This window comes from Copadichromis virginalis, linkage group LG5 (assembly GCF_057382275.1).
Source record: "Copadichromis virginalis isolate Kocher_CV1m ecotype Utaka linkage group LG5, C_Virginalis_male_GT1.1, whole genome shotgun sequence".
Taxonomy (NCBI): Eukaryota; Metazoa; Chordata; class Actinopteri; order Cichliformes; family Cichlidae; genus Copadichromis; species Copadichromis virginalis.
This window is the reverse complement of record NC_140622.1, coordinates 37,649,349-37,771,244: the sequence shown is the minus strand read 5'-3', so window position 1 is coordinate 37,771,244 and position 121,896 is coordinate 37,649,349. Positions and strand designations below refer to the sequence as shown.

At 40.0% G+C, this 121,896-nt stretch overlaps 2 protein-coding genes across 13 annotated transcripts; one reads left to right on the top strand and one right to left on the bottom strand.

The window, feature by feature from the left end:
* Positions 1 to 14,429: 14,429 nt before the first annotated feature.
* On the bottom strand, positions 14,430 to 19,014 carry LOC146710283 (inhibin beta B chain). Its single transcript, XM_085457670.1, has 2 exons — positions 18,529 to 19,014; positions 14,430 to 17,686 (listed from the first exon to the last, which is right to left on the bottom strand). Exons 1-2 carry the CDS (start codon positions 18,869 to 18,871, stop codon positions 16,905 to 16,907), a joined length of 1,125 nt encoding a protein of 374 aa, XP_085313796.1. The 5' UTR covers positions 18,872 to 19,014; the 3' UTR covers positions 14,430 to 16,904.
* A 1,624-nt stretch (positions 19,015 to 20,638) lies between these two features.
* r3hdm2 (R3H domain containing 2) lies at positions 20,639 to 81,060 on the top strand. Of its 12 annotated transcripts, none has more exons than XM_085457661.1 (28): positions 20,639 to 20,945; positions 21,297 to 21,348; positions 51,454 to 51,613; positions 52,043 to 52,198; positions 52,339 to 52,561; positions 53,165 to 53,206; positions 54,239 to 54,325; positions 54,473 to 54,593; positions 54,697 to 54,775; positions 55,341 to 55,400; positions 55,689 to 55,829; positions 57,149 to 57,257; positions 59,235 to 59,330; positions 60,388 to 60,419; positions 61,083 to 61,136; positions 66,005 to 66,237; positions 67,774 to 67,949; positions 69,090 to 69,188; positions 70,571 to 70,864; positions 72,332 to 72,467; positions 73,456 to 73,613; positions 74,418 to 74,557; positions 74,688 to 74,788; positions 75,837 to 76,006; positions 76,269 to 76,413; positions 78,189 to 78,283; positions 78,956 to 79,040; positions 79,464 to 81,060. In XM_085457661.1, the coding sequence occupies exons 5-28, from the start codon at positions 52,403 to 52,405 to the stop codon at positions 79,865 to 79,867; spliced, it is 3,216 nt and encodes a 1,071-aa protein (XP_085313787.1). In that variant the 5' UTR covers positions 20,639 to 20,945; positions 21,297 to 21,348; positions 51,454 to 51,613; positions 52,043 to 52,198; positions 52,339 to 52,402; the 3' UTR covers positions 79,868 to 81,060. The 12 variants fall into 12 exon arrangements, with proteins under 12 accessions (XP_085313787.1, XP_085313785.1, XP_085313790.1 ...); XM_085457659.1 differs by having other exon boundaries at positions 66,005 to 66,273; XM_085457664.1 differs by having other exon boundaries at positions 60,370 to 60,419; positions 67,816 to 67,949.
* The last annotated feature ends 40,836 nt before the right edge of the window (positions 81,061 to 121,896 follow it).

Genomic DNA, 121,896 nt, shown 5'->3' with positions numbered 1-121,896 from the left:
AGAAATATTGTTTATTCTTGTGCCAATGAGTTGTCAGCAACTGAATGTACCTGCCGAGAAAGAGATGTTCCATTTGGTGAGGAGCCAAAATAAATGTTTGTTCATTGATCCAATTTAAGCCAGAGGGCCACATTAGTTTCACTAGCTATTAACACTGTCACCTAACTTTGTAGAATGTGCAAAAAATGGTTGCTGACCGAATTTATTCTCTGAGAAGGATCTGCTTTTCCGTTACATTCATTTCCAGGAGGTCGAGCTTCTGTTCTAAACCAAAGTCTTATAGTTCCGGTGTTGAATGCCCAAAGGTAGACCAGCAGCACTTACACAAACCATGAGGAACAGCTGACAAGTTTCATATTTTGGCTTTGGTCAAAGACATTTGGTCTTCACCAGAGCACTGTTGTTGACCTGTATTTAGTTACTCCCAAAGGGGCTGCTGGGTGTTACCAACTGGCTTGCTCATTAGGGCTTATTCCAGGTACACTTACCTGAGATCTGCTGTGCCCACATTCAAATGACTCAGACACACGATAGAGAAAATATTGGCATGAGATTGGGAAGAACTGAGGGAAGCCATTTGGCTTGTAACTATTTGTGATGTAAATAAGTTCCCCTGGCAGTATTCAGACCACATTTGTGGCGGTCCATGGCAGAAATGGGCAAAGATGTTTGAGATGCATCAGGAATGTCATTCCTCAGCTGCAGTATCTCAAACTCTTCTTTCTGTCTGGGTTGAGGGGCAAGTCTGTAATGCATGTTTACGACTTTCTCATTTTGGTTGTTGCAGTGTCTCAAACTAGTCTGGGAAACTGTTGATGGCTGTCTCTGGAACCATTTTCCAAGGTTCTACCTGTACCCCCACATCCCATGTACATGTTGACAAGAAAGGTGCTTCCAAAAGTCTCAAGCAAGAAATGTTCAAGCAAGGTATGTGAAAGAATATATTTATGTTGAAGGTTGTGTGTCAGTCATGTAATTTGAAGTGTTAGTTACTATGTTACAAAGAGTTTGCATACACTGCAAACTGCGTAAGTGGTCAGCACGGCCAAGATTCATAGCTATTCAGCTGAAGAGACAACAAGGGCACCCAACATCCATGACCTTTTTTCTTGTTGACAATGACATTCTTGCTTACTAAACTGTAAACAGCCCATATGTCAGGACCACTTTCAGCACTTGTCATGTTTTTCACATTTGTGTTTGAGGTAGTATTTGAGCCTAGGTCTTGACACATTTTTATGCATCATCATTAAATTGTCTCTAAGTGGCTTTCATGTGTGGCTGAGGAAACACATGAGTACATCTGTTACTTTTTATCCACATATCTGTACAGTGTTTGTTTGTATCAATGCATCTCATGTTATTTCAACTTTAGATGATGCCAAAGATGGTCGACAACGTGGTGCTGTCTTGATGTTGGGTGGTCTTTGTGGTCAAAAATGTAAGCTGTCAGGTAAGTGTCTTTAGGAAGTATAGACATGTTTCTCGTTGATAGGTACAAAGAATAGCACTGATATCACTGATAGACATTTATAATGTGCCCATTTAAATATGTTTAGACAAGAAATTTTGGCACACACACTGATTTGCTTCAGGCTTAGCGCCTATTATCCTTCTATTGTAGCTGGAGAGAAGGCTTATAGAGACCTTTCTGGCAAGGGAAAAAAGCAGTGTTCTGGTGAACTCCTGCATCTTTTGTCTTAGGCCTAGGTTTTTAGTGCCCCCAAAATCACATCAGCCTCTATGTCACACTGACATCTTGCTGCATTCTGCTCTAAAAAACCATTTGCACCATGCAAACTGGACAGTAAACATCCCAAGTGTTTGCAAGGCATCAGCGCTTCTGATTTACCTCTTTGATTAAGGAAATGTTACTTCTCCGATAGTGCATTTGTTTTTTTTACCAACAAGCAAAGGCTTGTATTGCAGACACTGCTGCCTAATCGCTCATAAAACTAAAGTTAACTAGAAAAATCCTACTTTGCCCAGACACATTACAGTGATATGCTCATTACATTGTCAGAAGTCAGACATCTAGAAGTAACCTTGTGTGTGTTTTCCACCCTATAATTAACAAAAAATAAATGCTAACATTTGAAACGAGGACTGAAATAGCTGTGTCCTTTGGGTAGTTGTGCAATTCCGTGGAATATGGTTCAGGTGCTGGGTGTCTTTCCTTAATAGTGTACTGGATTCCTTTACAGCAGAGACTCGGCAACATTTTTCTAAAGAAGATGCATAAAATGTTTCCCATCCAGTGTTCTTCTGTGGTCCCAGCTGTGTTTGGCATCAGGGTAGAACTTAATCACAACATTACAAGGAGCGTTTTTAAGGAATGCCTTGAATAGCTGTAGATTTAGCTCCCATCTTCATTGCCAGTACTGCTTACTGACGCATACAAACAAACAACAAGTCTAGTGCCCTCTCCTGACCAAACTTTAAATAACACTTATAGCAGATAGTATTCCCTCCAGTCATATCTGTTCTTCTAATTGGGGCCAATTTTAGAACATTGCAAAGCGAGAGGTTGCACTTATTTCTGATTCCAGGTATAATATTTTTATTAATCTGCTCCCTCAAAGATTTGAAAGAGAATACCTCATAAATATTAATTCTTAATAATTAGTTAATTGAATTTGTGTAAAATGTAGCTCTAAATAAAGGCTTTGTTGTGTGTAATAAGTCAGACCTCTTCTCCTGTTATTGTTTTGTTTGTGCAGAGTTCAGTACGTTGGACTTTTTGACTCTTGGCGGAAACGTGACAGAGGGAAGAGCACGATCACAGCAAAGTAGGGGTTGACTTAATTGGATTTCTGTAGTATATCTGAATGAATGACCCTCAGACTCATCACTTAAACAACGCCACCAAGAGTGAAAGTTTGTGTCTGATGTTGACTTTTGCAAACAGTGGAACTATGCCAGCGAAAAAACTTCCAGTTAATTTGTTGGAACTTTTAAATGATCACACATTTTATATGAAATTTTAAAAATGTTTTGGAATAATTTGGTATTTAAGAAATCAATTTAAGATTTGTTAATCTTAAATTAGTAGTTTTCTTCTTTAGGTTACTAGTAGCAACAAAATTAAGATTGTGCCATTTCTGCAACCCATTTTAATACAAAAACAACACATTTTGCATTTTTTTATTTTGAAGTTCTGTGACCCTTTTTTGTGGTCTTTCGGGAGGCCTGTAGTCTATGACGTTATCACACTGTGTGCTCATTATGCCTCATTATCTGACAGATTTTCTACTTTTGTTAGGACATACTTGGACGAAATGCACTCCAAAAATGGTTCTTGGCCTTCCTAAGCATGAAGCAATAATCATGAGTAAAATATATCTGAAATATATCAAATGGAAGGTCTATTTATTTACATAACTAATCATTGAGGAAAATATGCCTGATGTAAACTGAATGTATATCAACCAAGTAAATTTCTTTTATACAGTTCTAATAAATAGGGATGGGTATCGTTTAGGTTTTATCCGATACCGGTGCCAAACCGGTACTTTTGAAACGGTGCCGGTGCTCAAACGGTGCTCAAACCGGTGCCTAAAGAATGGAGAACACAAAATTGGTCCAAAAACCTCTCATGTTCAGCTGTTTTTTTGTAAAAAGATAACAATGTTAGCCTTTTCTGCAGCTATGGGGCATATATGGTATCACTCTTGGCTGGAAGCAGTGCTTAAACAATGGAAAAAACACAAACTTTGTCCAAAAACCTCTCATGTTTAACTGTTTTCCACTTTTTCTTTGGTCATTTTAGCCTTTTTGGCCAGGGTGAAGGGAGTATCTGCCATCAAACAAGAAGACAGCCGCATGTAGCTATGATGATGTTTGCTAGTTCACCTTACATGCATTAATTTAATAACGTGGTTAGCCTACTCAACGTAAATTGCACCCGAACAACATTAAGCTACTCACGCAGAGTAGATGATGCTGCGGCCATCATCATCATTTCTGCTACACTAGCAGGGCTAGGGGCCAGGACTCTCCTCTTCGGGTTCTTGGGGGATGTTGCTAACTCCGGGTCTGATAACAGGCACCACACCCGCAGTAGATGTGCACGGTGTGAGGTCTCGCAGCAAGCTATCAAATACGGCGCATTTTTCGGCTTGTAAAAAAACCTCTATGCGTCGCCAGGTGTTTCATCACATTCGAGGTGTTACCTCCTTTGACAGTATCACAGTATCAGCTTAAAGCACTTGTTGCTGCTGAGTTTGCATATTTTGCTGTGAAGTACAGCCAGACTTTTGACCGCTTCGCCTTGGGCGTTTTTAATCTGTAGCTCTGCTCTAAAAGAACGTACGTACCTGGCCCCGCCTACTATCCTCGGAAACTTAAAATGATTGGCTACAATCTAAAGTGTATCACAGCTCAGGAAAAAAAAGCACCGAAATGTGCCCTGCTTTTCGGTCTGGTTACTACCGTTTATGTCAGAACCGATACCGGTACCCATCCCTACTAATAAATTTAACATTTTACGTTGTACTTATGAAACAAAATTATGTTTAAATTTACATGTAATTAAAATACTTAAGTTAGCATTTTCAGGTATAAATATTTTGAGTCTATCCCATAGTCCCTTCATCCCAGCTCTTGCCCTGTAACAGCTGGGGTAGGCTCCAGCTCACCAGTACCCGTCTGAAAGCAACCCTGATAGGCAGTTAAGATAATGAAATGTAGCGAGTCTGTATTGCTGCATTGTTATGTGTCAAATAAGACAGCTGATGCATGATGTAGGCTAACTTAAATGTTTATATAAAATTTCAGGTGGATCTCTTCTGCACTCTAACCTCTAATGACTTTTAGAAAAGATAATCCAGTGTGTGACCCATTACTTTCTCTAAGTTAGTATGACCCTGCTAAAAAGAAGAAGAAAAACAAAAAACAGTGACGTTCCAAACACACCGAAATACTAAATTGGTCCAAGACTTTTGAACAGCTACAGTCTTTTTATGTGACCTATTAATGTGACAGCATTTCTGCTTCTTTTTATCTATTATAAATGGGATGGCATGATCGATTAAATGATCTTTAATTTTTTAATTTAATTTATTCAGAGAAAACTTTTGTCGAATGACCTCTTTGACTGTGCCCAACAAGTCAAAGTAATGTAACACACTGATGTAACACATAGAGATAAAAGAGGTAACTAGGCCTGATGTAATGGGATCATCCTGTGGATTTAGGAGTTATTTGAGTGCTCTGTACATTGTACTTGTACATTGAAGTACACAGGCAACACAGAAGACACAGGCCCATCTAAAATGACTATCAAGATATAACTTCAGTTGAATGCAAAAAAACAGATTTACAAAACAGATTTGACAAGTAATAAGATGTTTTTGTACTCTGTCCTTTTACAGCTTGTATACCCATTGGACATGTTAATGCTCACTTTTATGTTTAAGTCAAGTTTTGATATTGCTGTTTAATAAGTATCAGCAATTACCAAGACATGTACGTACATGTACAAAAGAATGAAATACCTGAAATAATAAATTGCACTATTAGTCAGCCGGCCAGTGTCATATTGCAAAATTAAATCTGACCTCTTTAAAGATTTGATTTGACAAGTCAGGTCAAATAAATCAGACACTTTCCTTCAAGAATCTTAGAATGGACAGTAAAACAGTGTGTCAAAGCATAGTTAGTATATGGTGCGATCATTACTGTGAGTAGATGTCTGAGTGTTGTTTACTGTTTGCCTGAAAGTCTGCTGGGAGAAAGGACAGTGTGTGGGAGAGTTTCTTACCGTCTTGTCCTGTCATGACACTGCGGGGGGTGGGGGGAACAAGTCTGACGGACACCTTAACCCTCCCTAGAGGATTTTCGGGATTGTGAGTGGAGTAAAGGATTAGGGACTTAGTGGCAAACAGCAAACAGTGGGTCTGTGGGTCAGCGTGTCAGTGTATCAGTGAGTCAGTAGGCTTTTGCTTTTCCCAGAGTAGGTCAAATCTTTGTTTTCCATGAGCAGTGCTAATGCAGCCACTTCCTGGTGTTAGAGAGTACTCACCTGCTCACCTCACATGTTAACATCAAACTGTCCTCATGGTTATCCTCTAAAACCATCACACGTGCAGCCACAGACTAAGGCGTTATCTATGTTCTTCTTCAAACACAGGCAAGAGGCCTCTTTTCTTGTTACAGGAAAGAAGAGCTCTCTGCTTGCAAAGTGCATTTTTTTTACCATCTATCCATCCATTCTCTTCCACCTATCCTTTACAGGGTCGCGTGGGCGCTGGAGCTTATCCCAGCTACCATAGGGCGAGAGGTGGGTACACCCTGGACCGGTCGCCAGTCTGTCGCAGGGCCAACACTTAGAGACAGACAACCATCAGATTCACACCCACATTCACACGTATGGGCAATTTAGAATGACCAATTAACCTAACCCCACTAACTGCATATCTTTGCAAGTGTCATCCTTAGTCCTTTAATTTTAAACTTCAAGACTGTGAAAAAAACTAAACAAAAAGTTTTCTGCAATTCAAACCAGGCTCATAAAATTCAGACAACACCTGCAGAAACCAGTATCTAATTCTTAACATCTCATTAAAGTGTTATGCTAGGGTTGGTCTTCATGTTGATATTTTCTTTGAAATGTAGCATGCAACTAAACATTGTGCAGACCAAGCACACCCTCTCATTGCAACGCCTTGCTTTGATGCCTTTCCCACCAAGACAATACATCTCGCCTCTCTCTAAACACTGCTATTAAATGCTTAAAGAAGACATTACAGAGGTGAGGGCATTAATCCAACTTCTAAATACCTCAGATTCCTGACTAATCATGCATTGATGGGATGGGCCGAAACAAGTCCAATCTATGTAGGCCCCGCACTTAAGCCACGGGACTTCAGCTCTTTTGCAGTGCATCACATGACACCCCCTAGAGCAGGGGTGGGCAATCTCAGTCCACGAGGGCCGGTGTCCTGCAGGTTTTAGATCTCACCCTGGGTCAACACACCTGAATCACATGATTAGTTCGTTACCAGGCCTCTGGAGAACTTCAGGACATGTTGAGGAGCTAATTTAGCCATTTAAATCAGCTGTGTTGGTTTGAGGACACATCTAAAACCTGCAGGGACACCGGCCCTCGTGGACTGAGATTGCCCACCCCTGCCCTAGAGGTCCGGGGGGTGTTATATGGTGTTATATATCTGCATGAACGGGACTTCCAGTCTTAGCCAGATGGTTGTACTACTGTGGAAATCTATGGTGTCAATTTACTGCTGCCCATCCATATTACAGTTTTTCTTGATTGCTTTCACCTGCCTAAGGAAACTGGGATCCACTCAGTTTTTATCATCACTATCTCATCAGAGCAGAAGACACCTTTTGGAAAAGTGTTAACCTTTTCTCAATGGATTGACACAGATGTCATTCAAGCAGTCCAACCCCCACTGTTTTAGCTATGGTAACCAAACAGAAAGCACACATTTATTTATTTCAGTCCAACTCATTGCAAGAAGCCAAATTTGACACATGTGGAAAGATAACACATGTGGAAAGATAACACATGTGGAAAGATAACACATGTGGAAAGATAACACATGTGGAAAGATAACACGGAGGCTATGTAATGGGCTACATTGACAAGCAATGGTGCACTGATTTGCACTGAGTGCTGTGTTTTGTATTTTGCTGTCCATTGTGTAATGACTGACTGGAAGAGCTCATACACGTGTTTGCAAGCTATTTTATTTGGAGGCAACATTTCCTTTTGTTTCATATTTCAAATGTTTTGGCACGGTTAGAGCCTTATGCAAACAAAACATGCCACTTTGACAATGAAAGCCTCTGTTTAGGTCTGTGTGTTAACTGTTTGGAAAATGTGGAGTTTGCTGTCATGCAGCAGTCAAGTCAATCAAGAAAAACTGTACATCATACGTCTTACTTCTAAAAAATGTTTTAGTGGCTAATGCCGATTGGTTTTTATTGCAAAATTTAGCAGGTGACACAATAGTTGCTTACTTCATTGAGAGCTGTACGATTTTTCTTCTTCAGTTCATTAGCCATCAGATATTTAAATGTGCACCTCGAAGGTGGTGGCACCTGACTAGTGTGCATCGTATCAGGTAGTCTGCACTGCAGCTCACGTTGACTATAAGCAATTAGCTTCTGTTGCGCTACTTACTTTTGCTTTGTTGACGATCAGGATTTTAAGTACCATGTAGTACTAACATTAATTTCACACAATATTTATCAGTTTATTTTAGTTCACTGTCCATCGCTGACTCGAGGCAGTAATAGTTAATAGAATCTCATTTAAATTTGCATCTATTCACAAATTTAACTGTTTACTGTAATGTGATACAAAACCTGTTCGGGACAAATGCACCCCACACCCTACGCTATACTTCTTATCTGTGTTCCTTTATGTTCTCATTCACCTTCAAAAATCTTATCTCTCACACACATTGTAGTTCAAACTCCTGAACTGTCAAAATGTGCATACTTTATACACTAAGGATTGAAAGAAAACTATAACAGAGTCTGTGCAGAAAAATAAGCCGGTCTAATAAAGGTCTTACGCAGGAGATAGATGAGACTGCATCAAAAGCATTGCGACACCAACATGGTATACCTAGCATTAAATATAGATGGAACAGCATCACATGAAGGTAATATGGACTTGGGCTTTGTGATACAAAACACAATAATTAGTCTGTTTGGTTTTCCCCTCGTTTTTTGCTAATGTTTCTTTCACAGAGACCAACAACTCAGTTTAGCCAGGAATTCTTCGATCTTCTGTTAATACAGATGAAAGCGACCTTTTAGTCCAGTAACAGAAATTTAAATAAACAACCGCTATCATCTAACACGATTTTAGTGCCAGGTTACACGCAGACACTGATTATAGTCCATTTTGGATGGTGTAACATCAGCATCACTGTTGATTGTACAGGGGGAGTTGGCAGATTTTGGCAGGAAAGCATATCATGGTACAAGTCATGGAGTCTGATAATTGATCTTTTGGACATTTGCTCTGTGGTGGTTACAAAACATGAAAAATGTTTATTATTTATAATCTTTTAATGTTCTTGATATAAAAACTGTGCTTATAAATTGTTACAGCGCAGCTGTACTGGGCTGTGACTGTGATTTTATTCCACTGGATTGATAATGTAAAAATCAGGATGCAGATTCTTTCCATTATTGCTCTTTTTGAAATTTAAATATAGATCATTTAATATTTTTAAATATTATTTCTACTGAGATGTGTAAGATTTAGATTCAGATCTATCCCAGTTGCTAATGTATGATGTGAAAATGACAGCATGCCAGGAGAAAAAGACAACTGTTTACACAGCAAACACAGACAGTCCATAAAGCCACTTTTACTGTTTGAATGAGTAAACACACCCTTTGCCTCTTAGACAGTACAAATGTGGTTACACTGCAGGTGACTTGTTTCTCAACTGGGAATTTTATAACCTTGTTTTTACATACAAAACAACCCTGTTAATTAATAATGATGAATTTCTTGATCAAAACATATTTTTCTACTTGAATCTGAAAAGCAACGCTTACCAATGCGTTACATTTGTCCAATGAGAAAAAAAGAAGGTTACTATTTACAGTGATGTGCAAAAGTCTTGAGCCACACCTCTTTTCTTCATATTTTACTAGGAAAATGGGAAATATGTTCAGAGATTATTGAAACACATGCAAACATACATGGAAATACAGTATATAAGGAAAGAACAGAAAGAACAGAATGTGTAATCTTCTAACACGCCTGAAAGTCAATATTTGTGATGATCACCTTTGTTCTTCAATACAGCCTGAACTCTTTTAGGCAGCTTTCTTGTAATTTCTTTAAGTAGTCTTCGGGAAGGTTTCTCCAGGTTTCTTGAAGGAAGCTCTTCTTCACTTCTTCTGCCTTTTGTTCTGTTTCCACACTGCTTCAGTAATTTTGAGGTCCTGGCTCTGGAGAAGCCAATTCAGTTCAATTCAATTCAATTTTATTTATATAGTGCCAAATCATAACAACAGTCGCCTCAAGACGCTTTATATTGTACAGTAGAAAGATACACCGACTGATAGTGTCTCACTATGTGTTTTTGTATTTAGGTATGCTTTTACTATGTTAGCAGCATGTTTGTGGGCACTGTCATGCTGAACAACAAAGCCACTGCCAATCCGACACTTTCCAGATGGAATTGCATTGCAGATCAAAATCTGACTATAGTTGTCTGTGTTAAATAATTCTGTTCAATTTTATTTATATAGTGCCAAATCACGGCAACAGTTTCCTCAAGGTGCTTTGTAGTGTAAGGTAAAGGCCCTACAATAATACAGAGAAAAGAGAGAAAAGCCCAACAATCATATGCCCTCACCCAACCACCCACCCTCTATGAGCAGGCACTTTGGCGATAGTGAGAGGGACAAACTCCTTTTTAACAGGAGGAAAGCAATAGCAGAACCAGGCTCGGTGAGAACCACCAGGTGACTAGTTGGGGGTAAGGGGAGGAAGACAGGACTAAAGACATGTTGTGATAGAGAGAGATTAATAATAGTTAATGATTAAATGCAGAGTGCGGGAAAAAGGTGAGTGAAGATGAAACACTCAGTGCATCGTGGGGAGCCCCCAGCAGCCTAGGCCTATTGCAGCAGAACCAAGGGAGGAATGTTCACAAGATCCCCAACACCACTGACTGAAATGCAGCCCCAAACCACGGCAGCACCTCCACCACATCTTATAGATGGGTATAGACACTTGCTGTTGTACCTCTCTCCTGACCTGAACCAAAAAGTTAAAATTAATCATGGACTGAACCTTATAAAGCGCTTGTCTACTCTCCCGGAGCAGTCACAGGCTTTATACATCATGCCACATTCACCCATTCACACAAGTGCTTTCTTCTAAGCTTTTCAGTGCTTTCTAGCTAACATTCACACACATTCAGTCTCTGATGGCTGCATTGGAGATCTTGCCCAAGGATACTTGGCATGGAGACTGGGGGAGCCAGGAATCAAACGACTAACCTTCCAGTTAGTAGATGGACCTGCTCTACCTCATGAGCTACAACAACCCATAAGACCTTTTGCCACTGATTTTAAGCCGTTCTTGTGTAATCTGATATACCTCAGCATTTTCTCCAGACCATTTCTTTTTTCTTTTTTTTCTTTTTTTTTGTGTCCCGTTTGGATCTTTAGCCATCAGAATTGTTGTCTTAAGGCCAAGAAAGATGCCAAGCGGATTTATTTTACCAAGTGGATCATCATGGCCTTGCCATATTGGTCCATTTGATTGACCTTTAATATAATTATGAATTTATTTTATTTTCGGTTGCTACAAACGGGACAGACATGACTGGGGGATAGGACAGGGAGAAAGAATGAAAGAAAGAGAGGGAGAGAAAGAAAACCAAAGGGGAGAAGAGACGGTGAGAAGGGGGGGAAGAAAGAAAAAACAAACAAACAAAACACCTGGATCACCTGTATGGAGAAAAAAAACAGAAGAGAAAGCAAACAACACAGAGCAACATAATAAAAAAACAGCACCATCACAATAAACTAGCTAGCAGTAGATAACAGTAGATACTAAATAATAAACGATATTGTGCAGCACGCAAGATAGACAGCGCACAATGTGCTTTGAGGCAGCAGCCAAGAAAGGTGTAGTCCGCGTCTGTGAACACCTGTGTGGATCAGCATGCTTGTATTCCAAAGGCTTCTCCATGTAACGATCTGCTAGGGAGTGTGGGGAGCCATAGCCCTGTCCACCAGGGTATGAAGCAGGTATGGAGAAGATCCAGGCCCCAGATATCCAGAGGCCCCAGAGTACAAGGACCCGAGGAGGACCATCAAAGGGGGGGGGGGGTACCGTGCCACCCTCCTGGGAAGAGCTGAGTGGAGCCCCAAAGGAGAGGTCACCCCGCAGCTACGGAGCAGAGGCCAGAGGGGGTTGCAGTGGCGTGCCCGCGGGCTCTGCCGGCAGCCAGCTGTGGCAGAGAGGACCGAGCTTCAGGCCCAGAGGCCAGAGGCCTGGGGGCATCCCACCCCCCGGAAGGATCCCAGCCAGGCCACAGGCGCCAGGCCCCGCCAATCGGCCACCAGGAGTTAGCTGGTACATACATTAGCGCCCAGCTCCAGACGACAAGGAACACCAACACACCAACGTCTGAGGGCATCAGCCACCGGCAGGGAGTGTGGTGAGGGGAGATAGGCCTCCGTACTTTAGAGTGCCTGAGATGTACCCAGAGAGGTTGAGTCTAAGACCCAACCTGACTTAAAGACACAGACGAACAGGCGCACGCGGACACAGACGTGCATTCCTACCCCATATACACAACCAAATACTTGGCACTCACCCAACGTGTAGACAGACACAAATAGACACTGCACAGACAGTCGCACTCCCCAAACATACTCTATATCCCAGGTCCAGGTACCCCCGCCCTCAGAGGGGCAAGCTGCACCTAGACCCAGGAGATGTAATCCTTCTCTCTGGGGTGGAGGCAACCGGACCACCTCCTTATCTGCAGTAGCAGGGAGGCCCCGCATCCCAGACCCCAGTCTGACGGCCAGCACCTCCTCCCAGCCCCCCAGCCCTGACGGCTAACAGAACTGGGGTGAGTGAAGACCTCAAACCTCCCTACGCCCGCTCATATGTAGTGTTGCTGTGTGCTGTTCTAAAGTGCATTTAAAACTCAGGAGAGCATGGTACTAGCTTCCTCTCAGAGAGCAGCACGGCTCTTCCCGAAAACCCTTAGTGTCTAAATGCATTTAAAATTGAGGGTAGGGCACCAGCGCCAGAGGTGGGTTGGAGTACACCGACCATCCTCTGGATGCTGTAAAACGTGCCCGCCCCCAAGGCCCTATATGTATGTGTTATGTGAGAGTGTGAGTAATGTGGATGTCTAGGTTGCAGAATAAAATTGAGGCACAGGCGGCCAGAAGGGGACAGAGGGGGAGTGCCTCCCCTGCATCCTGGTGACATACCTGCACCCCAAGCCCTGCGTGTGTGGGTGGGTGGGTGTGGTAGAGCGGGAATAGGGAGGCAGCTGAGGATGGGGAGGGAAGAAAGGGAGGGGCAAGCGGCCCCTCCCTGGGGCCAGCTCCCCCGCTGACCCCAGTAGGCACCCCCACACTCTGGAACCCACCAGGGCAAGGGGGCCCAGGCCCATCCGGACCGGGGCCCGCAGCAGCAGCACCACCCAGCCCCACAGAGTCCGGGGCAGCCCACCCGACTCCACCCCAGAGAAAACTGCACCCACCCCATCATCCAATCATCTCCCAAACTACACAAGACAATAGACACCCAGGTTGAGACCATTTCTGATGAGTCTTTGGTGATTATTAGATTAAAGGGCCAGATGCATCTCTCAGGTTCTGTTTCAGGTTTTTGCTGGATTCTTTCCCGTCTTTGTTAACATGATATTCAGAAACTGATCATCTGCTGTGGATGCCTTTTTTTTTAAGTTTGCCACTTATTGTTTTGTCTTTGATTTGTTCAGTTTCATCAGATTTATTTTAAGAACACACTACATACCATGCTGAGATATGCCAAGGTTTGATCTAACAGGTCTTTGGGAATCAGCTTGTTGGTGCAAAAATACTCTTTTTAAGTCTGTTTTATCTTTGTTATTTTTATAGATTCAACTAAAGCAATGGGAGGAAAGATGGGCTCAAGGTGTCACGGCTGCCGAGGCGAGCCGTGTGGAGTTAGAAGAAGGACCCAAGATGCAGGCAGTGGATGAGATGCCGGTGAGTTTATTTACACAGTGGTGAGAAGGCAAAACAGGCAAGAGGGAAGACAAAACTAAAGACCTGAACTGGGAAAGCTAAATGACAAACCTGAGATGAAACAAAAAAGGGAAGAGAGGCAGAGAGACGAGCAGGACACCGAGGAACACAGACTGACACCGAGGAACACAGACGAACCAGCAACAGGCAGGAGAACACACAGGGCTTAAATACACACACCAGTAATCAGGGGATGAGAGACAGGAGGGCAACACAGCTGGGAGGAATCTGGGCTGACGGGACAGGGGAAACGTAAACTGATCACACTCACATACGACACGGACCTTCACAATAAAACAGGAAACTCAGATACATGGAACCAGACAAGACATTGAACTAAACAGACAGATTCACAAACAGATGGGGAGACACCATAGACAGACAGATACAGACGCAGACTCAGAGGCAGATCGAAAATAACACAGAACTTAAACAATCATCATCTAGAAAATGATAACAAACTAAAAGCGCTGGGTCACCGACCCAGGACCATGACACAAGGCTGTTGCACAGTACTGTACTTACATTTTGCTGCTACAGTTGGCTTAATTTACCTAATAACCAGTACTGCTTTTGCTGTACACTGCAGTGTGTTGTGGCTTATATTATTGACACATACAATAAAATGCCATTTATACAATAAAATACAATGAAGCAATTTAGTCTGTTTAAAATATAGATTTATTTATTAATTAAAAATAGAATCATGACATTTTATCACACACTGACTTTTCTGAATTGTATTTGCTCTTACAAATTTTTCATTTACATAAAACAAAATAATATGATACAAAAATAACAACGATTACAAATTTCAATTGAAACAGAATTCAAATTCTTGCATTCTGTGAATGCTCCAAAAGTACACACACACACACACACACACACACACACACACACACACACACACACACACACTTTTAAAAACAACTAGAACTTTGAAAATTGACATTTTCTTTCTGTAGGCCCGCTTTTAGGTATTTCAGGTAATGCCAACCTGATGCATTAAGTGCAGTAATAGAACTGTCAGCACACTCTAAAATACAGTAGGGTGATAAAGTGCTTAATAAGATATGTTGCAATGGCACTTCAATGTCACATTGAGTCTTGGACAAGAAGTGCCTACAATATCAATCATAATATTAAAATACAACAGTTTTATAATTATTTCACACAGGTGTAAAGTAAATTGCTTTAATACAAGAGCAGCACATAGAGGCAAGAGAGAGAGAGGTGAAAATAGTTTATCAAATATCAGCACAAAATTAAAATAAAAGGGTTTTTATGGTCTTTGGTAAAAAATTCCCCCATACACTGTTTCAGTTGTTTCCTTTGCATTATGGCTGTAAAATCCAAGTCCGTAAGACATATAGTATATCAATACAGCCAAGATGAACACAGTGTTAATACAGGTAGAAGTAAAGAAACCCTGGGTATCATCTCTAAAAATAAAAATGTGATGTATTGATAGACATTAATTTATTAACACTCTTCCAGGTTCAAAGTTGGGGAAACTAAAAAAAAAATCTATTGCTGAGCTCCTTTGCTTTCTCGTTGTTGTACTGCTGTTTTCATTTTTCCCTTCCTTGAGTAGATCTCAGTTTGCACCGTTTCCCACCAAATTTAAACTGTGAAGTGATTTTAGTATGGAAATCGGTAAACATTTGCTTTACTTGGTAATGTTCCGATAGACATTCTGCTATACAGTTAAAACTATACAGCTATGCAAAGATTGTGAAATTATGAAGCGTAAATTATGCTACTGGGACACGTGTACGATGTTTCCAGCATATGAAAGAAACAAGACTGGCTCCACCTGGAAAGCATGAAATTTTGCAATCTTTAGACTTTGAGAGCTAAAAATGCCAGCGTGCAGCAGCACATGCTCACTGACCTACCTACCCTCCAAACCTTCACCTGACACTGAAGCAATAGCTAAATGTTTGCTCACATTGCTGAGAATAACCTTGCATTCATGTGCTGTTTGAGCCACAGTTGCCCAAATGATAAGCCAGGTTGTGTAAATAATACAGTGGAGATGCTGATTAAACATATTCCAGCTACATGCAGCATGGGGTACCCTTTGACAGAAATCAGTCCAGATTTCTTGCATTGTAACAACAACTTGTTCCCCTCGCAGCCTCACAATGTGATCAAAGTATTTGTGGAATGTAAATGTATTTGCTTTAATGTCATCAGAAGTTAAAGAAAAAGGCACGCTTTAAAAGTTTTTCATTGCTTTGAAAGCATTTCTGTAAAACAGCAGCATTTAGGTGGATGAAGATTTACAATGAAAGAAATAGTTACGTAAAAATGAAAGTATAGAATATATATATAATTTTTTTACATTTGGACACTGATTATAACACAAAACAGACTATAAAACATACAATGAATTAGGAAAAAAATGTAGTGCATCTTTGAACTTCATCCCGGCAGCATGTGAAAAGTAAAAGTTGTAAGGTACAAACGACAAAAGTGAAAATTAATTAATGCAAGACTTTATGGGTTTATATACGTTTGAAAATGGAACCTGATATCATTACTGTACATTTGTATTCACTGTACTTTTTTGCATTGAAATCTAAACTTTATTATTGAGTCTTTCATATTTTAGTGCTGCTCTTTGATTTTTGTCTCTGACGTATAAAAGAATAAATGTATCTGCATCCAGACTTAGCGTATTTGCTCACCTCTAGGCACTGAAATGCATTTGAGATTCTTTAAATACTGACTACAAGAGTTTAGAAATAAATTAAAAGTTACTACAAGCAGTAAACTGTATCAATACCTATTTCTTTAGAACATAATACTTATATACTCATAATATTCTTTTTTGTGCCCATAATTTTCTTAATGTAAACCTAGAGTGTTAATTCATACGTTTATGCAAAAATACACACAACACACCTATTGAGTAACTGCTATAAAACAAACGTGTTTGTATTTGTAAAGATAGTCTAGTAACATCCTCTGTCGATAATTTAAAAGTCTTTTGGGTGGGCATTTCTCATTTTAAAGTACTCTGTGTAAAAGTTGTTTGTCCAAAGTTGGTCAAATTTGTGTTTCTTTAAGTCAACTTGTCTACAATACACTCAAGAAAATAATTAATTATACCACTAATAGTAATACTCAATTTTTTATGTGCATCCACAGGTCTCCACTATCATGTCAGGGACATCTGTTTTGACAATGCTGTGCTGAGAGTTGAAGTAAACCATTGAGAGTGGTCGACGCTCTGTGGGAACGCAACATGAGGCTGTAGCTGTGTTAATACCATTGACTTTGAGTTGGCTGAAGACAGTGGCATGGAATGAGGATGCTATACCTGGGGAACCGGACAGATGTTGGGGGCAATGTCCCATGCAGTAGTTCATATGGTAGCCTTCAGGCGCAATGATCCACTCATCCCACTGGATGTCTTTAAACTTGATGTAGAAGTCTCTCTTGCAGCAGACTGTTACATCGTCACCGCAACGCACTGAGCGCTTCCTGAGCAAATGCTTGGAGTGGTCATCACGGAGACGCACCTGAGCCACCAGGAAGGGCTGGTAGGGGGTTTCAGCAGAGCCATCTAGGGAGCAAAGGTTCTGTCCGTCTTCTTCGCAGGTGACCTCCAGCTGCAGCCGATGTTGGCCCCCGTCCAAGAAGGTTTGCAGGGTGTGGGTGACAGAGAAAGTGTGCCAGTTACTCTCCTTGACGTGCAACATCTTTTCCATCACCAAGGTCCGATTAGAGCCTGAGATGTCACCATCTACGGAGAGGAAAACCTGGGCAAGGAGACGAGAGTTCCGTTGTGGGTCCTCAGAGGCACGGGCATAGATCCACAAAGAGGACTGGAGGACCTGGATACTTTGGCCACGTTCCTGCAGAAACTGAAAGGTAAGGCTAACGCTTGCCTTGTCACTGCTCTTTGCATCATCTATGAAACAATGACAATTAAGAAAAACACACAATGTTAATATTTGGAAAAACTTCATAGCTCATCACCTTTCTTACCCTTATAAAATTAATGGAAGTAACAATCCTCTTTCACTGTTTTAAGCATTTTACCTTATGGTTAACTTTTCCTACAATACAGCACAAGGGATATTGTATTTAAATGTTTAGGCAGATTACATGTATATTTGATTTTAAATATAAAGACCCAAATGCAAGTCCTGGAGCAAGCAGCCATCTTCAGACTTCTTCAAATTTAAATGCACCGTTGCATTTTATGTTGTGAATATGTATAACAGATTTTGGAGACCCCAGCAACAGAAACCTGAGAGAGGGCTTTTAGTCATTTGCACTCCTCTTTGCAGAAGCTGTCTATGCACTTCATACAGATTTTGATTTACATATTCATTCTTGTCCTCTTTGTCTGCCACCCAACTCCAAATCAGAATCCTATCACCACAACCTGCACGAAATTACGTAAATTCACTTTTTATTACTTTCCCATGTAAATCTTGTTAAAAGTGCAACAATGTAACACTGAAAGATAGATTCCTTTTAAAGCTTGCTTACCACCAGTTCATGTATTTCCACTTTAAAAGGCAATAAAATATGTAGTTTGCCCAAGGGGAGCAAACCTTTTTGCACATAAGTAACGATAGATACTTGGATCCTTAATATTACAATATAATAGTTCAGGGAACCCTAGCCTTATGTTAATATCTTACGCAGGAAAAGAGACCTTATTAATCACAACGCGCTCTCCTGTAGCGTTATTATGCCATGCGAAAACAGCTTTATAGCATAGAAAGTGGATACAAGACTTACTTATATCTGCAAAGCTCACTATTTCATAGGCTTGATCTCTGGTTGGTATATTGTTTTCTAGTTCAAGGGTACCATCCTGTCTGACGCGCCCCGAGTGAAGTTTGCGCAGCGCCGTGAGGAGCGCGACCCGGGGCACGGTGTGAGTGATGTTTGGTTTCTCTTTCAGGTGCAGTTTGTCCAAAAGTTGCTGCTTGGCGAATTCTATCATCATCCTTTCCTCTGCGTCCTTATCCATCGCTGACAACCTGCAAGACGCGCAGCCCGGGGAGCCACTGACCCAGAGACCCTTAAACAGCAACGGTGCCAACAGGAGGAACGCTGAGAGTGACAAAGACATGGCCATCTTCGATCTTGAAGTAAATAACTGCGTATTTGTACTCGGACTGAGGTAACTAATAAACGTCCAGACTTCTAAACTGGAAAACCAATAAAAAAAAATCTTCAAATCCTTCCCCTTCTGAGTTGTTCTTTGCGAAAGAAAGTCTCCCGAACGTCAGAGGTCCTTGTTGGTAGCTCGTGAAGAGAGGAGCTGAGTGATGTTTCACCCTCCTGATGGTAAAGATATCTGGGGTAATCCACCAAAACTGGTGACACGTTGGAAGGATGCACCAATGAGCGCATCGGGAAGCTTGGAAATTACTGGCAAAACACCTCTGTCCTCTCTCACAACACACGCACGGGCACACGCAACACACACGCACGCAACACGCGTTCACATGTAGGTTACTGTCTCACAGTCGCTGCATACAGGTGCTACATGATATCACACGCTGCTTTAGATTAATTACTACGCAAGTCCATGGCTGGTTTGGACACATATCGGGAAAGCCCGATAAGGTCTTGAGTTTATCACAACAGGTATTTTCTGTGCCACGTTTCTCCACTTCAGTGCCACTGATACGTAACCTGCCAACGCTCTTGTCGATCAAAGTTGAAATTCTCTGCCCTTTAACCTACTTACAGAATATTCGTGTCCCACAGACACCAAGCAATTGAATCCGTGGGCTTTAGCTTAACCTGACCGAAAACACTCGAGGATATGAGGCGGAGAGTTTAACGCGGTATTTGAAACACGTTCCGTCATGTTTCCTGCAAGGTGTCATAATGTGGTGCAGTAAAACGATGCCTCGTGTGTGTATGTGTGTGCGTGTGTGTGTGTGTGTGTTTGAAGGAGAGAAAGAGAAAGCTGGGAAAAGGCGAATCCTGCCTTCATGTCGGTACATGATTTGTCTGTCTGGGTTCTCGCAAAAGTGCTGAGCCAGCTTGACATAGCCTACTAAAGATAACGCTGCCAATAAGCCGGACAGTGTATGCACTTAAATAGGCAAAAATACGTTAAAGTGACCCTCTTTTCATCATGTCGGGGTCCAGGTCCAGTGTGAGCAGGAAAAACAATGACTTCCACAATCATTTAACACATAAACTACATGCATATGCACATGGAAATAATAATTGTGAAACAGATTATCCTAAAGCGGTCACGTGTTGATTGTGCGCACATCTCCACAAACATAAACTGTATGGATCACAACACGGGTTGCACGCATTTTTATTTCTTTTATTTTCTTTGTGTTCACGTTTAGTGTTAAATGTGAGTCAAGGCCTTATCATGTTAAAGGAGTACTTGCCTGCCCACGTGTGGGGCATTTTGAGAATTACAACTGACCTCACCAAGTGGTGTCAAAGAATGTGCCCAATACATTTGAATAATTTAAACGTTAAATCAAATAAACACGTTACATTTATTACCTAGAATTGTCAGCATTTTTCCTAGGGAGGTTTGAAAAATAAGGTTAAAACCAGCGTATTTTTAACTACTGCCGTGAATACAAACAATAATAAATATATATATATATAATGTTTATTAGATAGACTAGATGTTATAGGCTATAAGAAGAAAAATATCATCTTAAGAAATGTGAAATCGTTACATTTTATAGTATTTAAACAACTTTGAATGACACATCTCCTACAGAAGTGGACAGCTGTCAAATTACATCCCAGTAATAGATTTTCAAACATCACTGAGATGTAACGAAACTGCATATTACATTTTAACGCTTGATGCACAAAACAAAGTTCTCATGCATCCTGTAGGCTACGTATCCGTACGACTAGGAGGTACGCCGCTGACGTCAACTGTCGGTGAGGGGAAAAAAGTGACGCTAACACACACAAGCCGGAGCCCTGACGGGGGAATAGCGTTTTGTTTCTTTTTTCTTTAGTTTTGTGTCATTTATTCTTTAGGGTTTTGTTGTTATTTAGCAGTATTCCTGCGTCGGACTCGACCGCCGTGTTCTTCAGCGCTTGCTATCTCGCATTAACGTCCATGCTGCTCTCCCCTCACGCGGCGCTATTTTGACAGTCGGGGTCGCGGTGAGCCAACTCAAGCTAGCAGCACCATTATATTAGCATCGGTAAGTCATTTGGAAAGCTTGCTAACCGTACTAGCTAGCACCTTCTATTTTGAGACCTGACAGTGCTTGTACATGTCCACAGCAAGTTTCGCCATTCTGTGATCCATGGCACACTCTTATTGAACAGCGAGTTGTAATATTAACGTTGTGTTTCATGGACGCTGAGTAGCTAGCGTCCACTAAAAAGAAAAGGCTAGCTAGCGGGCTAGTATTAGCTAGGTAGCTAATTATACACGCCGGACGAGGCAGGCTAATGCTGTGAACTAGCTATTGTTAGCATAGAGGCAAGCTAATATTTTCAGTCAGCTGCACAGCTACGACTCTGACCAAACTGCCATCTGTCTTCTACAGACCCAAGTTGAAGGATTCTCCACGCAACTCAAGACATACTGCCAACAACACGGTAAGCCGAACCCGCGAAGATGACTCAAGAGCCACTATCTTTAATATGTAACGCAACGTTAAGCACCATCTTTAAAGTCCGCCTTCTCTATGCCAGGCACGAGATGGCCATGTTAACATTTTATCCTTCCAATCGTGACCGAGAAGGTTCACTAAAACCCTGGGAATATTTGCTTTTTCCGAAGCGATTAACTATCTGGATGAATCAAAATTAAGTAATTGTTAATTGCGTATGGCTCTTCATTGAAGTCATACTCAAAACACACACTGGATACAACAAAGTTTTATTTATTGACGTGTGTGACTTTCATATAACAACTCAAGACTTGAAACGTCAGCTAACAAGGTTGAGATATTAATACAAACCAACGGAAAGTTACAGAGCTGTAGTGTTTTTATAGGACTGAGTGCCGGTGGGTTGCATGGCGGAATGCAGGTTGTACTACAGTACTAAGCCGTCTTCACTGCTCCAAGCAATTTAAGGTTGTATTGTGTTAAGTGTTTTCATTAGCTTGCTTTTTGACATTCAAGTAAATATCAGTGATTTTAAGCCTTGGCTCTTCCAGTCTTAATTCCTTAATAATTCATTATTAGTGACTCAGAGCTGGCTAGAGATTTGTGCCCCAGTAAATCGCACAATCGTAAGTGATCAAGAAAACAGTGGGGTTTTCTCAAGACATACTTCACACGTGGTCATCACTCTCGGAGTCTTGGCTTTAGCTTTACTTTTTTGAAACTCAATCCAAAAATAGGCAGCAACAGTGCTGTGAAAACAAGGTGGGATAACAGCATAGAATAAGTGGTTCAAACATCTGCTCTGGGAAAATGACATGTGTGCCTGGGAAAACAACAAAAAACTCCCCCCCCCCAACATATCAATTGGTGTTGGCCAGTCATGTGACAATGAGAACTGATAAGTGGCAAGCAGGGACTTCCATTTTAGTTCCATTTGATGTTGAGATTGTCATAAAAATGCTTCCCAGTTAGATTAATAGTAGTCCAAGGTGATAACCCCGATAAAGCAATGTTAGTTTTTCTGGTTTAAAGCACTGTTACTACTTTATAATCAATTTTTTCCCTAATACAGCTTTATTCTCTTAAATATTTTGTAAGCAACACAGAGTATGATTGTTGGTGTCAGGGCAGTATCATTGAAAAGTATGGTCCATTGTAAGATCTGTAGGAGGTGAGTCATTGAATCAACAGTCTACTGTTGCTAAGGCCACCAATGAGAAAGATGGAGTAACCTGCCTCTCTGTCAACATATTTCCCTCCCTTATACCCTGCAGCCTGTGGATCTTTGTGCATATACATAAATTCATGTAACTGTGAAGTATTGATTGCTTATGGAGTTTTATGAAAATCAGGAAATTTGTTGATTACTATCTGTTAAGTATATGTAATTTCATGTTTGTGTTTATTGTGGTTTGCAGGGTGCTTTCGCCTATTCTAGTAAATCATGTGGTTTTTATGCTAACTTGCTCACTTTAATGTATTTGCTTCCTGCATTCATGTATTCATACAAGCCAATGTGGCCATTGTAAGCATATTTTAAACCTAGAGTAATTAAAAAAAGAAACTTATCCAATAAGATTATATCTGTGTATTTATCACTCAGATATCTGCTTTTGCCTCTGAATCTCTGTTTGCAGCAGCATAAGCAGAAGAGTGGCTTTTTCTAGAGAGATTTGAAGAGCTATTTATAGATCTCTGCCAAAGCACCAAGCGTGGTGCTGTTGCTGCTGCTCCTATCTGTCTCTGCTCTTAACCGCTCCTGCTTCTGTTTCTCTCTCTCCATCTTCATTTGTTCCCTCTTCACCTGTTCTTAGTTTTCTGAACTCATTTTCTCATGATGTCTTCTACTCTATGTGTTTGTCAGTCTTCTTTTTCCTTTACTGTCCTCCATTGCTTGCTTTGATGTAAATTATCGATCAAAGCAGAAGGGAAGTGACATGGTTATAAGTCAGGCCTCAGATTGGTACATCAGCTTGACTAACTTTAGTATACTTTGTTGCAAAGCTGGATGTTTTTTGCATTTGTTAGTAGCCTTTATTTAGTAAAAGATATGGCTCACAGTCCTCAGACCATGCAGAATCACAGTAGATAAGGTGGGTTTGCCTAAATAAAGGTGTTTTTGTAAAAACCTGTTATGACTGCTTTGAATATTTGCAGTGTAAATAACAACAGCTTTCCAAGTGTTTCATAATAGCTTTAGCTTAGCTATGCTGCATGCAGAAATGGCAGCATCTTGTAAGGTGGTTGTGTTCCCACTCAGTCTATCTGTGGTATCTTTGGCTACTGATCCTCACTCAGCCCCTCCCCTTTCTTCCTTCTTTCTAAGCCCTTCTCTTACTGATCTGTGAAAGAAGCTACCTGGCTGAAGAAGTGACAGGACAGGTTATGAGGCATTAGTCCATGCAATGCATTTTATCCCAGTCATGTTGTTAGCCTGAGACTAACCTTTTTTCAAGGCCATGCTAGGATTGTAGAATCATTGGTTGGGTAAGTCTGGTGTCTTAAATTAAGCAATGCTAGAAAAGATGTTCGATGCTAAACAGCTGTTTATTAAATTTCTCTGGCTGCTTATGTTTTGCAGGGCCCTCTCAAATGTTAGGTGATGCTACTAACCACTGAGCCACAGTACTGATCTTCTGCTCAGTGTTTCGACTTTAAAGGGAAATTTATTGTACAGTTAAGTGCATAAGTGTATGGGCTATGGCACAATATTTGTAATTTTTCCTCTTTACACCACCACAGTGGATTTTAAATCAGATAGTCAAGATGTAAGTGAAGTGCAAACTTTTATTGTCACTACAAGGGGTTTAACAAACACATTGCATTAATTGTTTGGAATGTTTTGGCGTTTTGCATAATAACACAATTTCAAAGGCTCAAATGTGACTGGACTAACACAATTTGAAATATAAAAATGATCATTTTAAATACCTGGGCAAAGATGACGTGATTGTAGTGACTGCCTGAAGTCAAAAACCCCTGGACACCACTAAATCTCCCTTGAGATGCTCTGCCAGCCTGTTCTGCAGCCACCTTTAGTGGCTGCTTGTTTGTGGGTTTTTCTGCCTTCAGGTTTATCTTCAGTAGGTGAAAAGCATGCTTTGTTAAGTTGAGATCAGGTGGCTGGCTTGGCCACTGAAGAAACTCTTAGGTTGCATTTGTACCGTAGTCTGTTGTAATTCATTATCCATTCACTCCGTGGAGTGATGTTCAGTTTTGTAGGATTTGAATCTGAGCAGAGACTATAGCCTTGTACACTTAGTTCATCCTCCTACTACTACTTTTATCATCATCAATAAACACTAGTGGACCAGTTCCACTGGCAACCATACATGCTCATTACAAGATTTGACAGATAATATGGCATGCTAAGGTAGGGCTGTTCGATGTAACGATATATATCGGATGACGATATAAAAATGTCTATCGTTTCATTTTACGCTATCGTTTGTTTCATGGTGTCGCAAAATAAACTGTTTAGGCATTATTTTCTCATAGTTTTGATGGTCACTGTAGTGGCTATATTAATTTATTAAAGTTCTCTCTTTCTCTTATATTTAATATAACCACACAACAGACGGACAATCGCCTGTTTTTATGCGTTGTCGTTAGCAACAACGATGGTAAAACCATTGCATGTCCGCTTGTTTATTTTCCACATAAACCTTTCATAATAAAGCTCAAGATCCTGTTGAGACTTCTCAAAATAAACTGAATCATGTGAAAAAGTATGCAGAGTATTTACGGATGAGAAGCAAAAAGGAGCCGTCAGGTGCTAAAAAATAAACCTTAGACTCAAACGTTAGAACAGGCTTTCCCCCGCAGCACGCCGTGTAATAAATACAAATGTTGTATCGGCTGCTGTTTCCTATGTCTAAAAATGTGTAGTTTCATGCATCGGTTAAAACACTCGACTCCAGGTACACAACGCCCAGCTGGAAACACTTCAGCAACCCGAGATTCACAGAATTTACAGAAAATGTTAAATTTTTGTGATTTATATTGTTATCGGATGATAGATGTTTTATATCGGGATAAGAGATTTTAGTCATATCTCACAGCCCTACGCTAAGGATCATGAGTCATTCGTTACCTTTTCAGTTTGTCTTCCCTTCATTATAGTGCAAGCTGTGCTTGATTTAATTAATATATGTCCAAATATTTTTTCCCCCAGATCTGGGCAGGTTCTACGTTCAGGTTTTAGATGTTTTCTGGCAAACTGTATTCTAGCTTTCTTGTTGTTAAGTGTAATCCATGTATTGCACAACTGCTGTAAACCCTCTGTATTTAAATACCCTGTGCATCTCTTTTAAACTCTGACAGTGATACCTCTTTGAATATGCTTGAGTTAGGTAAATGTTGTGAAAGATATTTCTTAACCACGGAAATAATTCTGCGATTATTTACTTCAGTTGGTTTCCACCCTTTTAGGGCGTTTCTGGTGTTGCTGAGCTGGTCAGTGATTTCTGCTGATTTTGCCATTTCTCAGTTTTTCTGTCTCTCATGGACAGGTTTATTTATTTTTGTACCTTAATTGACAGTATGTGACCAAATACCTCTTATTAAGAGTGAACAGTGAATAGTTATTATATGCACTTGAAAATAATCTCAGATTTTTGATGTTGAATTTGTCATCGCAAAATGAGGAATGAGGAACAGACTTCACCTGGCCATGAATCTGCATGTCAGTCAGTTGTCTAATTACTTTTGTGTCTTTGCAGAGGTGGCACTATGTATATCGTCAGCCTTAAAGCTGAACTCTGCACTGAAATCACATTTTGATAGTTTGATTCAAATTATGAAATATAAATGAAATAAATATCGAGGATTGATGTGAGTCTAGATATATATTTGAACATAAACTGCCCTCTCCCAAAGCAGGAGAAAAGCATTACAGAATAACCTAATAATTACTACATGTACTATAAAAGTAACAAAGCTCAGAGTACCCAAGTTGCTGTTGGAGGGTTGTTTCTATGTTTCTGCGTGAACTTGTAGTACTGTAACTCTTTACCTGAAAGGCTACTAGAAGTAATCCTTGAAGCTATTTTCTGAACTGAGTGCTTTCTGTCATATTTCATGCCTGATCACAGAACAAAACAACTGGGTTTGTATCAGAAGTCAGTAAGGGTGGTCTCTGCCTACGCAGCTACGCCTGGAAAAAACATAGAAATTGTTCTAATGGTCATCAAACCACATCTTATGGATGTACGGTATATGCTGATGTGTCAGTGATATCAAGGGTCCAGAGGAGGTTGCATTTATAAGAGGAAAGGGTTAAAACAGTTTTGTTCTATTTGAATAAAGATTGGACACATAAAACAGTGTTTTGAGAAAACAAGATTTACTGAGACTTTTAGCTGACTAGAAATGTAACACTGATCTGTGAAACTGGTGAAAATGATATTCTGATATGCATTTAAACAGGCCTATATGTCAATTGCATGCAAGTATCCATGATGGACGGGGGTAGAACTCCCCACAAAACAATGTGCACCATTTTTCTTCTTCGACTTCTTCGTCTTCAACTTCTTGAAGTCCAATCCTATGGCGTGCATCTTTTAGTAAAGTCTGTTTTAAATAATCATTTTATTTGCCTTTATGAAATCTTCTCTTAATTGTAGACTTAATATTAATGATCGACTTATCCCCTGGATTGTGTTATAACTTGCATGAAGTGAAACTTGGTGAAGCTGTTGGTAGGTGAAATTGTGTGTGGACTTTGAGGCCTTTTTATGCTGCACTATGGGTTTTTTTTGGTTTTTTTTTTTAAGCGGTACCAAAGTTTTGACCAGTGGTACATTAAATTTTTAATTTTTTAGCGAACTAAGGATGTGCAGTCTAACTTGCATCGCGAGCTCCTTTGTCTGCAAGTTGTGAGTTGATATTCAAATGACTTTTGACTAATGATTGAACAATCAGTCTTTTTTTCACAGCTGCATGAATACAATTTCTAGAGGGACCACATTCTAACATTTTTCTTCAAATTTTGCTCTATAAAGCCTGGTCACATACTGTCAAGCCTGAAACCATGAGACAGATAATCCTCCTGATGTTTTCCTTGATGCTGAACTTTTGACTGCATAATTTCCCTCCACTGCATCTTTCAGCTGTCATTTGCAGTGGGGGCTACTGGGAAAACATGCAAATGTGTTGTCTTGTGGGATTAAGGCTTTTCCTTGCTAATGAGGTGGTTTCATTATTTCACTCCATCTTCCCTTCCTCCTCTTTATTTTTTTTTTAAATTGTTTATATATTGGAGCAGTTGTCTGGTTCACCAGCATCTGTCAGTACTCATTTAGTTTGTCCAGACAAACGCCAAAGACAACGACTTCAGACTTTCCATATAATGAGTGATGAATGGGGACTGTGGCTTCTGCCTGTCTCCAGGTGTTTGATTATTGCAAAAAAAGTTCCAAACCTTAACCTGTACCTGTAAAAGAGTCTATTTATTTATATTCATTCATTTACTATAAGCTTTCAGTGGTGCTACTGTTGTATCAAGTGACATTATAGCGGATCCAAGCAACTCTTTAAACAGCTTGGCTTCTTGCGCGCCATGGTTTGCCTGTCATTGCAATTATATTGTTTCACAAAGGCAGAGAGCAAACAAGACCTGTAAGAGAGAGAGAGAGAGAGACAGAATCCACACGAAAGGGAGGGTCGGAGGAGAAGGGAGGGGTGCATACTGTGCGCATGATGGCATAAGTGTGGTAGTGAGAGAGGGAGCCAGCTTACAAGCAAGATTTTCTTTCTCACTGCTGTGCTTGTGCTTCATTCAGAAAAAGAAAGGGGGCAGTCGAAATAGAGTTTTTTGACCGTTTTCATGAAAGCCATTAAGAAAACTGAGCTGGTAGTGTGTACAGACAAGAAGACAACACGGCAAGCTTGAAGACGACAAAAGTTGAATGAGCTGAAGAGACGGAAGAAAGACCTTAAACACCCTACAACTCCAGCAGGAAATGGGATACATTTATTTGTAGTAATAGGGGAGAGAAAACTAATGACAGCGTTGCCCAGATCTGCTTCTGCTGCTCATTCTCCTGCGATGATTTGGTTTTATCTGAGACACCTGATCTGATTTGGCTCGAGATCCATAGAGCTGAACTCTAAATACAGGAAGGATGTGCACTGTAAGTGAATGTGCTTGTGCGTCTTTGTCATTGGGTGTTAATAATTTGTAGGTGAGATGTAGCTTCTGTAGCTGTAGGTGTGATTTTTAGCATGAAGCCATTGCTGCTGCTATAATTAACTCTGATAATGCAATGTGTCATAACAACTTTTGTGAAGTTCCTAAAGCATTTTTAAGCAATGTCTCATCAACAGTGCAAATATGATGTATTAAGGTTGACTGAAAGGTAGTTTCCTATAGTGTGTATACAGTTTATTTTATCACATGTGATTGCATTTGCACAGAAAAAATGTATACATGAAAGCATCTAAGATACTATAATGTGTGGCGTATTTACCAGTGTCATGTGTACAGGGTCATGAAACATGTTTGAGGCAAATGCTGAGGTAATAAGGAATTCCCTTCCACTGTCCCTGTGTGGGAGGAGGGACAGAGGAGGGTGGAGGTGGGCTGGTGGTGTGGAGAGTCACTGAAGTAGGCGTTGCTCTGCAACACTGTCATACCGATTGTGAGGGAGGGAGGTGTGCAGAGGAAAAGGACAACGTATGGGCTTACATAAGGCATGTGGATTGCACTGTATTTTAAGCAATAGTGGTTGTGACTGTTTGTGAATGCACCTGGAATTTAAGACTTCTCCTCCTTTATTTGTGGAACACAGTGTACGGGAATGAACAGACTAGAGAGGAGGTGCGAGAGAGGCAGCACAGCCGTGAGAGATGCACAACAGCAGAACCCTCTTGAATAAAAAATCTGTCACTATAAATAGCAAGCCATCCTCATGGCTTGAGCACTGCTTCAGGTTTAGAAGACCTGGCTTTCCCTCTATCACTGTTCTGGTGGTTATAACCCTGAAAAATCAACCCACAATCCTCATCATTTCCTGCTTTTATTCTATTTTTTTGATTGCTTGCCCTAGATCTCCCTTGTTCTGAACATGGCCTGTTTATATAATTCATTTTTTATGTACACGCATCCATCTCTTTTAGTCTCCTAAGTAATGCATCTTATTGAATTAGCTTGATGTACATAATATGGCAACGAGCCCATCATTGTACCCTGTTCTCAGTTAGAAATTGAAAAGACAGACAACTGCCACAGCTCCAGATTAAATATAAAATGCTCCTTTGGTGTTATGTTGCTAGAGCTATTGCTGTTTTTCTTTTGCTGTTTATTAACATGTGAGTCTCTTCTCTTGTAACACAACACAGATAGCTGAAGTCAGGTGATTAGCGTTGACTGAGCTAATAAAGTCCATCCCCTCACTTGATAAAAATATGTGTGCATCCTTGCATGACCAGTACTTTTGCTGTTTGTTTGTGATATTGGAGTTCTTCTCCTTACGTAGTTGGTGCACCTATAGCCTCACTGCTGCATACTAATTGTTAATGCGTGGGAAAAAGCCTGTGTATCAAACAGAGGAAGCACGAGAGGGCGAGAAAGAGAGGGGAAAAAAAATCAATAGCAAACCCCTGAGAAACTGCTGCTGTAATTGCTTTATACGTCAGAAGGTTCACACCTACTCCTTTGAGACTTTAAGAAAAATCTAACTCCAAAACTTTTATTTTGAATTTTGTTACATGAAAAAAGAAAACCAAATCATCAAAAACAAACAATAAGGAAGCACTGATTGAATTCTATTTATCTGATTTCACACTTTCCCTACTCATCTGAACTTTTACAGCGGTTTTTTATTTTTATTTTTGATGTGTCCTCATTTGAGCTAATTATAGTATTAATACATGCTAATTTATGTGTGACCTTTTATAAATACATCAGTTCTTTTCTGATGAATTGACATCTGCATTACAAATGAATGTACCTGACACAAAGCATAACTTTAATGAAGGTAGATGGCTAACAGGAGCTAAAAGGAAGAAGGGCCAGTAAAATCCAACTGCAATTATTTGAGCTGTAAACTATAGAGACAACTTGTGCTTTACTGTGGGGCTTATATGTTCAAGTAAAATGACTATGTGGCTCAAGGTAGGTCAGCTCAACCTTGTATCTACTTTATCCTCAGATGAGACTGGGACAGACGTGTGCCCACTTGGTGAATTTTAATGAAGAGACAACTAAAAGAAAGCGAAATATAACAGCAGGAGTCCTCTAAAGACGAGAGGTGTTGGTGTAAACAAGACAAGTTCAGGAGTGCTTCTAAACTTGGTGTATTAAATAGCCTCAAAAATAACTTGCATAATTAGGCAATGATGAACACAGGAGCAGAGAGGCAAGCAAGCAAAACTGTAAGAAGAAGGGAACAGAAATTGGTATCCTTATGCTGGCAGACCTATTGGGAGCAGTTGGCTTTTACAGGTAAACAGATGGCATGGCACAGCACAGCACACTGATGACCTGCCACCGCTGTCAGGTCAGCTACGTGATCTAGTGAGCCGCTGCACTGTGCGGTTTCTCTAATTAACTGTACTTTCTGATCTGTGCTGGGGCTGGTGCGTTGCCAGTGTCATGCTAACATTCTCACAGCTGAGGAGAAATTGTCTTTAGAATTCACCACATCAACACATTTCATATCATGAAATGTCCAGAATTTATCAACTGGAATTTGGTGACTAATTGGTATCAGTGATTAACTTATGGCTTGTTAAATATTGAGGGACATTAAAAAAAACAATCAAACAAAAAAACAACATTCAGATGTGCTGCGTTCCCTCCTTAAAGCACAGTGTCATTTGAGACACTTAATTTATCAGTACTAAGAGAACTAATATTATATTTCCTTTTGTAAATAGGTTTATATTTTGTCCTTGTTAGCATGGTTGTGAAGTCGTTGTTTTTACCATGGTGGCTTTAGACAAGTCTGTTGACTAGTCAGATTCTGTGTTACTGACTTCTGACCATTAGAAGCTGCTTTAGCATGCAGTAATGGGTGTGTTTGCTGATTGCCCCTTGGTATTGCTTAAATTGTATTACATCAGATCCTCTTTTCCATCTAAGACATAGGTCATCAGTTAACTCGTACGTTGTCTCATAAAATGTTACCTGGTTAATACCGAACTCAGATTTTCAAACACTAACAGAGTCTGGGAGCTGAGCGTCAGACAGCAGAGAGCAGCTGTAGCTTTTAAAACCCCAAACGTTCAGGAGCAGCAGGACTCTTATTACACATGCTTTCAAAAACATTAAAAATAAAGTGATGAAGTGTATCGTGGCGCTCTCTGCTCGGTGTATAAATATGCTCGTGGTTAGTAAGCACTGACAGACAATGCTTTTGGACATCTATTCCACCTGACCAGCTGTTTCCAGTAGCAGCTGGACCAACTACAGTCAGAAAGTACATCTTTTACATAGATAGGTATTACCAATATATCAGTGCTGAACTGTTGTCCCTTCTAAAGATAATAGTAAATTAATGTGAAACACTGTAGCTTGTTTGCTCTGTTAAGTATTTTGGGTTTTGTTGGCGCAATCATAGAATAGCAGTTTTTAATGAAGTTTTTGGCTATTTGAGTTAAAGTAAACACGGCAGTGTTGAATTATATCTGAATGTCAGATTCTTAATGTACCCCGCTCTGAATTTTGCTGTAAATATCGCAGTAAACCTGTGGAAAAGTCGTCTGTTTGTCAATTTATTGATTTAATAATTACCATGTCTAATTGAGAAAATGGTGTAAATTAGCATCCTTAGGATACATTACTAAACTAAATTCACTGTAGTCTATACAATTTGTTTCATTTTGCATCTACAGCTCAAGTAGCCAACAGCAGGCCTGTCTTCCTCCCCTTATTTTTCTATTTTAACACAGTGTCGTCATTGTTGAGACATTGCAGTTGTAATGTTAGCTCATAATGGACAGAGGCCGTGACATTTGTGCTTTTAGTGAATTGTGTGATGATGGGTACTCGTCTAGAGGTGAGTGATTTGGCCAGTGGATAAGATGATTTGGGGAACAATTGACATTCAGAATAGAGCAGGGCGATATGGCCAAAAATATTTATCACGATATATATTTGAAAATTTGCGATAACGATATAACTGACGATATAATTGATGCCAGACAAAATACAACTCCACAACATTACTAGCGCAAAAAGACAACCTTCCTTTTATTTTCACTTAAACAAGAAGCTGGTTTTTATGTACATTAAAGCTTTATAAAAATGTAACAGTGCAAATGCAAATTCCTTGCTGAAAGTTTAACCAAAAGGCATTTCCAGTAGAAATGGGCTGACATATCCTGAGCATAACCATGTATAATATCCACTGAAGTTAAAAAAGAGGTGCTTTGCAACATTAAACTGCAGTGTGCAGTACGTATTTTTCGGACCATAAGGTGCACGGGATTATAAGGCACATTAAGCGAAACAAAGCAGTCAGATAAATCAAACTTTATTAAACTCATTCTTCTTGCTTCCTCCACTTCTGTACCATTGATTCATTAATGTTGAATTCTCTGGCAGCTGCTCTATTCCCATGTTGTTGCAGTATATTAATGACTAACCTTCTATTGTGGATGGATTATCTCAGTTGTTCTCCTGACTGAAGTTTGGTCCGTTTACAGCATCCTGCCATGCGATTGCATTTGTCTCTAACTATCAGGCACGTTAACTTTTATAAGTGGAAAAGTGTTAGTGTTCGTCCTCCAGCTTCACTGTTTATGTTATGCTAACATAGCTGTGTTGCTAGCGATCACGTAGCACATCATTATATACCAGCTAGCCCAACTTCAGTAACCCTACAAACGTCACTGCTGTTTAGTTTCCTGTCTTCATTTATGTTGGAAGTGATAGCAGAGCTGTACGTTTGAATTTTTCAGAAATCTCTCAGTCAGAACATGCTATATCATGCTTGGGTAACTAGCGAAACTAGCGAGCTAACTTCCGCTAGCTTCCTGCTAACTTCTAACTCCGTTAAATGTAATAAATTTTGTTTTCATGGATGCCTGGAAGTTAAACTTCATAGTTACACCTGGTAAAGCAGCAATGCTGATCGTTTTATTAAAGATGAAAGAATTTAGACAGTTTTTAACTCTCAGTGATGCTGCAGTGTTCGTTTGACCTGAAGTATTCGGAGTTTAGGACCCAGATTACTCCCAGATTTAAGAGCATCTTAGTCCGACAAATACGACAATAACGACGGCCGCTTGCATGTTCTGCAAAAAAATGTGCTTTGTCGTGTATCTGACGGACAAACACCAACCAGTTCCACATCACTGAAGTTGCACCATTTTTACAAACCAATTCTGGTTCATTTGTTTCACTCAACAATCGGCCATGTGCGTATGAACACAAAGGCACTGCGCATGCGCGTTTTACTCATATTCTATCGCGATATTTCATTTTCCTATCGTTGCCTAACATTATACCGGTATTACCGTGAACGGTATAATATGGCCCAGCCCTAATTCAGAATCTGAATTACAATTCTCCTCACAGACTTAGTTGAACTCATGATCACATAATTGTAATGTGATCATGTTGTCTTCATATATATCTATGTAAACTTTATGCCCTGATTTTGTTCTAAAAGTTTTGGAAGTTACTGTAATTTTGTTTTTCATGCATGGACATGGGTTATTGTTCTTTGGAAGTATTTTCTGTAAGGAAAGTTCTGTAGGCATGAATGTACCCCTGCACCATGTTGACAGGAAGGTCATGCTGTGGGCAGGAGCAAAAATTATAGCCACCTAAAAGACATCACTATCGGTTTGCATGTATGATGTATTAAGAAGCTTTTATCCTCTTAACCTGCTGGTTGATGGTTAAGTCAAAGCTGGTACATTTCAGAAGTTTGCGACTATAATATTTCAAATAGGCTACTTCAGACCTGAACTAAGTTGCCATCCAAACTAAATAAAAAAAAAAAATCAAAGAAAACAGGGCAGCATTAGGGCAGGGCAATATGGCCAAAAATATTTATCACGATATATATTTGAAAATTTGCGATAACGATATAATTGACGCGTGACAAAATACTTTACAACTCCACAACTTTATTAGTGCAAACCCCCCCCCAATCAATGTATTTTCACTTAAACAAGCAGCTGTTTTTTTATGGAACGCCAAGACTGCCATAATGAATTAATTAAATACACCATTAAATAATTAATTAAATGTGGCAATAATTAATTAAAATTGGAATTAATTAATTAAATAAATAGTTATGACACATGTAATTAATTAATTATTGACACATTTAATTAATTATTTATGTATTTCACATTTTAATTAATTATTGACACATTTAATTAATTATTGACACATTTAATTAATTATTTAATGATATATTTATTTATTTCATTTTGGCAGTCCTGACGCCTGGCTCTCGTCATGAAATAATTTTATCTGTCAGCCTCACCCATCAAACTCAGGGGGCGGGGTTAACGCTGCCCATGCAGCTTCTCTAACATTTGATTGGTTGCCGTGCAAAGTAAGTCAAAACAGGTCGATCCTAGAAAATCGATTGCTTGTGTAGACTTGGGGCAGCCAGTTATCCCAGAATGCAGATCAAATCACAAGCAGCAATGGTGGTGGTGTAGTTTTAAAATACCCCGTTTTTCTGTCACCAGCTACACTTTTAACAGTGTTTTAGCCGCGAATGTCGCGACGTATGTCTGGTCAGGTTGTCAACATAGAACATGTTTGCAAAAGTGCTCAGATGTTTTCAGAGATTTCACTAGCTCTGCTAACAGTTAGCATGCAGAGTGCACCGAGGGGGTTACGTTAACCGGTTTGTTTACATATTCCACTCTCCGTGTTCCACATGTTGCATTCGCAGATTCTCATTTTCACCGAACGATCGTCTCTTTCCGCCTGGTCTTGTGTCTCTGTGCTTCTGTAACATAAAGAACGAGCTGACATTTTTCTCACGAAACCAGCGATCAGCTCAACAGACCCTCAGTTTACCTGCATGCATCCTCCTCCTCATCTGTCAGCTGTTTAACACCTGCTGCTAATTCAAGAAACACGCCTACGTTACCTGGTGATAGTCACAGTTTAACTGGGCAGCCGGTGCTCGATATAACGCAATGTCAGCGCATTTTTCTGCACAAGATAAGTAAATATAGTGTTTTCCCCGAGCGCAGAGCTGCTGGAGCTCGTTTCCTTACAGAGCACTTTATAGGCGAACCAGCTTCATCAGCGGCTGATGTCCAATCACCGGCACACAGCTTTGAAACCTCAGCTGAGTTTTAGCTCTCAGTGGTTAAACGCTGGACTTCATTCACTCAGGTTCTGTCTGTCGGGTCACGTTTACTTCGCTGTTTTATTTACAACTGAGCAAATCGGTTTGGCTGAGGTTAAAGTTACGTTTCATAACTGCATAGTTTCACAGACGTTTAATGGTTCACTGGCACATGTGTTAGACTGAGCTATCATCTAAATATCATCTGTTTTTTAATAGTTATTCAACTGTATTCTAAGCACCAGCTGTCTGTTAGAATGTGATTTTTTTTTCTCTCTCTGTTGGCAGAGGTATAAAAATGCGCAGGAAAATCTGACATGCATGGCGAACTTCACCGACGATATTTAGGGAGGAATAAACACACATCAAACATAAATGAACCATTTGTCTGTCTCCATAATTGAGAGAATTTTCTCTTCTTATGTCAACACTCTCTCTCTTTTTTTTTTCTTTTTTTTTTCTTTTTCGGTCATGTTATGTTTACCTGTCAAAGGCTTGTTACAAACTATGAAACACATCGTGCAGACTTCTGGATGTTAGAAGAAAACTAATACTGCTCATGAATGAGACTAAAGGCAGGAAGGTGTCCTTTAAAACTAAACATGTTAATAGGACCTCCCTGTTTATATCATAGTTTATGATATAGCACGTGTATTTCAGTAATAGCCTGCTGAGGCCACTATACGTGCTGGCCTCATATCAAATGTGAAGGCAGACTGAGTCTATGTTTGACGTTTTTTATATCTAATCTTCCTTTTCAAACATTTAAACAGCAGCGAGTCTGCAGCTGAGGGAATACAAATTCAAATTGTCGGAACAGGTTTGCTCGTTTCTTGGATTCATTTGGTGATTTATTAAATGTATAACTGTTATTCTAATCTGCTGCTGAGTCTCTTACACTTTTCTTTATGCTGTATATTTTCACGTCTCTGGAATAGTTGGCAGTTAGATAGTCAGCTGGGAAACTTTGTGTTAACTCATGGAGCTGAGGATATCGTGGATATGCTGACCTCGCTGCGTGGTGTACAGAGCGAGGTCAGCATGATTAATATTCACAATAAAAATATTAGCCGAACATCATGAAGTCTGTATGTGTTTCATAGTGTCGAACAACCTTTGTACAGTTAAAGCCAGCAGTTACTACATGACGGAAACACCAACGTTATCTCTTTTATGTGTTTATACACAGGTCACGCTGATTACTGAACAAAAACCCAAAGATCAGATGTTAAACAGATTTATTTGCTCTCTCTCCTCCTTAAACATGTTTTTAATGTTAGTTATAATTCAGAATTGGCGACTGAAACACGTAGGACACATAAGAACATCAGGAAATAAAACACCGATAAATATAACCTCAGTAAAAGAAGTCAGCGGGGGTTACTACAGCTGTGTACCGGGGCCTGCGCTTTGTCGGTGGGATTGCTTGCGAGGCGAGCGGGTCTATCCCACGCTTTGCCGTGAGACTGGGCAGACATCTCCGAAATCATCGAAACACTTTTGCAAAGAGGCTGTATCTTGACAAACCGACCAGACACATGAAGATTAAACCACTACATTCTCGGCTAAAAAAATATTAAAACGGTATTTGGTAACACACAAACAGGGTTTTTCAAAGCTCAGTTCTGTTAGCTTCCACATGCCGGTTGTTGTGTGCTAGAAACAATGGCCACCAGGCCAAAGCAATGGTTTTGACTCGATCAGCGTTAACCCCGCCCCCTGAGTTTGATGGGTGAGGCTGACAGATAAAATTATTTCATGATGAGAGCCAGGCGTCAGGACTGCCAAAATGAAATAAATAAATATATCATTAAATAATTAATTAAATGTGTCAATAATTAATGAAATGTGTCAATAATTAATTAAAATGTGAAATACATAAATAATTAATTAAATGTGTCAATAATTAATTAATTAAATGTGTCAATAATTAATTAAAATGTGAAATACATAAATAATTAATTAAATGTGTCAATAATTAATTAATTACATGTGTCATAACTATTTATTTAATTAATTAATTCCAATTTTAATTAATTATTGCCACATTTAATTAATTATTTAATGGTGTATTTAATTAATTCATTATGGCAGTCCTGGCGTTCCATATTTTTTATGTGCATTAAAGTTATATAAAATTTTAACAGTGCAAATGCAAATTCCTTGCTGACAATTTAACCAAAAGGCATTTCCAGTGGAAATTGGCCGACATATCCTGAGCATAACCATGTTTAATATCCACGAAACTTAAAAAGAGGTTATACACACACAATGCGGTAATATTATGTTGAAGCACAGTACGTATCACTCCGCGAGGCTCCTGACTATGGTAGCCGCAGTGCTCCGACAATCCATCAAGCGGTGCGGCTTCGTAGCTTAGCAAAGTCGTACTAAAATATTTTTGACAGATTTTTGAGCGCCGTGTACCACATAAAATCAGTTTGGTAATAACGATGGCCCGCTTGCATGCTCTGCCAAAAAAATGTGCTTCGGTGTGTATCTGACGGACGAAAGCCAAACCTGTTCCGCACCACTGAAGCATGGTGTCATTTTTGTGCCTCTATTCTAATGAAAACATTAGAGCATTTATGCAAATATGTGATGTCTTGATAAATCTAGCAATTATTTGAAGTTTACATAGCACCATTCTCGCATGAAAATATCTTAAAAGTTTATTTTGTGACCCAGAAAGAGTAATATTTCAAACTCCGCCACTCTGTGTTGCTCTGCCACTGCCTCCTTTGAGTTTTGGACGAAATGGATTCTGGGATATTGCATTTCGTCATTTCGAGCTGATTGGAGACCAAAACAGCCAATCAGATTTTTTTTTGCATCCATATCTGTGATTGGCTGGTTTTGTGGCACAAATATAATGGTGCACAGAAAAAGTTGAACGTGCACGGGCAGTAATGTTGAGAACGCAAGCAACACATTGCGAGCAAGTGCAAATGCAAAAACTGAGCGAGAGGGGCTGCTATTGTAAAAAAGACTTTTTTTTTTTTTTTTTTTTTTTGCATGCAGCAATGAATTTTGTTCACTCAAATTTAGCTTTTCTTCGCTCAAAATAAATTTCTCCTCAAAATACAACACTTGCACCTGCAATTTTTTTTTTTACGTGCGCTCAGAATAGTGGCACAAAAATATCACCATACTGAAGTTGCACCATTTTTATAAACCAATTCTGGTTCATCTGTTTCATTCAATGATCTGCTTTCGCCCTTTGCATTCTCTGTCGCCGCCATACTTTTTTCTGCCATGTGTGTATGAAAACAACGGCACTGCGCATGCGCGTTTTTACCCAAATTCTATCGCGATATTTCATTTTCTTATCATTGCCTAACATTATACTGGTATTACTGTGAATGGTATGATATGGCCCAGCTCTAGGCAGCATGTCCTTTTTTTTTTTTTTTTTTGTCAAGAGACTAGAATATGTTTAAAAGGGTTCCTTCTTTCACTGTTGCCACACATACAGTTTATCATCAACTTAACCATCACTTTATTTATTATTGATCCAGTTCTGTGTCCTTTCTTGAAGCAGGAAAGCAATGAGAGTGAGGGGGCTGTTTGAATCAGAGGGTTAAGAAATCTTTTATGTAATGCAATATCAGACAGTAGATCAGTATGAAAAACACTCTCAATCTTAATTTGACTAAAAAATCAATATATTTTTAAGGAACGCATATATTGCCATCCCTAGTTTTAGCATCATTACAGGTTTAACAATGCTTACTCGATATATCTGTATTAGAGTATAATTAGTGATGTTGTTGAATTATTCCAGTAAATATTAGAAACTAAATAATAAATATATTTGCTACACACTACTCTTCATCTTGCAGTGAATGACTTCACTCACTCTGCAAGCTACAATCAGCCTGATGTAATTTATTTCACGACAGATTCTATATGGCTCCTCTGACAAGCAGGTCATATGCCAAATTAAGATCATCGTATCACCAACCACTAACCTCATCTGGTATGCGTACAGAGATCTTGTTTGGGGTGTGTCTGTCTTGTTTTCAGGCCATGGACTGTGGTATATGGTATTTGATATTTATTTGGCAAAACTAGCCCTTGGGACTAAAGAAGGGATTAGAAACACTGCAGAGGATGATGTCTGGTGATCTAGGGAAATGAGTATTCACTAGCTGGATGGCTGAATGAATGGCAGTGTTTCCTTCCTGCTGGTTATTCTTGAGTGCACAAGCCACATTGTAAGAGACCACCACTTTGCACTGGCCTAAGATAGACAGCCTGGCAAGTTGACTGGCTGGATGCCTGACTTCTGGGTTTGGCTGGCTGGCAGTACTCAAGAAGCCAACAGTGTTGTGGTGTTGGCAGCCCAGAAATACAGCTGTTATTAAGTCTGGCTCAGGCAAATAGAGCCATTTGTGTAGATCACAGAGGACATCGGTCACCATCTGGACACATCCAGTAGTTGGTTAGCAGTAGTCAGACTTTATAATATATACTAGACCATTATGTTCTAATATCCCAAAGTAGCACTGTAAAATCTAATAGCGTGTGCAAGCAAACCCTTACTTATAACCAGCCCAGTTCTCGAAAGCTGTTTCTAATGTTGCTCATCAGTTGTCATGTAATTTTCTTTTTGTTTTTAGTTTCCCCTCTTGACCCATCTATCACAATTAGCTATTCCACAGCCTGTGCCTCAGTCATGGGAACTGCTTAAGCCTGTACTGGTCTACAGTCTACACTTTTGAAGAGTGGGCAGTTTATGTCCTAGGTGGCTAATCATTTCGTCAACAAAGCTTTGAATTGTACATTTCTAATACAACAAAATGCTTATGGGTTTTAACTTCACAGTTTTGAGTAGTGCTCTGTTTTGATCAAAGCAGTAATTAGTGGGATTGTTGCAACAATCCCAGTACATGCTATTATTAAAAGATGCAGTGTTTCTAATCCCTCCTTTAGTTTGACTTCATTCTTTTGTTTTTTGGATGTCAGTGTAATTAACATTAAATGAATATAACTGATTAAGTGGTGTGTGTGTGCTTCTAAAAGACAAGTTATAAAGAACACACTTAAGTAAATGTCATAACACAAGACACTAACTTTGGAGCACAGTGCAAGCACATTGGGGGACAAATGTGTTTGTAATACTGCTCAATTTACCAAAGAATCTGTGTTTAGATATTTTTTTTAATTGGAAATGTATCTGTTTTGCTGTCAAATAGAAGCACACTCTGACAAAGGATTCCTTGAATAACTTGCGACAGTCACATACTCATTCATGAGTCCTCTATAAGCTTTTTAAAGACTAGACACTGCATTTTAAATGATGTGTAATTATGTGGTTTTTCACTTGGTGTGAAAATAAGCAGCCAGAAAAAGATTTGGTTTTGTCCACACAACATCCTGATATTAAGTAGTACTGCAAATCCACTCCCACTACACCATTCCATCCATACAGTTTATTTCCCTGAATGTTGACAAGATTACATAAGAACTGGCAAAGTGAAACTGAAGAAACATCATGCAGAGGTGGAGCATGGGCAAAGGAAGAACCCATGACATTTTCTTGATGATCTGGATCTCTTTCTTTAATGTTGTGAGACAGAACATTATCAGAGTGCACGCTCTTCAAGTGACCCCGTAGTGTGTGTGTTTTTTTTTGTGTCCCTCAGTTGTTTGCGGCACATGTACACAACCCAGTGCAGCACTGTCAATATCACCCTGGGGAGATTGCATTAAATATTACATCTCCTCTTCCTCCACCTGTCTATAATTGTCAGCTTGTCACTTCCACTTAGACTGTGGCAAATTTGAATTTCATCCCATGATCACACAGAAAGTCTTAAGAATAACTTCTGAGGAAGCATAACTCAGTTTTTAGACTGAAGTGATTATGAAGTGGTTTAAGGGGCAATAGAAATTGTTGCTGCTCCACTCTGCTCTCATATTGTACAGAACAGAAAATAATAGATAGTGGGCAAAAGCAAACAGGTTTTTATAGCATTTCTAAAATGCTAAACTGTGAAAACTAGCTGGATAAAACTTTTTGCAAATGTCTTAATTTTTTCAGTTGCTATCTCTGTGGAAAGGTGAAGATGCAAGGAGCTGAGGTAGTGAAAGTGGATGAGTTTAAATACCTGGGGTCAACCAGCCAAAGCAAAGGACAGTGCAGTGTAAGGAGGGCACGAAGGGAGTGCAGGCAGGGTGGAGCGGGTGGAGACAAGTGGCATAAGTACTTTGTTACTAAAGGATGGCAGCAAGCGTGAAAGGAAGGATTTAGAAGGTGGTAGCGAAACCCGCTCTGATATATTGTTTGAAAATGGTGGCACTCACAAAAGGCAGGAGGTGGAGCTGTAGGTGGCACAGTTGAAGATGCTAAGATTGGGACTGCCCAGGAGAGACGGGATTAGAAATGAGTACATCCGAGGGACAGCTGAGGTTGAGCGGTTTGGAAACAAATGTAGAGGCGAGGCTGAGATGTTTTGGACATATGCAGAGGGGGGATAGCGGATATATTGAAAGCATGTTGAAGATGGAGCTTTTGGGCAGGAAGAAAAGAGGAAGACCACAGAGAAGATTCATGGATTGGTGTGACAGAAGATGATGTCAGGGATAGGGTGAGATGTTGGCAGATGATCCAGTGTCACGACCCCCAAAGGGAGAAGCCGAAAGACGGAGCCATTTCCTTTTATCACACTCAACTGTGACTTGCTGTGGGGAACAAAATATAATTGGAGCGTACCTGAAGATGATCTAATGTCTCTGGAAGGCTTCAGTGTGAGCTATAGCATTTTGAATGGATTCACTTGAGAGACCTATGTCCTGTAAATTTACTGTGAGCTAGTTTGAGCAATGTCAGCAATATTTAAAATAACATTGATGCACAAAGCTTTGAGTGTTTAATTTCTTTTTGGCTGATGGGTGTACAATGACCTTTTACTGTGCATAATGTGCATCTGACAGAAAAGGGCAGTTACTATCTGCTGGGGCCTACTTACTTATTCTGGAAATCTGTTCTTGTGTCTGTGAGCTCAGTCTGTTTAGGTCAAGGTTCAGCTCCAACAGACCTAGTAGTTAGTCACTGCTTTCATGTGAATGGAGACAGTCAAGGACGTCATGCCCAAAGTGCACATTTAAACAAACTGTGTGAATGAATCACATTCTAATAATTTTGTGTTAAGCTGGTGTCCCCCTGTGTGTTTGCTGTGTCTGCAATTGAGCTGTGTTGTTTAGGCTATATGTAACCCACGATGCTGCTCTTTGTGTGTCTGTGTGTGTCGTTTTTGTCTTTACAAGAATACCCAATGATAAATACATTGAGCTTTGTAATTGGGGATAGACGAGGGTCGTGAGAGAGAAAAGAAGCGAAAAAAAATATGGGGGTGTTGAGGGATATGGCTGCTTTTCTCTTGGTGACAGAGCTTGTTGCCATGGAGCTGGTCCTCCCATTGGTGGAAGTCTGGTCCAATCACTTAACAGTGCAGATTGTTTCATCATTGAGAAGTTTTTCCTCTCTTCCTGTCTCGTTAGCCACCCTTTGCTCCTCCATCCTTCATTCTTTTCCCCCCCTCTCCCATCTCTTACATCCTCTTGCACTGCTTCTCACACTAAAAGAAGCTGATATGTTACATAAGGTTTATAATGAGTGCAGTAGCTGCCACCCAGTTTCATTTTGACACAGTTATTCATTTAACATCAGCGGCTCAAGTGTGGGAGGCAGAATCTTTCATAAATCTCTTCACGGTGCTTGAGGAGACAAGATAACTCTAAAATCCAATATACATCTTCTTGAGGGCAGCTAAGAAATGTGATTATTTCAAATCACGTTTCTGATTGCCCAGAAGGGTTAAACACCGTGAAGTGCCTAGCTGTTGGACAGATTTTTTTTTTTCCTTATTTTTTTTATTAGTTGCTAATGCTTCAGTAATGCTGTGTCTAAAATATTAGATTTAGCAGAATTTGAGTTTGTTCCCATTTTGCACAAAGTTTCAGGAATATTTCAGTTGTAAAACATGATGAATGCTCATGACATTTTCTCATTTTAGTAGTGTTGTCTTCGGCAGATAGACAAATAGATATTTGTCTGTTATACATTGCAAAACAAAAGAATGCCCCATTTTCTTATTGGAAACAGAGGTGGGTCATCTGTGTGTTTGCTTCCTCACATATTTGTAACTGAAAAGTAGCTTTTGGGCCTGCAATGTGTAAACACTAGTGGTGCAACGGATCGGATCACGGTTTTAAGTCACGGATCGGATCAATTTTCGGATCAGCAAAAAACGAAAAAAGACAAAAATTTAACATTTACTTATTCAGTTATTGAAGTATTTTTTGCCTGTTAAAAACATTCAACTCAAGACTCATTCCACGCAATTATTAAAAAAAAATTATGGTTCAATATAGGGCAGTATAGGGCTTTGTATCTACCACTCAATTCAATTTTATTTTATTTATAAAGCGCCAAATCACAAAAACAGTCGCCTCAAGGCGCTTTATATTGTAAGGTAGACCCTACAATAATACATACCGAGGACTATATCGCACTCCACTGTGATATAATGAAGTGTCACGGTCCCATAGCTTTCCATTGCCCTGGAGCTCCACCCATTTGTAGTAGTTAGTGCAACAGAAGATGCCTGGGACAGTTCAGCCATAACTTTAAACTTTTCCTGCTCATACATGCTTCGGGAGTTCGGCCTCCCGTCTGCAGCTAAACACCCCAATAGCTTTTGTAATAGCTTTAGCCCGGTCGGACTGGGCAGCAAAGGGCTGCTTAAATACCGAAAACTCCTCTGCTCCTCCACTTCGACCGCTAGCGCTGGCCATAACGATCGCTTGACAGACCCACCATGCGCACCATACACATACTTTTTTCTTCTTTTTCGAATCTTTGGATCATGTGCGTGCCGAACCGTGGAGTGGGATCGGTTCGGATTACGGATCAACCGTGATCCGTTGCACCTCTAGTAAACCCTGTTCAACACTGGTGTTGATACACCTTTTGATTGATATTTAAATATGCATATCAGGTGTACAAGGTCTCTGTTTTTCTGCTTCATCGCTAACATAGACCCCAAGCAGTTATCCCTTTTGCCACAAAATAAAGAAATAAAATGCATTATTTTGAATGAGACAGCATGGTTACGATTATTTTGGTCATTGTTGTAATTTCATATATTTTACATGATTATTTAAGTTAACAAACATCATGCAGTCCTTGAAACATGCCTCTTTATACATTTGATCTTTATACATAAATCAAATGAAAACAAGTCTTGAAGTGTATATGGTGGGGCAAACAGGGTTTTTCTACTAGGGAGTTGGCCCATAGAAGATGATGATTATGAATTCAACCCCAGCTCATTGCTGGTTCCTGCCAGCATGCAACTTTAACTATGGGAAATTTCAAGATACAGACAGGGGCAAATAGGGGCTTAGGCAGCAGCGGACTTGTGTACCTTGGTAGACTTGCATGGCAGCCTCGGGGGTAGTGATGGAGGCCTAATCTGACAGTTAGTTGGCACCACCAGTATAGGGGCTCAAGAGTTGGCTGGTCGCCTTGTAATCGGAAGGTTGCCGGTTCGAGCCCCGGTCGTTGTGTCCTTGGGCAAGAAAAATACTAAATTACTACCACACACCTTGACAGTGACCTCAAAAAGCCTTTTACTAATATCTTGTGATAAGGATAGCAGAACTGTTATTTTTAAATGGATATTTTAAATTTCATTTTTTTCTTATATTGATAATTTTTTAAATAAAAGTGGTTATTTCACAACTCTTATTTACTTGTTTAGTTTTGGCCCACATGGAATTCAATATTTTTCTTCATCACCCACATTCCTGCACTCTTGCCTTCATCAATAATGCATCCAGGATCAAGTTGCCCCCTCTCTCTCCACTGGCGTTTGTTCATTATGCAGAAAAGATAGTCGTTTATGTAGCTAACACATCTTTTATGCCATCACCCACTTTGTCCTTGTGTGTTTTATTTTGTTAAGTTTTTTTCTCTTTATATACGTTCTTTATGTTTTTCCACATGCAACAGTGGAAAAACGACTTATACATAGGGTATAAGTAGTGAGCCACAGAGAGATGGTTACGGAAAGGTATGTAGGTAGGTAGGTAACTAGGGAGGAAGAAGAGGGAAGGAGGGAGAGAATGAGTCATAGCTCGTCCCACAGGACTGAGTGGGCTGGCTGAGTGGAGGAGGATGGCGTCAGCACCAGGCTTGACAATTTAAGAAGACACATTAAAAGAGGAAGAAAAAGAGAGGCAGAGAGAACTAACATTTATTAGTGGGTGGAAGGAGAGAGAGGTATTGATAGGAGGGGTTGATGTGGAGGGGGTGGAAGGCAGGAAGGGGTATCCTCATAACACAGAGAGAAACGAGGGGGGGTGGCAAGGAGAAGAACGGAGAGAAACATAAATGGAAGAAGAGAAATCCTTTCTTCCGCTACATTCGACCATTTATGTTCCCCTCATTTGTGTTTGAGTGCTGACAGAATGCTTTTTTTCCCCTCTCTGTGTCCTTATCTCTAACCCATATAATGTTCTTAATCCCTTTCACGGAGCTTGTGGCTGAAAACTATATAGACAAATGACTTATCTACAGATATTTAAGTGAAGCAAATGTGCATGGACCGCTATTCTACAGTCCCGAGTGCTCTGCCAGCGCCCTCGTCCCCTCCCTATGTGAAATTGTGCAACCAACGCAAAGGGGAATCCTCTCTGACACAGACAAGCACTGCTACGCACACACTGCGAGGGCTGCTGATATATGATATGTGCAGGCACTGAGCTTGCACAAACTCTGCTTTTACTACACACACATCAGCCTCCACTCTGCGAAGACATAACCTTGCTGCCTTTTGTGAAATGGGTTCTCTCTGACGTCAAATGGGCGAGGCGTGCAGCTGAATACAGAGGAGATGAACTGGGTCGAAGCTGCCTGTGTACGTCTCCCACTGCTCTCTGTGGGTTTGTGTGTGCATGCTCACTCCTGTTTGCAGCGATCTGCGATTTCATTCACCTTCATCTTTCATTCAGCCTCTGCAGAGAAAATGGAGAGGCATTCTTGCTACGCATGCTTTCCCATTATGAAATTTGAAATGATGCAGTGAATGAACTAAAAACTAGTCCTAGGTAGCAGCTATTAAGTTACCCTGAGAAAATTATAGGAATATACTGTGATTGTTCTGTTTATTTACCCTCTGAAGATTCCAGTGTATTTCTTACTGTTCTTATTGTTATGGTTTTTTCCTGAGGTGTTTCATGTTTTTAACAGTTTACAAACCCCCTCCCCTAATATTATCATACTCGGCTGGAAATGTCCACACTGGACTGTTAGTACTCTACGTAATAGTTAGATATATTAGAAATGTATGTCTATTATTAACTACCATTCCACTTGTAAAACTGTGTTTTTCGTTGGGTTGACTGATTTATTTTTGTTGAGGACAAAGAATTTTAAACTGGCCCCAAGTCTCATTCTGTTAGGCATTTGTTGTGTCAGCCAGTCCGTAGCATTTGATATCAATAATCTTACTGCATTTATAACCGCCATGCAATTCCTTTCATTTCTCTGGCTTACCGGACTGCTAACTATTGCAGAGACCCTGACCCAGCCTGACCAGATGGAAGCTAAATTTGACAGTGAGCTCATACCTGCAGACAATATTTAGTCTGGCTAGCTTACTGTCTGCAGTGGTTATATGCATACTGTGTGTTTGTAATGGTGTGTGTTAGTTTTAAGGCAGTGTTTACCAGCCTTACTGCCTTTCTCTCTCACACACACATAAATGCGCACACCCGCCCCTCATTTCTGATTCAGGGATCCTTTCCAGTCTCAGCTTTTGATGTGGTAACCTAAACCAGTGGGCTGGGTAGCTTATCAGAATCAGAATCAGAATACTTTATTGATCCCTGGGGGAAATTATTTTTTGTTACAGTGCTCCATTTTAAACCAACATTAAGACAAGACAGACAATACACTAACTAAGAATAGTACAATATATACATATATATATACATACATACATACATAAGTCACTCATAAATAAATAGTTGGAAAAGAAACATGTGTAGTTGTAGCAGCAAACAGTGTGTTAAGTGGATGCGTTGTACAGGGAGATGGCCACAGGCAGGAATGATTTCCTGTGTCGTTCAGTGGTGCTTTTCGGTAATCTCAGTCTCTCACTGAACATGCTCCTGTGACTGACCAACATGTCATGGAGTGGGTGGGAGGTGTTATCCAACATTGTCTTTATCTTGGACAGCATCCGCCTCTCCGACACCACCTTGAGGGAGTCCAGCTCCATCCCCACAACATTGCTGGCCTTACGGATTAGTTTATTAAGTCTGTTGGCATCTGCGACCCTCAGCTGAGACACATATGACCTATGTGTCTCAGCATGGACCCTGTCATCAGGGTCCGTACTACTCTGCAAGACCAGTAATGTGCATGATGTGGGTCAAAGTGTCCTGCACTGCATCATGACAGCTGATGAGGATTGACTATATTTGTTATGTTGTCAGTGGGTGGGATTTGTGGACCTCGGGTAATGTCAGACATACACAAAATCTTACCTCTGCAATCAAACACAAGTAGTATGTGAGAGTGAATTGTGCAAAAGCAAAAAAGCTTGACAATAGCAAAAAAAGTGGCATAGGTTAGTAATGACCCCACTGTTAGCTTTCGGTAAAAATAAATAATCTGCTGCATTGCCCGTGTTTTTTGTTGTAAGGTATGGCATAGAAGATGGCATCTGGGACTGTAAAGTCTAGCATTGCATTGTGCAGTGAACTTTACAATATGACACAGATGGTAAAAACAATTTGTGGTTGTACCTGGCTTTGTGGAAACATGCTTTCGACATAATTTGCAGTGTATGCTTTTCTAACCACATTATTAGTTTGCACAGTGTTATTCTCATGGCTTTTCATGTTGCCTGTCAAAACATTGATGGACTGAGTTCTCTTGCCTTTATATTGACCATGTCTCATATTTATATTGAAGAAAAGTTATTTTGTGATTATTATCAGTTTTATTGGCTGCCCTAGCAGATAGCCAAAGTGAGATGTCAGCATCAGGCCCTCCACCACATTGACTGAACTGGGGCACAGGAAGGAAAGAGCAGTGCTGCTGCTGATAATGTAGTTGTTCAGTCTACAGTGTCCAACCCTTAATATATCATAATGTAATCGTGGTGTATACATTTTTGATAAAATGGTCAAAAACAACTAAGGCTCAATCTTTACAAAACCTGTTGTTGCCCTGTTGCTCATAGGAAGTTTATTTGATTGTTAGGGCTTTTTCCAGAATACTATAGGGCAGGGGTGTCCACCTCCAGGCCTCAAGGGCCGGTGTCCTGCAGGTTTTAGATGTGTCCTTGATCCAACACAGCTTATTTAAATGGCTAAATCACCTCCTCAACATGTCTTGAAGTTCTCCAGAGGCCTGGTAATGAACTAATCATGTGATTCAGGTGTGTTCACCCAGGGTGATATCTAAAACTTGCAGGACACCGGCCCTTGAGACCTTGCAGTATAAAGTGGCTTGAGGTGTCTGTTGTGATTTGGCAATATATAAGTAAACCTGAATTTATGTGAATTTAATATAGACCCACACACTATATAGTGATATTGCCCATTGTTTAGAGATGCCCCATTTAAAAAGCCAGGGGTTAATTGTTTAACAGTTTATTTTGAGGCTAGATGTTACAAATCAGGAGTGGTTTTGACTATGAAACCACACATTTATTGAGCCTGTGATGCCCTGGATATCCTTTCAAAATGTTTGGATGGCAGTAATTTACAAAATAGACTTAATGTTGTACTCACAATTCCCTGAAACTAGTGAGTTTTCCTCATAAACTCTTTAGGAAAGTTTTTTTTTATTCAGGTCACAGGGTAAGGGAGCTTGAGGCTGTTTCCCTATAGATTGCTAACTAGTCTTTTTGCAACCACAGGTGTTGCCACTAAAACAGATTCAGGTTGAAGGAGATAACTTTTCTTTTGTTTACTGATTTAAGAGACCTTAAATTGGTTGTAATATCAGAGTGCTCTGTTCATCCTTGCTAGCTAGGAGAATGAAGACACAACTTTCCCTTGTCATGTCTATACCAGGCTATACAGTTGGATAAAAATGAATGATAAATGCTGCTAGTGAATGTTTTGACATCATGTCCCAAGATGTTTTATCAAAATCAAAAGGAATATCGGTGTCATAATGCACATCGGTGGGAAAAGAAAAATAACAAGAAGAAAGATTCTGATAAATATGCAGCAGTCTGAAAGGTGTAGTCATGTTTATCATCATTTAGAGCAAGGAAAAGCACAGAGCAGGTTAAAGGCAACTGAAGAAGCCTCACTACTCACTTATCAATTCAGTAGCATTAATTTGATGTTTTACTACTTGATATCCTGTGACCTAGAAAAATGAGAAACCACTTTGTTGTCAGTGTAAGATTGCCTGAACTTGAGAAGGCGAAAATGGAACACTCGTAATGGCGTATCCGGGCTCTTGCTGTTTCTTTTTTTTTTTTTCTTGCTGTATTTTCTCTGCTACTGTCCTTCCATATCTCTCTCTGTACACTGAAATCCTTTTATTTATTTTTAATATCATTGTTTTTCTTCCTGTTTCACTGGTACTCCCTCAGCACAAATGGCACTAGTTCAGAATGACGTTATCATCTCCTTGGCAACCCCTTGGGCTGGTGTGTGTGTGCGTGCACGCGTGTAAGAAACTGGGAGGAGTGTTGATAGAGCAGAGATCATAAGCGAGGGATGGGCAGAGGAGGAGGGGATAGGTAAAGCCGGTTTATTCATAAGCACCCCACTACTGGCTCTGATTCACAATTTCTCCTGCAGCCCCTCCCTTACATTAAGCTTGCACAGTTTGCTCAGCCAGGAGATTTGAGACTGACGTTCGAAATGAATGAATATATTTGCTTTCGAATCAAAAATCTTTCACTCTCTTTGTGCAAAACTGCCCTGCAGAGTGCGGTCAAGCAGGAGCATGATATTATTCTTATATGATCAAGTCGGCCACATGTCGGCGTAGCTGAAGTTTTGTGTAAGCAGAATATGGCTGGGACCTGTGGGTGCCCTGGTCAGTGATGTAGTGTAATGCTGCTGATGACGACTTTGCTGTTACATTGCCTGGGTCTTTCCCACACTGGGAATCCCTGCCTCATTTTGAACACTGTATCTATTCTGTTCTACAGCATGGCACAGTGGTACAGGCATGGATGTACATGAATCTTCAACAGTGCACGCAGTGCACATAATACAACAAGCGTACTTATTTGATTTATACAATTATATTAACAAAGCTGCACAACGTGCTGTTTTTACTCCTGTGTGATGGAGGAATATAGGACTATATGACCGTTTATTTGCTAGTGAGGCTGTGTTGCTGTTCTTGCATGACACCAGAATTTTAAAAAAGTACTGTTGGCACTGTTCAGGACCTTTTTTTTTAAACAGGCAGAAATTTTCAGTGTGCTAGACTCTGCCAGATGGTGTGTGTCTGCTACCTTTCTGCTGGGATGAATTGCAGAGGAGGAACACATTTTTAGCGCTTTCTCAGAAAGCACATCGTGAAACATGGAGCCCACACTGTAGAAACTAATTATAAGCAGTGACAAAGTCAACAATTTAGCAGTTTAAGGAAGATTAATCCTGCTTTAGCTGCTACTTTTTAAAACCTGCCTGCTGCTAGGTTTTGAGCTTTCAGCTGCTTTGTCCCCCTCCCTCTTAGAAATAGCAACAGCAGCAGCGATGAGTCACTCAGTGTGTGAAACATGACGTCATCAGTGTCTTCCTCTTCTGCTCTTGGTATACAGGACTCCTGACTGTAGGACAGACCATGCTGCTGCACTAAGCTGAAGAGCGAGAGAAGGAGAGAGAGGCCGCTGAGGACCCCTGAGGTGGTGGCCGGTCGTTTGGTGCCCCTCCCACTTGTCTGGCTGGCTGGCTGCTGCCTCTTCAATTCATCTGATTGCTGTAGATATCTTTTTTTTCCCCCCATGTGCATGTTGTTTTTCTAAGGTTATCCTAAAGGTGTGTCATTGAGAGCAGGTTTTGCACCTATGTTGGGAAATGTAGACCTTAAAATTAGTTACTAAAATTAGTTACTTCTGCATTTCTAGTTTTTTTTCATTTACAAACTGTGATTTATTTTTGTCTGATGTTTTTAAAAAAAACAAGAACCAAATAACCAAAAATAGCCTCCCTAATTTAAACCTAAAAAGTTTTTAGATGCTACTTTTTAAAGTTGCTGCTGTTAGGTTGAGCTTTCAGCTGCTGTGTTCCCCCACTCAACTCCACTTGAGTGTCACAAAGCGCAGTAAAATGTTACATTTATATATATATGTATGTATATGTGTATTATGTATCATAATTTGGGGATTTTTCTCTCTCTTGTCCTTATAGCCCTTCCCCAGAGGCTAAGACTTGCTATGGACTGCACTTCGCCCCCTGCTGCAGCCCAGTCGAGTACACTACGTTAGTGGGTCCCCACAGCTTTCCGTGTGGTTCCTGTCCAGACTCAGTGAACAGAGTCCAGCTCCGATCTGGTACCACCTACAGGTAAATGGTGTTAAAGTACATTCTCTCTGTCTTTTTTGGCTTTCCTTGCACAGTTTTTGCCAAGTGGGTAGCCATTCTATGCAGCGAGTGCAGAACTTCCCCTTCTTATATCTATCTTCTTTTTTTTTTTTTTTTCTCAGCCACTGCTGGGTCCTCCACCCAACCCCCTCCCCACTCCCACCCTCCCCCCTTTCCCCTAAAAAGATGTCAGTGAGCCTGACAACGGACATCCAGCAGGAGGGAGAGAGTGGGCCACTTATTGAGCCCTGCAGTCGAGGCAAGACCTCCCCTCAACCACAGGGCACCAAAGAAGGAACTGGAGAGAGCCTGGAGCCGGATGATAGCTCTCCACAGGATGCACAGGTAGGAGAAGTTGATCATACTGGTGATAGTAAGTTTGCATTTAGATGTTAAAAAAAGAAAAGAAAGGAAGTTGTATTCCACATAGTTCTAACGCATTTCCTCTCTTGAGAAGGACCATTGTTGAATTTCAGGGCTGGTAACAATACCCAGTAATCAGCTGTTTGTTTTGTTTTGTGACTAGTAAGCTAACCAATTATTGTTGGTGTTACGGATGTTACGGATGAGGTGGATTCAAGTCAGGAAGTTCATATTATTATTATTTTTTTCAAATGAAGCTACCTTTACCTTCTATTTTATTGGCAAATATCTTATTGTGCTTGACAAACATTGTTGTCTTTTGAGTAACACATTACCAAAAATTTTATTCCTTATTTTGCTGCAGGTTTTTTAATCAACGAACAATAGCGTTATTATCCCACATGTTGTGTAGAAGCTTTGAGTTAGCCAGTAATATTTAAACCTCATTATGGTTTATACTGATGAATGCAGAACAATTTCTTACACACATGTTCATTTACTCCTCAACTTTATGTACCCTATTTAGTTTGTGTCTAATATACTGTAATTTAATTAATAAAATGATTCAATAAACTATTCTTTTAGAAGCGGGCTCCTAACCACAGCCATGGAAGGAAAAGGGCCAAGGTAAGTGTCTGTGGTTAGATTTTTTTTCTTTTTAAATAAATTTATTCAAGTTTATTCTTAATTCCTTGAAATAATCCCCGTGCTATTTTGTTTGTTTGTATAAGGCGACCTTCCATTATTAACACTGTAATCCTCTCAACTACAGAGGAGCACCTCCTTTATTGGCTTAAAATCTTAAGTCCAACTTTAAAAGTAGCTGTGTTAGACTGACCTCTGTAATGATAAGAGAAAAACAGATACAACCAGTTACATTTTACAACTAGATGTTGGTTTGCAGAGTAAAGGGAAAAAGAAAATCAGGTCAGCTGTTTCGTGAGTATGGCGACCAAATTGTACGTAGCATAGTAAAGTAACATTTTCATTCAGTTATGTTAGTAATGAGTTATGGATACTGTAGCTCTCTTAAACTGGCTTTACCTTACTTATATGTATGTGTAATTGATTTTGGACATTCGGACATTGATAAATATGACATACCAGTGTTTAGTCATTCTTGATTATGAGAGTTCAACCCAGTTATTGCGTTTTTGGAATGGTATTTTAGTATGACATACCTTGCTTAACTAGTTCCCAATGCTTTCATTAGATAATGGCTCTCATCATGTCACTTAAAGGTTTAATTTTCTCTGGGGTTTTAACTAACAAATGAAGTGTTGTCATTACATATGCTGTATTGAAGATTTGTGTTAGCCCTGTGCCATCTTGGGTCTTTCTTCATTAGCTAATATCATTGTCCTGAAGGCTCGAGAGACATTTATGCTGTTGTTTATGCGATAGAAAGCCTAACATCAGAATTTTGGCATGGTACACAACGATGTTAATGAAATTCAGAGTTTCCTTGTATCAAAATGCTAGGTGCTTGTATTTTACACATGGATAGATGTAATAGTATGTTGTTGTAGTAAATTATAGTTGGAAAGTCTGAGCATAAAATCTAAAATCTAGCTTAGAGCAAATCGCACTATTTCTGTGTTTAGAATATAAAATTGTAACACATTAGCCTTACAGATAATTTGTGTGGTAATCTTTCAGTCTAATGCCAAACTGAAGCTGGTACGAAGTCTTGCAGTGTGTGAAGAGTCCTCCGGTCCGTTTTCCAATGATGGACCACCAGAATCGGTAACGTGTTTTGTTTTATTTTTTGGTTGTTTTTTTTGGTTTTTTGTGGTTTGCAAGTCTGTTTTGACGGGATTTACAATGCTTAATAGGCAAAATTAGTAAATGCACAACCTGCAATTTGTGTAATAATGAAAAGCGGTTTTCTAGGATATCATCCAGCTTCACATCAGCTGTCCATCTGACAAAGAGGAGGAGAAGTCCTCGAAGGACGAGTATGAAAATGAAGAGGAGAAGAAGGACAAGACTCCCCGAAAGATGCTGTCACGTGGTAACATGCAAACTCTCACTTCATAAAAGTATCTTTTCCTATCAACATCTTCCCTTAACTCTGTCTGATTATGCCCCCCCCTCCCTTTTTGTTTTTTTAATAGACTCCAGTCAGGAATATACTGACTCCACAGGCATCGACGTTCACGAGTTTCTGGTCAACACACTGAAAAACAATCCCAGGTACGGGTCTGACGGATAAACATGTTGGTAATAAGACGAGCACAATAATAAATTACTTATTAAGTAAGATAAGTGCTATTGATTTATACCAATCAATTTATAAAATTGATTTTTCCCATTTTTTAACAGGCTCAAATAGTGCAGTTCTTTGTCCAAACTATGAAAATATGAAATAATATCAAACTTGATAGCAATGATTTTATTTAAATTGCATTTTTTTTTATTGTAAAATCAAATATCATTTGTTTTTGACTAGTTGTTAAAAAAAATCTGCACTCTCTAAATATCTTCATTTTCATCCTGAAAAATTGGATGTTGTGTCATGAGATACGATCTACGCCTGTACAGGCTTCTGTACATGAATTTTACTTTTTTAGATATCTGAAAAACAGCAAATTTTGGTGTCCTGAATTTTGAGAACACTTTTTTTTTTTTTGTTGTGTGTGTGTGTGTGTGTGTGTGTGTGTGTGTAATGACATGTCAGTAGTATACTTGCTCCACTATTCAGCGTCTTGCTCACCTCTCTGATCTGTCCCTCACTTGCTTTCCCTCTATGGCTCACCAGGGATCGAATGATGCTGCTTAAACTGGAACAAGATATCCTGGAGTTCATTAATGACGACAAGTAAGCCACGTTCTTCATATCACTCACATGTTTTTAAATTTAGCCCTCCCACCTTCAGTTCTTATTATTTATAGTGTGCTGAGGAAATGAGAGAATTATGTTAAGTTGTAGTTGTGTATTCTGTAATTAAGAATACTATTTGTGTATCCTAACAGTTTGAAAATCTATCTTTATCCTTTATAAATATTGTTTTTCAAATGTCCTAAATAATCAGAGAATTAAAACCCAGCTGTGGGTAATTTGCTCTGTTGAAATAACCTGCTTCATGCATTTTTATCTCTGTTTCAGTAACCAGTATAAGAAGTTTCCACAAATGACTTCTTATCATCGTATGCTGCTGCACCGTGTGGCTGCCTACTTTGGCATGGACCATAATGTGGATCAGACGGGAAAGGCTGTCATCATCAACAAGACGGGCAACACACGCATGTGAGTGTAGTTTGTCTTTGGCTCAGATTTCAACTAGTCTGGTTAGTTAGAACGTCAAATTAATGCTCAAAGTTCAATCCTGTTCCAAGACAAAACACAAGAGGCAATGTATGTGATATCAGCAAGAGTACACAAAAACTTTATTTTAGATTTAATTACTGTTCATTAAATAAGTTCAAATTAGGACATTGGCTGTGGTGGAAAAAACACTCAGCACACAAGTTTGACTCCCTGCATGTATCGCACCCCCCCAAAAAAATCTAATAGATTTTTATCAGTTTTATTTAACTCTGTACCATTGTTTCAACTAAGAAAGAAGTACATTTTTAATATAAATAATACTTGTATTGAGGTATCGATTGTGCCAGCAGCAGTTTCACCTTAGATCAGCGGTCCCCAACCTTTTTGGCGCCACGGACCGGTTTATGCCCGACAATATTTTCACAAGCCGGCCTTTAAGGTGTCGTGGATAAATACAACAAAATAAAACTAGTACCGGTACCGAAAAAAAAGATTTATTCATAACACACGTGAAAAGACCCAGGAAAACAGAGTTAACGATAAAAACAATAACAAAATAACGCTGAAAACCGATTAAAAACCCTGAAAACCATACATTTCACACCTGAGCCTCAACTCTCGCGGCCCGGTACCAAGCGACTCACGGACCGGTACCGGTCCGAGGCCCGGGGGTTGGGGACTGCTGCCTTAGATGTTAAAGTGGACAAAAATACTATGTGAGGATTTGTTAAAGAACATGTTGACAAATCGTTAGATCTAGAAATGAAAGAACAAAACATTTGACTCCCTTTGGAGGTACCAGCATTGCAAAATTTACTGTTTTTTCCCTAAAGTTCACAAAATTTCACCAGTTCAGTTTTATCTAGGTTTATTTACTATATTAGTTTTCAGAAATCCACTCAACTTTTCTAGGCATGATTGGATGGAAGTGCATTTAAGAACATCATGTCTGACACTGTCAGATTGGGCATTAAGCTTTCTTTAACTGTCAAATCCCCCATGTGGAGTTTGATTTGCACGGATGTGACAGCATTGCAGGCAATAGTCTTGTGAGTTCAAAGCTAGTGTCCTGTCTCATGCACGATTTACTTAAGCAGAATATTTCCAGTATTAAGAACCCAGCTGACGCAAATTAACTCCTGCTGTGACACATGTGGGGCAGTGCTTTAGAGCTTTGGACAACAGTTTCTTTCCCAGATTCTCCCAAAATTCTTGTCTTGAATTCATGTGTGAAACGAGCTCATGTTTAAAAGTATGCTTTTTGTCCTCCACAACGTTTGTTTTTTTTGGTTGTATAGCCCAGAACAAAGGTTCTCTGAACACATCAAGGATGAACGCAACATGGACTTCCAGAAGAAGTTCATCCTTAAGAGAGATGATGCTAGCATGGATAAAGATGATAATCAGGTACATCGATTGTTATCACAAGTAAATGGTAAATGGCCTGTATTTGTATAGCGCTTTACTAGTCCCTAAGGACCCCAAAGCGCTTTACATATCCAGTCATCCACCCATTCACACACACATTCACACACTGGTACCTTGTAATTTTTTGTGTGTATACAGTGGTTCATTTGTTTGTTTGTTTTTGTCACTTTCCACGCATGCTAGTGTTTTTAGCTCCACCAATGAGTTGGATTCCTCGCTGAGTAACAAAAGCTTCTGTAGGCTTGTCTCAAATAGTTTTTCTTAATAACTTTAAAAGAAACACTGTATGTAAAGCTAGTTCTCAATCTTGCTGCCACATGTTACAGCTTTTGGAGATGGCCCCACAAAAATAAAGGGACATAGCTGGATTTAATGGCATGTGGTGTTTGACATGTTTTCATTCAGTCAGACAACAGATTGCCGAGGCATCTGGATGTGTGAACAACAAGCATTGCAGCAATTTCTTGGCTCAGTCCTGTAGTCATCTTACATAACCTTACTGAGGAGGCTAATTAGCTGTGTCAGTAACAGTTATGATAGAATGCAGGGTTTGGCCACAGAATGGCCATTGGCTTACAGTATACTGTTAAAGTAGCACAGTTATCAGTTAGGAGTGAAACTGCATTTGTTATCAAATATGAAAATTGATACATTTTTAATCTGCAGAATCTGGAAACATACCACATATATTGCATTCCTAGGCTATGTACAAATAATTGCATTTTTCTGTCTGATCCTGATGCAACCATTGCATTTTAGCTTTTTGCTTGGTTTCACATCCTATGGTTTCCATATACAGAATCTTTTCTTATTGCTAAATTGTGGTGATAAATTTAGGATGATGACTGGGAACTGCTTGACTGCACCATTTCCTTTCTAACCTAGCATCACCAATATCATTTCTGTATTAGTTATCGTCCTCCTACTTTCATACAGTTCATAGTCTTTAAGACATTTCAAAATCTTCTTGATGGCTAAGCCTAACATTATGACCACTAGTACAGATGAATGTTAATTACCTTATTCCAACAGCAAAGGTCAGAGAAAGACAGCAGCAGAAGGTTTTTCTGAGTGTATCCAAACTCCCCATCAGCAGTTATGAGTGTCTTTTTAGAGCTTTCCAGTAATCAAATTAGGGAATGTATTAGAGGAAATCCAAACTGTTTTGGCTTTGGCTTAGAATTTACAGGAATTAAATGATCATCGATGCTCGAGTCTGTGTACAAGATCCCCTGAGGACCTGTGTGTTGCACCCAAAAGAGTAACGAAGTTCCCTGCAGTGGTGGTCATAATGTGACAGCTTTGGGGACCCCACAATTGTGAAACATGTAGCACAGAAATTCAGTGCAAAACTCGAATTTATCTGCTGTATTGTTAAATTTGATCTATGTTGAAGAGCTATAAAATTATACACTTTTATAAAAACATTTTCAGTTTATTTCAAAAGGAACTTGATCTTTGCATGCTTCGATATTTGAGTAGCTCTTTAGATTTTAAATTAAACCTTAAATTGGACATTTTCAAATACAGAGACAATTCTCCACTTTGGAATTAGGAGATTCTCTGTCTCAAAATTGATTTTGTTTATTTTGTTTTCTGGACCAAGTTTATCACACCATTTTATTCATTTCAGCAGTGTTTGTTTGGGGCTATGACACTTTTTCCTAATGCTTGCACAGATTTGTCATGCTATCTTCTATGATTCTATGTTCTCTCACGTTTGTGGTGTTAAAAATTCCCACGCTGACTCATCCCTTGAACACTCACTTCGCACAGTTTTCATTCTGCTGTCTTGTTTTGACAACAGACATCTGCTCTTCCTCACATGCTATTGTTATCTTGTGCATTGCTGCTACTTTTCTTGACAGCAGGTTGCACAAAGTGTGACTATACGTGTTTGAAAATTAAATTGCATGCTTAATTATTTTACATTGTCATTCTCTCCCCAAATGTTAGATCCGCGTGCCGCTGCAGGACGGGCGGCGTAGCAAGTCCATTGAAGAGCGAGAGGAAGAATATCAGCGGGTACGAGACCGGATCTTTGCCCGAGAAGTAAGTATTGAACATGGATGGAGGAGCAAGTGCTTGCAGTGCATATTTCCTCATATGTCAACAGCACCAGTGTTTACTCAGTCAGGTTTACTCAGAAATTAATTTCTTTGTGATAAACTTCCACAATATCAACAATTACCTTCACTTAGTAATTTACTTTGTGTTAAACTGACTTTTAATGAACTGTTCTTTTTCTTGGGTTGAATAATTGACAGTTGTATTTTGACCAGATGCTTGTGGTCGACATAAACAAGCTTTGGACATAATTTAATGGGATTTCTGACTGTTTGTCTTGGCAGAATTAGTAAAGTTCAGTACAGTTTGTTGTTTTTCAGGAAGAACCTACATTTTAAGCACATTTACACATAATGATCTTAAAGAGTTAAGATCAGAAAGACTTTATGTTAGCTGGATTTATCCGTCCTATTAGCTGCTTTGATTTGTGTTCAATGTGAGATGTCTGAGGTATTCGTCCTCCTCTATCATTAGTGTTTAGTGTTTTTTGAGTTGTTTGGAGCCATATAGTCTGTTCTCCACTTAGCTAAAGGTAACACCTTGGGCTTACTGATCTTAAGCACTTCCCAACTTTTTGGGATATTATTAGAAAGTAAGTGATCAGAATCATGTGATAATCCTGGAATCTGCAGTTCGTAACAAACGCGTTAGAAAGGAAAAAAAAAAAAATCCTTTTTATCATTCAACCTCAGAGCCATAGCCATAGCATTACAGATCCTTCAGAGTTTCATCGTGCTGCCTTTCCAGTGAGTCCCTCATCTCAGACGCGCTCACTCAAATGGCACCGGGTTGGACTGCTGGCAAGAGTAGTCCTTGTTGAAAGTGTAGACTGTTGAGAAATGGGTCCTTATTATTTGTCACACTGAATTTGCAGTCTCTTGTGAGGTTCTTGATCCCACACTGGGAATCTGTGCTTTATTTTATGCCAAATACTCATAAATCCAAGCCTGTAAACCTTTTTGAAATGGAAAACACTGCTTGTCTTAAGTGCTCTTGAAAGAATTATACATTTCATAATGTGCAGGTGTCCTTTTTTTTACAGTCTTCTCAAAATGGATACATCAATGACAACAGGTAAGATCCTACGTTCTTCTGAAGACTTCAATGTTTGTAGTTCATAGACTTCATCATGGCCATCTCTCCTATTAACACTGTATTGTGTTAGGTTTTAGTTATGAGAGGTAGGCAGCTACCTCATTAAAATATTAAGAAGTATCTGTATGAGTTTAATTTTTGACTTCTTGCAAGTTTGCCTTGGGTAAAATTTGATTGTAGAGAAGAAATCAAATTTCGCTTTTTTTTTTTTTAAATCTTTTTTTCTTTCAAATGATTAATTTTCTAATTTCCCTGATGTTTTGTGTTAAAATTACTTTGAGTGACACTGTGTTTGAGAGAGATTTGTGCATAGTGGAATGCCACTTTTTTCCTTCTCTCTTATTTTAATAAGAAAATAATTTGACTCACAGGCAGTTAGACTAAGACGACCCCTAAGCATCCTGTCCGTTGAACTTGAAAGAGTATGATATAATATGCTGAGAGAAACGGGAATGATTGACCAGTCAACTTTTTGCCTTGTGTGCATTTTGTTTTTCTCCCTTATTTCTTTGGGTGGTGAAAGTTGCAATGAACCTTCCTCTACCTCTTACACCACTCGTTGTCATTCTTCTATAAACCCTATCCTGTTTTCCACTCCAGTCCTGTAACTCTAGCGTTTTCTCCTAATGTTAACCCCAACAGACTTTCCACTGAGGGCTACTGCTCTAGCTCTCAAAAGAGGAGGCAGATCTTTAGGTATTGGGCTACTGCTGACTGACTTGTGTGTTGCCATGCCCATTTTTCAAAGTGGTTTGGTGATGATAGTGGTGACCTGTGGTGGTTATCTTTGCTTGGCATAGTCGGCTGATTAATGGCTATTCCAGCATTGCACTTTTGGGCTTCCCAAGACCCATGCATGGCTGCTTTGTGGTTTCACTGGGGACTCACTGACCTACTTACCCTTCCACCCATCCACCATCAACCACATTTTTACACAAAGTAACTGCATTGCTTTCACAGTAATCTGTTTGTTTTGTGGTTGACTCAGTCTTGTAGTTTTTGTTAACATGTCAAATGTTGCATAGTATTGCATAAAATATACAAGTAGTGCGCATGTGCAGTAGTGCTCTCCAACTGACATGGTCATTTGAAAATAAGAACCACGAGGCCCTTTATATTTTGTGTCCAACAACTAATAATTTTCCTTATTGATAAATACTTTCTACTTTCATCTATACAGTGTTGGGAGATGTTCATGATTACTAATGAGTACTGTGTAGTCTCTTAGATGGAAGCCATAAAAATGTCTCATGCATCAATAAATACTTGTATATAAAAACTAAAGTTAAAAGTCCAAAGAGATACTAAAAATATCTTTGTTTGCATGCTTAACATGCTTTTAGACCTTTGTGCCCAAACTGTTCGACCTGCCTCAGCTTTGACTCTGATTTCTATAGCTATCCCATGCTACTCAGATATTATCATCAGATCCTTGTAGTGTTTTATGTTGCCTGAACAGATCAGGCGTGTTGTGGCGTATCCTGCAATACCAACATTTCCACTTGTCCTTAAACTAACCTCTGTTAGTGGAGCTTTGTCGCTGCTCAACATAAACACATTACAAACCTTAAGATCTAATGTGTCTTTGCCGTTTAGGAGTGGTATTAATGTTTTGGTACGCATGTGTACTTGGTTTAATTGGAGGAGCAAATACGTTGGTAACTTGTGAATCAATAAATATAAATATCAATCAATCAATCAATCTTTATTTATAAAGCACTTTTCATACAAAAAAAAAAAATGTAGCACAAAGTGCTTTACATAGTTAAAAGCAGCCCACCCCACCCTCCAACTCACTCCCCACACTCTCATTAACATAAATGATGTGAATACACACATATCCCCCCCCCCCCCCCCCCCCCCCACACACACACACACACACACACACACACACACACACACGCGCACACTTAAAGAGTAAAAATTGGGCTGGGCTTGCATGAGCCAAGTGAGGAAACACTATAACAGGGAGCCGTCTGCACCGGTCACAGACCGCAGCCTCCAGGCTGGGCACACAGCAGGAGGGAGGCCAAGGAGCCCCCCAGCCAGGCTGAGAGGACCCCCAGAGACCCAGCAGCCACAGTCGATCACAGCCCCGGTGCAGAGAGCGCCCTCTGAGGAAACACTGGAGATATGACACAATAGGATATATACAGGGTAAAATGATAAAATAAATAAGAACAGGATACAATATAAATATAAATAGAGTAAGAAGATTAAAAAATGAATAAGAATAAAATCAATAAATATTAGGTAAAGTCTAAATTAATAATAGAATAACAGGATAGAATAAATAAGCATAAAATAAATAAACGCTAAGTAAAAGCTAAATTAAAAAGGTGGGTCTTGAGCCTGGTTTTCATATATGGTTTTCATGCCTCTACACTTGGCATCACATTCTGTTGTTTTGAAAATGCTGCCTTTAGGGAGTTACTGGAAATTTTCATTTGGATTAGGATGAACTGATTTGGAATTTGGTGGTCAAAGGTAAAAAAAAATCAGATAGGCCATGTTTTTGGGCTAGGCTTTAAAATTCTTATGGAATAATCCACTTGTAAGATTTAGATTAATAATAGGATAAAGTTTTGGCATTTTGTATACAAAAGCTTAAAGGCAGAGGCCAGACAAACATTGATAAAACTGGTGAAGGCGTACAAGATGGTAATTCCAGTGTTTTTATTCTGTAAATATAAACAGGATCTAATATATGTTCTGCTGTTTGTAACATGTGTTTGTGTAGTGAAATGTAGACGTTTTCAGACATGACCCTTCTATCATATTTAAGAATTTTTTAAGTTTTTTTTTTTTTTAACCGTATGAGTAGTCCACTTAAAAAAAAAATTCTGTTATCACTTAATTTATGAAAATTTTAGAAGTTTAACATGGGAATTGAAACAGAATTATGTATGTTTGAAGTGTTTTTCTTTCCATCTAAATGTGCTTATAAGAAATTTTAACCTTTTAGAGAATGCATGCTGTTAAAATACACCCCTAAAATCACAGACTTGTTGATGTTCTTCAGTTTAATGAACCCACATAAAAGCTCTTTGGCTATAATAACATCTAACAAGGAAAATGATTGAGGTGCAGAACACCAGGAGTCTTATCTCCCCCTCCTTCCCTTGTTTGTGCATGTGATGGGGGAATGCTGTCGTGGGGAGATGAAATATCATGTGATCAACAGCAGAATCCCTCCTCCTCTTTCTTCTCATCCTGCTCTCATCTTTGTCTGCAGATCGAAGCGAACAAGTGTGCGACTGCTTGTACAGAGAATGTCAGAGCACCCACCCTTCCTTAAAATAGGCTGTGCGGAGAGAGGCCTCAAAATAGATCCCCCCCCATTAATTCGGTCTCTGAAATATTTATGAGCCACAGCCACCTTTTAAGCACTACTGCCTATCACTATGGTTTTACAACCATAAACACATCTTCGTGCTCATCATGGAGATTTCCACAACCTGTCTGACATATTATGAATTAATTCCAGTCTTTTCTCTGTACATGGACATACTCTGTTCATAAACCTCCAGTGATGGGGTAAAAAAACATTTACAGCCCTGGTGGTTGTTTTTCTTTTCTATGCTTTTTTTTTTTCTTGCATGCAGGGTCTTTGTTCTACAATATTTTAGCAGCACAGTTGCATTTTTCTTTTTAAAGTTTTAAAGTTAATAAATTCCGCTTTCTTTCTTTTTTTTTTTTTTCTTTCATGTTCAGCTAGAACAATAGTATTCTTAATGCTGCCACTTAACTGGCAGACCCAGTCATTCACGTGATAGTGGATTTCCTCAGAGTGGTGGTTACTGTTTCAGCATGATCATTAGTTTTCTTGGCAGCTACCCTTATCTAGGGTGACAGCATCACAACAACACGTTGTGTGTGAACACAGCAGTGTAGCTTAAAGAACTATATTGGTGAAGCAGTTGTAGTAAGTGTGTATTTTTGTAAGTATTGTGTGTGAGAGTCTGAGTGCTGATGTACATCTGCTCTTAATGAGTGTTTATGTACATTTGGTATTAATTCAGTAGTGTATGTGTGTTTTGTTTCTATGCTATTTGCTGTCTCAGTGAAAAGACGATGCATTTTTAAGTGCATGCATGATTGTTTCATCTGTGTTAATATGTTTAACATGTTTATGCAAGTATATATGTCCTCTATGGGAATGGTGTCTACAGTCTTTGGGCCTTTTCACACCTGGAAATACAAACTAGGTTCATATTTTGTTAAACTGATCTGGTTATTATGTGAATGGAGTCTAAAATAGTTTACGTTCCACGTGGACTTGATACTGATTTGATGGGGATGTGTCTGATATACACATGCATACATACCGGCCTCACTTTCTTTATTTTCACATGCCATTGCTCTGTCACAATATACCTGAAAGGTGTCAGGTTTTAACCCTTCAAGTCCCTTGATATTTAAAAACAGTCTCGGCCTCTCTCTAGCCCAGGGGTGGGCAACTCCAGGCCTCGAGGGCCGGTATCCTGCAGGTTTTAGATGTGTCCTTGAACCAACACAGCTGATTTAAATGGCTAAATTAGCTCCTCAACATGTCCTGAAGTTCTCCAGAGGCCTGGTAACAAACTAATCATGTGATTCAGGTGTGTTGACTCAGGGTGAGATCTAAAACCTGCAGGGACACCGGCCCTCGAGGCCTGGAATTGCCCACCCCTGCTCTAGCCTCTACCACAGAGTGTTCTAGTTTTCACAGTAGAAACAAACACAACTCGTTCTGGACCGAAGCCACCTCTTTTTGTCAGGTTAAGTTTGACTGTTTGGTCTGGACCCAGGCCCATATGTCCATAAGTTTTAACTACAGTGATTTTGGTTGGTATCAAACAAAATTTAAAAAGTCTAGACCAAACATGGTAGGTGTGAAAGCACCCTTAGATGGTTAATGTGTGCTGAGCTCTTGGAAATCTGTCTTTGTGTCTAGTGTCTTTGTAATATCTTCTTACATCCTAGTGTTTGGAGCATCTTTTGCATGTATGTTTTCCTTTCTGGATGGGTTTGTGTGAGTGTGTGTGTGTGTGTGTGTGGGGGTGGGGGGGGTTGTATTTTTTAAATTTGAGACATTATTATTTGGTATGTTGCCTGAGTTTGTATTGTGGTATACTTAACCAGCAAATATACATCTGTGTTGAATGCTCCATCTTTAAAACCTCTTAAACTGTGTGTACTCTACGCTATTGGTGACCTTACTCTGCTCTTCTGTTTCTGCTCCCCCTATCCTTTTCTGTCTTCAACTGTCTTTATTCTGCTTCCACCTACACACCTCTGCTTCGAACTCTCTCTTATATGCACACCTTTTTTTTCTTCTTCTTCTTCTTCTTCTTCCTTTTTTTTTTTTTTTTTTTTTTTTTTAAAATCTCCTCCTTCTAACCCTATACTTTTTTGTCTTTCTCTTCTGGCTGTGCTTTCTGTAATTTGCACATTCTCACTCACCTTTCAACTCTTCCTGCTACAACACCTCCTCTACTTCATCACTACTTCATTCCCATTTTATTTCCATTATGTCATCTCTTATCTTTCTTTTTTTTTCTTCCTACTCTGTCTTTTCTCAGAAACCGCGAGAGCTCCAGCCGGGCATCAAGCAGCCGTCAAAGCAGCACGGACAGTGACATGAAGTGCCTGGAGCCAAGGCCTTGGAGCAGCACCGACTCAGACAGCTCTAACCGCACTCTCCGGCCACCCGTCACTAAGGCCAGCAGCTTCTCTGGTATCTCCATCCTTACCAGGGGGGATAGCCTTGGCAGCAACAAAGGCTCGCAAGGGAGCTGCAAAGGCTCTCGCTCTGGTAAGGTTTGGAGAAAAGTGGAGAAGAAGCATTTAGGTAGTATGCTATTAGCTTGTTTTATTTTACTTGCCTTAAATGAGTAGTACAACATGGAGAGATGGATTATCTAGTCATGTAAGCTGTTTTTTGTATAAAACATAATGAAAAATTATGATAGAACTGACCGAACGTCATTGTAGTTTAAGAATTAGCTGTGTAGCATAAATTGAATTCAAGAAGCTCCCTTATGTCTATATTCCACATCCCATAAAATTCTCTCAGGTCGGCCTTCTTAGCGAGATTTTAAGGTAATGGATAGTGCCTTATTTCTTATTTCATTGCTAAATGTGCCAGATATTTTTTTTTTAAACAAGCTCTGGAGAATGATATGGTTGGTCATTTCTAAAAGTTGCCCTTTTCATATGTAGCGCACAGCAAGAGATGGTCTGCTTCAGACAAATTCTCACCTTTGAAAATACTCATTTTTGGTTCAGGAGAAGGGTGCTGCCTGGGTAAAGTGTGGAGAATGAAGGCTATTTGACGCCCACTTGCGCAGTGTGTATTCACATTACCTGAGCTATTTCCACATGGTCTCTGTTGGGCATAACAGATTTTGTACTATGACCTTAAATAGCTTTTAAGGTCCGGCTGTGTCGGACATTTGCCTTCCCGAATGTGTCTCCATCGGCTTGTGTCTATAAAAGTTCAGGGCTGGAGTGCATGTGTGAAAACAATTTAATAGTGGTCATCAGTGGACTCGAGGATTGGTTGATTTGCTTCTCCCGACGGGGCTCCCCCGGTTTCATTTTAAGTCTGTGTTGACTGCTGTGCTAGTTTTTGCTTTTAAGATTCATGTGTAGAAGTGTTTTTGTCTGCCCTACTCTGTGGAGACTAAAGGTGTATTCATTTCTCCTGTATTGTTTTGGGAAAAGCCTGTGAAGATCCTGACCCTTGTTGAGTTTTTGTGTTGGTTTTTATTTTGGAAAGTATCATCCACACAGTCACAGGCAGCCTGTTGGTCAGAACAATAAAAGTATTTTCTTAGGGAATTGTGTGCCCCCAGTACCTACTAGCTACTTGACAAATGATTTGGACCCTGCAGTTTGTGACTTGTTAAACAAGTCATCAGAAACTCCTGTGGTTTTAAAGGCTTTCAAGGCCGTCCCTTTATTAGCAAAGAAAATATTAAAGCTACAGGTATTTATCTGATTAAGAATTAATTTCTGTCCAAACGTGTTCTTGTAAAATGTTGAGAGCTTATTTAGCAGAGCTCATATTTTATAACAACCAGGAATCAGAAGTTACTAAAATTAGCTTCAATTGACTTTTTAAACTACAAAGGTGACAAACGTTTGATGCAAAGTTGACTTTATTTTGCCCTCTAGTGGTTTTGCACACATACAAATCATTTTCAGAAATCTTCAGAACACTATTTGGTGTTATTCAGTGATGATGCAATATTTTAAGATCAAGTCATAATTTGTGGGTTTCAGTGTTGGAGAATTTAAATTTCAAAATGATCTCCTTTATCTATCATGTCATCTTCTAAATCACTAGGCCTTCCCCTAGTCAGCCCTGATGTATGTCCTCCACCTGCAGCCTCCCAGTCCAGCCGTAGTCTGCTACCCTGCCCATCTCAACAGCCACAGCAGCCACAGCCCCAGGCTCCACCTCAGACTGCCCTGCTGCCCACACCGCCGCAGCACCCTATGAGCAACCACATGATTGCTCAGGTAAGTTATCTCCACTACCAACCAAAAATGGATGCAATGGCACATTCAATTTGTGGTTTAATATAGGACGTCTGTTTGAGAGTCTGTTTTTCTTTTTGTTTTCTTCGGTGTAGCAGAAGAAAGAGAAAAACATGAGGTATTTAAGTGGTCATGACTGTTAGTGTAACAACTCTTACTTAAATGTGCATACTGTAATTGGAAAATATGGAAAAATTTTAGACAGTCCAGTTTATTCATTGAAATTGATTATTAAGGGCAGCAGTGTAATTTCAGGTATAAATATCCTGCAGACAGTGAAGCTGCATTATTTCTCCTTGTCATACACAGCTCATCAGTGAAAAAAGAATTTGAAATGGAAACTTGGCCTTCTCCAATGTCCTACTCGCAAACACTTTTATTACTTCTTAAAAGTGAAAGAAAAAGTTGAAATGGCTACAGATAAAACATGCTCTTAATTAAAATAAAATTCTTAGACCCAGAGTTGTTTAATATATGGTCGACATCCCTTTTACTTGGGCCTGCATGCCACATTTTTATTCTCCAGAGCGAGGGAGAACTTTAAACACAGTTTTCTAACTATTACGGTTAGACACTGTGTGCATATTGTTCTACAATCACTTCCAGGGTGTAGTGGCCTGAGGACATTCCTTTCAGAACATTTGGGATTAATGCATATCCTGTTACACCCTCATCAAACGTATCAGGGAAAAAACAAAGACTTTGAGGAGGAATGGATGGAAACAAGTGTAGTGAATTGAACATATTCAGCTTATATATAGAATCAATGTCAACCCATCCTCCTTTAACAGGTTTGATTTTTCCAATAACTTCACAGTCGATAGTCTTTGATTGCACACATTTCCTTTTCTTCCTTTTTTTCTGAGTAGTAATAATTACACTTAATTTTTTATACATAATTTGTTTGTGTAACATTTAGAAAAAAAAAAACTTGATTTCCATTACTATCCTCTCTGCTCATTAACAACTTTTCCTTTGTGTTCTAACCCTCATTTTTCCTATGTCTTCATTTCTGTTTTTCCCTTCTTTTCACTGCTTCTGATGCCGTGTTCTTTTCACTGCCTTGCTTCACTCTTTCTATGCTCTACCTCTTTATTTCATCCCTTTTTTTGGTGTGTATAGCCGGTGGCGTCTCTGCAGCCCTCTCAGCCTGTCTCCTACTCCAGCCCTTCCTGCCCCCAGGTTCTCCTGCCAGTTTCTCCTCCCCAGCAGTACACAATGGTACTGACACGTATTATAGCTTCATCTCTGTTATACTCATTCAGTTAATGACTGACACTTTAGCTGATGCCATATCCTACTAAAAACACTTGCACTCATTTACTGTCCTGTTTACATTCACTCAGGGGAGTCAAAAAACATATCTTGGTTCTATCAAGATGTGAGTGTGTCTGCAAATACATTTAAGTAATAGCTTTTTCATATAAATTGGTGTTACTGTCTAAAGTGGATTCAGTGAGTAAATGTTGTGTCTGTAGTAACAAAAGAAATGACAAGGATGTGTCCAGTTTGTTCCTGGCTACGTTTTTTGTTTTTCTCTTTTAAATCACTGCATCTGTATGAGTGCAACCACGGTTGCCCACAGAAGCAGAGTTTGAGTTTGGTTGTGTTTACATTGGAACAGTCATTTGAAAAAGAGTTTTCACTTGACTCTATGCAGTTAAATCTTAAAAGTTCATGCAGTACAATTAGAAAAAGACTGAACAACTGAGGAGTTTTTGGGAAGCGTTACCAGAAGCTGTAACCTGAAGAAGCTTTCTAAACGAAGCACAGCTTGTTTTCTGCCCCAGGGCCTTGCAATCACTCACTCAACCATGAAATCCTCTCCAAAGTATTCTAGAGTCAGATCTATCTGAGAGCAAAAGGTGGCTGAAACCTGTCACACACCCTAGGATCATTGTCCTGTTGCAACAGGACAATGATCCCAAGCACAGCAACAAATCTATGACAGAATAACTGGAAAAGACTCAACGTGGTGTAATGGCCCCAGTCAGAGATGAGTTCTGCCTGATTTAAAATGCCGCGTTGGGACCTTAAGAGAGCTAAGCATAAATAATAACCTGCAAATTTCAATGAACTGTAAAGTCAAGTGTGTGAAAATTCGTCCAGAGGTGATGTGAGAGATGTGGGGTTTTTTTTGTTTTTGTTTTTTAACAAAATTGTGTAGAGTCCTTTGAAAACTTTCTTTTTCACATGACTGTATGTAAAGCAATGACCGATTAAACCAGTATAAACTTCAGTGTCTAATTTTAGATTTTCCAGCATACAACAAAGTCGATACTCCTGTCATATATTCTGAATGTTTGCAATGTTGTATTTGGATTCTGCTAATAATAATAATAATCATGATGATGTGTTTAACTGTATATGTATATACTCAAAGTAATAAATAAAGTGTTTTCCAAAATGACACAATGACCCTTTAATAATCAGAATAGGAGTCGTTTTAGACCATTGCTAATGAAGCATTTAGGCTGTTGGAGATCATTGTTAATTACTTAGTATATCCTAAAATCCATCTCCAAAATCAAAAAACAGTACTGATATAGGAGTGTCACCTATAAGTCATAACCAATTAATGGCATTATTCCCATTCTACCCAGGGAGAAGAGCTGGCACCCCAGTTCACACAGATGACACTGAGTCGGCAGGGCTCCAGTGAGAACCCCGAGCCTCCCCCGATGTATCAGGCTACTCCTCCAGTGCTGCCGCAGCACCCCCCACCTCAGACCGGCTACATTATGGCTACTACGGGTCAACCTTTGCCACCTCCGTCTGGTTACCAGCCCACCACTGGACACCCCCATCCTCCACCTCCACCGCCTCCTCCATCCCAGCCTGTCATGCAGGCCGCACCACCTCCACAAGGCTACATGCAGCCCCCTCCACCTCAGCAGGTATGCATTCCTCCACAGGTGGTTAGATAAAAACAGCAGACATACCTTTTAGATTTAAATTCAGTTTCCACAGTTTGTCAGCTTTGATTGAATATTGATGTAGCTGATATCTGGAGGCAACCATGCCCAAGGATTACATGATTAATGAAATGTAACACAATGTAATAAATAAAACAGACCTGTGTATGACTTTCATATCGGGTAGTTAAAATATAATTGCAAACATAAATTAATATTTCATACTTGCAAAAGGTTTTATAGATCTGTTATCTAATTTAAATCATTACCTAGAACAGCACTCTACACCGAAGGCAAAGTAATTAACTTCGTGATATGTCAGTTACCAAAGCTGTCACAAATATCATGGAAGATTTGCAAAATGTTCTGTTTTTATGGCTTTTCATCAGGCTTTTCACTCATCGGATTCTATCAAAAGTTATATACGTACTATTTGTAATGAACTACTTCAGTTTTGACATGTTGTGCAGTTTTCTTTATACAGATTCATCCTGATTGACACTTAAAAATAGCTTTGATTCTGTGTGCTTTCATTGTAAAGTTCTAATCTTGACCTTTAGAGACATTTATTGCTGGTTATTGGTGCATTGTAGTGTAGTGTACTCTAGTGTTTCTGTTGGCGAGTCAGCACAATCATAAAAAATTGGTGGCCAATACAGTCGTCAACAGGCTGAATCACAATGTTGTATGGTGAGATAGAATTAACCTGCACCCCAGCAAACCTGTGGACGCAGAAGTATAATCACACCTTTGAGTGGAGTTGATTGTCTTTTGTTTTAGTTCATCGTTTTGATTTACTCTCACTTTTCTGCTATGTTGCAAATGTCCTCGACATATTTCCTGCCTACAAAAATTTTGCAAAATAATCTTAAGATGCAGCACGTGTTTGCTCGGGTTCTCTCCAGGTACTCTGGCTTCCTTCTACATCCAAAGACATGCAGTTAGTGCTGTTTGGTTAATTGGTGATTCTAAATTGCCCACAGCTGTGATGCGAGTCTTGAGAGTCTGTCTTTTTGTAGCTGGGATAGCCGCCTGCAAACCCTGATAAGGATAAGTGGAAGAAGATGGATGGCGTTGCTTGAAAACCATCCAGTTGAAGTACAACAATGAATGATGAATGTTATTTGCTAAAGGTCTAAATAAGCAATTTTTAACAGGGGGGAATTTTTTACTGCTTTAAATACAAGACTATTACTACAAATATTCCAGCTTTCATGCTGATAATCCTGTCCTAACACATTTGCTTTAGTGAAATTTAAGGACAAAGTATTTATGAAAGTCTTTATTGCTGTTGTGATTTGAGAATTTGATGGTTTGCAGAAGCAAAATAATATGGTAGTTTATTACTTCTACACTAAAAATTGTCTACACCAGTGTGATTCAGTTATTCTTCCCTTCAAAGTTCATTAAATACAGATTACTGAACTTTGGTTTGTTATTTCTACGCAGATACAAGTCTCATACTACCCTCCTGGTCAGTATCCAAGCTCAGGCCAGCAGTACCGTGTGCCCCAGCCAATGTCCCACCAGGTGTCTTACCCAACCCAACGCACACAACCCATGCCTCAGCCAGCACAGCAGTCAGGTCAGTTGATTTTCATGTGCTGTGCATCATCAGACAACATGATATTCAAAAAAAAAAAAAAAAAAAAAAACTTTTTTGATATGCAAAGACATAAATACTTCCATTTGCAGCAAATGGCCATTAAAAAGAGGCCTTTGTCAAATGTTGATGCACATTTACTTTTTATTGCATATTGTGTTTTTATTTTATTTTATTTTTCAGTCTATTGACAACTGGAAGACAGGGTTTTAATGTGTATTTGTAACAGATGTTGTATACTTAAGTTCAAAATTATTATTTGTCCATGTAGTTGTACTTACTGGAAATTATATTGGGGATAAAGTCCACTCGATTTTGGAACTGTAAATGTTTTCCACAGTCACACTTGCTTTTAAATCTACCAGGTGAAAGGTTGGAGTGAAACAGCCGTGCCTGCTTGTTCATCCAAGTCCAATACAATCAGATAAATATAGGGCTATTTTTCCCTTTTGTGTTCCTGGAAAAAGTTGTCAGGCGCCAGCATTGTATGGTTTGTGAAGTCTGGCTGTTTGTATAGTAAGTGACTGACAGTGTTGACAACCTAAACGGACTTTGGATCATAATGGACGTCTGCCAAAGCCACATAGTTCATGAACATGAAGGTCAGAAAGACCCTACATTACAACATGCCTGCAGTCTGGTCTGAAATATAATTTTTGTGATGGTGAAGATTTATACTCATAGAAAATTAATTAATGAATTTATATTATGTTTAAGCATGTAAGCTTAAAGTGATGGTACATTTCAGTTTTTGTGAGTTACGTGATTGTCAGTGTTCTGTAAATTGTTTTCCTTTTTTTCCCTTTTTATTTAATATATTATGGTTGACATTAACGCTTATGTCCTGTTGTTCTGTGAATTATTTAAAGGTAAAGACCCAACTACTCCTCTTCATCCCATTTTCTCCCTTCTGTAATATACTGTGGTTTTACTTTAAATATTTTTATTTTTAAATTATTTTGGTCATCAGGTCTTCAGACCATGATGCCCAGCCAGCAGCCGAGTTACCAGGGCATGATGGGTGTGCAACAACCCCAAAATCCTGGACTGCTCAATTCACAGAGAGCAGGAATGGGAGGACAAATGCAGAGTATAATGGTTCAGTACCCACAGATGCCATCATATCAGGTATGCAACTGTAGGAGTTGATAAAGGATACTTGTCAACAGTCATATCTTTCTTTGGTTAATGTGACTAGTTGATGATTACAGAACTGTCAGGTTTTTTTCCAGGCGAGAACAAAAGTTAAGCATTTCCAGTATCTAAACCACATGCGGCTCAATGTTAAAACAGCGCCATCTGGTGTACAGTTGAAACATCATTTTATGTCTGTGAAACAGATGTGGAGCTTACAGTCCTAAAACTGCAACAAGCTTAACAAAACAATCTAAGCAAATATTTTGAAAGTAGACCTGTTTTTCTGCTGTACTGATACAGATAAGAGTTAAAAGAACTGATCAGATCTAACTCAGGTTTGTGCCAGTGGTTTATTTAGAGTCAGGGGTGCAGCTGCAGAAAGCTCTCGCTTTTTGCCACTGTAGTTTGTGTTGTGTGTAGGCACCGAAGAACACCTCAACCCTGTGTTGGCAGCCAAAAAAGCTTGCATTTATAATCCATGTTGCGATGATATTTTACTAAAATGTGCTAACATGGAGTTTTGATTATGTGTTTTAGATTGTGAATTGAATAAGGTTGCCGCTCAGAGGCAACTGAAAATCTGTTGCTACTGTGATATTCCAAACACACCAATATGCAGCAAAGAGTTGCGCTGAATATCTGGTGCTTGTTAAACAATAACAAACGTCGTGCAAAGTGTAACACGGGTTTAACACGAGTATCTACCTAATCATCTTTGTCAGAAGACCCCTAGACCCATCAGTACACATTCTTGAACTGGACTTTTTTTCCCCTTGATCTTTGACACTTTGCTAGGTACCTGTGGGTAATGAAAATCAGCAGGTGGTGCAGCAGCAGTACCAGCAGCAGGTCATGGTTCCAGTCAGCCAGTCTGTCCAGGGGCCCATGCCTGTTTACTACAGTGTTATCACACCCACACAGCAGAATAGCACAAGGTAGGTGCTTGAAGACATGATATTCCAACAAGAGATTTAATAATAACCTTGAAGTATTTGAAATGGTTAATATAACCATCCACAATGTGGTGATGATGTTCATCTTTTTATGTGTCTGTCTATCCTGCAGTCCATCAGTAGGTTACCTGCAGCCCCCCAGCTCTGAGCAGTATCAGATAACACAGTCACCATCCCCCTGCAACCCTCCACAGTTGCAGCAGCAATATTCAGGTGAGGCTTGATGTCAGCAGATTGTAAAGATGAATATGTTTAGGATTTTTTTGGACATCAGAAATTTGTGTGACATCCATAATTAATACTGGACTTATATGCTTTATAAAAGTGTAGGCTCCTAAAAAGAAAACAGTCTAAAAACTGTTTTTGTTCTAGACTGCAGCAGTCCCAGGTACATCTGTATTTGAGTATATACTAGTGCTGACCTGATGAAGTCATAGTGTGCTTAAATCTACAAACACTATGTTGACTAATCTTAGTTGCAACTGTCCTTTACAAAATTAGATGAAAGGTATTTAGGTAAGAGTTCAGACAAAGGTACACAGGGTTCACATGTTTAACACGTAACTCGGTGTACTTCAAGCCCTGCACACAGGGACAAACAATGTTTTACCTCAAATTAGGTCAGGTTTATTTTTATGTACTCATAGAGCAATGTGATTGGCCAGGAAATGAGATGTATCTATAAACGTGACATTGTTCTTCAATGTTTTCTGCAGTTTTGCTTCATTTGTGACAATTAAAACCACCAAATTGAAAGTTGTTGTGTAAACAGAGGGGAGAAAATAATGAGAAAATTAATTTAAAAATAAGTCAGCTTGGTTGGCATTTATCAAAACTATGCAAACAGCTGATCTAATGCAGGTGTACACAGATATAAAGACATCTTAATTATACAACTATATTTTTAATGGTTATAAGTTCTCTTAATATGGTTGTCATGTTATAATAAACGCCTTAATATTACATTGTTCATTATCTGTTTTTAAAGCAGCTCTCACTCATGGATGAACACAGATTACTTAGATTAATAGTTGTCTGCACTATAATTTAATATATAATATATGTGGCTTACTAAAGTGGTTTAAAGTCTTGGAATTGCTCAGTTGTCACTCTTAAAGGGAAACTGGTATTTTAATTAACTTGTGTAAAGCTGCCTTTTTTGCTGAATCAAATATTTATCTTTCAAAAGATATGAAACGTATTTCACTACACATATTGATATTATTATGTTACACGTGTCTGACTGTTTGTGCTCTCTCAGGAGTACCACCTCCTGGGCCTGGGGTGATGGTCATGCAGCTCAGTGTCCCCAATGGACCGCAGCCTTCCCAGAACCCCCCTCTTGTCCAGTGGAACCCTTGCAAGTACTACAGCATAGAGCAAAGGGCAAGCAAGCCAGGCGAGCTCTACAAACCTGACAACACTCCACAGGTACACGCGTGCATGCAAGCCTTGTTGATCAATGCAACAAACCTTGTTAATTCAATCTGCAACTCGCATGTCCGTGTGTGTACTTAATTGTCTTTTCATTAACATCTCCACACCCTAGCTGTGATCTGTGATTCGCTTTAAAGGCTGTTTAGATCAGGAGGCTCTTTGAATCTGATGAATGAGTAAAGATTTTGAACTTAAATTACCATCAATTAATCAAAATAATATTATAATGTCTCTTATTTTTGCTCTGTGTGTATAGGCCAGTACTCAACTGACGAGTCCCCTGGCCTCTCCCACTCAGTCTCCCACCCCGTCACCTTCTGGCAGCGTCAACAGTGTCTGTCCAGGCCTGGGACCATTACCCCTCATTTCCCAGTTTCCTCGGCCAGGAGGGCCAGCTCAAGGTACAAGTGAAGGTTCAAATCCATAAACAGATACTGACTGTTCATGAGTAAGTTTTCATACACAATGTAAAAAATATTGCTGGTCTCCAATAGAATATCATCCCAGTATAGCCCCTAGACTCACAATCACATAAAGTACACTTAAGGCTTTGATTTGTGTGCTATGTTACCCTTTCATATTCTTCTCAGCAGCTTTATACATCCATAAAAGTCTGGACTAGTCAGCAGTAGTATATATATTTTGCCATGTTAGCTTTGTTGGTGCTACCATTTACAGCAGCATTGATGAAATGTTGTTTTATACATTTAAGGTTTCGCCCCCAGGTGAGTTATTTATAGAAGGGATCCCAAAAAGAATCTCTTGTGAGGTCATAAAATTGTGCTTTATCTATAAAGATGGCACCTTTACAGCCAATTTACAAAAAAAAAAAAATCTTATTTCGCCCTTTACTCTGTAACATCTTATCATGTACTACCCAACATCTTATCTTTTAGCCTGTACAAACTCTAAAATGATTGTGACACATCAGCTCAATCTGTTAGGAAATCACCTTCTGCAACAAGGGTGTAATAGACTGTTCATGTTCATTTGTGGCTTTGCTTATTAGCCATTTAGGTGGCGAGCATGGAGTCTATAACCAAAAAAAGCAAATGGGCTAAATCATTACGATTACTCTGTAAGTTGTCTTTGACAAAATTGCTCTTTCCTGTAATAATTTCTTGCTCCCCAAAAGTTTGGGACCCCCTGGTTAAAATATTATGAGTGCAACTTTGATTTAAAACAAATAAATAAATAAATAACAATTGTATTCGCCCAGCTTGGTTGGTTGAAAAGAGGTTTAGTGCACAAAAAGCAATCCTCTTGATGCAGGTGTGCTTTCAGCCCCTGTTAGGTTTGTGCTCTTTCACCAGTTGCGTCAGCAACCCTCTAAACCATGTGAACAAATGATGGCTTCACCTCAGCAAATTCACATGACTGGCATCGTGCCACCTGGTCAAACCTTCTGCATACACACGTAACTTTACCTCATCACTGTCCTTTGGCCTATTTTTATTCTTCGAAATGTACGGTTACACATATGAACAGGCTCTTGCATCAGTCTGCGATACTACATCTCCACAGTGCATCTTTATGGCATTTATAATGTATAATAAATACTGTCGTAGTCAGCTGACCCATAGATGACTTTAGGTGGTTTCCATATTTTTTTGTTTTAACTTCTTCCAAATCTTTATTGGAGTAATTTGCCAATTTAATTTACCAGTATACATTATACGTATCCATTTTGACTGTTGAGTGTTAGTGTATTTAGAGTATGTTGTATGGATTTCCAATCTTGAACTGTTCCTTCTTCATTAGGAGTTGTTCTCTTTCTAAGGGATCATTTGTCTTATCCAGTGGTCTAACATTATGCCACATGTATTTTTCCAGCCACACTGTTAGGTTTTCAAAACTAGTGAAAATCATTAATGCTTATCCATTTAGATTACACTTATGTTCATCTGGTTACAAATAAGAAGTGGTTTCTGTTTCTTGTAATTAGTTTTGAAATGATGTACTCACATGTCATCGGACCTCTTTTATTGTGCACTGCACTCCCAGACACACAAACATGGTCTTCCTTTAAACGCTGCATTTAGTACATACATCTGATATGTTTAATATTACTCACTTTAACTTGACAGGTGCTGCATATATTTGCAAAATGGATTACAGCACGGTTTTCAAGCTTCGGGTGAGGTTTTAATTTTAATTCACCATTTGAATTGTGCAGGTGATGGTCGCTACTCTCTTTTGGGGCAGCCCCTCCAGTATAGTCTGTGTCCCCCACACCTCATGCACGGTCAGTCCTCCTACAGCTCTCATCAGGTTAGTATTGACAAGCCTTTGTCCTGAATTCCATCTTAATGATTAGGGTATTGACTGATATTGATGTTTTCTAGTAAGAGCCTTTTAGTTTGTCAGTGTGCATTAATCAGTTTCTCTGGTTTAAACTTATTGCTTTAGTTTGTGGACATTTGTTTTTCGTTTGGGTGCTGTCATGAATTCTGGGGTGTAAAAACTTACCACCAGCTACAGAACTGTCTTTGAAGAAACAATAAATTTGTAGGCATGTGAAGAAACTGATAGCCTCTTAAGAATGACATTTTTGTTACTATAACACAAGGAGAAGCTGTTATAAAGCAATGTAACATTTAATTTGAATTCATTGCTGATTGAGACCCATTGATTATCTGTCTGGGCTCTGTGATTAAAGTGCTCCAGAATTGAGAATCACACAACTTTTGTGCGTTACAGTCATAAAATGTGGCCTTTGAAGGATTAAAGCTCTTTTTAGGGCACGTTGTGTAGCTAAAGCGCAGTGTTTCAAAAATTTGAAATCCGTGAGCTGTCATTTTGTTTCTCTGCTGCTGACCTTCCAGTGCCCACGAACTGTGCAGTCTGGTGAAATGTTTTTAAGGGTACAACTGATATCACATACCCCCACCTAGTGTCCTCCTTTGTTACTGCATCTTTATGAGTGTTATCTGATGTGTTTAGGGCCAAGGAGTAATGAAACACGGAGCACGAGGGAAAAAACAAACACTCAAAGCTGCATCAACAGATCTTGGTACCACTGATGTAGGTAAGTTAGAAATCCACCATCACAGACCAGCATAAATCGGCAAGTGTCCTTTAATTTTGTGCTGGTATGTTTTTAAAGAGTTACACAACTTAAAAGAACCCTGAGTTTCAACATTCGGTATGTTGTTTTTGTAACAACACAGCTTCCTAACTCGACTGGAATCTGCAGTTTACTTTAGTCTTCTTTATCTTTATAAAACCCAAGAATTTGTGGCACGTATAAGACACGCATGAGAAAGTTGCGTATCTTTTTTTCTTGTCTGAGGACATACGGATTATAAAAGCTTGTTACTTAGGTGAAAGCAAAGACTGTGTATGTGTGACTTTATTATTTTTGGTAGTCTATATTCCTGTGCTTTTCTCTTTTTGGTTTGCTCACATTATATGGAGTTCATTAGTATTATCATTGTCCCTCCTCGTTCAGTGGTGAGTCGAGTACTCGAGGTGACAGACCTGCCGGAGGGGATCACACGTCCAGAGGCTGAAAAGCTCTTCAACCAGCTGTCGCTGTGCGGTGCCAAGATCCAGTGGCTGAAGGAGCCCCAAGGAGGCCGAGGAGGAGCAGGGGGCTGCGGCCCCTGTCCTGGTGCTGGGCCTTCAGGGCCAGGAGCAACAGCAGGCCCCGGAGCTAGCATGGGAGCTGGGGGAGCGAAGGGCGACGGAAACGACCCAGCTCACCTCTACACAGTAGTGGCAGTGTTCCCCAACACCATGGCTGCCCAGAGTGCTTCCTTCAAACTTAACAACAGTGGGGCCAGCCTCTTCAAACTGAGGGCCGCCAAAAAGAACTATGACCTGCGCGTGCTGGAGAGAGCCAGTTCTCAGTGAGAGGAAAAGAGAGGGGGAGGAACGAAGGTGAAAGACAGACAGAAAGAGAGACACTTGTTGGAGTGGTGGAAAAGGGGGAGGACTGAGGGGGACTGCTCTTAGTGTACAAATTTAAAAAAAAAAACAAACAAAAAAAAAAAAACTTGATTTAAATCATGTGTCAAATGTATAAAAGGGAAGAGGGTGTGAATCATGAGGTGGCTGGTGTTTGGTTGCAAATATGATTTTGTTGTTTGTTTTTATTCATTGTTTTTGTTTTGTATTTATATCGCAGAAGAGCACACAAGACACGCGAGCATGTGTTTCACTGTTGCCGTGGAATGTGTGCTGCCATGATACAAAAACACACATAACAGAAACACAAGTGCAGGCAACAGGGTCACGTAGCACATAACAAAAACACACTGGACAGTCGACCTCAGTCAAACCTTTTCCTCCTCTTCCTCCCTCCCCCCCCTTGACCCTTCCTCCTTTTTTTCTGCCAGCGCTTTCTCACCTTCCTCGACTTTCTGTCACACAGTCGTCTCTTTATCTCACATATTTATAAATTTTCATACGGCACAGTTGCGTACGCTCCGCTTTCTCCTGCTGCTCCCCCCTCTTGCCATGTCTCAAACTGCCTCCTATCTTTCTCTGCTCCTCTGTCCCTCTCATGTATTCTGTCACTGCTCTCTCCTCTCTTGCTTTGTTTGCCTTACTGCTGTTGTGGGTTTCTGTATTGCGCTGTTTTCTTTTTTCTTTTTTTCTCAGAAGTTTTTCTTTGTTTGTTTTTTGGGGTTCAATATATTTATATAAGTGATGTAAGGAATAAAAGAAATCTATATATTCGGTGAAATTTTTTTTTCTTCCCTCCCCCCCTGAGTGACAAAGGTTAGGCCTTCCTATTTATCCCTTTACTCCTTCCCTCTTCATCCCCGCTCCTCTTCCCATCTTTTTTTTCCTTACTGCCCTCTACCTCACTTCTTCTGCCCCTCTCCTCTCTCCCACAGCCGGCCCACATGCCCCAGCTCCACCCACCCGACGCCCCATTGTGTTTGCGTTTTTTTTTTCGTTGACAGCTGTGCAGAACGTATCAGAAGAAGTAGTAAAAGTGCACAATGATTGCATATGTCTACTGTAAATTTTATTTAATCTGTTATTTTTTGGTTCGTTTTTAAAAATATAAAAGTCGAGAAAAAAAATCTATGAAAACATGCTTTGTGTCGTGGTTTGTTGTACTGATTTACTAAAGCTGACTGTGACATCTGAACCTAGAGGTGGTACCCTGCAAAAGCGCTTTGCGGTCTTCTGTCCTGCCTGGTAGGTCTATCCACCTTGCATTTTTTAAGGATTTTTGCCTCTCTGCAGTAACAACCATATTTTAGGAATCATCTACTGTCATGGCTAAAAACTCTGTTGGCCAATCAAAATTTCCCTTATTGGCCAAGCTTTCAAAGACACCAGGATAATGAACATACAAACTAATATACAGTCAGGTCCATAAATATTGGGACATCGACACAATTCTAACATTTTTGGCTCTATACACCACCACAATGGATTCCAAATGAAACGAACAAGATGTGCTTTAACTGTAGACTGTCAGCTTTATTTGAGGGTATTTACATCCAAATCAGGTGAACAGTATAGGAATTACAACAGTTTGCATATCTGCCTCCAACTTGTTAAGGGACCAAAAGTAATGGGACAATTGGCTTCTCAGCTGTTCCATGTTGCTGTCAACCGCCAAGATGAGATCCAAAGAGCTGTCACTATCAGTGAAGCAAGCCATCATTTGGCTAAAAAAAAAACAAAAAAACATCAAGAGATAGCAAAAACAAGCGTGGCCAAAACAACTGTTTGGAACATCTTAAAAAGAAGGAACGCACCAGTGAGCTCAGCAACACCAAAGGACCCAGAAGACCACGGAAAACAACTGCGGTGGATGACCGAAGAATCCTTTTCCCGGTGAAGAGAACACCCTTCACAACAGTTGGCCAGATCAAGAACACTCTCCAGGAGGTAGGTGTATGTGTGTTAAAGTCAACAATCAAGAGAAGACTTCACCAGTGTGAATACAGAAGGTTCACCACAAGATGTAAACCATAATCTGGCCTTCCAACTCAACTGTATATACATAACACTATTTATTACATATTACTTAAGGCTTGTATATTGTACATTTTATATATATGTTTTTCCCTATGTTAATACTGTCCATATGTACTTAGCGCTGCAGAACTGTACCCCCCCCAGCATGTTTACACTGAGTAGGAGATGCTCTGCATCTCATTGTACAACTGTATAGTGACAATAAAGGCATTCTATTCTATTCTATTCAAAACAGGAAGGCCAGATTAGTTTGCCAAACAACATCTAAAAAAAGCCTTCACAGTTCTGGAACAACATCCTATGGACCGATGAGACTAAGATCAACTTGTACCAGAGTGATGGGAAGAGAAGGGTATGGAGAAGGAAGGAACTGCTCATGATCCTAAGCATACCACCTCATCAGAATCAGAAAGGGTTTTATTGCCAAATGTTGAGCAGGTTTACAACATTAGGAAATTTCTGCGGTGCTTCAGTGCAAACATACTGTCATAAATTACGCTTAAATAGACATGAAAATAAGAATAAGAATTAAAAGTGCTAAGTAGATAGATATATACATGAGTGCAGGTGGTGATCAGTGCCAAACATGGAATGATGCAGTGAACGTAGCGTAGGGTCATGTGTTAGTGGTGGGAACAGTCATACAGTTATTGTTCATGAGTCCAACAGCAGAGGGGAAGAAACTGTTCTTATGGCGAGAGGTTCTGGTGCGAATGGACCGGAGCCTCCTGCCTGAGGGGAGCAGGTCAAACAGACTGTGTCCAGGGTGAGAAGGGTCAGCTGAGATCCGAGCTGCACGCCCCAGTGTCCTGGAGGTGTACAGGTCCTGCAGAGATGGGAGTCTGCAGCCAATCACCTTCTCAGCAGAGCGCACAACACGCTGCAGTCTCTGAAGTGAAGCATTGTGGTGAAAGTGTCATGGCGTGGGCATGTATGGCTGCCAGTGGAACTGGTTCTCTTGTATTTATTGACGATGTGACTGCTGACAAAAGCAGCACGATGAATTCTGAAGTGTTTCGGGCAATATTATCTGCTCATATTCAGCCAAATGCTTCAAAACTCATTGGACAGCGCTTCACAGTGCAGATGGACAGTGACCCAAAGTATACTGCAAAAGCAACCAAAGAGTTTTTGGAGGGAAAGAAGTGGACTGTTTTGCAATGGCCAAGTCAATCACCTGACCTGAATCTGATTGAGCAAGCATTTCACTTGCTGAAGACAAAACTGAAGGGAAAATGCCCCAAGAACAAGCAGGAACTGAAGACGGTTGCAGTAGAGGCCTGGCAGAGCATCACCGGGGATGAAACCCAGCATCTGGTGATGTCCATGTGTTCCAAACTTCAGGCTGTAAATGACTGCAAAGGATTTACAACCAAGTATTAAAAAGTGAAAGTTTGATTTATGGTTCTTATTCTGTCCCATTACTTTTGGTCCCTTAACAAGTTGGAGGCGCATATGCAAACTGTTTTAATTTCTACACCATTCACCTGATTTGGATGTAAATGCCCTCAAATAAAAGCTGACAGTCTGCAGTTAAAGCAGACTGTCGTTTCATTTGGAATCCATTGTGGTGGTGTATAGAGCCAAAAATGTTAGAATTGTGTCGATGTCCCAATATTTATGGACCTGACTGTAGTACACATGCAATTCCAAGAAATGTTTCTGAGCCCTTTACCCCTTAAACCAAGTTTATACTGTTATAATGTCAAGTGAGAACTGTTGGGCTATACCTCGTAATCCAGATTTATAAAAGAAAGCACCTAGACGTGCAGACTGTCTCTGCAAATATTTGTGAATGAAGAGGTCAGGGGTGGCAAACTCCAGGCCTCGAGAGCCAATGTCCTGCAGGTTTTAGATAACACCCTGGGTCAACACACCTGAATCACATGATTAGTTCATTACCGGGCTTCTGGAGAACTTCATGAAATGTTGGGGAGGTAATTTAGCAATCCAAAACAGCTGTGATGGATCAAGGACAAATCTAAAACATGCAGGACACCGGCCCTCGAGGCCTGGAGTTTGCCACCCCTGGAATAGGTCATCCCAAACCAGGGATCCCCAATCTCAGTCCACGAGGGCCGGTGTCCCTGCACTGTTACGGGGGAAAAAAAAGAAGAAAAAAAAACATCCGCCCATAAAAACAAAAAATCACCATCTGAGTTCAGCTATGGCTGCAATTGTGTTTAGTAGTAATTTGTTTTTGTAGAGGGCTAACAAAACAACCGTTTTCGAGGGCATTGCCATATTGAAATCCAGACTTCTCTGACGAGGCTAACCAGTAGTGGTGTGCGGATTGATACTGAAATATCGATTCTTCCGATACCAGTAATTTATGTTATAGAATCGTTTCTCATATTAAAATATCGATATTTTAGTACTTTGGGGTAAATTTGTAGTTTATCATTAACAGGAACACAGTGGACTAAACTATATCATTCGCATCGTCTAAATAGGAAGGAACTACTTCCTCTTATGCCTTTCATAGTCATATGCAAAGTATAAATATGTTGCAGCCCCTGGCGTGCGCACTCACAACAATGGCTGAGCGTAATCTGAGTCATGTGTGGAGGTATTTTACCTCCACAAACAGCCAAGACGCGGTTTGCGATACATGCGGCAAGACAGTGAGGTGTTGTGGCAACACCACTAACCTCGTCAAACACCTCAGAGTAAATCATATCACAGAATATTATGAGCTTATGTTGAGGCGAACCTAAGAGGAGGAGAAGGACAGGTGCTGCTAGGGCGAGATAGACGTCTCTTGCGGAGTCCTTTAGTGCTGCAGGCAGGCAAGGTGTTCAAATAGCGCACAACTTCAAGTTTTTTTTTATTTCTATATGATAATTCTGCATTATTAAGCAATAAGAACAAGTAGTCTGATGTCCTGTAATCATTATGAAGCTATAGCTTTATATTATTATTACAATTACATAATACAATTATATATTGTATTATGAAATACAATGATAAACATTAAGTTTTTGTACAAAGCATCAGTATCGGATCAGTATCGTTGATACCACCCTGAATTTTACTTGGTATCGGATCGGAAAGGAAATCAGTGGTATCGCACATCCCTACTCCTGGTCATCAGATGCCCTTCTGGGATAACAAGCTGACCAAAGGAGGAGATAGAAGCCACTTACATCAAGACAAGAAAACTCCTCACCATGCATGGAGGGTTTCACCCTAAATCCAGCACCCTGAGACTTTATGCTAAGCAGAAAGAAGGTGGCGAACATCTGTGCCGAGTATGGCCTGGAACCTCAAAGTTGGAAACGGGAAACGCCCCCTAGGGTGGTAGACACAGATGGACAAGCTGGTGATGGCTAACCAACTAGACATAGTTGTGGTAGACAAGCAGAGGAAGATGGCCGTAGCGATAGATGTACCTATACCAACTGATAGCAACATGGGGAAAAAGGAACATGAGAAGCTTGAGAAATACTGAGCGCTGAGAGAGGAGCTCGAGAAGACACTGAGAGTAAAGGGAACAGTGGTCCCCTGTGGTAATTGGAGCACTTGGGGCATTGACCCTAAACTGGCTGAGTGGATCCAGCAAATCCCAGGACCAACATCTGACCTCTCTGTCCACAAGAGCAGTCTTAGGAACGGATACTGAGGAGAAGATACCGCGCAAGACCCTCAAGCTCACAGGCCTCTGGCATTATTTATCTCAATCTCCCTCCTGTTGAAGTGTTATTGAGTAAGACCGAGCTCCTAGAAAAAGATCTGAGAAAAAGTTTAAGAGTCAACAGAGGGACAACAGTGAGCAGTGAGATCACATCATTCACAGATTTTAGTGTGTGTGTGTTTTCAGATGAACGCACCACCAGCCTTTCTGGTGTGTTTTCTGTCTACACTGCCATCTACTAGCTCAGTCAGGAAACAACTGAACAACATCCTGGCTCGCTGTGACTCATAAGTTTTTCCTACAATTTGGATCAGAAATCCAGCTTGACAAGTTCCATTATTCACTCACAGTGAAATGTTCATTCCCTTAGTGGGACATTTGCCACCAGGCTGGAGGACAAGGACTCTGTGGACATTAATGATCACCCATCTCTCCCTGAGAGTGAGGTGAGACATCGAAACAATGTGTGACTGTTTATGAACCGCACAAAGTAATTCTAAAACAAATCATTCATACCGGGAATTCTGCTTCATGTGTCATGTTTGTGATAGTTTACATGAAACACCGGTTGTCCCACTACAAGACTGCATCAATAATCTAAAGTTTTGAACATATTTTCTGATTTAGCTCTTTAAGTATTGCAATTAGATGATTTTGAGAATTTTATCTCTGCATCTTTCCTAATCAAAAAGAGAATCAAACTAAATAAAATAATTTAAGAAATAATACACTGGAGGCATCTGACTCATTATGGGTCCACATAGAGCCTAAAATAGGTTGAACTATTAAAATGACTGTATAGCATCCTATAAAAAATAGAGGCAGGACTCATCAGAGACCCCAAGACATGATATTATCACAATACTCAAAATGATAGATATTAAAACTCATTAAAACTTAAACCTAACCCTCTGACTAGTTTATAAAACTGCTCTTGTGACGTGAGCCATTGTTAATCATTTGTAATAGGTTGCTTTCTGCTGCTCAAAGTACTGTGAAAATAATTATAGCAACAATTCTGGCTTTTTCCTGCAATTTTTGCAGAAGATCTTTGCAGGCTTTTCAAAGCCATCCTGTGGGGCAGATTGGACCTCACAGTGAACTCACTCTAGAATGCAGACCATATATTTAACACCTCTGCAACACATTATGAACTTGCTTATTTTTCACCGAAAATGAATGTTTTTTGGGTGATTGTAGAGTTTTGATCTATCCTGTGCAATTACTACTTCTGGAGGAAAGTTTTCTGAACATGCCGCAAATCAATCATACTGCAAATCAAAGTCTGTTCTGTTTTACTGTGTCTGGGATAGAGAGGAACCAACACAACTACCTATATACAATTAATTGGTAGAAAATACAGGTGGTCTTCATTTGATTTATCTAGCCTACTTTCATGTCAACACTCACACTTTTATTACCTGATAAAGTGTGAATGTCAGATATTGCATCACCTCTTCCTCTGCCTCGTGTCATTTGGTGAATAACTGCAAAAGTTAACAAAATGCTGCAAAAATAAACAATAAAAGCAAAGGTGAATCAAATAGACCAATACGACAAGGCTGGGATGGTCCATTTGGTCAAGTAAATCCGTTGGGCATCTTTCTTTGCCTTTAGACAACAATTCTGATGGCAAAGGAACCAAACGGGACAGGCAAAAAAAAAAAAAAGAATAACTGCAAAAGTGAGTTGGAATAAGTCAACTCTCAGCTGACAGAAGCATTGTGGTAGGTCTGTTTAGGAATCCTGACAGCTAAATAGAGTTGCAGTGAGATGGCACTGTAATGTGTGAACTATCCCTGTTTTTAGCAGTTATTATTGTGTAAATCCACAGCCTGATGGCCGCAGGGCTTCTCTAATCCTGCCAGACTTTGAGAGTTCAGTCTGACAGGCTTCCCTGTGATGGTGTGTGAATACAAAAGCTTGTAAATATGTGTGTGTGTGTGTGTGTGTGTGTGTGTCTGAGAAAAAGATGGCCTTGTTTTTGACTGTATAGAGCCGCAGTGAAGTCAAGTTCTTGGATGTTCAACTGGGAATGTTGTGGGTGTCTGCTGATCGCTATTTTAAAATCTACATCTATTTGTCCCACCTGTGGTTTGTGACAAAAACTCCATAGCATGCAAAGCTACCCACTGAATCCATGAATTTTCATCATGATAGCCTATCTCTATGACAACTGGGATAGACTCCATCCTACCCAATTGGATGGATGGAGGGATAAAAATGAAGAAGCAAAAACCTACAACAGTCTCAGCACTGAAGTTCTTTTTCTCGGCTCTGGCTGACGTGATGCGGTTTGTGCGACGACCCGACGGGCTCCATATGACTCAGAGTGCAGTATTAATAGACCCGGTCTTGTATAAATCTGTCAGCCTGTGGTGGGCAGTTCAGGACACTGAGACTGTTTGGGTTGAATAAAGAGAACAAAGTAGTGGAATCTCAAAACTGTGTCACTCAGGCCTTTCAGATGTTGCAGGTAGACGTGTAGCTGATTAAATTATCCAATTAAATACATCTTTATTCACATCTTGCTTTTTGAAAATTTTCACAAAAAGACAAAGTCCTTCATGTCAAAACATTGGTGCTCATGGCAACTATTTTATCCTTATCTGTAGTGATTTTATCCTCTTTCCTTTCAGGTATATTTCACCTGTGATGAGGATGTAGAAGAGAACGAGAAAGAGGAACGACTTCCTCCAGAGCCAGTCAAACCAGCCAGTGACAAACCTCACAAGTTTAAAGATCACTGCTGCAAGAAACCAAAGTTATGCGATGTCTGTGCTCACATGATTGTTTGTGGGTGTCACAAAACACCACCCAGCACCACAGCCAGGCACACGTTTAGTTCCCGATGTGTTTTGGTAAAATTTTAAGACACAGCGTGGTCGTGGCATGAGTGTAAATGAGTACTGCAGAGATTTTTTCCTCCCATATATTTAATGTGTATGCACCTCTCCTTGCCCCCTCTCTTGTCATGTGCTCTCGCAGCCTGTAGGCTTTGGAAGAGCCTACAGCTCTCTCTACCGGAGTCAGCAGTATGCCACAGTCTCGCTGCTCCTGCCCTTTTGCAAATCCCACTTGCACATATTGCTACATTGAGATAAATTCCTCATTAAAACCAAATGCCAAACCTGGACACTTAGCCTTTTAACATAAGTTTGCTTCAACATAGCGGTCGTTTTTAAGAAATGAATCATAAAGCAAATGTGTTTTTAGTTTCGGTAACCTGTAAATAACCGCTCTGTTTTTCATGGGCTGGTTTGTTTGTTTGTCAGGTGGAGTTTTTAAATGAACTTTTTAAATAACTTGCAACATCTTCAACACTTGTAAAACAGAAATATATATAGATACATAACAAGCAGCACCTTTTTTTGTCGCTAATATATCAGATATTGGGACCCCAGAACAACTTACACAATCAGTTTTGAGTCCTTTTTTGCAGTTGAGTCGGTCTTTATATTCTTCCTTTATCAGCACGTCTAATGAATGCTAATCTTTGACAGCATAGTCAACCCACACTGACCCTGTGTTAGAGACACTGCAAATCAGTTCGCCTAGAAGAACGTATGTATGGATGTACTCAGACCTTTTAATAATACAATGCAAAGGCAGCACATTGTGACTTTAATATCAGACTTTATGGTTTACATATAATATCTGTATATGCATATATTTATGCTATTAATCTTGCATTAGGTTTGCAATACTGAAGTCAGTCAGTGCTGTAAAAGTACTAGTACTGCTGTACCCACACTCAGATGATGATGGAGGAAGCAAGAGGGTGAAGAAGGTGAAAAAGTAGAAAATAATCCTGTGGCTTCAGTAAATGCAGACACGCACCAGTCATGCATTTTAGTCAAGCTTGGACATCTTTTGTGCCAGGAGTATTTTTTAAAACATCATCAAAATATTTAGTATTCCTCCTTGTTCTTAGCAAAGCCAGAAGGAAACAAAAGAGGAGAAGTTCTTGCAGATGACAAAGTCTGAGAATGACAGAGTCAATGAAAATTATAATCTTGCAGATAATAATAGCAGTGATAATTACCGCTGTGAAAGACAGGTCAATCTAAATTTTTCAGATTAAAAAGCTTCAGCAGGGGAAGATCAGTATGTTCAGCCAGTCTCGCTACTATCCGGCTCTCTATTGCTTCAAGGCCATAGGGAAAGATGATCTAGAGGTTCGGTAAGCTCCTCCACAACACTTCCTGTCTCCTTTGATGACTTCCTTAATTGCTTTCTTGCTCTTTTTCTTCCAGGCTGCCCTACTTGTTTGTGTCATCATATGACATCTGAATATTCCTAAAATACTCGTGTCTTATTTGTTCTTAAGTGCCAGTGAGCACATGGCAGTGATAGATGACTCCAATGAGGAATGGTGGAGGGTGAGACCCAGATTTATTTTTTTTAATTCAGCTCACACAACATATTTCACTGTAATCATGGTCAAGTGATGTTTTCAACCCTGTCTGCTCTCCAAACACTGTGAAATTTCACCTAGAGATATCGAGCCAGATGGCGCGGGGATTGATTAATTAGACTTTGGTCATTATTGAGATCTGGGATTTCTGCCACTAGATGATGATCTTTTTTGAGCCAGAACAATTATGATGGGGAAAAAAAGGTCTAATTGCTGCTGGCTCCTTCGAAAGGTTTGTTTTCAATATTTATGTGGTTGTTGAGCAAATGTAAGCCATGAGACCAAAATCTTCAACAGGATATGTTTTAGGAAAAAACAAGTGACGTAATTAACTACAGACCTGATGAGTTTGACAGCACTGTGCATCATCTATTGTGCTATTTCTCACTAATCTCAAAGCCTTGCTATGACATGATATGTCCATGTTTAAACTGAGGCATCTCAGTAATTCAAATTAGACCCTGGAGCCTCAGTATACCTCATGATCAAAGCGTTTGCTCCACCAGGAGGGGATTGGGACAAGAATGGGATTCATCCCCGCCCACTACATCATCCATGTGTGAACAAGAGAGGAGGTCCACAAGGTGACCCGCTCCTTTGATGGCAACAGAGAGATGGGCCGAATCACTCTGAAGAAAGACCAGGTTAATGCTCACATGCACAATCAAATACGCAGGTCCTATGTAGACACATTACAAACTGTAACTGTAAACTATATTTACGCCTCGCCACTGTTTACACCAAACTGTAGGCCAAGAATAAAAATGAGAGAGTGAAATACAGATATTTGACAATTTAAAGGAAATCCTAGACCCTTGATTTACAGGGAAGGGAATCTGATGACTCTGATGATATTTTGCAGGCATAGTTCAAGTCCATTTAGAAAGAAGGGCCACTGCAAATAAAAACACAGTGATTGCCTTGTTCTGACATTAAAACATTTCCTAATAGAAGTGATCTCTTAAAGCAGGGGTCCCCAATCCCAGTCCACGAGGGCCGGTGTCCCTGCAGGTTTTAGATCTCACCCTGAGTCAACACCCCTGAATCACATGATTAGTTCATTACCAGGCCTCTGGAGAACTTCAAGACATGTTGAGGGGGTAATTTATCCATTTAAATCAGCTGTGATGGATCAAGGACACATCTAAAACCTGCAGGGACACTGGCCCTCGTGGACTGGGATTGGGGACCCCTGTCTTAAAGGATAACAATGCTCTCATGAATTTGGCATGAGGGAACAGTTATAAATAATGCAATGTCCCCTGCAGTCACCAGATTACAAGCCAACTGAACACCAGTGGGAGATTTTGAACAGCAGTGCTTCCCACAACCAAAAGAGGAAATATCTTCTGGACGAATTGTGCTCATTCCTTCAGCAGATGTTTAATTTTAACTCATCAAAAGTGAGCTAAAGAAATATAAAAATAAAAAAGTGCTACACTGCATTGCTCTGGTATTTGATAAAACGTAACACAAGTTGCCTCACGAGCTCCAAATGTGTTTTACATCCATATTCCTGTTCTGGCTTACTATTGAGGATTGTTTTGCATCTCATCTGTCGAAGCGCACTCACACATATTGAATCGCAGATTAATTTCTGCTCACAATTGTTCTGTGCTCTCAGCGGATTTGTTATTGAAATAACATTTCATGCATAAACCAACACACACGCTCAAGAAGAACATGGTCTACACATTTCTGAAATTTCTCAGCGCCGGGCCTGCTATCACGAGCAGCAGGTTGAAAACGTTTCGGGCTGTCAGGCACGACCTAAATGGACTTTCATTTCAATGCAGGACTTAAGAATGCCATGTAAACAATTACTGGTTAAAAGAGTAAGTTTTTCCACCCGTAGCCGTTACATCAAGTGAAACAAAGTGTAAAAAACACCCTCACCGCTTCCATAGGAATTAAGACTGTAAGCAGCAGCCAGGTGCTGTGAATCAAAAGCACTGGATTAACTGATCATCACCAAGTGTGATTCTGTCTATAAAAGCAGATGTTTTGGCAATGGAGCATTAAGGAGTGTGTAATACTGTTCCCACAATCTTTCCAGCAAATTCACACAAAGGTTAGACAGTGCAATGCTTAGAGAAATTTTAAAAAGGTGTAAATCTCAGACTCTACAGGCTTCATTTAGCAAGGTTTATGTTCATTAAAGTTCATGAGAGGACAGACTTTTTCAGAAGACTGATCAAGTAAAGCTGTGTTCAGAATACACCCATCATGGGCACGAATGTCATGGTCATCCTGGAGTTTTCATGATTCTTTGAACATCGTTTGGTTGCCCACGATGAGTCTATGCAACCTTCTAACCACAACTGTACTGTCTGAAAAGTAGCAGACACTTAACAACTATGGTGACACACTCAGTTTAACATCAGTGAAATGCCTTTTAAAATCATCTGAACAACTTTGACCTCAACTTTGGTCCACAGCAATTAATGCACCACAGTGAAAGTAAATCGCACGATTATTTAGCAAGAAAGATGAAGGAGAAAAAGCCAAGCACGCGGAGATTCTTTGATTTATTATTGAGACAATTTTTTTTTGGTGTGCTCGTGTGTCATTATATTGTGGTGAAGAAGCGCGAGGAGGTCAGCAGGCAACCTGCTGCAGGAGATCTTTGTTAGTCAGATTCATGTTTTTGCTAACTTTTGTAACAACAATGCTGCTGCTGTAACAACCATTTCTACTGACAATATCAAACATAAAAACAGGCACTTTTAGAAGCTCAGATAATCCACATATTCTTATTGTCCATGTGAATAAATCATACGAATTACAGCCCCTCACATATGTGGCCGAGGTTGGAAAATATAATTAACAGGATCAGACCTGCGAGCGTGTGAGTGCTTCTTTCCATCAGTCATCCGTATAACACTGAACGATCACTGAATGAACATAATTTGAGTGTGTTTCATCATATTATGCAAATTCAGTGTGTGAGGAGGAAGAAGAAGCACACAAAGGGTTGGATCCGGGAAAAGGTGCAGGATTTGTTATCACTTCGTTATCAGTGTCATTCTTAGCAAAGGTAAGAATGCATTCATGTCGGGGGAACAAATGCGAGACAATAATGAAGCAGAAACATTTCCAGATCTTCAAAAGGATGCAGAGCTTTTATCTATAGATACTCTGAGTGCAGTGTAATTAGCTGAATGAAACACTGCGGGGATGGTTGGCGACGGGGAATGAAGGGAATGGCATATGCAGCTCTGAAGAGATATTTTAGTGAACATATACAGCCTGAATCACAGGACACGTAGACAGAAAGACAGATGGACAAACATCTGTTCACTTTGTTCGCACGCCTCTACCTGCTGCAGTGTCTTCTGATAATGTTTAATAAAGAATACTTGCTTTAATTTTTGTGCTTTTTCAGTGATCGCTCGTCTGAATAAGACTGATTTTCACATTCGCTGCCTCCCTGCTTACCTGGGTTCCTCCCCTTCACGGGCTCATCCAACATGTTTAGATGCAGATGATGAGTTGCCTGGTCACACCTCCTTCCTGCTCTGTCGTCTGTCAGAGGAAAGGAGATTCGTGGCCCTATCTGGTACCACTGCCAGGCTTCAGCAGTCTTCTGATTGGACAACAGAGAACCCCTTCAGACACGGGTCACTTCCCCCTGGGAAACTGCTTCTGCTTCATGCTGTGCTGGACTGAAGTGACTGTGAGGAAGATGGGCTACCATAGCTGCCATGTTGTCATCCTCGACCCTGTGACCCTGCCACAGCAGACAGGCAGGATGGAGGAAGGTTGCCAGGATGTTTGTGGATATGTGTTGGTGGATGATTTTAGATATTTGTCTGTGAGTTTCTGTCTGTGCATCATCTAATTTCAATTAGTGTGCTTATATTTCTTGCTTGTTTTGTTTTCTAATGTAATGCATGATCAGCAGATTGATTTGATATTCATTTGACTTTGATGCTATGGAAATATAACGTAAGGATTAACTTTTTAAATACCCCTCCTGGCATCTGAAAGTTGAGTCTGAAAGCATAAGGTTTGGAAATGTATGTTTCCTCTGAAGATTTGATCATTTAACAGCTAGAAATGAATAACTGGTGCTTGGTTTTTCTTTCAAAAGGACACTCATTGTGTCATTTTACACAAATGAGGACAAAGAGCTCTATAAAATGAGAAATTTAAAGCTCTCAACCTTTACTATGGAGTGCTTTAACAGACTTTCTGAAAAAGGCTTTTTTTACACCAGTCAGTACTTCTTCTTCCTCTTCTGGCCACACATCATCTGCCTCCATCTCCTCTTTCATATAATACATTCTTAACATATACAACAGAGTAAATACCACCTTGAATTACACTGTGCTGTACACAGTTACCATGCAGTGCCAATTTTAACCAACAGAGGTCCCCATTGCTCTGGACATAGAGCCAGTCATGCTGAAATTCTCACTGAACCAACTTGACACCCCACTGGGAGCCAGTGTGTGCTTATTGTTAATAACAGTTTTGGAGATGCACAAGCAACCAGATTCCAGCCTTATCTGTAGGAAGTGTCTTATTTTTCATGTTAATAAAGCTGTGATATAAAACAAGCATGCAGAGCAGCTGGGAGCGCTGGTTTGGTTTCTAGAAACCCTTTACTTTTAGAGTATTGACCTGATTTGTAGCCACGCAGCAATTAAATTAAATTCACTCAAGCCAGAATTATTACTTGGCATTAAATATAATAATCAAATTAGATCCAAAAGTTTATTACATTTTCTCTCCTTAATTTGTGATCCCCAGGTGTCACGTATCACACCCATGGGTGCAGTTTTAGGCCTGGCACAGCTTGCTGCTTTCCTCTAATAATGGAAACCTCCTTGAACGTGCGATGTGTCATTTGCAACGCATGTTGAAACAGCATTATACAGCGTTAAAAAGTAATATAACTCTGTGAGGTGTCAAACTGCACCTATGGCTGTGCAGAAAGTGATGCACCCCTTTTTAAGAGCGCAGGCTCTGCATCATCCCATTGAACAGCCACATTCAGAATCGCATTTACCATCGAGTCGAAGAGAAAATCTATCTTCCCTCTGCCAGCCGCCGAGAAATGTAGCAATGTGAGGAAAAATAATAACATAAAACTATATTAGAGATCCTCTTTGCCTAGCAGAGAAGGTATTGATTTTTAGAGAAATGTTTCAGAAAGTCTCTTCCATGGGCCACTGCTAATGCTGCTTCTTTTCCCAGACCTCATAGCAACAAAACAACATTTTAGGCCTCTCACAAGCTTAGGGACCGTGTTTATTTTTAGAAAGTTGCCATACTCTCTTGGTGTGTCTCTTTTTTCCCCCTGTGACATACAGGTGTGTGTAAGTGTGCGTGCAACAGCATGAATTTGTTTCAAATCTCGGATTCCCTGACAGAACCTGTGAAGCGTTAGATTAAAAACCCTGACATGATTCTTTTAATAACTGTTGCAGAATAACACGCCTTTTATTTCTTTCCATTTTTCACTGAGGCGCCAAAATTCAATTATCTAATCTGATTTGTATGATTATTAATCTCCGTTACTCATACATTCAAAATGACTTTCCAATCGTGTAACGTACAAAATCGAGTCTTTTTTTTAAAAGTGGAAATGTAATGAGGTAGGCTCGGTTCAGGGCAGGGGTCAGAATTATGGACAAGGCAGACAGGTGTAGAGATAGAAACAGTCTTCTGTCTGGCACCATTAAGTAATTCAAGGTGTGTGTGTATCCACTAACTGCCAACACACACCGCAGGGGAAGACAGTGGCGAAATATTGGCAGCATGTTGCACAGTACTCTACATAGATGTGTGTGTGTGTGTGTGTGTGTGTGTGTGTGTGTGTGTGTGTGTGTGTGTGTGTGTGTGTGTGTGTGTGTGTGTGTTTTTTCACGTCTGTCTGTCATGTGTGTGAGGAGAGGGAGCAAGGGACAGAAAGACAAAAAGTGCTGATTTATATGTGAAAAATAAATTAAAGATGGTGATGACACACACACACACACACACACACACACACACACACACACACACACACACACACACACGTTAGAAGAGTGACAAAGACAAGTTTACTGAGTGGCTCCTGAGGCCCACAGAGAGAGAGATTGAGGAGGGAGGGAGCAAAGGCTGGAGAGAAGACTGCAGGGTTGGAACCAATTAGGCCAGGAGAGGCTCCCTCCACCTGCACTGCGGAGCCCCCGGGGGAGAGCCCCAGTGACAAGATGAGGGATCATCATCATTACCATTATTTATTTGCTAAGCAGAGGCCGACTCTGGGGCCAATCCTAATAGGATTCACGAATTACAATGAGCATCTTGCTTTTGGGGCAAATATAGGATGTTGGAGGAGGAGGAGGGGGGTTAATGCATGGATAAAAGCGAGCATACATTTGGAAAGCAACAGCAAACACAACTGATTTTTGCTAACACAAATGGCTTTTTAGTCAGTCGTGCAGACTTATTATAGACTCCCAAACTAGCATCAATAATATATGTAGTGTCCCTGGAATTTCGGCAAATTACGTGAGGAAGTCAGGTTGGACTACTCCTGAAATCAATACTGCTAATTCAGGTGCAGGCCCAGGTAGAGGAGTCATATTTATAATAACTTCATACTTCTGCTGACTTCTCACAGTAGCACAAATTTGTTCATTTCAAGAGAAACTGCATCTTTAGTTTTGTTAACAATTTTTTTTAGTGCGTAGAGGTATTTAAAGAAAATGTGTCCATCAATTTGCATGGAAAAAATTGGAGTGGGATTGGTTTGCTACGCTTGAAACACTGAAGTGGTTACAGTTACAGGCTGAGTGCTTGTTTACCCAACCATCAAACAGACAAAAAAAAGACAGGAATTTAAACAGATTTCCTAAGATTTTACAAAACAATTACACACTGAAAAATGTAAATTCACCATAGGGGCTTCAGACAAGAAACGTCCACACCACACAGGAGTTCTTAAGATAAACCTAAGTGTGTGTCTCTAAATGTTACTTTCTTCTCTCTTTTGAACCTGTTTATACGCGAGGACACGATGGAGCAACTGAGTATGTCTCAGGAGCACTGCAACAAGTAAGGAAAATGAGCCGAGTTCATTGATAGTCACTGATAGTAAGCTACCGGCAGCAACACGCAGCCATCAAAGTGGGCTGCCTGCCTCTGTTGCCAGGGCGATGAAAAGCCAAACCAAGCAGAGCTGCTTTACCTGATTCGTTCATAGTGGTTAAATATTATCAGAGTGTCTGTAACAAGGACGCCAACTGTTAGACACACAGCCATGTCAACCTTTGCAACAGTAACATCACTGTGTGACTGCGGTGGCACTCATACCCAGGGCTCCTGTATACATTTCTGTGGTAATGAAATACTGTTGTGACTTATTTTCCTGTGGAACTCTGGGATTGTACTCTGGCACATGTTCCTGTGGTAAGATCCTGTGCTAATCTGGGATGTTCACCTGATTGTTCCACAGGCTCTGTGGTACTTTACAGTAGGTAGCAATGATAGCACATTCCTTAAGTTGTACTTTTTTGGGGGGTGAGGGGATATTTACCACATGATTGCACCACAGCTCGCCCTGTAGTTAACAGATTTTTATCTTTTTCAAGTCCTAAGACACATTTTTCCCATTGTGTAGGAAAAAATTTTGTGTTTTGAAAGTGTAACTACTAATTTCTACCACAATGCACATTTACATATGCAATGCAAGGCAATCAGATCTGCACATTTACACATGTTTGCAACATGCCACTGCAGAAATAAAAATTGAACTTTTTTATTGACTTACTACTAAAAGTTATTATATGGTCACTTCTCTTGATAAAGGTACCACTACTAATGCTCTGCATTCACTGTAACCCATCATAAAAGTCGATAGCTGTCAGCAAATTGTACTTAAGTTAGTATGAGTGTTAGTCTATACTAGATATACAATCTGGGCTTTAGAGTCCGTACAGCACACAGACTTTTTGGTTCATAAAAAAGAAACAAACAAACAAATAAATAAAACACTCTCAAAGTACTTAAGAAGCAATAAATGTTTTTAAAAGTTGATTTTTTAACAGCACGGTGGCACGGTGGTTAGCACTGTTGCCGCACAGCAAGAAGGTCCTGAGTTCAATTCCAACATCAAGCCGGGGTCTTTCTGTGTGGAGTTTGCATGTTCTCCCCGTGTTTGCATGGGTTCCCTCCGGGTACTCCGGCTTCCTCCCACCGTCCAAAGACATGCAGCTTGAGGGGATAGGTTAATTGGAAAATCCAAATTGCCATTGTGTGAATGTGCGAGTGAATGTGAGTGCGAATGGTTGTCTGTCCCTGTGTGTTGGCCCTGCGACAGACTGGCGACCTGTCCAGGGTGTACCCCGCCTCTCGCCCTATGACAGCTGGGATAGGCTCCAGTGCCCCCTGCGACCCTGATAAGCGAATGGATGAATTTTTTAACTACTTATTACTAATTATAGTGTCAATATCTAAAGATTTGTGCCAGCTGTGGGTAAGATCCTTATCTTTAAAGTGGGCAATAGCTAAATGTAACAGGCACACAGTGGAAATAAATGGATATACTTCAAAACTGTATTTAAATGCAGCGGTTGAGTAAACGTGCAAAGTCGCTGCACCTACCAGACTTTTCTCTGTGAAGGAAGAAGCGTTTAGATTCTTTCTGTCCAACAACTATTTTACATTTACTTTAACAAAACCTATCTGCAAAGATGAAGCAAGTGAAATTCTAGCATTTTTTCTAAATGTTATATTAATGGAATAAAAACTGAATGTTTGACCAACACAATGAAATGATTTGGCTGTGTTGGGTTTGTGGGGATGTTTTGTTGGCATTGTTCAGGCCACCTCTCGGGTTTGATGAAGGGACCACTGTAAATCACTACAGTGTTGTTCTGAGTGCTCATCTTTACGCTAAGCTGAAACAGAGGTCTTTTCCATGATGGCGACCCCACCCCGAAAAGTCTTGTAGAATCAATAGCAAACACACAGATGCTGTTCTTGTACACCACCTTACACTTGTGTTGATTTTTCCTCCTAAATTGTCATTTCTCTAAATGTTACAATATCTCTAGAGCTAATGTTTGAACTCTTTTTAGACACTACTTTCAATGCAAACCCAGACACAGTAATAGTGCTATTTTGGATAGATATATATGTATAGAGGTCTTTGGGTAAAAACAACTTTTGGATCCCTCGCTTTGACCCCAAGAAACAATTTTTGATGAATTTATGGACTCGACTCCCTGTTTCACATCATATTAATTAAAAAATGGAGTTAATTTTATAAATTATGGTCATTATTAGTTGTGTCCTGTTTCCTGCTAATGTTACCATGTCCATCTTTTATGCTATCTATGGTAAAAATATAATGTAGTTTAAAATGGGCAGTTCAAAAATGACAAGCACAGCTTTTGAGTAAAATTAACTTCCGCTGCCGTGTTTCTGAACAGCGACAAGCCAACGCTTCACACTCGCTGCTGCTAAGCTTCTGGGAAAGCTGTGTCTGTGACACAGTGCAGCTCTGACTGAAATTACTTGTTGTCCTCTTCTCTTTTAATGGTGAGTAAAACCTTTGCTTATTTGTTTAACCACTGACATTATCATTAGTGTATTCTCTTGCATATTCATTTGTGTAATACACGTATCTGTAGGTGTTTATGCTGCTGCTGAATCATCGATCCAACATTGAACGAATATGTGTGATATGACTGAACTGCAAAGGAAGCCGGGGGGAAAAGACAAATATCACAGCACGATGCAATCTCTCTGAATGCAAATGAGTATAAGAGAAAGCTCAAGAGGTTATAAAATGACATCTTTAATTTACACCTTTGCAGAAATTAAGTTATGTCTACCGTGAGGCTCGTTTCTCTCTCTTTGTGTGTGTGTGTGTGTGTGTGTGTGTGTGTGTGTGTGTGTGTGTGTGTGTGTGTGTGTGTGTGTGAGATACCATGTCTGTGACTCAGGTGTTGTGCAAGAGTGACTATAGTTAGTCCATAACTCATGATGCTCTCCATTCAGAAGACACCTTAGGGCCCACATTACACCCAGTGAGACTCAATCACGGCCTACGCTAAATCGATAATCCTGGAGATAGTTGGTGGGAGGGAAAGAGAGAAAGATGGAGAGAAAGTGGCTGGGGGAGACAAAGAAAGGGAGGAGGGGGAGGAGAAAACAAGACAGTGGATGAGGAGGGAAGAGCCTTGAAAGACGGAGAACAGGGACCAGGATGGGAAGATGAAAGATGAGGACTGGTTTTCCTACAAACCCCCAAAGGCCCCTTTGCTGACTATGTTTTTATCTGAGGATGTGAGGACATTGTTGAGGTGAAAAGAGAAGAAGGACAGAACGACTAAAACTGAGAAAAAGAGCAGGAAAGAACAGAAATAGTGGCTTGCGAGCAGAGATGCAATGAAACAAGATCCACACACCTTGGAAATTTTGCCTAATCTTATTTTATAGAGTTTGAGTCAGCTTGCTGAGAAATACAGAGTCAATTCTTACCTGGCCTTGTTTTTTTTTCCATATCCTCCTAATATAATAAGAGAGCAGTTTCTGTGTGTGTGTTACTCTTCTTATCACATTGCATGCACATTCCTGCATTCATCCAGTTTTTCACAAACCTACTCCAAACTTAGCTTAAGAGGGCATTTGCTGATTGTTTTATCTTTTCATTTTTTCTAAATCAGTCTTAATGTCAGCACTCAGCATTTTAGTTTCCTTCTGTGAATCTGTTATTTTCAAGTCCAGACCTTTATTACTTTATAATGAAAGACAGACTGTAAGCCTTGCTGAGGTCCAAACCGAGCACTAGAACAGGGAAGGAAGGTGATTTTGAATGTGGCCAGACATGTGGTTGCTGGTGCCAGGCGTGCTGGTCTGAGTGTTTTGGGACCTGCTGATTTTGGGGATTTTCCCTCACAAACCATCTCAAGAGAACATAGCGAAAATCGACAATGAGCTTCAGGCAAAAATAGCTTGTTGATGTACAAGGTTAGATTAATTTTAGCTAATAGGAAAGCATTATTAACTCAAATAATCACTTGCTATAACCACGGTATGCAGAAGAGCATCTCAGAATGCACACAGAATCTTGAAGCTACCACACCAGGGGTCAAAATTGATCAACAGAATACTGGAAAATGCTCCCTTAAAGCTGCATTGAGTCTCAATTTCTTCTGTAACATTTGGATCGTCAGATCAGAAACAACGGTTGAGGCTGGTGATGGAGGTGTGATGGCACGGGAGGTATTTTCTTGGCACACTTCAAGCCCCTCAGTATTACATGAGCACTAGCTAGTTTAATGAGGACTAATGAAGTGGTCAGCGACTATGTCTATATATATATATATATATAGAGAGAGAGAGAGTTGGGCTCATTAATTGCATCCCTTCTGCCCTGATCATGCAGATGCTTTTAAAAACATGACCAACTTTTTCTGCTGCTTTTTAGTGTTATATTTCCTGTAATGCTGACATTATTATAGAAAATTACTACTGACATTTCTGCCTGTTGCAAATAGGGGACAAATCCAGTTCAATCCAAGACTCTTCTTCTAAAGTAAGGTCTATGGGAGAGTAAATACGGCTACTAACAATCTCTCTAGCAGTTCAACAGCCATCTGCAAAAGCCCTTAAAAATAAACAGCCACATAATAACCTTTATATACAAATGTGCAGTATTATTTTTGTGTGTGTGTTTTGTATGTCCTTTCCAGTTACACAATTAAATTACGTTTTGGAGATCTGCTCTCCTCAAAGGAAATTTTAAGTGTTCCAACCAGAAGGAGGTGAAGGGGGATCAGGGGAGGTTGGGGTTGAAGGCGATGAAGAGGGATACGGTACAGCTGGGAAAAGTCTCAGGGGAGGGTCAAGGAGAAAAGCATGCTGTACTGAAATGGTGTTTTCTTTGAGTCCGGAGACGTGGAAAACTAGACCTGGAGGTTTAGCTGACAAAAATAAAAAAATAAAAAAATAAAAATTAGAAATCAAACAAACTATTTAAATAAAAAATGGGGACCATAATACTTCACAAGGCTTCTACATTGTGTCTCTGACTTATAATGTCATTTATCCCATTTAATTATGTAAATATATAATAGGTCATACATACAGTATATACAAGGGTTAAATGGTGTCTGTGTTAAATGCATATCTGCAGTATTAACTCAAAATAAAGAACCGTGTACATGATGAACGAGTGTGAGCAGTCTGCTTGGGCCGAATACTTTTGTAGAAACGCTGTCGGGAAGAGTAGTGGGTGATAAGTGGGGGAAGTGGAGCTCTGGTGAGATTCGATCATAGGCTTGTGGGAGCTGGCAGGACACTTTCTGTTAGACATCTGTGGGCACAACAGGGCAACATCAACGGTTTGGCTCGGAGATGGGCGGCACGAAACAGCAGAGAATCTCCATCTGTCTCTTCCTCTTTCTTGTTGTGTTTGCCGTCGTCCCTGCACTCTGTCTTTTCACCCTGTTCCCCTCATTTAATTTCACTCACACTCCCAACTCTCATTTTTGAACCTCCCGGTCTCTCCACCTCTCCCTCCTCATCCCCCCCGCTGTCTCTCTCTCTCTCTCTCTCTCTCTAAAGGCATTGTGGTGTATGCACCCAGCCCTTGCCGCTCTCTCTCCATGACTTGCTGTTGTTTTTGAGTGATGTGCGGCTGATGGCGAACGCTGGGCGATAACAGATGGATGTGACAAGCAGATGGTTTTGCTTGTCGTCTCTTTAATCACAGAAATTCACTCGGCCATGAAGTCGGAGCTCTGTCTTGTCATAGCAACACAAAGTGGAGACAAATTTATCCAGTGCGCCATAGATTTTGATATCGAAAAATGTGTAGGCATTTGTGAAGAAAAGAGGCTAAACGTAAATGGAGGTCCTCGTCTTGAGATCGGCTCTGATAGTATTTTGATGTGTCGACTGCTCGGTTCATGGTGAGGGGTTGAACTTTTAATTTGACAGCTGGGTGACGGAAGATAAACAATTGCCTTTGCCATTGTGGTTGTGGAACTGTTTGACATTATGTGCATTTAACACAGTGCATTGCTGATATTTTTGGTGAGGGCATGCACAACCTGGTGCAATTTCATCCATCCCGTGAATGAAACGCAGCCTCAAAGCTCTCCAGTTTACTCAAATGCAGAATTGTGCACTGTAGCCTCAAACAAGCTTAGATCCCCAAAGAATAGGAAGCCTCTATGCTAATGTTCCTGGAAATAACATAAATATAAAACTCCCTTCTTCCCAACTCCAACATCACAACAAATTTGCACTCAATAACATCATTGACCTATACCATCTAACATCCATTCCACCATGAAAACAAAACACAATACATGCCTCTTACCTGCCTAACATAAACAGAAAAAGTGCATTCAAAGAAAATAGTTTCCAGGCCTACAGCTACACTCAACTGGACATCACTGCTCTACACATGATACAACATCGGCTCAAAGTCAGGAAGAAGGCAGAATCATAAACTGGTCACAGTTTAAAGTTGGTATCCTCAGCCTTCATCACGTGGCCAGCAGGAACTGATTTTACATTGTGGCCCACATACAGCCCACTTTGATATGGACCAGTGGAACTTCATGATAAACGTATAAAGTTACAGAAAAGGTTCTGGTAGTTCATTGCTCAGACTGTCCTGTAATTATAAAATTAGAATATAAAGTTTTCATTAATTCCCAGAAAATGTCCATGTACTTTGGTGTGGTATGAATTTCTGTCAACAGGAAAAGCTGTAAAACTTATGAAAATACGGTTGAAAGTTTCAAATCTATGCACTCATTTTCACATTTTCTAAAGCTATGCAGTGGGCCGGATTGGAGTCCAGATTGCGGGGCCTGATTCTGCCCCCCATGCTGGAATTATGTTTGACACCAGGTCACACAATGGTAAAACACACCCGGATGAACACAGCGCTTGTGAGCGACTTCAGACTCTCCTTCTACCTGCAGTGAGCAACTGTTGTCAAATGTACACAAAGTGTCAAAAATATGTGGCACAAGCGGTCAAGAACAAAATTTAGTTTTTAACAAAACGCTGTATTCTGACCCAGATTTACTTTGGACTGCTGTCATTAACGGCATGATATTATTATTATTGTTACTAGAGATGCTACGATGCCACTTTTTTTTAATGTCTGATACTGATATCATGAATTTGGATATCTGCCAACACCGATGATGTGAATCCGATATAGTCTATTTTATAATCAATAAAACTGTTTGTTTTTTTTAATATCTTGCTGAATTTTGGATAAGTTCATACTCAAATTTAAAAAGACAAACCACTAAAGCTATTCTACTACAACTGTATGCAAAAAATACACTGCACCCAAAATATTTCGCAGTTCAGCAATACTAATCTTATTATTTAAACTTTTAGCAGAACTTTAAATCTGAGAATTTAAACTAATATTCCAAAAAGTAATTCAAAATGCAATTTTATGCAGATTTCAGAAACTCTTTGGTTCTGAAAAAAGTGCAATATCAGCAAATAATGTTTATATTCAACAACTAAAAAAAAACCAGGTTGTAGGATGGACCCTTTTATACTTAAAGCTTAACATAAATAGACATCCAGAGTGGAAAGCAGTGCAAATAAATGTAAACACAGCTTCACAACACTCATCTTCTGTCCAGATGGACGTCAGTGTAAGCTGTTTTTATCACAATTAACCTGAGACTGAATTTTGTGTAATTTCTATACAAAACTTAACACAAGTTTGAAAAATAAGTGTTTTTCATAGTTTCTTTTTGAACCACGGAACTGTTTAGCCTGCAACACTGTTTTTTTAAGTAAAACTTGAGCCTATCCATGGTATGTCAGTCTTGGCAATGACAACGCACAGATGTCCAAGCTCCATACATCTGCTGTTAAGCTCAACGCAGGAATGCTTTACAAACATTCAGAGATGAACTTACACACTGTACTTCTCTGGGATAGCTTGCTCAGAGATGAAATGCCGGCTTGGCAGCAGGTAGTGAGGTTCCAAATGCTTTCGGTGTGAAGTAACTCCAGACCGCCGACAGGCCTCGCACACCAAAGCTGCTCTGTCACGTGATGCATACTGCTCCGACGTGCTAAGGTCAATACCTGAGTTACGCCATGTCGCAGGTTTTGTGAGGTGCTTTTGTGATATTTAATGGATCGGGTTACATTTTGTTATTTTCCCCTGATACCGATGACTAATTATTACCTCATAAAACCTGATACAACGGAGTTTTTTCTGGTTATGATGTTTCGGTGATTAAAAAAGAAAACTAAAATAAGAAAGTTTTTTAGTAATTTCAACCATAAAGACTTCCACACACACTGTGGCTTTACAGAGCTTTCGGATGAGAAGTGTAATTAACACCTAAACGATCTGATCAGCACAATCAGCTGGAAATTATTGATAAGGTGTAATGTGGAGCACACTAACAGGCCACAACCCATCTGTGGAAACATTTGCCACACTAGCGCAGTCCATCTTCTCTTTGACAAGAAGATAGAGCAAGTGCTTTCTGCTGGTGTAGAGACACAGTCTATCATTTCCCTCCACCCTTTCTTTCCTTTTTCTTCTCCCTCCATCCCACCGTCAGCCTTTTGCCTTAGTGTCATGACTACCACAGCCCCTCTATCTCAAGGTTAGGCTTGCAAGGTCAAATTGACTTTAGATTAATTAACTGTCAATTAAAGGAGTAATTGTTTCATAATGTGGTATGCCCCCGAGACAAGGTGTGTGTGAGCCGGGCTGGCACTGTCAGAGCTGGTTTAAGCCGATAAGCCAGTGAGTGAAGCCTCTCAGAGGCAGGGAAGGAAAAGGGCACAGGTGTAAATGTGTTTGTGTGAGAAGACAGCGATCTGTAGGATGTGTGTATTTTATGTGCCAGAGAAAGTCAGCAACAGACCTGCTGTATAATGAGAGAAACGAGTGATACATCCTCTATTATCCCATAACAACAGCCCTGCTGGACCCCACATTCTTCTCCGTCGCCATCCGAGTGCAGCGGCTAACCCTGACATGGCTCCGTATACATCACACAAACATCAAAACAGGCCTGCAGGCTAACACACCTGAGGTGAACCTCACACACCCATAAATCCTTCACACGGGTGTTGCATTCTTCTCTTAAATCAACATTCATCAGCACATACAGAGGCTGATGAATGGATGCATCCACCACCATAGTGAACCACGGAAAGGAGAGCAGAGCTCCGAGACGGAGAACAGCGATGAAAACAGAATCAAAATGAGAAATGGAGAAGGAAAAAACAAGTAAAAAGAAAGAGGATATGAATAAAAGAGAGGGGGGAGAGGCCGTGCGGTGAACGTTGATGAAATGGTGATTGCCTCTTGCTTGCTAATCGTTGGCCTGGAGGGCTGTGTGCGAATGGCATGTGCAGCTAAGCTCTTTGCGCTGCATTTGTCTCTCCTCTTCCTAATATTATCAGCGAGGTTCGACTTTGGAGACAATTGCAGACGTTCCGTTGAGAGAACAAAGGACGAATCAATAATAATTCAATAGCTTAATTGTCTGAGATGACAAGCCTTACAAAATATAAGATATCCTGAGGATTACGCCAGCTGAAAATCCACGATAAATAAAAACTTGCTCATTTGAAATATGAGGGAAAAAAAGATGGTTGGCAGTGGTGTTTAATTTGTTACTGTTACCAGATAGCTGTAACCACCTTGACATCACTGGTTAGATTTTAAAGGCTTATTTTTGAAACCTTAACTTGAGCACACTGAGTGTTGCCATCTTAATCTAAGCGACCCAGATCGACAGATCTGTCCATCACCAGCATAGTTAAAGTAGACAATGTCTTGCAAACTGAATATTGTATTCAGTCTTGAAACAGAATGAGACCTAAAAGAGTCAGAGATCCGGGGAGTCAAAGGTTAATTTTTCTACACAGTTGGATTTCCTTGCCGTTTATTGCTGGTTTTACTTTTTTTGGTTTCATGTTTCAGAGCTATAAGCTGCAGCTATATTTATAGTTTTCACCAGTCCCTACGTATACTGTGCAGCTCGCTCAAGCGAAAGCTGTGGGAAACACAAAAGCTTCGTGTTTAGTATAAATTTTCTCATCAGCTCTCAATAACCATATTGTATCTTAACAAATTATTTTAAAAAGGTTGAAATATTCCTCTAATCTAGAAAAACCCCTTGATCTTGACAGCAGTCGTAGACACTCCCCGGCCTTGCAGGAAGCACACGCCACAGGAGAATAATCTTCTAACAGCAATCCATTTTAATTACAGGATGTATCTGTGAGATTTTGATCGATTCCAGTTACTAAGACCCCCTATTGGTAATCAACTCTATTACTGCTGCCTCTACTACCTCTGCCAAACACCTTTACATTGTTGTCTACAAGTGTACTTAATTGTTTCCTCAGAGTTTCCAAGAATTATTGAGTCACATGAGCGATTGGAGCTTAACCCAGCTATTGATTGAAAAGCTCGCCTGTTTTGCATTTGTCTGTTTTTAAGTCTGACATATCAGCCTGTTGTTCATGTGAGGCACTTTAAACAACTGAAGTGCAGTCTTGATGGCGCTGCTGGAAACTGATGGAAGGAAGCGAGCGTGTGAGGATGGATAGTTGGATGATAGACAAATGGATAAATGATGGGAAGATAAATGGATGGGTAGATGAATTGCTGGATGGGTGCACAGATGGATGCGTTGATGGACTGATTATCTGAAAGATGGAGGAGAGGCAGAAGAACAGTGGAACGGGCTGGGTGGATTTTCATCAGATAGGCTGATGAATAAATGGACACACAGATAGGTAGATGGCCAGGGAGAGATTGATAGGTGCTTTACTCAGTGGGCCACCTGCATCCTCAGCATTTAGAAGAGGGTGGAGAGTAGATACTCATCTGTAATAGGGGTAATGGAGCTCAAAATAAACTCACAAATAGCTCTATTTCTGACTTCCCCCTTCACCCTCTTAGCACGCCCTCACTCCCTCTCACACCCTCAGTAAGAACATTTCCCATATACTAGTCACTGCATTTGGTGTTTTTTGAAGGGCCAAACATTGCTCCAAACTGGAAACAAGCTCAAACACTAGAAAAGGAAGAAAAAACACCTGCTTTGTATAATGAAAACACAGCAAAATGCTACACCTTCATCTTTCTAGAAGGCATTTAATATCAAAAAAAAAAAAAAAAAAACTTCATTAAATAACTTTACATGAAAAGCCAAAAGCTGTTTTTCATTTTTTAACAATTTGAGTTGAGTTGAGTCCTGCTTCAGGACTATGGGGTGTCTGGTCAGTTGCTATGAGCCATTTGGTTGCTGTACAATAGAAGCAGCTTGGTCTGCATTGCTAGCAATAAGTTGGACTTGTTCCTGGTGGGTCTTGGACTCTGGGAGAGCTGCCCTTTGTCACCAACGCTGTTCATAATTTTTATGACTGTGTGAAATGACAGGAATGAAAATGAGCACCTCCAAGTCTGAGGCCATGGTTCTTAGCTGAAAAAGAAAGGAGTACCTACCCAGCAACAGGAATGAGTTGCTGCCCCAAGCGGAAGCGTTTAAGTGTCTCTGGGTGTTGTTCACGAGTATGGGAAGAGGGGTGTGGGAGATTAACACCATGCCTGCAGTGATGTAGATGCTGCACTGGTCCATTGTAGTGGAGAGAGAGCTGAGTGCAAATCCGAAGCTGTTGATTTATCAGTTGATCTACATCCCTACCCTCACCAATGGTCACAAGCTTTGGGTAGTGACTGAAAGAATGAGATCACAGATACAAGCAAAGACATGAGTAATGAACATTTTGTGAAGGGTAACTGGCCTCTCCCTTAGAGATATGGTGAGAAGTTTTATTATCTGAGAGGGGCTTTGTTATTCATTATTCCAATAACTTTCATTATTCCAGTAGAGCCTTCCTGTGCCTTCACATTAAAAGGTTCCAGTTGAAGTGGTTTGGGCATCTGACAAAGATGCCTTCAAAGATACCCTACAAGGAGGAAATCCCAGGGTAGGCAGGGTAGGGACACGCTGGAGAAATTATAGTCTGTCTCTCATCTGGCCTGGGGATGCCTCGGTATTCCCCCTGTAAGCTGGATGTGGTGCCAGGGGAGATGGAGGTCTCGCTTTCTCTGCTGCTCCTGGAGTAACAAGTTATCAGCTAATACTAGCAGGCTTGGTTAGTGAAGTGCATAGACTGCACAGTACATGCTATTTAAGTGTTAGTATTTAACATGCTGTACATTACACTAGAACTTGTGGCTAAACTGAAGCAGGCTTCTCTGGGAAGCTGTTAGTTATGTGTCATATATTGTCACTTAAGACTTCAAAAAGAGCCAAGACCACATACTCTTTCTATACCAGGCCTTATGTCAAACATTGGTGTCTGGATACTGTGAAGAAGGGCACAGATTTTGGACTTGTAGTTATATATTTTTGTGTGTATATATATATATATGTAATATATAAGTATAATTACAGGACAGTCCAGTTAGTTACCAAAACTTTTTCTGTAATTTTATACATTTCTTATGATTTAAGCCCCATGTAAGAATAATGCAGACAGATTCCTCTCATTAATCACAGTTGCATTTCTTTAGAATTTATAGAAAAATTGAGGCATACTCTTGAAACTGAATTTCTTTTCCTTATACTGAGATATTACTGGGATTAAATGTGCAGTTAAACTACTTTACAGTAACAGAAAGGCGATTTTCACCATGTAAAATCAAACTGGGCTGTATATGGCCCATGATGTAAAATGAATTTGACATCCGTGGTCTAGAGGAACAGTTCAGCAGCTCTGAGGTGAAGCTTTGCAGACAGCCATCAGCTACAGCTGCCTGGCCCGGAATCCACCTGTAAGTCAAAGTGGCAACAAAGATGCATAATTTTAGGATTGTGGATAAGTTAAAAAAAAAAAAAAAAAGCATGTAGAGTTGTCATGCAGGGGGGGATAGCTGGTGAAGTTTGGCTTTTTAATGGTAGAATCGTAGTTTGGAGCCAACCTCAAGAGGCCAGTCAAACAACTGTTTTTGTCTCTTTCGCACTGACTTAATTTTCCAGCCCCAGAGGATGATGCTTGGAAGTGGTACACGATACAGTACACGGAGGGAGACACACACAGATACACACAGGTTTATGGTGACAATCCTTCCATGTGCAGAGTGCATGTATTTCCCTTTGTTTGCATGGTTACCTATTAATATTATGTCCTTCGAGCATAAGTGTGTGCATGTGTGTCAAACACAAACATGAGTTCAGTGTCGTGTTCCTGTACATGTTTCGCAGCTTTCTGTTACACTACTCTGCAGTCTCTCAGCAATAACAGGAGTGTAACACGTTACTGCCTTTCTTTCATTTAGTCTCATGCTTTTCACTCCTCTCCTCTCCTCGTTTGCATGGACTCTGTTTGCTGTCTTCTCTCAGCAGATGGGCTGGACACACATTGGCGGCTGAGTGCGTAAAGTAAATGATATCGAGGAAGTATGGTTGAGGTAGTTTATGTGCATTTTCATCAAGGCAACATGTTATTTTTTTCCCTCTATTTTTCTGTGTCTGTGTGCGCACACTGTGTGTTGACAGGTGGCAGTGGAAGTGGTAATGCCACCAGCAACACACTCAGAATATATTTTCATGTCTCTCACCCCCCATCTCATTTAATAGTCTTCCTGGTTGCTCCTGCATTCAAACCCACTTATGTTAATGTGTTTTTGGGTTTCAGCCTGCCTGATCTTACACCATCTTATATTAGCTGTATTGATCATCACTTCGTTACGAATAATTGTGCAGATAACGGTTATCTGCTAAAGGAAAATGCAGGACATACAGAAGGGCAGCAAAAAGTAAAGAGCCTGCAGAATGGAAAAGGGGAATAAAAAGAGAAATCAATAGGAAGTAAGCAGTTTGCACTCTCCTGAGAAAAGCACAGGAAACTGCCATGACATCTTTCTGCAAAACACGTAGTCATTCAAATCAGTAAAACTTTGAATAGCTGAAAAGAAGTAATCATTACTAGACCACTTACAAAATGTATGCTATTTTTGTGCAGTTAAAATTGAAAAACACACATTTTTTCCAGCTTCTGCTACTTGTGGCAAAATTCTGATGCAAGTTTTTAAGCAGTTTTGTGATTACTGTGAGAGACACTTTAGGTAGGAAGTTGTGGATGTTTCCATCGATATCTCTTGAGCTGTTTTTTCAATATCTGAATATTTTAAGTGGTGGCAGCAGGTCCCTGGCTTTGAAGAAATACAAGAGTGACAGACTGAAAACCTGACGGGCACCGACTCTACTGTTTCAAGTCTCTGACTTCAGGTAAACCACTCGGATTGCTGAATGACAGAATGGTGTCAGTGATCAACAAATGTCCTCTGGAGAATATAGGCTTCCTGATCTCTGTAACAGATTCTGAAATTTAATATGTAATGGAATGAACTACTTCACTTATACTAAAATATGTAGAGGTAATTCTCCACACTGACATTTCTCTACAGACACATGTGGACAAGTAGCCGGACAAGGCGACCAATCATCTGTTTACGTATTGATGCATTGCTAAGGAAGTTTTAGTAAGCAACAGTTATACTGGAGCACACAGAGTAGCAGGTATAAATTACTGGTTACTCATGCAATTCCAACTCAAACCCTAACTCCATCTGGATACACTACTTTTGGAGGAAATCTATCTCAACTCAATGTGTAGCATACTGACAACTGTGACAAATCGTCCGTATGTTACCATTGGGAGGCATGAGAGCAGGTTGGAATGAATCTATACATGTGTTTTGAGTGTGACATGAAAATCAACCGAACAAAGCAATGTATGTTAAATCTGTTCACTTTCAGATCCTGAATCACTTTGGAAAACACCATGTGATAGGGTTAAGGTTATGGTTTAGGTTAGGGCTAGAATAGACGGCTGGAGCCTCTGCTCTAAGCATGTCTTACCGCCGCAAGCGGCTTTCTATTGGATTCAACTGGCAACCCAGAGCGTTTCATAAGGACACGGAACCACATGATGCCTAGGGACGTGACACATCGTTGGTATGTTACATGTTGGGAATGATAATGCTCTGAATATTTAGTGTTACTTCCCCGTCTCATTATGAATTTGTTTAAGCTGTGTTTCCCTTTTAAACACAAATCTCTTCACAAAATAAACCTGACCCAAGCCTAAACTATATTGGTTGATATGCACTGGAATATTTTTGCCATCTCTGATCTGTGTTGGATATAATTTAGAAACAGTACTTACATGACATTGTTTTCCCAACACAGAATAATGACAAGTTTTCCAGCTGTAAAATTCTTAGCTTTATTAAAAAAAAGATATATTGTTCTTTTTTTTTTAAAGAAAACAATTAATTTGAATGTTACAAAGCTGATATTTAAACTGAAAAGTTTCACCTTGTATGTCTGTGTTACATATGTGTACATGCCCACCCACACACACACACACACACACACACACACACACACACACACACACACACACACACACGCACAAAAGCATACATATACATTTGCAGTTCTATTGGGCATCTGCCCCAAAGGTATTACAATCAGCCAGGGTCATAAGTGAGGACAGACAGGCTGACCTTCACTGCTGCAGGACCTCTAGGACACAGTGGGAGGCAGGGAGGGAGGTAAAAGAGAGCCAGAAACTAGTCTAGATGGCAGATGTCAAAGCATAAAGTGCTGTGAAAAAGTAATTGCTTAGTTGTGTTTTTTGCATTCCTTCCTAAACCTATTAACTCATTGTGCCATCCTTGGCAGAAATATCTGCAATCAAACATTTGCAATAACTGTCAATGAGTCTTTCACAGTGCTGTGGAGGAATTTTGGCTCACTCTTTCTTATAGTATTATTATAATTCAGCCACACTGGATCGTTTTGAAGCTGTTTAAGGTCATGCAAAAGCATCTTAATCAAATTTGAGTACGGATTTCTTTAGGTTATTCTAAAACCTTTTAAAAACTCTTCTTCTTATTATTATTATGATTACTATTAGTAGTAGTAGTAGTAGTAGTAGTAGTGGTAGTATTGGTAGTATTTGAGCCATTCAGGGACGGACTAGCTGCGTTTTTGATCACTGTTCTGCTGCATAACCCGGGTTACCTTGAGCTTCAGGGCAAGAACTGATGGCTGCACATTCTTCTGGTGACAGGGTGTGATTTGTGGCTCAGCTGTAGGTGGAAGAGGTGGGGCCAGTTGGCTGAGGGAGTGGTGATGGTGGGTAGAGTGGTACACCTTGCATGCATCTGCTAATTATTCTCCCTACCTATATAAGTACAGCGATGGAGGAGAGAATGGAGATGAACAGAATTAAGTACAAAGTCTCCGAGGCTGGGTGGTTGTTGAGGTGAGCATTTTTCTGTGCGAGTGATTAATGAAAAACTGCCTGCACTAACTGGATCACTACTAACTACCTTCCTCCATGTGGTTACTGAGAGGAGCCTGGTACAATTCTACGTCAGGATTTTCTGGTAGAATTCATGGTCCCACTAACTCATCCAAAAACAACCCCAGACCATCACACTACCACCGCCATGTTTGACTGTTGGTATGATGCTCCTATTAAATGCTGTGTTAATTTTATGCCAGATGTATTGGGACAGAAACCTTCCAAAAAGTCTACAGAATATTTTCCCAAATGTCTTGGGAATCATGAAGATGTTTATTTGGCAAATGGAAGACGAGCCTTCTTGTTCTGCTTCTTCTTCTCAGCGGTGGTTTTCTCCTTGGAACCCTCCCATGGATGCCGTATCAGCCCAGTCTCTTTCTTATTGTTGAATCATGAACACTGAGGACTTATTTGAGGCAAGCGAGCCCTGCAGCTCTTTAGATGTTGATCTGTGTTCTTTTGTGACAATATGAGTCATTGATGCGCTGGTAGGCTGACCACTCCTGGGAAGGTTCACCACTGTTCCAAATTTTCTCCATTTGTGGATAAATGCTTTTGCCTAAGTCTGCTGGACTCTCAAAGCCTTAGAAATTTTTAACCCTTCTGTTAATAGACTGACAGATGCCTTTGATTTCTCAGCTCTTTCTTTAGATCACGGCATAAATTGTTTCTTTTTAAGATTTTTTTTGTCAGACAGGTTTTATTTAAGTAATTTCTTGATTCAGCAGTTGTGGCAATAATCATTATTGAGTGTGGAAAGTAAAACTGAACTCAGCTTTTCGATAAGTGTGGTTAATCACAATTAATTCAGACTAACCTTTTTCATGATCTGAAACATTTCAGCGTGACAAATATGCATAAAACTAAGAAATCAGGAGGGAGGCACATGCTTTTTCTGCTCTATATAAATGTTAAATGTTTAAGAGTTTAATGAGTTGTGAGAAAGGCCTTGCAAAAACAACAATTAGAGAGACTAGAAACAAATAAAGCACTCAATTTTCTCTGAACAGAGACATAGAGACAAGTTAGTCTACATTGCCGGGGGTTTTCAGTTTGTAGTTGGCAAGAAAATGTTGGCAGCTCTTAGAGAAAACTGGCTGGCTGGCTGCCTGTCTGTTAGTAACTTTGATTTATTTCCTGTCGATACAAAACCCAATCATCATTTTAGTTAACCCCCAGGAAAATGATCATGTACTGAACTCTGATGAACGAATAAACGGGTTATTAAGATTATTAAGATTAAATCTGATGGTATATTGATAGAAGATGGATATGTCACATCCAAAGTAACTGCATTAACCTCCAAATACAGTCATACCACATGAGTACAAAAGGATCATACTGCATTAGATTTCTCTGTTATGGTGTAATTTGACCTATTAGTGAGCATGTTCATACTGGCTTCAACACAGATTTTTTTTCCACGGCCAACATGACAGTTCAAGGTCTCAAATCAGATTATGAGACTCTGACTGCAACAACCTGGTGCCAGACTGCTTTACAACAATCCATAACTCACAGCAAGCACATTAACATAATCTTTGAGTGACCAAGTGTATAATGGAGTCCAGATAGAAACCTCTGCTGTTGGACGTTAAAGTTGACACCACTTGACGAAAGTGTTGACGAAATGTCTTATTTTTACACTGTGTGAAAAAGAGATATAGGAATAAAATGTGCAGGGAAAAAGCTGTGAAAGTAGCATCTCCCACAAACGGTCACCTTTCTTCACAGACCAGTTTTGTCTAGGAGTGCCATGCCAGTATTTATACAGTTGTGACCTTCCCCCTGTAACCTCCTGATCCTCTTCAGCATACATAGTTTACAGGCTGGCTGTCCAACCCTGGATAAATCACATTTGATCTGTTCTTTCTCTCTTTCCCACATCTCCCCAAATACTGCTCTCAGGAGAAGACACGCGAATACCAACTAAAAGCAAAGACACAATGGACTGATGTTAGCTTGACAGAATCAATTGAACCCAATACAGGTATAAAAAAAAACCCTCAAACAAACAAAATGCAGAGTAAGGTGTTTATTTGTATGCCTTCCTGTGTCTACCATGCATGTAAATGCTGTACTGCATGTGTTATATAAAGGGGGCCAGACTTAAAAGAAAAGGTGCAATTCCAAATACCTTGTAGTACAAATATTGTACAACAAAAGGAAAAAGCCTGCCAACTTTTCATAATATTCATTAATAAGATAGTTTGTGTGAACATATTCAGGGGTTAGGTGCTTAGAAAGAGGTGGTTTGTAAATATTTACCACCTCAAGTGAGGTTAAAGAAGTGGGTCCAGGGCACAGGAGGCCTCAGGAGATACATGTTGAGAGTAAATAATTACATAGGAGGGCCCCTCTGGGGCTTCTGTAGAATCAGAAAAAGATGGTGAGAGATGAAGGACAGATTAAAAAAGATGCTTACTGGCACTTGAGGTCCATCTGTACCTTCATTAATGTGCACAAATATACATATATGTATGTATGAGTGCATTCCCAACTGTGCATTACTCACAGGTCAGCTCTTATGCACGCACAGATCTTCTAGATGTACCCTGCAAAAAGGGGAGAATATCTTATAGCCACAGATCATGTCAGTTTCATACTAAGAAAGCATCTGTTTATCACTCTTTTTAAGTCATTAGTTTGAAATCTCAGAGGTAACTTTCCCATTATACTTTTCTCCAGACGAGGAGTTGCAACAACCAGATATAGAAATAGCCACATAGTATTGAATCAGACAAGTGGCAAATAAATAAATAAAATGATGCAGCCCTCAGTGCCGAATTATAAAGAGTTTACATTCAGAGATACAGAGCTGTCTATCATGAACCTGCTATTAATAAAAAAACCATAATAAAAAAATGAGGCCATCACTGGCAATAAAAGTGCTTTTTCCTCATTTTCCTTTTTACAGAAAATCTGATAGCACATCTTTGTGTGGAGTATTAGAAGATAAATTCTGTTTCAGGAAAATGAATTAGTTAAAAGACGGTGTCTTGGTGAGAAATGGCTCTGTCATGAGGAGAAAGCAAAACAGTGGCGATAATAAAGTAAAATGATCTCAGCCGCCTGGGTAGTTTAAACAAACCGGCAAAAGCAAACTTTTTGTATTCAAGACTAACTGGTTGTCTAAGGAGCCTGGAAACAACACACCCCCGAGGACAGACCAAAACATCACCATGTTACCAGGTGACAAGAGGGGGTGCACTGTTGTTTTAAACACAGTGGATTGTCACACTCTTCACACACCCCATCACATCACAAACTCTACTGCCTTCACCAACAAGGTCCAGAAACCTGCACTCGATCCAGATGAAACCAGAGTGTCCTTTGATCCGGTTGCTCTCTTCACTTGCATACCTTCAACTGAAGCAGTAGAAACTGTCAGAATGTAACTACAACAAGACAGCCGCTTAGAAAACTGAACCAGCTTCACCAATGATCAACTCTGATCTCTGCCTTACCACCACATATGTTAAATATAACAACGTTTCTACAAATAAAAACATGGATGCTCTCTGGGCTCACCAGTGTCATCCATTGTAGACAACCTTTACGTGTAGGAACTGGAAAGAAGGGACAGCACCCATCCACTGGTACAGGTATGTGGATGACACCTCAGGTTGAGGTCTGGAGTTTTACTGAGCCATTGCAACATCTTGATTCTTTTCTTTTTCAGGTGTGGATTTGCTGCTCTGCTTGGAATCAATGTCTTTTTGCATGGCCCAAGCAAAGTCCAGCTTTAGCTGCCGGACAGTTAGCCTCACAGCTGACTCTTGAATACTCATTGACTGCAAGGCTACAAGGTCTTCACATCAAATGTGCACTATGGTTAAAAATCTTCACTTTTGTCTCTTCCAGAGGACATCAAACTAGAAGTCTTGCAGTTTGTTCAGATGCAGCTTTGAAAAGTAAACCATGTTGTTTAGAGAGAAGAGGCTTTTTCAGTGTTTTCTAATTTAACATTTGTAATGCTTCTGAGCTCTGTAGAATCTAAGACATAACTCTTGAGTGTTTGCTGTTTCTCTGAGCATTACACAATCTGTCCTTGGGGTGAATTTGCTGGGAAGATTGTGGTAGTGTGCTAATACACACCTGAATGGTCCAGACCAGCAAACGGTCAAAACTATCATGTTTACAGAGTTGGTCATGCTTTCTGATGATCAGTTAACCAAGTGAGTCAATGAAATTAAAATGACAAAAATAAAGTCAGTTTAAATGCCATTAAATTACTGAAACAATGTTGAGGACATCATGTTGATCACCACTGATCAGCAGGATGTTGTCAACATTATTTCAATAATAACCAGCAAATCAACAATGATTCAATGACATTTTTCAGTCTGAGCAAATCTTGTCGATCTGTAGCTGTAATTTCAATATTGTTTGATTATGAACCAAAGGTGGAAAAAATGAAGCAATGTCAGAATTCGAAGTCTATCCAGTGACATGTAGGTTGATTTAACATTATTCCAACTATTGTTTGCTATCTTTGAGGAACAGTCCTATAAAGTTTAAACAACAAATTCTTATAACAAATTCAATTTTTTTATAGTGTAAGTAACCATTTTTATAGTGCATTAACAGCTCAGACTTAGTCACCATTGTTTAAAGTACAAGTGCATCTCAATAATAAGAGCCTGAGAGTCTCTGTGATGATATATTCACTGAGCCATTCAGTGTTCACAGGCTGAAATTTCAAAAACAAACCATCAACTAAATCCAAATTTTACTATTCGTATATAAAATATTATGGATGTTATGGTGAAGACTAAAGACTAAAAGCCTGAAATTAAATTACATTTTTGCTACTATGACAATATGTTTTTGCATTACTGACTATCTTACAACCCCACCCCAAACACACACACATATTCACTCACACTTTGCATTTCTTTCCACATTTGCCTTATTTCACTCTGGTCAGATGTTTGTGTGTCCTGATTCATGTGCGCTGATGTTTGAGGAGCCAGACAAACATGCACATATGCACAAGCATCCTGATTCTGGTTTACAAATTGCATGCAGACTGAGTGCTGGCACTTTGGGCCCTGTCCTGTTCCAGCTGGGATCTTATCAGTGTGTGTGGTGGGTGGTAATCAGAAGATATAATATATCAGGCAGCTGGCCGGCCAAACACAATGGAGGGAGCATCACTGCTATAACCACAAAATCATCACACTCTCAGCAGCCAACGTGTCCTTGAAATGGAGAATGAGACCGAAGTGGAAAAATTACAAGTCCAGGTCCCAGTAATGAAGAGTTTGGCCAACCCTATCCACACTCTGGTCTCACTCTTTTTTCTTACACTGCCTGATTTTGTGTTTTTAAAGACGAGATTGGATTCCACATGTGGTCCTTGCAAAGTCCTTCTTGTAGCAAGACTTACCACTGAGAAGCCATCTTGGTAGTGCCTCTGGGGAGTTATTTGGGTTTTTATTTTGAAGCCTCTGTATAAATGATTGAGGGAAAGAAAAACAGAGAAACAGAACGCATCGGATTAAAAAAACATTTAAAAACTTTGACGGCTTTAATGACTTTGCTACACACATGGAAACCATCCATGCACACAGTCAAGAAAAATATGTACCTGTATCTTTACAAGTGGGTACTCCTGTCACAGCATAGAGGGAGCTGTTGTCAGCTGTGAATATTTGTCAGTGCAACAACGTGATTGGCTCATACATTTCCTGATTTGGCTGGTGATTGGCTCCATGGGAGGCTGAATGGTTGGCCTGTAGAGTGTGATTCCTGAAGTAGCACCAAAGTCCTTCTACAAGCAAGGATTGCTATTTGGCAGTGATGCTGAAAGGCTTCCAAACACCTATTAGGCAATTATTTTAAATAATTATCTAAATTAGCTTTAATTTCAGTGATCCCCAGGACATTAAAAACTGTACATTTGCAATCACTAGTCATACATGACAAAAACAAAAACTAATTAGAAATCAGCTGAATTATCCTAAAAACACTCATTTCTTTCTTGAAGACTGTCATGTCTCTGGATCTTGTGTGCTGCTTGTAAGAATTTCCTGCCAACTGTCTTTCTAAACATAAACATCACATTTTGTAATTGAGTTTCAGACAGTTTTCATAATTACTGTGAGAATTACTTTATCCCATGAGGCTTTCACATTATATACCCAAAGTTATTTAAAAATTATATCAGTATTTTTTTAAAACTTGTTGCATTTTTAGCTATTCCCTATTATTATTAATAATAATAAAGTACACAATTTCTGTGCATGGTCTCAAAAAGGTTCGCTTCCTTTGGTATTAGAGCCCAGCATGTAATAAGAGAGCAACAACGTGGTGACACTGTGCGGTGGGGGATTGTTTAATCTAAATTCTTTTATTCCATCTGCTGCAGCGCCTCTCTCCAGGGGTCCAGCACTACTCTGGTGCTGGCTGTCACTGCTCTGTTCACTGCCTGCCTAAATGAACAGCCCTGCCTGTATCTCAGGGTCACCTTCTCCAGCGTCAAGCTCCCACTGCCACTACCTCACCCCCCCACCCCCACCCCCAGCTTTCCTTGCTCTCTCTCTCTTTCTCTCTCCAAACTGTGGTTTTCATGATGTCTTTGCTAATGCACATTATACTTTATAACATTTCCTTCACACTGACTTTTTTTTTTTTCCTAACAGGCATCTATGTATTGATGTGGCCTACAGGTCTAAAAAGTGAGGCCACTGCAGAACACCTGTATTGTTTCTTAAGGCCTGTGAGGACCAACTCCTCTTCTTGCAAAATAAGTCTGAGTCTATAGAAGTTTAGAGGAAAGCAACCTTACTCCTCGTGACCTTTACTGATGGATTTATGGTCTCAAGTTTCAAGCCCCATATAATATGGCATGGTGTTCACTCTGTTCATTCTGCTCTTATGCAGAAAAAAACATATGATAGCACAGCGTTTGCTTTTGGGTGAGCCTACCTTGTAATTGATGAATTGCTAACCATATGAGTAGCATATGGAATGCAGTCAAATCAATGCTGTGCTTGTGAAATCTGGTTTTCAAAAAACAAGGCAGCTGCTCAAAATGCATCAGCCAAGGCTTCAGCATCTTTCATATAAACTTCTGCAAAAATCTCTGAGGTTTACTTACATTTTCCATTTTCTATGTTGAATCTTACTCGTTTAACTCAAGTATACAGCAATATGTCGATTTTGCCAGCAGAACTTATTCTTAACAGCACTTAGGTCCATCAATATCTGTTTGTATAAGTTATCGTCCAATTACTTTTAATACTCTGAAAACGCTCCTTATGGATAAACATGTCTTTAATTCCCAAACAGTTAATGCAACACTTTTATTAAGGCCATTAAAAGTCTGCACTGCAATTAGGTCTTTATTGTTTGATTTAAAAATCCATTTTGGAGTTGTACAAAAGCAAAATCACATAAATTGCATCATTGCTATGATGCATGTAGAACTAATCGTTTTATTAAAGAGATGAACTCCTCCTCACAGTTGCTGTCCAGCACATCTGCAGAGGTGCTGGACCAAATTTCTACATCAAACTGAACTTAAATTTTAGTGCCCTTGTTTATTTCCTGTGATGTTAATGCCATATTTCACCATTATCTGAAGAATGAAAACCGCCCTTTCTGAACAACCATAAACATCTTAAGAGAGAAATAACCTCTGCTTCCAGCTCTGCATTGAGCTTTGAAACTGAGTGAAACTGAGAAAGGTGGCATTCAGCGTAGTGCTGCCCTCTCTTTCTCAGTAAATGTTGTATTTATGTACACTCAACAAAAATATAAACGCAACACCTTTGTTACTCCTCCCATTCCCCATGGGATGGACGTAGAGACCTAAAATTCATTCCAGATACACAATATAACCATCCCTCCCAAACAGTGGTCACAAATCAGTCCAAATGTGTGGTAGTGGGCACATCTGCTATATTGAGATAATCCATCCCACCTCACAGGTGTGCCACATCAGGATGCTGATCTGACATCATGAGTAGTGCACAGGTGTACCTCAGACTGCCCACAACAAAAGGCCACCCTGGAATGTGCAGTTTTGTCTCACAGCAAAAAGCCACAGATGCCACAAGCAATGAGGGAGCGTGCAATTGGCATGCTGACAGCAGGAATGTCAACCAGATCTGTCGCCCGTGCATTGAATGTTCATTTCTCAACCATAAGCCGTCTCCACAGGCGTTTCAGAGAATATGGCAGCACATCCAACCGGCCTCACAACCGCAGACCTCGTGTAACCACAGCAGCCCAGGACCTCCACATCCAGCAGGTTCACCTCCAAGATCGTCTGAGACCAGCCACCCAGACAGCTGCTGGAACAATTGGTTTGCACAACCAAACAATTTCTGCACAAACTGTCAGAAACCGTCTCAGGGACGCTCAACTGCATGCCCGTCGTCCTCATCGGGGTCTTGACCTGACTCCAGCTCGTCGCCGTAACAGACTTGTGTGGGCAAATGCTCACATCGATGGCGTCTGGCACGTTGGAGAGGTGTGCGCTTCACGGATGAATCATGGTTCACATTGTTCAGGGCA

Excerpts from the sequence above, each read along its gene's own strand:
- LOC146710283 (XM_085457670.1), bottom strand. The coding sequence starts at position 18,871 with ATGGCCATGTCTTTGTCACTCTCAGCGTTCCTCCTGTTGGCACCGTTG. Across the intron at positions 17,687-18,528 it reads AGTGAGCTTTGCAGATATAA|ATGATGCAAAGAGCAGTGAC; the intron begins GTAAGTCTTGTA and ends ATTGTTTCATAG.
- r3hdm2 (XM_085457657.1), top strand. The coding sequence starts at position 52,403 with ATGTCAGTGAGCCTGACAACGGACATCCAGCAGGAGGGAGAGAGTGGG. Across the intron at positions 54,776-55,340 it reads ACACTGAAAAACAATCCCAG|GGATCGAATGATGCTGCTTA; the intron begins GTACGGGTCTGA and ends ATGGCTCACCAG. Across the intron at positions 55,401-55,688 it reads GAGTTCATTAATGACGACAA|TAACCAGTATAAGAAGTTTC; the intron begins GTAAGCCACGTT and ends TCTCTGTTTCAG.